The sequence below is a fragment of the Centropristis striata genome, chromosome 16 (genome assembly GCF_030273125.1).
Source record: "Centropristis striata isolate RG_2023a ecotype Rhode Island chromosome 16, C.striata_1.0, whole genome shotgun sequence".
NCBI classification, from domain to species: Eukaryota; Metazoa; Chordata; class Actinopteri; order Perciformes; family Serranidae; genus Centropristis; species Centropristis striata.
The window spans coordinates 21977862-22122040 of record NC_081532.1 but is presented as its reverse complement, the minus strand read 5'-3'; the positions used below and the strand labels follow the sequence as shown (position 1 = coordinate 22122040).

Sequence of the window (144179 nt, the reverse complement as noted above, 5' to 3'; positions counted from 1 at the left end):
AAACAGTGAAGGGAGTTATTTGAAGTGAGGACAATAGTCTTATAGTGTGAGTGGGAAATCTCATCGTGAAGGAATTTTGCTCTCCTACAGATTGACTCTGACTCAGACCTCATTGGAGACAAGTGTGACAACAACCAAGACATTGATGAGGATGGCCACCAGAACAACTTGGACAACTGCCCCTACATTCCCAACGCCAACCAGGCAGACCACGACAAGGACGGCAAGGGTGACGCCTGCGACCATGACGATGATAATGATGGCATTCCCGATGACAAAGACAACTGTAGGCTGGTGGCTAACCCAGATCAGCTGGACTCTGATGGTGAGTCAATCCCTCAACCTCATTTGTGGTCTTTTGAAACATTAATGACATTTAGTTTCGAACTTCTTGACCATCTTTGTGATTTCTGACTCCATGTTTTCCTATCAGGTGATGGTCGCGGTGATGCATGCAAAGATGACTTTGATGACGACAAAGTTCTGGACATCTACGACGTGTGCCCAGAGAACTTTGACATCAGTGAAACAGACTTCCGCAGATTCCAAATGGTTCCTCTGGACCCCAAGGGAACCTCTCAGATCGACCCCAACTGGGTGGTCCGGCATCAGGGCAAGGAGTTGGTACAGACTGTCAACTGCGACCCCGGCATTGCTGTTGGTGCGTAAAACACAAACAGACATCTCTCTGCATGGAGACAAAGTGGTAGCGAACTGTTTCTAAACGCTCTCTTCTCTTCCTTCAGGTTACGATGAGTTCAGCGCAGTGGATTTCAGTGGAACGTTCTTCATCAACACAGACAGAGATGACGACTACGCCGGGTTCGTGTTCGGCTACCAGTCCAGCTCACGCTTCTACACAGTGATGTGGAAACAGATCACACAGACCTACTGGTCCCACACGCCCACAAGAGCTCAAGGCTACTCTGGCCTGTCAATCAAAGTTGTCAACTCCACCACTGGGCCCGGAGAGCATCTGAGGAACGCCCTGTGGCACACCGGAGATACCGCAGGACAGGTGAGAGAAGATTCAATGTCTCAAGGGTTCAAGATACTCAACACATTGTTTGACGCTTTTCTCATTATAATCATTGCAATTCATCCTTTTCAGGTGCGCACTCTGTGGCACGACCCCAAGAACATTGGCTGGAAGGACTTCACCGCCTACAGATGGCATCTCATCCACAGACCCAAGTCCGGACTTATTAGGTGAGGCTGAAACCTATGAAACATGTCTATTCATTAAATTACAAAACTGCATTATTTACATGAAAATGGCAATAGGCTCATGGGATCTGTTTTCTTTTCTTTTAGAGTGGTCATGTATGAAGGCAAGAGAATCATGGCTGATTCTGGAAACATCTATGACAAGACATACGCTGGTGGGCGACTAGGCTTGTACGTCTTCTCTCAGGAGATGGTTTACTTCTCAGATCTCAAATATGAATGCAAAGGTAAGCACATGAGCAATGGTTTGATATTTTAAAAAGAACGGTTTCATCGCCTTGGAACAGCTGCTCAAAGTTTTGCCGACAGAGTGCCAATTTAATGTGTTTTCTTTCTTTCTTTCAGACACATAATTGGACCACAGAACCTTCCAGAAGAATGCCCGTCAGTATAAATATATAATGCGAGACCTGGATCGATAGCTCTTTAACTTCTTTTTTTTGAGAACTGCACATTGGAGGAATGACGAGCAAGTGAGCTAACATGAGGTAAACTGACCTCAGGACTTTAAGCCAAATGAAAGTTCAATGATGATTCTGCACCACTGCACCAAAACTCTAATTTTGAGCGCAACTCTGCTCAAAATAAATTGGCCCTCTCAATTTGTTGCTCTGATCTGTAATAAAGGGGAGGGCCACATTTTATTGCTTTGCACACCTGACCTGTCAGATGGCGGTATTCCTCTGTGGAGGAGGGACCAAAGGGAAGAGCGTTCCATGCTTTTAACATTTTATTATTTTTGAGCATTAATATACATCTGCTGTGGACTCAAAGAAGCTTGTTTCAGTATGAAGAAAGCAGTAGGAGAACTTTCATAGGCCGGGGTAAATATGCCCCTAGAAGGAACTGTTGAGGGACCATGGACAGTATGGACTGACTGTTACTATCAAAGAGAGTGAATGTTGTTTGTGTGTTTGTGCATGTGTGCCACCCATCAAGCATAGTTATGAAGACAACCGCGTCATTGTTTTAAATTCAGTTTTTTTTTTTTTGTTTTTTTTTTAACAATCCCTCACCACCCCACTTTCCCACAAACCTGTATGTACAAAGTCTCTTATTTAGCCGAGGCTTAGGGCTGGCCCAAAACATTCGTCTTCTCAGGAAAGAGCACTAGAAGAAACGAGGAGAGCACAAGATTCAGGACAGCACAGGGCCCCGAAGCAGGCGCACTGAACACTGCTTTGGAACAGTAATTAATAGCAAATATGATGTTAATATCTCCTTTCTTTACTGAGCATGTTAAGGGACATAAACAGCGAGGGCCAGTCTATTCCCTGTCATAAATAAACTGTTGTAAGTATGGCTGTTTGTATTTACATATTCATCATAGCGGCTTTAATTCTTGCTCAGCTCTGCATCTTGAAATTTTGTCCAACCTATTCCAATTAGTTGAAATCAATATTTGCTAAAGGCAAGATAAATTGATCCAAAAAAAGTAAAAGATCGGCATCACTCACAGTATGTGTTAATATTCTGCTTCTGCACAGTGTGCATGACTGGTGTGCCTGAGCTTGTGTGTACATTTCTGACAAGGGAAGATCAAAGGAAACCCTTTATGTACAAATATTACCTCATTAATTCTTTTTGTATTGAGACCAGCAATACACAAGAATCACTTGTCTTAGCAACAGAGTATAAATTGGTTGGCTTTTTTTTTTAAGCAAGACTTTAGTATCATTTATATGCTGTATATAAGATATTTTTGTAGAAGACCAAACAGGAACGTAAAGGATTAAAGAAATGTTGTCTTGACTATGTTGTGCTATATGTATGTCCTGTGCATTTTTTGATAAATTATTATGTTTGTTTTATGTCGAGGTTATTTCATTTGTGTAGATATATGCTATTTAAATAATTTATCTAGAAGCGTAGCCTCATATGGAAGCGTTTCTGTCTGTATAAACTTATTTGCACACTGACATGAGGATGTCTTTGTTATTTTTGTTTTTTTTTGTATGTGTCTTTTTTTAATTATTAGTGAAGCTTTTCTATAAACTTTGTACTATAGTTTCTACCCAAAGTGCTGTTTATACTCCGACCTGGTATTTTGTAATGTCAAGTGAACAATAAACACTTTAGAAAAAAGTATCTTGGTCCGTTGGTGTCTTTTTGGGGCAAACAAACAGTTAAATAGTTTCAAGACTTTTTTGTCTGTAATATTTGGACTTCATATCTACTCTGATTGAGGTCTTCTCCTTAGAAAAGCAAAAGGAGCCGAGCCATGCTGTGTCAAGCAACTGGAATCCATTAGTTGAGTCTGGTGAAGCCTTGGAGAAAGGGAGGATCCTTGGGAGTCAACAGCAGGAAAACTAACCCACTTACACAGCTCATCCATACAGATCTGATTACACATTACACAGGCATCTCCTTACACTTTCAAACAAAGACGTGAGATTTAGACATAAGGAATTTTGCTCTTTAGGGTGATAAATTCCCTCTCTTTAGGGACATAAACGTATGACTGTGGTCTGCTCTTGCCAGCAAGAATGTGCATTGCAGTTTTTCATAAAAATGTCTCAATAAAACTTGTCAAAGTACAAGATATCCACAGACTGGGTCTGCAGCTCGCTAGCTGAGAACCTGCCCCGCTATATCACGAGCAAGCAGAAATCAGACAGCTAATTTAGATGTTTCACAGGGCCTGAATGAGCTGTAATCTAAGGCACCAGTGAGGGTTGTGCCAGAAAAACCAGACAGTCTCAATATGCCGCAGGTTTCTTTACATTAGAAGTGACCTCATTCTTACCACACTGAGCTCACTGTGTTTCCATTACCCCAAATGAGCAGCATATCTTCCCTACTGACGATATCTATAAATGGCGTTTGTAAAACGGACAAAAATTGCTCATATGCTGCATGTGCATCTATGAAATTGTAACAAATGCATCAAATAAGTCTAATCATCTCATGGTGTCAGTCTGAAAAGTGTTTGCGTGTGCACTTTTGGACCTGTGCTGAGGTGTCTCTTAAGATCCCTGGACAGATAACGCTGCAGCTTTCACTGGTAGTGGAGCCGTTGTTGGGGTTTGACCTTGGAGGCTTACCTGGCCGACGTGTTTTCAGTCCAGAGGAATGTGAGATAATTCCTGCCGCTTAGACGGGGTCAGAATGCATGGGTGAGGTGAAGAGTGAGGTGAGCAGGCCTGTAGGTGTCCAGAGCAGGGAGAGAGAGAAAAAGTAGGACCTTAGGGCTGGGGTCAGCCAGGTGCAGACCTGCTACTCAAACTTTGCAAATAAGAAAACTGTCAACAGCTCAAGAAATAGCCCAAACAAACCAAAAAAAAGCATCATTCTCAAAGCTGGTCATCTTTTGTCAGTGGAATCCTATTTTTTTTAATGAAAATCAAGCTGGAAAGAGGTCACACAGGGTCCAGTTTCAGAGGATCCTACTAATCTGACACGCTCTGAAGCAGATCACCTATAGAGGCTGGAATGACAGGAATGCTAAAGGATCTCTGTGCTCATTAACAGCCACACATTACTAACACAGACATACTATATTTCATAGGAGAGGGCTTACGTTAATACAATCTAGCGTTCAGACTTGTTTATGTGCGCAGTAGAACATTCTGCGGCCACAGTACCTGGTTATTAGATTTAATGGCAGCAATTTTCTGTCCCAATCTATTAGACTAAGGTTAATACAAAGGGTGGCCCTGCTGCTCTGTTTCCTCATGCAGGGGCCATAAACACAAATAAAAACAATGGGACGCAATCCAGCTGGGTATTGAAAACATGGAGACCATTTAGGGTAAAAAAAAAGAAAGAAAGAAAAATGAACAGTTCTCATCCACAGTTTGCTATTACAGTATACGTTTTTTTTTAACTTTTTTAACTTTTTTCCCCCAGTGCTCACACATTGTAAAATGTATATAAGACCCATTAGTTATCGCTACACACATACAGTACATAAGCCTTTATTTTATAGTAATATAATATTTTAATTTTCAAGGGAGACCTGATTACATAAGTGTATGAATAAAACATAAAACAATTTAAAATGTACAATATCAGTCATGGAAATTAAAAAAAAATAAAAATACAGTAATAAGTCAATAAAAACAAGTTTGAAACAGGCAAGGCTAAAATTAATCAAGATTTTGACTAGATGCAGTTTAAAGCAGTCTTTCCAAGGTCAGTGTTCATTTTCTGAATTTTAGGTAAGGGATTGAGATTAGGTTGGTTTTGGTAATCGATTTTAAGATTCTTTTACTGGTTTATAAATCTCTTAATGGTCTTAGTCCAGCCTTTTTATCTGATTTACTTTTATCCTATGAAGCCTCAAGGACCCTCAGGTCTTCTGGGAGTGGCCTTTTAATAATACCAAAAGTTAGAACAAAAACCCACGGTGAGGCGTCGTTTTCCCCCTTTTTGTGGACATTTGTGGAACAGCCTCCCTGAAGACCTGAAAGCATCAGAGACTGTTCATATTTTTAAGAGCAAACTTAAGACTTATCTTTTTAATTTGGCTTTTACTTGAACCATTGTTAGAGATTTTTCTGCTCATGCATCTTAGTGTTAGTGTCTTTTATTTATTTACTTTATTTTTTTATTTATTTTATCTAATTAATTTCTAACCTGCTTCCAGTGTTTCCTCACTGCTCCATGTTGAGATGGCGCTTCCTCAGTTTGTGCTTTTAATGGGATGGGTGGGATGGAGGGTCAGGGGTGGAGGGTTGGGGATGGGTGGAGGGTGTTTGCTTGTTTCTATGTTTTGTTATTATTGTTATTATTATTACTTTCTCCTTTTTTATGTAAAGCACGTTGTGCTGCATCTCTCTTGCATGAAAAATGCTATACAAATAAAGTCTGACTGATTGATTGATTGATTGATTGATTGATTGATTTGGTTTTTCATTTTCTTTTAAAACCCCTTGCCCTTGCCCCACACAGCTCCCAGGCTGTGTGCAGGGACTAGTAGTAATGAGCTGTCCACTGCTCCTAGCATGGTGTGTCAGTTGCGTGTAAAAAGGACAGGTTAAATGGAGAGGTTGAATTTCCCCATTGTGGGACTAATAAGAGAATCTTAATCATAATTTTCAGCTCAACTATGTCCCATAAATTGTTGCAGCAATTTTGGGGTTGATAGCATTTGTTATACACATTTGGTGCAATTTTTTTAAATGTGAGAATGGATAAAAATGGTCAAAATTCCTCCAGAATATTATATCAATACACCAAGGCCTTTGGAACAACATAAAAAAGTAATGCTGTGATTTGGTTTCAACATTTGGAAGAACATTTTGGAGATTTCTGCATTTCTCTTCGTCAGATTTTTGGCGCGTTATTCCCCCCCTTTCCAACATGATATCATGACATAGTTGGAACCAATGGATTCCTAAGATCTTTCCTTAAAAATTGAGCCCACTGCAGCCTCTGAAAGAAAGAAAAAAACAGGTTGTGCATAAATATGTGGTTAAAAATCCAGATGCCTACATTTTTATCATTCTTCAATGACACTTAAAATGCAAATTTGTAGTGTTTCTTTGGCTCTATATTTTGTTTTATCTACATTCACTACAAGTTGAGAGCTATATTAAGTTAGTAAGTGCGTCTTGCAAAGCATTGCAGGAAAGCTGCAGGTTTTCAGTAGCCAATTTCATAGGGTCAACCCAACAGTATAAAGTCATGTCATCTCCATAAAGGTGGACATAACAAGGACAAGACTATTATGTATATAAATAGTGAACAGAAATGGTTTGAACCTTGTGGGCCAAGTTTTGTTATTGGTAGAAACTGATGCAAGATGACCCACTTTTATAAATACTTGGTAATGATTAACTGTATCAAAGGTTTTTGATAAATCATCAAGTACTGTGTTATTATTCGAGCACATCAAAAAGCTTTATAGTCTACAAAAACTTTTGAAAGTTGTGACAGGGTTGGAAATATGCTGGTGATAAAACACGTTTAGAGCCAATACATTTTTGGTTTCGCAATCACCCGAGCAGCCTGATAGCAACATCCCAGCAATTATGCACAGGTTTTCTGATAGCACGGCTCCAGATGGTCTCTAGTCTCTAGATCCTGGATCACACCTTCTGTCAGCTGACATTCATCCAGCAGACTAAGTAACTGCTCCTCAGTTAGGTCTGGTGACTCATTCTGCAGGAAGACACAAACAAAATGTATGCATTATTTAAACTATTAATTACTATTTAACTATATATATAACTATATATAACTATATATATATATATATATATATATATATATATATAACTACTATATATATATATATATATATATATATATATATATATGATATCCTAATCAAGAAATAATAATGTGCTTTACTATTTTTACATTTTTTGGTAAAAAAGTCAATATGACAATTCATGGATAACAATTATAATTATATTTCAGCATAAAAATATCATTTTGGTTAAACAGCTTCAACATACTGGTGTATTAACCATTACAGAAACATGAAAAAGGATTACCAATGCTGTTAATTTAGGACAGCTGTGGCATAAACTGGTGGTCTAATAAATTTGTTAAGCACTGTAAATATACAATTTTAGACAATGGGGTTACAAAAAAGAAAGTCACGCAGAAGCCCACTCTTTTCCAACCAATCCCTAGACTTCTGGCAGTATGGGGGTCACGTGTCCTTAATAATACAGACAGAACATTTTCCAGCCTAACTGCTGATATCTTCCCAACATCCTCCCTACATTGCTTCCAATTATGAACATTCTTTACTGGGCTTTAGCACGCAGCTCTTGACAAATCCGGACAATGTGTTGTATTAATGCACGACCTGTGATAACTGCGGCAGTTCATAATAATATTGCTGCACTCCTTCCCTGTGTCTAGTTGGAAGCTGTCGGGGGAAAACACTTCCAGTTGGATAAAACTGTTGTTTTTCTTCTGATAAGTCAGACTCCTCATAGGCAGCCTTCTGGGAGTGCATGTGAGTTCAAGGAGAGAAGCCAACCTTAAAGTAGGTTACGAGGGAAAGGGAAGATAATTTGCATAAATGTCAATATCCATTCATGGGAGTGATGTGTTATTTGGCAACTGCAATTTCTGATTTCAAATTATTACTGCCTGTATAAACTTTTGATTCCTTTATAATAATAATAACTCATGTGACTCATGACTAATTTACCCATGCACGAGTGCTCACAGAGAGTTGCAATCGCATGTGAGAATGCTGTGGGCTCGTTGTTTAGACAGCTGCAACTCAAAAGTTAATTTGTTCCAATAATATCAAGTCACTGCCTTTCATGACATTATGCCTAAAACGTGTCCTGAAGAGCCAGATCATAAATCTGTGAGATGAAAAGTAATCATTGTCATCATTCTCCCAGCATGTGCACTCATGTAGCTGTCATCCAGCGACGAACAGAATGTCCCTGGCCTTAAAGAAAGGATGTCCTGGTCTGGTTATTCTGTCTCTGACCCTGAAGCAAGTCATGAGGTATCAATTGATTCTTGAGCCTTTTTGAGGTCAGTGGAACAAGCTGTAAACAAACAAGCTGTAAACAAAACAATGACATGTCCCATTATAAAGTTAATACGGCCAAAGTGTTAGCAAACAATTTTACACACACATCCAGCAAACTCAAAACTTATTTAGCAATTAAAGCCTGTCCAAGTGCAGTGGTGGAATGTAACTAAGTACATTTACTCAAGTACTGTGCTTAAGTGCAATTTTGAGGTATTTGTACTTTACTTGAGTATTTCTGTTTTATGTAGCTTTATACTTCTATTCCACTACATTTAACTGCCAGCTTAGTTACTTTTCAGGTCGAGATTTAACATAAAAACATTATAAATTTAAAGTGATTAGAATTTTTTTTCATTTAATGTAATGTTATGTATATGCTACTTATTTAAATGCATCAATAATAATATATCTAGAATATATAAAACAATCTGAGTGAGGCTATTCTGCATTATGAGTGCTTTTACTTTCAATACTTTAGGTACATTGTGTTGTTTGTACTTTTCCTTCAGTAAGTTTTGAATGCAGGACTTTTATTTGTCGTGGAGTAATTTCACAGTGTAGTATTAGTACTTTTACTTAAGTAAAGGATCTGAATACTTTTTCCACCACTGTACAAATATCATTGGTCAATACTACAAATGGAAACCAGAACCTTTGTATAAAAAAATCTTGTTCTGTTGCCTACAGATTCTGCATTTATATACAGATATCTGAGTTTAGCCCTGCTTCCATACCTTGTGCTGAACTAAGCTAACTGGCTGCTGTAGCTTCATACTGTAGTGGTATTGGTCTGCACAACTAATTCACTGCAAGAAGTATATTTCCCAAAATGTCAAATTATTAATTTAATACAGTTTTGAGTCATATATACAGTACAGGTTTAAATGGAAACATATTGATTATCCGTAGGGACAGCATGATTCCCCAAACCACAATTCATATGCATTCGGTTTCAAGGTCACAATTAAATTTAAACATTTTTTAAGCAGTGATGGTTATTCCATTTTTAGACTCTTGCTTCATGAAGATCAACAGATGATTGGTTTTATGTCCTGAAAACTGTTTTATTGGGGGCGTCCCGGTGGCTCACACTGGTAGAGCGCTTGCCATGTAGGCTGAGGCCTTGCTGCGGCGGAGCCGGGTTCGATTCTGGCCTGAGCTCCCTTTGCCGCATGTCTTCCCCTCTGTCACACCCTTTCACTCTGTCCTTTCAATAAAGCATAAAAATGCCTAAAAAATAATCTTTAAAAAAAAAAAAAAACTGTTTTATTTATAAATAATATTTAAAGATATATGGTATATTTATGGTAACAAGAGTGAGATTACTGCCATATTTTTGGGGGAATGTAGGCCAAATTACTTAGGCCAACTTGGAGGAGCAGCTTGTCAGTAAAATGAGAAAAGCTGGTCTAAAGGTCAGTCCCTCTTAAGTAAGACTTGGCTGAAGTTATTGCTGACTTGGTGCTAACCCTTTTATTGGAACAGGAACCAGGTGGCAATCACTTATTTTGATTTTAACTTTGATAGTCGAAATCCATTTCAAAATCATGTGGATGTTGGAATAAATAAAGCTTGCACTACAGTGTGACCCATCTGAAGCACTATGTCCTGAGACAGAGAGCATATTCTGCCAGTGCTGTTGTTTTTACCTCATCCCCGCATCCCGTTGAGCCACTCCAGACAAAATCACATTCCTATGTCTCATCTATCCCCACTAGCTGAAGCTAATACTCTTCATCGATCATCTGTATTCCTCCTCTGAGCAGACCACCCTCTGAGGCTCTCCAGCCCCTCCCCAGGACCCAGTTGCTGATAGACATCTCGACCAGGCAAATGCTGTCCATGTTCAAAGTCCTACACAATGTAATGATAGCCTTTAGGTCATGACAGGTTGGGCCATGTTACTCATTTATGACCCCTTCAATTACTCAGATGTTGCTCCCACCAATGGACAGGACACCACAGGCACTATGGACACATTCCAGACTCTTCGCCCCCTGCAGCGCTGCACATTACTCTCCTTTGACATGCATGTAGCAAGACATGACACCTTGCCTGTGGACTTGACCTTCACCTCCAAATGGTGACAATGACAACACTAAGTGTGCATTTTGATCCCTAGCTCAAACCCAGACACACACTCCACATAATTACAATATAAATGGATAAGCAGAGAGCACATCAACCCTGCTATGCTGCATCACCTATTCCTGACACGTTCATTAAATGTCATGACCAGAAGTGTTGTTATAATATAGATATCATAGATAAACAGTTTTTGGATCTAACTAGCAAGTTATTGGTAAAGAGGTTCCTCTTAACCCTAAATTATGTATTCTGAATGTTTACTATGATGATTTTGTGACCTCAAACTATGTAAAGTTCTTGCTTAATGTTTGCCTTTTGGCAGCCAATCGATATATTGCCGGTGCGTGGAAGAAACAATCAATCTGTTAAAATTTCAAGTGGCTGAAAGGAACAATTTTTCACTTTGCTCTCGAAAAGATAAGCTTTTTTTTTTTTTTTTTTTTTTTACAATTTTTACAATTTCCTGGATGGATGAATGATGTAATGATCAGACTGCCATTTGGGCTGCTTTTTTATTAGTAGTAATATCATTAAATTATTTACACTTACTTAATTATTTATGTATTATTTATTTCTATTTTCCCCTTATCCTTACTTCTATGTGTTACTAACAACATTGCAATGACATTTTAATAATGTATTTCTTGTAAAAAAGAATAAAGAGTTGTTGCAATAAAAAAGTCTACATTATAAAAGCTATAACAATGTAACACCAGGAGAAAAAAAAAGATTTGGAACTGTAACATAACTTTGCTCAAACATAAGTAGGCTATAACTGCAGTATGAGACTTAAGGCACAAAAAATATCAACAGTCAATTACTGGCATGTCAATGTTTGAGTATTTGTATATAAGGCAATAAAAAAAGTGCCACACTGGCTGGAGTATTAACGGCCAGAAATGCTTTTAACCAGAACCAGCCTGTTAAATGGGAACTACAAGTTAGACTTTCCAACAGAGAGGAGAGAAAAAGAGATGGAAGAAAGAAAGTTTTTTTTACTGCTGTGACAGAATGCTGTGACTCTTTAAGAGTGGTTGACCTCGGCTGCCCTTAATACTAGGGAGGCCAAGGGTGTCTGTGGGTGACTGATATGTGTTTTCCTGTCTGTCTGCTCTGTAAAAAGCCAGTGAAACGGCCACTTCAGCTCTTTATGGTCCTGGGCGTCATCTTCCCAATAGACGCCACAGTCATTTCAGCAGAATAAAAGTTGCGAATACAAAAAAAAACGTTCCAAAGGAAATACATGATGTGTTTGATTGAGGTGGTTCTGTAGAAGAGTAGCTGTCTTCCACTGGGTTATCACTTAGACAGGAATAACAATGTTGAGCCTGTTTGAAAGTTGTCAACAAAGCATTATCATCAGATTCCACAAGGAAACGGATGAATAAAGCGGGAGAAGATAAAATTTTTATCAGAACTGGACAAGCTTCTGTTTTTAAGCTGCCATGAGCTGCTTTTGTGCAAGCAAACACACAAATACAAACTCGTATTGTTTTTGGTCACCACTGCCAAGTCAAAGGAAGTGTGTAGCTGCGAGCTGCCACACTTGAGGCTGCTTTTGGAGTTATTCCCAAACATACATCCTCTGGCATAAACATGTGAAATACAAGCTGGAGACGGAGAATCTATAGACTCAAGAAACACTGGCGATTCCTGCTGAGGAACATTTGGGGCCTCTGACAGATTTACGGAAAGACAGAACACTATCACCTATGTTATAATGACACTGACTTACTGAGCACAACTGAGAAATAAATAACAATGGAAGAATTAAATAAACAGAGACTAAAGCGAACACAGTGGTCTGTTCTATAATGACCTTTTTGTTAAAGTGCATTCGAACACTATCTTTTCAGTTTCTGCCCTGTTATCCTGAAACTGTAAAAACAAGCATTATTGTCAAAATTTGAACTTTCTGACAGTCCTTGAAACTGATCATTACAGAAGTTTCCATGAGAAAAAGTAACCCAAAAAAAGCTTAAAATTGTTATATTTTTGTATGTCTCTTTGAAAACGTCACCAGAAATAAAGTGTTTGGAATGACTAGATTGTGTTAAAAACATTAAATTCTGCTCCTCAGCGACACTGTGAAGCCATGATAGGCTGTATCCCAAAGTCAAGGATGCTTCTTTGGTAGGATCCTTCCTTCGGAGTCGGGTCCTCTAGAGGCGAGGCCAGAGTTCTTCCTTTCACTGTTATAACGCACAAATGGAGTAGCCTTCAGTGTGCAGGTGTGCGTCATTGTGTCAATGGACGGTCCTGCTTAAATTCAGCGCTGCAATTTCAAAACCAGTTCACAACATGGATGTGGCTTTGGCATCAGCACTCTTCCACATAGTTGCGGAAATGGGAGATGCTTTAATGATTCTCCACGATTTAGCAAGTAAACGCCGCAATGTGGATTAAGCCTGAATATTTTACTTATCCTGACTGAATTTGGCCGCTTCTCAGTTTCATAAAAGGTGCATAACCCACCACTGAGATGTAATCTGTGATGTTCTTTTAATTTTACAGCACAGTACAATCATATCATTTTTCTGCTTTTTATTAGATAGTAAGGGGGAGACAGGAGGGAAAACATGCGGCAAAGGGACCTCAATCGGGATTTGAACCCAGGTCTGCCGCAGCAAGGACTCAGCCTTAATGGTACACTCTACCAGTGTAAGCCACCGGGATGCCCCCCAAATGTATAACTTTCTGAATGGCATAGCTACGTATATACTTTACCCATCAACAGATAGACGCGAAAATATGAATTAACATTAATAACTTTAGCCTACTGAGACGGCATCAATTAACTTAACTCGCAATGTATCAAGATGATTCTTACAATCTTTTAGCTAAATATACTGGCATTTGTTTATGCTTATGTTTTTGCTTGACTTTGAACACAATTTTTGTAAGTTAGGTGATAACAAATATTTAGTGTAAACTGAAAATACTATAAATTCATATTGCGCTGCCTGCGTTGCTGTTTCTTCGATCGCCACTTTAAAACTCCCGGTAGACCCAGCAAGGCATTATGGGTACACAGGGCGTGCGAAGGATACACACTAGCATCTAGGAGGATCCTGGACATTGAGACAGTCCTTTGGTAGATGTCGATGACGTAGTATCCTATAAATTCAGCCGTTTAAACAGAGCAGAAAGATGAGGACAAGAGAGGTTGCAAGTAGAAGATATGAACATGTAAAGAGTTCAATATGTATAGCATCTGGAGACCCAATTTATTTTTCCAATTTTCATGACACTCGTGTTCCCTTTTTCTGATTTATGTAATTAAAACTGTGTTACATTTTTACGTTATTCCTGCTTCTAGCTAGCCTGAGTATACCCATACTGCCTTGCGCGCTCAAATTTAATTTCGAACCTCCATCCAGTCTGGCAACCAGGACCGTTTCTTAGCCCTGTTTAAGGGATCCAATCACAGAGCGGGGAGGGACGGCAAGACGATGACGCGTACTACTCGGCACTTGGAAGCTTGTAGTTTTCTTACGGATCCAACATGGCTGCAGCAGACGCGAAACTCTCTTTAGCTGTAGACGCCGTTTTAAATAGTTTAGAGCGAAAGTTGAAAGGCAAAAGGTCTCTCGGCGGCGGAGCTAATCACCGGCGCTACCGCAACGCCGGTGATCTCGCTACGAGCCAGGGGACAGCGGAGCCGCCGAGAGACCCGCAGCAGCTTGTTTATTGCCCATAAAATCAGTGGATGTGTGTGGCTGAATGACATGAGGGGGAATAAAGTGTGAAAATAAATAATCTTGCAGAAAGCGAGAACTGGAGAAGCAAAGCAGCAAGCAACACTCTCTCACAGACACACACACAACAAACATCCATTTCTGTAGCTCTACTACGTCATCTGGTATAACTGATACGATTGGCTAAGAGCTACCTACAGACGCTTTTGATAGACATTCTAAGCGCCCAATAAACGGCTCCGGAGGATCGTAAACCACACCTCCTCTACGGAGAAATGCATTGTTGGTTGCCAGACTAGACCTCATTTGAGAATTGTTATGAACATTTTGATTAATTTGAGTCAAAACAACGATGCATCAATATGGAAATGGCTTTGACATGGCTGCTCATGACCCTGACACATTATTAGATAATTATCTATTATTCCATGATTCCACAAATGATAATAAGAACAGCTTTCACCCCAGGCACATCGGTTCTTGACTGGCTCGTCACTAAAGTTCACGAGTCTTGGAAAGTAGAGTCAAATAAATCCCTGTGCACGATATGTCTGGTGGTTATTGTCAGCATGCCAGCATTGCAGCTCCAGACATCTCACACTGCTCCCTATGGTCTTGCTTTCCCACCTGCTATCCAGACCCGGCAGGCTTATTGTATCTGTCTCAGTCTGGCATGTAGCCACACAAAGTCATGTGCAGAAAGTAAGTGTAAGGGAAAACCTCTGTCACTGTCCTGATTAGCAGCTCGGGCATTTGTTTTAACTTTTGTCATTTGTTTGCCCTCCAGACATGAGGAGTCCAGTTCCTCTCCCAACAAATAATGCCTGGTGGGTGCACCCCCGACCTTTAGTCAAAGATCAAGGTTCCTGATCAATGTCTTGTATAAGTTTCACTTTTAATGATGAATCTGACAAAGCCAGAACTGTTCAGCCCTCCAGCTATCGGCCCGAAAATGGACCACCACTCCTGCACAGCTCACTGTTGGCTCCTGTACACACAGGGAGCAGGACCAGCTTACCACAAGCGTGGGCTGCTCAGCTTTCAAGGTCACTGACATCAGTCACATACCTCGGCTTTATCGGCCCAGACCCAGGGGCCAATTCTCCGCAAACGTAGGAAGGAATTCTATTCATTACACTTAATGTGCACCCATTCAGATGTTGAAACCAACTCATGAGGCAAGCTGGCAATACTTTCTGCTGTCAGAATCGATGACAAAGTGAATGCATCAATGTTAGAAGACAGAAATAAGTTAATCAAATGTCAAATAATGTGGATAATATAGATAATAATTTGCCCCAGAGAATCTCTGAGCTACCTCATCAATGTCAATCTGTAGAAGTGAATCCTGGCTGAATCCTCATTTTACCCCGTCAGTTTCCACATGGCAGCTTGCACATGTACTGTAAGAATAATGTATGCACGTGACTTACATTTGAGTCGTTAAAGGAAGCCTGACAAGAAATAAATGTGTCCATTTTCAGGTGATTTATGGCCTTGGCCCGGGTGATACAACATCATAGCTTGCTAACTTAAAGGGACAGTTCCCCTCAAAATCAAAAATAGATACTTTTTCTCCTACCTGTAGTAGTAGTACAGTAGTATATGAGTCTTAATTGTTTTGGTGTGAGTTGCTGATTCTTGGGAGATATCAGCAGTAGTCTACCTTCTCTCAAATAAAATAGAACTAAGTGCCAAAAAATACATTTAAAACATCAATGTGTCTTTCCTGGTTACTCAAGATAATTGACAGACCTTGCTGATTAATAATAGCACAACGTGTCCTCCAACATTTAGTAAAGGGACAGATGTCTGAAAATTCTATTGGTTAATGTTTGTTGAAAAAAGTGTGTGTGTGTGTGTGTGTGTGTGTGTTGGGGGGAGACTGTCTCGTGTCAGTGGAAGTTGATACAGCATGTCCTAAGCACCAACCTTTCGGGGCTGAAAAATAAAGCCTGCCAAAAACTGCTCTGTTCTACATGCATTTAAGCATGAAATATGTTAAGTTACTGCACTGTAAACATATTTAAAATTGCAGTTTCATTATCTGGTTAAGTGCACTGTCCTATATGTGGCCCTGTGGTAGTGTCCATGAAAAATTGTGGCCCCCTCCAGCATTTAAGTTGCCCATCCCTGCCATAGCCCATCATGTTAAAATGCCCAACTGTACAAAAGAAATAAACATGTTTTCAGTCTGTCCCAAAGAAATGGTTTTGATCTCCATAGCTAGTTTCCCCGGTCAAGGCTTTAAGGCTTTGAGTTATGCATATTTAGTGGAATGGCCACTTTCAGTGACAGGCGGGTGCTGCCATGGTGTGATTCAGCAACCAGGCTTCATTCCACCTGCCTTAGCTTAACCTCTTTGCCTTTTTCTGGATTGGCTGAAGTTTTTGGCGGAGTTAGGCACTGCCAAGATGGCAACGACCAGAGCCACCACACCGAGCTTCACAAAGGCTCTTTACAAACCTGCAGGTGATGTCACAAAGACAGTTTATGGTGTCTCCTAGCAATGCCCGCTCTACAATATTAGTCAGGAACTGCAATATTGAACACCCAACCAGAGGCTCACTGCAGACATTGTTTCCACAAATACAGTAGGACCAAAAACTGTTCTTTCCTCAAAAAATAAAAATATGCTGTAAATTCCCGCTAATAATACCTTTAAATCTGTGACAGTGATGTAAATGTATCTACAAAAATTTAAAATAAAGGTTTAACAACAGCACTTTTGATTTACAGCTAGTGAAAATATCACAAATTCCATCCTAATAACAGAACAACTGTGGCCATGAGTGGAAACATCTCACAGTCTCTGCCACTGATTAAAAACACTGACAGGAAAAAGGAGACTATAGTGGAGAACCCATCTTGTCAAACCGCCTCTGTTTCAAGAGATCATAAAGTGGCAAACAAGAGCAGACAGTGTGACAAGCCAAAGGCTAACAGCCAGTAGCCAAGGATGGAATAAAGAGTGGAGAAGAGGGCGAGAGGAGCTGGGAGAGAAAGAATCCCTTCTCTCCATGGCTCCTCTTTTCTGGCAAACCTGCCCTGCCTCCTGTGGAAAAAGAGTTGTGAAACTGCAGACTTGGCACAACGATGCGGCTCAACAGTGAACCTAACAGACTGAGGCAAATTCTGAATTGACGGGTGGGTACCCTCTTTGCATTTGATAGGTGTACATTCAAGTTTCATGCTGATATTTCTGTATTATTCCAGTATGGTGGTAGTTACTTTTTGTTGTTTAATATAACTTTTATCATCCAACCAGGGTTGAAAGGTCCTAATATTGCTAATAGATTCTTTTAGGAAGTTAGGTCAAGAGTTGTAAACTAAATATTCTAGTTCCAGTGCACTAGGGAAACCTGTATGACATTTTTTTTAAAAGAGTGTACGATTAATGATGTCAGCCTGATAACACCAAGATTGCTCTGCTGGGGTCATCCTGCCTTACGGTAAATGTTGGAATTGTCCCTCCTCTGCAGTTGATCCAGAAATGCAGCCAAATGAGGTTGCAGGAAAACTAGCATCAGCTGTTGAGTATCACAGATTTAACAGTTGAAAATCCCCTGCTGAACTCTTCTTCCTGGAAATGTTTTGTTAACAATGTCACTGTGAATGTCTCATTGAAGGAGAACAATGACAGTCCATAGCAATAATACCTTTCTTTGTAAAGGAAAGGCCAAGACCTTTCTGCACAGGCAAATGTTATTAACAGCAAGAGAGAAAAAAATATGGAAAATGAAAGGTGAGAGAGGAGATTCTTTGGCAAAGAGACAAACTTCACTGGAATGGGGGGTTTTGTTTGGACAAAGGAGAAGCCGAGATGACGCACAAAATTACAGGTCTCAGATCTGAATCCAACACAACACAGCTTTTGTTTAAATAAATCACTCCAAAAAGGTAAATCAGGTAGATCTCAAGTCAAACACTTGAAATTCTTAACATCACATACTGGAATCAATCAAACTGAGCAGAGAGGAGAATCTGTGGTGACTGCTCTAATGTATGAGACTAATCTTTGAACATTTTCCACCTTTACATCAGGTGCTACACTCCAGCAGCAGGCCAGACTAAACATAGAGTGGCAGGCTCCCAATTTCGATGGAAAACATCTTATATCTAATCCATCCTGGTAGAGATATTGTACTTCAGTAAAACATTTTGATTTCAAACATGTTCCTAAAACAAATTCATGAACAGTCAACCTCTCACGTTAGCTACTTTTTCTGGAATTTGGGATCCATTGTCTGAAGGCTGTCATCGCCGCCTGTAAGTACACACTATTATTTGTACACACTACTCTATTTCATTCCAAGACATTAGAGTGTCATCAATCTTCTCAAGAGGAAGAAGATAGAAACATGTTCCAAAAGGATGCATTGACACTTTAACAGTGTTAGCATTTGGAGGAATCCTTAAATGGTGATGGTGATGGCCTTTTCTGAATTGCAATGGCTTAACTGCTCAATTGAACACAAAAACGAATTGTTTTCACAGCCTGGTCAACAGCAAAAAATGTTGACATGGTACATTTCTACAAAACACAGAGATGTTGCTTCCGCAACGTTTTTGCCAGTAAAAAAATTAGACATTAGCCTGGCTAACAAGGCAGTATGGGTATACCCAGGCTAGATATTGGTAGCAATATGATGGTAAAAGCTACATAATTTGGCTTTAAGGATGGTGGGAGGGGAGATGAACGGGACCAACCCAGGATTACGAAGCAGGAGACCGGTGGTTGCATCCCATAGTGGTTTAGTGTCCCGTTGTTGGAAGTAATGTCTGGAATAAATGTTTTTTTATTTTATTTATGTAAACCTGTTATTTGTACCTAACCTTAAACCAGTGGTTTTGATGGCTAAACTTAGCCAAAGCGTTTTTAGTATTTTAAACATTTTTGAAGCCTAACCCTGTTATTTTCACCTAACCTTAAACCAGTGGTTTTGCTGCCTACGCTAAAATTTTTATTAGTATTTTCAGTGTTTAAACAGCAGTCATGACATGTTTACAATGTGTTGCAATCATCACATGTTTGCAGCATGGTTTAAATCACATAGTGCAGGGGTTCAGAGGTTCATATTTAATGTATTTTTGAAGAAAAAAAAAAGTAGATATTTAATGTTATCTTTGATTTGCATTAAACTGGCACCAACCAACCCAGGACTAACCCCACAGACTGCTGTTCATGTCCCACTGTTGTAAGTTATGTCCGGAATTAGCGTTTTCTAAACATAACCCTGTTTTTTAACCTAACATTAACCAAGTGGTTTTGCCGCCTAACCTTGATCAAAGTTTTTTTTAGGTCACAACACACTGCAGTTGTCATGTGTCCCAATGAGAACTGATTGCAACAGTTCAGATTGAACATATTTGTGGTTAAAAAATGTTGAGGTTTGCAGAACCATTAATTCCCAACATTTATTCTGACTTCTTCTTAGTTATCATGTTCTTATAATACACCAGAGAACTACGCACCAAAGCTGCACAGTTGGTGCACACCTCTGGTTAAAAAAAAAAAAAAAAGGACTGAGAAGGCGTTTGAGTTACGAATGTTACACAAATCAAGTTTATGAGTGGAGCTGGAGCTGTGTGAAGCTGTTCAAGAATGCCCTCCCAGACAAATTCCGTATGAATAAATCTTTTCCAACCACAAAACAAGCCCGGTGGCACAAAGAATATACACAGTGAGTGTGCTGTTTACATTGAAGTCACTTGCTGGGTTCAATCATTTAGTCACAGTATATAAAAAAGAAGTGAGACACAGCTATGTACAAAGAGTGTCTAGCTATATACAGACGTGGTTTTGATGTTTTGTGATCATAATGAGAGAACTGCTTCCTCAAACGGAGCTTGGCTTAATTAGCAAAAAATTCCATTTGTGTATCCTTAATTAGGCCAGGAATAGGTTTGGGTTGCATGGCATGGTGCCCTGTTTGATGTAAGGGTGTGGCTGTAACTTCACATCTTTAGTACCTCAGTGTTTGTGAGCATCTTTTATGTTTAAATTAGGGTATACATAACGTGTGGTTCATCAGTGTGAGAACTGACGTGCTGGTAAAGTTGACACGTTAAAATTCTACAGACTGCAGCGCTGTGAGGAAGTTTGTTGAGCAACACCAGGAGAAGAATGACAAAGTCAAAGCCCTAAATTTATCTAAAATGTTTTCCTTTTCTTTCACACAAAATTTATAGTCATAAATGTCAGAGAAAGCAGAAATCACAGCTATCTGCCTTTTGTCCTTGGGACATTCTTGTGTTGCAGCTTTAGCTACAGGGTTTGGGGAAAGGGAGACACTTCTGAGGTTGTAACTCTGCAGAGGCTCCTAAAACAAGACAGAGCTCAATGGTTTCTAGGGAACACTTGCGGAGGGTGGACATCAAATCTCAGCAAAGAATGCTACAAAGCAATTAAACACCGTGGAGGACAAAAGGCTATCAGTGCAGTAAACGACCGTACTCGCCCTCTGATCACACCCATGTTCAAAGCAAAGAAAGATATTTCACTCCCCATTGAAAACAAATGTAAATCAAAACATACATTTGACACAAAACTGTGACGTGAGTGTCAGTGATACAAAGAGAGAGAAGAAAAATGGAGAAAAGGAGTAAAGACATATGGGCCTGCAGAGACACGAATATTGCATGTGATTTCATTGTCCCCCTGTGAGAATGACTGAATGAGCTGTGCACTTGTAATAATTTGTCACACACGTGTCTACAGAAAAAGTCACAGAGGAGAGTTATAATGCAGACACTGCAGGGATGTAAGCACTCATGTGAATTTGAGCATGTGTTTTATTGTGTGTGTGAACGAACATAGTTGCTTTGAACTCACAGTCATCTCTTGGCCCTGGCTCAGGATCTCCAGCTGCTGTTGGATCTCATGGAGCCGCCTCTCCTGCCCTCTCCTCTCCTTTATATCCTGCAGGACCTTCTCTCCTGGCTGCGGGTCCCCATCGCACTTCCAGCCAACCTCTGAGCCTCGGCCCTGATACACAACAGACACCACTGGTTCTCACAGGGAGACAAACATCTCATCTCACATGTGGACGTGCTTGGGTTCTCTCCTAGAGCTGCACTCACAGCTTATGGCTGTCACTAGGAAACATTTAAATAGGGATCAAAATCATATAACAATTCATCACAATCAACTTGAGTTAGAGTTTTCCATTTCTCCAAGATTCTCGAGTTACAGTGTGCTTATCTCTGTTAAAATGTCATCACGGTGGTGTGTTCTAAAGATGTAAAATGAACACCAATCTTATTTTAAAGATCTGAAAAAGCCTGTGCAACAGCTATAGTCCACATGGGGTCCAACATAAATCAAACATTTATGGCATGCACGTGCACTGGGTTGACACAGTGGATTGCAAGCTGCATCCAAGGCAAACTTTGAAATTGGGTCAGGAGGAAATGGGAGAGTCCTGCCTGAAGACCATCAGTATGGAGCTGATAAGCGAGAGGCTTGTCTTTCTGACCACAGGATGGATCTTTTTCCATTTGGGCTCAGCCACAAAGAGACAGACTGATTTGAAGTCATAAGATTCAAATGACACATTTAGAAGTCAGGGATAGTTTGGATTTTTTAAAGTGGGGTTGTGTGAGGTACTTGTGTATTTCCTACAGTAGAGGGTGGTCCTGGCAGGAGGACAGGCACTGAAGCAAACCAATGAACAGCTGGAGATGGGACAACAAATTCAATTTCCACTGCTTTACCTTGCAGTCAGACAGTCCTGTCTAACTTTCTGAAAAGGGCACTGAAGCCATTATCAATGCTCTCCTCAAAGTCACCAGACTCCATTGATAAAAACAGTAATTTTACTTTGCAGAACACTGTAGTTGCTGGTGTACAGCTGTCTCGGTTAGTTTGTTTGTGTTATTGTGTGACTATAGTGAATCCAAACTAACACTTTAAAACACCAAAGGAACACAAAACTCCTGTGTTCTGCGTGATAAAATGATTGTTTTGTCAACTGAGTCCGGTGGCTTTAAAGAGAGCACAAAGCAAGTCAAAGTGGTGAAACCGTTTTAGATATAGTGTACACTTCATTGCTTACCCTCAAACTTCTTTAAGCCTTTAAGCATGCCAACTGGTAGGTAATATGCTGACCATTAATCCGAAATATCCCTTTAAAGGAAAGCAGGAATAGCTTCTGCAGACAGAATGATGAACAGTAGGTGCTGAAAGGCAAGAATAATTGTGGCAAATCCCAAAGCATAGTTTAAACTGTACATATCCTCTCCACCACACCCCACAATTTATTTCTTTATAAGTAAGAAGGGATGAAAATGGCCAAATGAACAATACTGTCGAGACTGACCATTGAATGACCTGTGGTACAGTCATATTTTGACCTCTAAAAATACACAGCTAGTCTATAAAAGCAGCAGCTAGGTCCAAAAATTGTTGGGTCTGAGAGGATGTTGCCAACCGCAGGGCCTGTTTTGGAGTGTCAGTCCAGCGCCATGCGGTTGAAATCTCCATCTCTTTTGGTTAGTCTGGATGCCAGGCAGGCGTATGTATGATCTAATAATGTTGAAATTGATGGATATTTCATAAAATGTCGACATCTCAATAGGGACTTGCATACAGTGAAATGGTAGGTTATTGGAGACAGCGGGATCCAGCAGAAATGAACTTAAACTCTGAGTTACTAAATCTATTTTGACACATTTATGGTAGGATGTAATCTTAGTTAAAGCCAGGGTAGGAGGGGAGTGAAGTTAAGTGGAGCCAGTATCTTGAGAAGCAGAATGAATGCTTCCGCCCTCGCTAATAAGCAAAACAGACGTGCCTGCTCGACTAATAGCACATATTGCATTCAGACAGATTTAAGGCTTAACTTTAATATTTAAGTATTGGCAAAAACAGCAAGATTTTTCCCCAAGTGTGTGTGGCCTCACCTACCAGTGCCCTCCGTCTCCATATAGGGAAATAATGACAGCTTCTATCTGAAGTCTCTTTTAAGTGGTCGCTACTAGAGCCCTTCAGTTAAGACTCCCTCAGTCAGACTACAAAAGCCAGGACCACGACGGGATCAGACTCCTGTCATGCACCAGAGTGAGAAACGCGACGTTCCAACCAGGAAAAATAAAAATTAAAGTCTAGCTTTACCACCATCCTCACACCACTAAATGCACGTTTCTAAAAAAGTCCAAATCTTTGGGAGAAACAGTTTATTTAATTTGGAAACGACAGCTGCCCTACTTTTTGAGAACTATAGACTGCAAACTTTAAAATTGTCTGCGGGGCCGAGCAATGATAAAGCTATCACTGACCAAAGTTTGAATAAATTTGGCATCAATGTTGCATACTTTCTTACCAAACCGAACCTTTTATTCAATTAACACCCTATAAATTCAAAGTGTCAGGGGAAAGTCCACAGTGTCATTGTATAAACTTCACTGATTTGACCCTAATGACGGCGAAGATAGATCCACAAATTACACCATCATCATCTTTCCTGGCCTTCACCGCCTTGTTACTCTATCTCTGTCTTGTATTAGCTTAGTTACAACAAAAGACAATCAAGCGCTTTTCAATATGATAATTATATCTTGATTAAACAATCTAAAACAGAAGGATTACATTTCCCCCACCAATGGATTAAAAAGGAGTCATGCAAGCAAACTATAAAGCTGTATTTAGACACTGTGGTGCTTTATACTTATTACTAACATCAACATGTGAACATGCTTATGATGACAATGCTATGTTTCTGATTTTAATCAGTTATATTATTTACCATCATCTGGTAAAGCCTGCTAGCATGCTAACATTTGCTACTTACAGCTGAGACTGATGGGAAAGTCATTAGCCTTTCAGGTTTTGGTCATAAACCAAAGTATATTTTGACTTGATGATGCTACCATATAAAAAGTTACAAGATCACAAACGTGACTATGACTCATCCTCAGGGGGGCATGAATGCCTGTGCCAAACTTCATCCAATAACTAAGATATTTCACAACAAATGTCAACCTCATGGTGGTGCGAGAGAAAAGGCAGATGATCACCAGATTTAGTAGGCTTATTCCCACCCTGAATGTCACACATTTATTGGCAATCCATCTAGTAGTTGTTGACCAACATTGCCATCCCTACAGCTCAAGCAACATAACCAGATGGTTTGTTACACAGTATCATGTGAGAAGCAGTCATTCAAAACAGAAAAGTCCAGGCATTAAGGACTTGGCAGGTGATTGGCTGAACCAACCTGTTGTCACACACAACTAAACCCCGTTCATAGCAGCCAGTAGCTCCTCACAAGCTGCTGATTAGTCTGATCCACGGGTGGTTTTAACACAGACACATTAACTAAAGCCTGACGAGATGGACTCTTGTGTGAGTTCGTTATCCCACAATTCTTGCCTGATCTCATGATTTTTGCAAGAAACCCGCTGCTGTGTAGATGACATGTTGCAAACTCCAGAGCTGAAAAACTGCTGTTCCTCGAACGGCCACTTGAGGCTGGCTAAAAAAAAAACGTCAATCCCCGACAAAATTATTTTGCCAGCCTGTTTCTTCTTTACAAATTCTTTCTCAATTTAAATAATATTAAGTTATGCATAATTAAGGGCGTTGTCACTTCGAGTGGCACCGTGTTTCAGCAACGCCGCTTCATTTGGTCCGCCTTTTTTGCCAATTTTTGGACCACACTGAGATTCACAATGGCTCTTCAGAAATCTATGGGTGACTAAGACTACGTCCGCATTTTATTCTGTCTATGCTTCAAAAAATCACAACAAAAGTAAACTGTATTATATCAAAGTCAATAAAGATTAATCTGCACATAATAGTTCTCAAGCCCAGATAAAACAGATTGTTGGCAACCTCAGAACACTGAACGTGAATGTGTACTTGATTTGACAACTGACAACTGAAAACTGTATGAGATCATAAATGCTGACCTGACATAAGGTTCATTTTCTGTTTTATAGAAGACTCAAAGCCTATAACTTATATTTGCAGTACTTTGTCCACAATCTTTCGAAATATATAACTGATTAAAACGTTTATTATACACAAGTTTAACAAGTTTATATCCATTTCCAAGGCACTGGATAAACAAGGAGAAACAGTAGATTAGTCTGTGATCGTGTGCCAATCAAACTGTAGTAATGACTCATATCTTGGGGAAGGCTAGGGAATAACATTTCTTGCCTTTGATAGACTCCAGTGATTGTTCTGATACACTGCAGTATTTGTGCTTCCTCTTCTGGAATGTGTGATAGCTTTAACTTAATATGAGGTTAGACTGAGTGACTTCCAGAATAGAGAGACCAGGGTTCAATTTATCTGAAGATCAGCAAAAATGCTGGTAATTGGCCTCCTCGCAGTAGCCACTTGACATACTGGTGAAGATCTCCAATAATCACATCACCTATCTGGGTCACAAGACCGCTGGGAGGCCACAAAGATTCAGACTTTGTTTTCTTTCAGTATGAAAAACATGTCAAACATAATTATCCTTTAAGAGAAAAGTATGTCAGTCTATTGATGAGATACCAAATGAATGCTTTGCACTTTGATGTTGCATTAGTGCAGCATTGTAAATATTACGCTTACTGCCAAGTGTGCATTGAATGCAGATTGAATGTTAATTAAAACAGGAAAAGGTCATTCGTGCATGATATGACCACATCTGAAAAGCTATCCTCGTTTCACCTTGTGGTTCAGCTTTAGGTTTCCCACAGTATGAAAAAAATGAATGATTTGCCAATTGCTGTGAGCAAAACCATCATTGGTAGATTATTAGTATCAGATAACTTTAATCAAGCATGCATTTCACTATCATACAGTGGATATTGATTTCCTGTGATCAATTTTACAATTTCAAATAGAGGCATTACATTCCATTTAGTGGTTGTAATGGTGCAAAACAGCTGGATGAATGATCTGCTGTTTCTCAAAGTGACGAAATAGGGAAAAATTGCAGGGATTATCTCGTGTTTATAATTCAAAACAAATCTTGGATCCCTAAGAGTCAGCACTACTTAGTATAAATCATATAATTATATCCCGTCAATCATATTAGTTTTGTTATACGGTGGAAGGAGCCGTTGAGATTGGTAGCCTGGAGCTTATTCTTTGCTCCAGTGTGGGTTGCATCTGTGGTGTGATTTGCCAATTATAACAGCTGGATCCTCTCATACAGACGTCATACATCAGGAAAACAAGACACGACAACAAGACAAATGATTAGGTCATTTGTCCTGCTGATGTGTGGGTGCACCAGCACACGGTTTGCTTCAGGTTCTTTCCTCCACAAGGTATTTAGGTGGACTGCATGATCGAGTCAGAGACTGAGAGAGCTTGATGACCTTATTCACACACTCAAGACGAGCTCATCGGGGACAGCAGCTAATCCAAGAAAGTGTCAACAGTAAAATCATAAACGCTACTGCATACTCCAAACAAACTAATTCGTACAACATGTGGTCTCGCAAACCAAGTTCTTCTTACCCTCTTTGAACAAGCTAAAATCCAATATAGATGCAGAAGCTAAATGTCATTAAAAGGAAAATAGAGATGCAAAGAGTTGCACAATTCAAACAGAGGAAAGAACACTCAATTGGTTTTTCCTCGAAAAATACTTATGTGATGTGGATGCTGTCCAGCATGTCAAACAACAGTTTGTTTTAGCATGCAGTAGCCACAGAATGGCTCATTGGGGCCTTTGTTATATTAAAAATGTATGTTGGTCACATTAAGTCAGTCATTAAAAAACAGGCCATACAAATAATGAAAACAGCATGTTTTTCTAATAGACTCAGTTATTCAGTGAAGTAATACAATCCACTAGAACAGCCCTGCAATAATTCCTATCTTTTTGAATATTATAACTGAGGAACTGATTAAAATGTACAATATGGTAATAATAACTTTGTAGTTACTTGGAAAATTCACTCCATTTACATCAGAGAACTGAATGCACTGATATATTATACAGTGCAGTTGACACCATGTCAATGGTTGGATTACTGGATGAAGCTGGGGCCCAAAGTGTTGGAGGCCCCCCTTGCACTTCACCTACAACACGTCACTCTAAGCGACTCAAAATTACTATAAAGAAACATAAAGTGACTACAAAAACACACAAAGAGACCAAAACAACTACAAAGAGTTTCAAAACAGCTGCAAAAAGATTCAGAGACTCAAAGAGTACAAAGACACAAAAAAACAACTACACAGACATGCAAAATTACTACAAAAAGGGACCAAACAATCACAGACTAAAGATAACTACAAAAAGACCCCAAAAAGTGATATGCAAAACGGCTGCAAAGAGATACAGGAAGAGCACAAAGTGACACAAAATTACCATAAAGAGATACAGGAAGAGCACAAAGTGACACAAAATTACCACAAAGAGAAACAAAACCACAGTGAGATGCGTACCGGCTAAAAAACACACACACAAAACAACAACAAAAAGGAGGCTATGTAGGAGAGGCGGCGGGGCCTTTTACATGTCTGTGCCCAGGGCCCGTTGTCTCATAATTGTCCCAGGATTATAGGCTTCACAAACACAGGGCTGTTGTTATGGATTTCATTCAATTATTATTGGTAACTTAAGTGTTATTTCTAATAATATATGACAGTTTACTTTTGTAGAAACTGATTCCTATTGACTGGAAATGTCTTGTTAACAAATCTTGTCTACACACTGCAGAGGGACAGTGCTGTTATGATGAAAGGGAGCCAGCCATACTGACTCACACCGCGATGCCTGGTGTTGTTCAGAACAGCACGCTTCTCTCTCTCTCTTTCTCTCTCTTTCTCTCTGCAGATCTGAAGTATAGTAGGAGCTCGGGCTGTGCCACGTGGACCCAGGCTACCTGCCAAGGCCTGTCCACATGCCTTGCCACGAGCACTCCCTGTGAGAGCTCGGGTGTAAGCTGTTCGGAAGCTATGGCTGAGAGTCTCTTGACTTCTATCGCCTCTCACGTATTTCTTTCTCCGTCTCTCAGACTGACATTTTGCCCAGCTGTGACCTGTAGTCATGTGTCTTAAGTTCTGAGAGAGAGGAGCTGTAACACAGATGTCTGCCATGCATGTTATATACCTGCATGCTGACACAAAGCAAATGGTTTTGATACTGCACAAAGGCAGACTGTTAACACTGTTATTCCTTCACCTCCCTGACCTTAAAATGGATTTAATACCACTCCATTAAAGAAAATATCAGGGTTTGTATATCACCATCTTTAAAAAAAATGCTCCAGATATTTAGTTTGTTTGTATCTGAGTCGTCTTTTCCTACTCCAAAGTTCATGTTTTAACGTCAGTATTTTGGATCTGCGTTAGATGACTTGGTGATTGCTGCACATTCCTGAAGTATTAGAAGATTCACTCGTGGGTCATCTGGACTTTATACTTCTTTTGGGTTTTTTTCAGAACTGAGGGTGGTCTGGTGCAATCACTGTTGCACAGATCAAAACCTCCTGGTGCATCCTACAATCAGAAAAGCATGTTGAAAGTGATTCTGGGTTAAAATATCCACACCACCTGTGTGTTCTCAGTATCTTAGCAGCATCCAAAGAGCAATCAAAGGTAGAAAAATATTTGATCTGTTTGAAGTTTTCACTGGGTTGTGGAAAAAAACAATCTTGCGTCTGTGATCGATAAATACTTCACAGTCTATGTCTTTTACTGTGGTTAAGAGAGACTCATCTCCACCCAGCATCACTTCCATAACAAATGGTCATTGAAGTATTAAGCCAAATAATGACACAAACAAAATTAACTTGGACAAAAAGCTCAAGAAGCAGACCATGTTAAATATTTATCAGAAGCATCTGGAGGGAAAAAACCTCTTTATGTACTTCTGGTCACCCAGTGACACACGCTATGTATTGTCAAGCACAGTATCTGACCTACATTCTTCAATGACGTATTCCTTTTTCCATGATGAGAGATAAAATATAGGACTGTGATCAATTGTCAGCGTGATGCTTGGAAGGATGGTTTGCCCCTTAACAGCTAGCTTTGCTGCGTCTGAAACCACAACATGTCTGTGTTACATTTCACTTTTTGTACGACTCAAACAAATTAGATGTAATGTAATAACGAGCAAAGTTGTGAGGGAGTAGCAGCTTTTCACACTAATATGCCTGCTTGACTTTCTGTAGTCCTTGTTGATTTTCCCCAAACAATGTCCAGATGTTAGCTGTAAGCTAAGAACATCTTTCCATAAACTTTATATCGGACCACACCACCTTTAAATGCTTCCTCACGTTTGCCTGAACACACAACGAGAGACGCTTTTAAACAGATTGTGTTACCTAGAGTCAGATTATCTGTTCCACTTTGTTTCCTCTCTTTATGCTAAGCTAACAGTCGCTTAGGTGGCAGCTTCATATTTACCATACAGAAATGAGAGTGCTGTTTGTCTCCTCATCCACAATGTCAAACTGTTCCTTTAAAATATGGTGAGCTCTGCCATGTATGCACATAAAGGATAGTGGGTTGTGATAATATTCTAAAATGCTGCATAATTTGGATCATATAGTAGATTGGGGAATATTTTAAGCATCGCTTATTGTTCGCAGAGAATTCTGTGACTAAATACTCCATTATGGAGTGTCATAATGAGTGGAACAGTCGAAAGTTAGATCTCAACCATAACAGGGAAAAACATTTTCAAAACCACTTAACACAACTGCTTCTGTGGATAACACCATTGGGAGAGGCGTTTATAAGAAGACAATAAACTGGGTCTCATGGGAATTATAGGGTGGGGAAGGGTGTGGAGTCTTTTCTTTTTTGCCAAGTTAACCTTGTGAAAAACACCAAGCATACTACATGACAAACCTGACATCTTAGTTCTCACCATGCAGCTGTACAGACTCCTGCGGAATGTGTAAGCCACAAAGGCTGCAAAGATGATATGAGACTTTTCATATTAGCATGCACTTAAAGGGACCCCAACATTTAATATGCATTTCTTCCTTTTACCTGTAATTCGATTTATCAATCCACGTTGATTTGGTGTGAGTTGGCAAGTGATAGAGATATAGCCCGTAGGGATGTCTGTCTTCTCTCAAATATATTATTGAACCAGAGGCACTCAGCATGTGGTGCTCAAAGTGCCAAAAAAATAAATTTGAAAATCTCAACAGCAATGTCTCTTTGCAGAGTTCATGACCCGGTTACTGAACATAATCCAAAGACCTTGCTGTGAGCAGTTTCATGTAGGAACTATTTTCTTTCTACAGAACTAAACCCGCCAATGTATCAGCATGCAGATCGGGTGATATGGTATAAAGCACAACAAGCTTCCCATAAGTGCCACATAGTTCCATTATATTTGAGAGAAGGAGGAAAACTCTACGGCTGATATCTCCAACACTTACAAACTCATGTCAAATCAATCAAGACTGAGAGACTGACAAGAAATAATACCAAAGGTAAGAGAAAAAATATTAACTTTTAGGGTGAACTATCCCTTTAAATTTCAATATTTTCATGCTAACACATTTTTTAAAAACTCCACATTCATTCACTGGCAAACTGCTACTAATGTGATAAGTGCTTGAGTCAAACGTCAGCCACTGGTAAGGAACAAAATACGCACATCCTTTTCTGTTGTGAATTATCATTTTTCCAATATTTCAGTAGGGACATGAACATCATATTCCAGAGGACAATTTCTTCCTCCATGGAGGATAAGACGTCTCATTGTGTCTTCCCGCTGTCATCACAATTAAATAGAAACATACTGTTCTGTAAAAAATTACTCTGGCTTTTATTTTGTACTTTTAGTTCTGGATTTAGCTTGAAGCTGTTATTTCTGACATTATCACATTTCTGAACATTATGAAAATGTTTCGGTCAGCTGGTGTGCTGACTTTCTATCATGAATCCTAACACAGCTTACACTCCATGCCATAAAATAAGAACTAACCTACACTTTAGATGACTATAACATGACCAAAGCGTTTCCACATCTGTTTAATTATATGACCCGGACCAAATAAGATAAATTTGCAAACTATCTGCTGACCACATTGTGTTGGTCAAAAGGGCGTTTTCTGCCCAAAACTCTGCTCTCTCACTTAACATTGGCTGTAGTTAAAATCATGGGTGCTCATCAGCAACCACACAATGTGACTAAGTGACCTCATAGTCTTACATCAAAATATAGCTAACCAATACAAAACAAAAACACAGCTGGAGTTACTATGCAAACACAAGCCTTGCTGATTAGGGAGGGATCCCATGCAATCAAATACAATAGGACAACGACTGAAAACCATATTGTATCATTCATTAATTTGCATTGTAACCACACTGAAGAAAGCACATTTGAGAGAATGGCCTATATAGTTCTGACACACATACACACCCATGTCACCAAACACCCAACACCAGCTAATTCTCATGACAGAATCCCTCTCTTCTGGCTTCAAACTGTGGGTGGTGCAGGCATTACCACACAGTGGTACAGTAGGAGGGGTGTACTGTACGTTAGTCTGATGTGCCAACAGATGTTTTTAATAACAGAAGGGCTATTTCAGCTGAAAGCCTGAGAAAATAGGAGAAAATGAAAAATGCAAAAAAGGAGCAATTCTGTCATAAGCACAATATTCACAGCGTCCAAGGAAAACACTGTTCAAAACGTGTTTTGATTCCATTCAATCCAGGTCATAAAAGGAGGGTTTGAAGCTCCCTGACCTTTTCCCTATAATCAGAAATCATCAAAAATGGACCAGAGGCAAAGAAAACATGCCTTTGTCTCATCAAGTCTTTAATGACTCACTGTGGCCATATAATGACTGAGCTTCCACAAATACTGATTCTGTGGTTTGTGGCATCATGACATGGATTTTTCTTTGTCTTATCATTCAGTCAGTGCAGAATTATATGCACCTGCCACGCATTGACTTATAGACAGAGAGAAAAAGAAAAATAGCTGGTCCAAGTGCACTACTTTACTGTTTAAGATGCAATCTAAAGCCGAGAATCCACAGATGACTACCTCCATTCAAGGAGGTACCCTTTCATACATTTTAATGGAGACCGATTTATGCAAGTAAAATAAAGAAATAAGATTAAAATTATTTTAAAAAATCATTACAATGATAATCTTTGTCAGAATAATAGATTAGTATTGCAAAAATGATGAAAAAATAAATTAAAATAAGGACTTTTTTTATTTTTTATTATTAACTATCTGCTATGTGGTGTGGTATAATGCAAGAGGGTCGCCTGTTCAACTCCGGTCTGCAGCTCTTCTGTGTGGAGTTTGCATGTTCTCCCCGTGTCATGGTGGGTTCTCACCGGGTCCTCCGGCTTTCTCCCACAGACCACGAACATGCAGCTTTGGTGTAATTGGTGACTCTAAATTGACCCTAAGGAGTGAATGGGAGCTTGAATGTTTGTCTGTCTCTATATGTCAGCCAGGTGATAGTCTGGTGTTTTGTCCAGGGTGTACCCCGCCTCTCGCCTATTGATGTCAGTTGGGATCGGCTTCAGCTCCCTTGCGACCTGAGTTCTGATACTCGGTTAAGGAGAATGAATGAACAAATGACACAGTATCTCAAAATGATGATGTAGTCCCTCAAAACAAGAAGAAACATTCTCAAAATATGAGTCTCAAAACACGAAGAAACATTCTTATGAGATACTAACTCATTATTTTGCGAAAGTTTCTTAGATTACAATGATTTACAGAATCTATTTTTTCCATCATATTGGAGGAAATGGGGTCTCATACATTTCTGCACGAAACTGTATAGCTACAATTACATGCTCGGCTGCAATATGTGGTATTTTTTCTATCCAGTATGCAGGACTCTTGACTGTATATGTTCTAAGCCTCCTGCACATATATGTCCAAATGAAAGGGAAAGCCACGTTCCTTTTCTGGAGCTGGCACTCCTCTACCTTCATCAGCTCTGTAATTAGGTACTGATGGGGAGGCCGACTCGCAGAGGCAGAATCGCTGCTGGCTCGCAAGACTGCATCCACCCTCATGGGCTCAAGTTGGACCTGCTTAGGCAGAGATGCTGACTCTAAGGTGACTGCACAGGAATACACAGGCTGCTTATTCCTCAGAATATCAATCACAACTTATTGGGAAAGGATTATCGCCGCCAAGTTGTGAGATCACAGATTCAAGCCCTTACTGATCCCTTATGAGCGAGTGCTCACTGGGGAGAGGTAAATAATTCCCTCTTCCATGTTAAACGTGATAGATCTGACGTGGCCAGAAAACAAGACACAAATTCAAACGTGGACATCTAGGCTGGGATATAATATCACAGGGGGAAAAAAGGTTGCAGTGGTGTTGAAACAGATATGATGATCTCTTCTGTGTACATCAGAGACTGCCCTGGAGCAAGCAAGCAAACAAGCAGGTTTCTGAATTGCTGTCCAAATGTTTTCAGTTAGGAAATCTGACTGGTGCAAGCTACTGCCGAGAAGAAAGGTAACCGCAAAACAAAAGCATATTTACTTTTATGACCACCTTTAAGATTTACGGGCACTGATGTGGAATAAATGACTGGCTCTGAAAGAGATTTATTGTGAGGGCATATATCTTTAATATATGCCACACCAGTGAGACAGGGTTAAAGTCAAGGTAACAAAACAGCTACTTTTTAAGCTGTACAGGTGTGAGGTTCGCCAATCTTTAATTTTTCATCTGCTGAAGGTGAATTATCTGCAATTAATGGCAACTTGAGAGACAGAAGTGCAGTAAGATTTCTTTAGAATTCATATGTTACATAATTTGAAAGGGAATGGCTGCATTAGCCATTTCAGCTTTAATGGAAAGCAGATGATGGATGGATGATGGGGGAATTTTACTTTCCCCAAAACTCTTAACCAGGCAAGATGATTAAAGGCGGGGAGGGGAGGGGAGGGGAAGTAGGTTAGACAAAGTAACACATCCAGCTGCCCATTATTATCAACATTTTGGACAAAGATATACGCTACGTCATGTGGGAGAGCACAAGGCGAGAACTGTAAAAATGATTTAGTTAATAACAAAATAGTTGGATATTAATTCTGTCAATCAACTAATCAATTAATTTCAGTTCCATATGTCACATCACACTAATCATATACTCATATATGTATACTTATTTTAAACATACATTCTACTCAAGACATTCGAAATATTGAGAATCCAGAAAGCTGGAGGGCACAGGATAAATGACCTCAACTTCAAAGGTTAAGCTTGTTTTACTACCGTTAAGTAATTTTACAGTGGGAAAGTGGGAAATAATTAGGCCAGCAACATAAATATTCTGGGCATTATGACATATGTGTTATTCCAGCCGTGAGATTCAAGTGGTGCATTTTTTCCTTGTCGACATCCAGTAGTGGTAGTAGAAAACGGCACCCTGGGTTCACAAAACTGTGTTATAAAGTTTTTATGACTCCAAAAACACGATTTTCCACTGATGATGAGCATGCCGTCTGGCTTTTAAAATGTAGTGAGATAAGGTCCTGAGATAACCCGCTGAGCTCACGTCTAGGAGCGGGCCGGACGCAGGACCAAAGCCTGGAAAATTTTAATATCTCTTGGTTCTCTGTCACTGTCTGATGTGGTAGAGATGTACAGATCATACTCTAAACTCAGACAATGTATAGTATTTGAAGGTCCAGTGTGTAGGATTTGGTGAGGCTGCAGATTGCAACAAACTAAATACCCATCAGCCATTCCTCCCTTTCCAACCACCTAGAGAACCTATGGTGGCCTTCAGGTAGCGTAAAACGTGGAAGTCTTTGGTTAAGCTAACGAAAACAAAACAATTCTTAGTTTCAGCTGATTATACACTAACGAAAACACACAGTAGATATAAATAATATATTATTTTTCTGCCAATAGATCGCCATAATTCTACATACTGCTCCTTACGAGTTGTTTTTGAGATGTTATTGCTTATAAATAAAAATCATAAAAATAAAACAAAAGTCAAATCTTTAATTAGTCTTAAGAAACAAATAATGCACAATAGGTTTTATATGGCCTTCATATGGAATGGGAAAGGTGGATGGAAAAGGGAGGCAACCCTATGTTCCAAATTAAAGGGGCTTACATAACACTGTTTTTCTCCACTTACGAATAAGGGAGTGACTCCCTGAGGGTCTATAACAAAAGATTTAACAAGTTTGATGCTGTACTAACCTGACTTTGTAATAAGACTTAATTACTTTGCCTCTGTGCATGGTGACTAAACGGTGCTCAAAATAAACTCACAGCTGTTATAATGTAGAAAGTAGTGCTTTTAGTTAGATACGTACCTGGGACAGGCTCAGGTTCGTGTATGAGGTTTGAACTGAGAGAAATTCCTCGGCAGGAAGGAGAAATCGAATTTTGGAGTCAATGTCAATCAGCTGCTCAAGGACAGAGGGCTCCGGGGTGTAACCCTGACCTGTCAGGACTGACACAGCCCACATGTCCTCCTGAAAGAGAAACATTGCTGAAATAAGTCTTGGCCTGTTGGGTTATAAGTCTGCTTAATTTAGTGGCAACCTTAATAAGGGACTGATAAACATTAATTATATATTGCTTATTTAACAACTTTGTGAAAGTGATGTCTGAGAGAGGGAAGAGATACAAGTCTGACTCTCGCACTTGGTATTTACTTCTGGATGGGTAACAGGCTATTGATCATTCTCCTAGTCAAATGCCAAAATTTTGACAATTGCCTTTTCTTGGAGACTGTTTTTCCCATTGAGACTCTCTTGATGTCCTATGAGAAATCGTAGCTGGGTGGTGAGCTCATCACAGCCTGGTGGTGAGATATGATCTTGCAGTAAGGCTTTTTATGCCAAAGAAGATCGCAACTCTGCAGGGAGTGCAGCTGTGACCTCTGAGCTCTCTGAGGCGGGAGCAGAAGAAAACTGGCAGAAGAAAACAGCAAACACAGGGGTCTATATCAACTAGGTGGAGCACCACACGGAGCCAAAACTCAACAAATGAGATCAACAAATTCTCATGACACTGATTTGTGTTTCATATTTGAAGATATATTCAGATGGAGCTACTCTAATATTTGAACCATTGCAGTGGTTGGATGTGGTCGAATACCTCAACCCCAGACCTCAGACAGACTTCGGTTAGTCCTCTGTGTTCACGTGCATGTCTTTTGACCATCGCATGAAAATGTGAGTTGTTAAACAGACGTAACATAAAACTGTCAATGGGACATAGGAACTCGTAGACTAGATGTAAAACACAGCCTTAGAGAGAAGTTAAACTTTTAACATAAAAACAAGATGAGAGTAGAACGGACATTCCCATTCAAATTAACCTAGCAGATGATTTCAGCGCCAGCCTATTTTATGCGTACTGTTGCAGTGGGCTCAATATAAACTTCCATATCTACCAAGCCACAGACTCACCAAGGTGAGGTTTTACAGTAACAAAAAAACAGGCCGAGGAGTAGTACAAAACATGGAGAGCAAGACGCTTAATGAGTAAAATTTAACAAGTTACTGTAATACTTCATCCACACACTCACATTGCAGGAAAGCACATTGTAGATACAGTAAAGTGACAAAATTGCTCAGCTCATATTCTGAAACCACCGTAGCATTAAAGCATTGTAGAATCCAGCCATCAGAATCCAATTATCAGGTCATATAGGTGAAGTTGTGCTGAAAAAAAAAGATACCTACATGGCATGGTTTTTTAAGTGTCAGACTGAAAAGTATTCAAAAACGGACTTAATAGCCCAAGACTCTAAAGGGAAAAATTAACTCTGACATTTTGAAACATTTACTTCCTTGCTTTCTTGCCAAACATTAAATGAGAAGATTGATAGCATTCGTTTGTGTACTACAGCCAGCATAGAGTTCTTCGTCCCTTGGCTCTAGCATCATATACAGCGTGACAAATTGTATTGCCCTTTTCACGAAACTCTCAAGCCCTTATGCAAAGCTAAGCTAATTGGCTAATGCCTGTAGATTTACGATAACTACATGAGACTGGATCAATCTTCTTATCAACTCCTGACAACAAATTAAATGTTAAATTAAAGTGTTATACCTACATCAAACTTTTCCTTTGATAAAGCAAGAGATTGCATCCACTACAGCAGCACCGAAATGTTCTACGATTACGGACTGCTAGATTTACTGCCTTGGGTTACCATAACTACACAAAACTGAGAAACTTGTTAGGACAGGAGCAACATCAAAAGAAGTGTGTGAGGCTAACAGTGAGCAGCAGCCTGTGGTTGATGTGTCCCAAGAGATTCTGCCAAGAACTGAGTGAAGTCCTCAGAACTAAAGATGCATCACTGCCAAAGTCATGGTGACATAAATAATGTGCTCTCTCCATTATGACCATTCATAATAGCACGCCTCACAATAACAGGAAACCTTCATCCGGCCAATTAAAAAGCCCAGAGCATCTGCGCTCCCCTTAGTTTGGTATCTGCCGCCACAATTACTGCGGTATTGTTCTAAAAGTCAAGGTAAACATCATAAACAGAGCAGCAAGACCGGCAAGCTGTTCCACGGATGCAGAGCTGTCGGGGTCAAGCTAAATGAAACCGTATGTGAAAGGTAAGTATGTTCCCTCTCTCGTTTCCCAACAGGCTTCATCCCATCTGACTTCAAACTGGTTTCACAGCTGCCAAAGGGGCTATTAAAGACAATTAAAGCTTAAATAAAAAACATTTAAAGTGTGGAAGATGGAGGGGAAAGAGTCCACTACTCCAGGTGGCACAGGGTCTCCAAAGAATCATCAAAGGAAATTAAGCTTAAATTAGACTTATATGAAAGATCCTGGCCTCTGAATTTCGCAGAAACACCAGAGGGAACTGCTATGAAAACAAGATAACAAAATGAATCCATAATATGCAGCATTCCATGTGAACTGCATATGGCACTTGACATCTGGTTTGTAATCTAAACTGCTTTGAGGAGTCAGAATCTTCTGCCCAGAGGCCGTCTGAGCTGCCAGGCAGTCATCAAAACATGGATGTCTGACCAATGTTACTCTATGTGCTGTTTTGAAGGCCAAAGTCTGGTTGAGTTATGCATGTGTTTAATAACTGCATTCAAAAGGCCAAATGTTAGATAATGACACAGATTCCAACTAATAAATGAATGAAATATTAGAACAAAATGTTGGTGGCAGAGGCAGTGGATGGGATCATCTGCTGCTCACCCTAAGACCTTTGGACATGAGGGGGAAGTATGAAGGAACTTGAAAAATAGAGACTCATCCTAAAGCATATGTTGTCTGTTAGGGCTTCTTGTCAGCCTACCTCGCCGTCTGCGCCTCTGGCACTGTCCTCTTCCTCTTCGTCTACTTCTCGGAGGAGCTCGGTCAGACGCTCTTTCTCCGCCTGAGTCAAAAGCACATGGTCTCCCTCACCGATCACTAGCTGTTATATTTATTTTCAAAAAAGGAGAGAATGAAAATCATTATTTACATAACATTTCAATTCTTTTCAGTGGTGCCCTTGTCAGCTTAAAAGCTTTCTCTTGAACTAGAGAGAAATATTTTCCTCATTGGAAAAACAAACAGACAAGAGACTTGCTCCAAGTCATGCGATACACCCTAGAACTGCATTTGACCCAACATGAACTTTGACATACCTCAATGTTTCTCCTTACAAAGTCCTTCTGTTTTTTCTTGCCTTTGGAAGCTCCACAGTGGCTGCCTTCAAATTGCTCTTCCCCTGTCCCCTCACTGCCTCGTTCAAATGATTCTGTTAAGCTTTCTGAGCTCCTTTCACCTGTCAGGCAAGCCACACACACACACACACAAATATTTAAGGTAAGTCCATCTCTAATAAAAGGCTACATCTGATTTTTCACCCAATATTCCTTATTTTACATCTCATCCAAAGCAGTTTGCAATAATCTTGAAATAGAGCAGGATGATTATTAGACCGCTCTCTAATGCTAGCCCTGCAACGTGACATAGTAGGTGTAAAGACCGTGCTTGAACTAAAGTGTAGCCCCAATGATAACAAGTCACCAATCTGCCTAAATGTCTGTGTCTGTATGTGCATAGCAGCACAATGAATACCTCACAGTTCTTGGGCTGATTTTCACAATAAAAAGGGAGATATTTTTTCCCTTCATGGATCCATATATTAAAAGAATCACAAGATCTTGATCAGGAAATTATTAATGAGTTGCATGCGGGTAAACTGTTATGAACTTCTGGAAAACTGAGTTAGTGCACTACTGTCTGCACCAGCCCACCATGAAGGGAAAAACATCAGCTATAAGTTCCCTGAGCTCATGGCACCATCAAGTGTACAATAAGGGCAGTACAACTGAGAACATAGACTCACTTTGCTCCAAGGATTGGCTCTCTATGTTGTGCTCACAGTCAGGAACCTGAGTTTCAAACACAGGTACAAAGATGTCCTCCTCTTCTGTCACTTTAAGATAATAAAAAAAAGACATATTTAGGCTGTCTCACAGTGACTGTGTGTATACTTAACTTTTCAACACTGTTGCCTATTCTTACCAGTAGGTGCTTCCAGAGCCAAAAACATCCTTGTGTTCATGGCTTCTTGGGCACATTCAGAGTGGCCTTCGGGCCTATTCTGCTGCAGAAAAAATACACTGTATAACATCACCATACACGTTAAGAGTAAACATCTTTTTTTAGTAAAAAACAGTAGACACTGGTCTAGAGAGCTGTAATGTAAGGGGAGGCTGTCTACCTGCAGCTCTTGCCAGAGTTTTGCTTGAAGTTCTTTCCTTTGACGCTTTACTTCCTTTTCGATGCAGATCTTTGCAGACAGTATTTCATCAAGTCGTCTCATTTCTTTAATGGCTTCCTGTAGTCTGGAATCTTCTTTTTCTTCATTAGTCACTTCAATGTGACACTGACCTTAAACATGTACAGAGAACACATCACACCAATCCTTCGACACTTTCACTGGCCCCCAATTCAGCACCAAATTCACTTCAAGATCCTGCTCATCATCCACAAAGCCCTCTATAACCACCACCCCTCCCGTATTTAATCTCTCAATAAAATGTGTCAGACTGTTTATTCTGTGTTTGAACAGTTTTTTTTAAATTCAATGCTTTAAAACCAAATCAGAATGAAAATTGACAAGAAAATTACCCCTAACCCATATTAAAATGCTTACCATAGGAAAAAAAGCTTTATATATATTTTTAATTAAAATGTGTTACGTAATGAATGAATTCCCTTACAGTGTCTCTAAAAATGTCAGAAAATACCTACTAAAGTATACAATTAGATTACAAATTTAAATTGAATAGTGAAATAAGATTGTATAAAGGTGAAAAGAGAATATGTAGGTCTTTGATTTTTGCTATAAGATGCACCACGTTCATGAGAATCATCCCATTGCCTCTTTAAATCTGAACTGTTGTAAAATCTAAATTCTGGGTTTTTTTCGTGTAAAGTGTCTACTGTTTATTTTTTAAAGGGCTGTATAAATCCTTTCAATTATTTATTTTTAGTAATTATTGTTAATCAATGGTTAATAGAAGGCGGGGTACCTTGATTAAAACTTGATCATATTATGATAACTGAGTGTACTATGAGTGAGAACACTAACCTTTGTCAGGACCCCTGGCTGAGGAGTTGATTATGGGTTCTTCAGAGCTGTTCTGGATCTGCAGGGACATTTTTTCCTAAAGTTTTAATTAAGTCATCCAATTTGTAAGTTACAAGAGTCATTGTTTTTACTTTGATTACCTGAATATCAGCAGCATCCTTGGTCAAAACAACGAGGGCAAACGGAGTTGTTGGACAACTTCTATCACTCGACAAACGGCTGCTTGTTTGTTCACTTGACGCAGGTCGAGAAATATCATCTAAACTACCTCTTATAATTTCCATAGCGTGAATAAAAGCGACAAAAATAAGTATTAAGCCGCTGTTGTCTGACTAAGATCCACTTGTCAACAGAGACCTTTTAGAGTTTGTCCGCCCGTTTTTAGTAACTATGGAAATATGCATTTGTTACTATGGATACTGGACGAAAACGAGGCAGCTCAGCTGATGCTTCAGTCGATGCAGCTAGCTAGTGTAGCAGGTAACAAGCTAGCTAGCGGTTAGCTGTAGCACAGTGCAGATCGGCTCATTTATCACATTGTCGCTGTTTGAGTTATAACGTTAAATGTCGTCGATGTAGCTGTGATATTGCAGTTAAATGTCGAAAGTGTGAGAAAGCGAGGGTGGAGGATTCGAGGCCGTGTTTTTGTGGTAGGTAACGCTAACCAACTAGCCATTTTCATATCAATCTAGCGTTAGCAAGCTAAGAAGGCTAATATTGATTATAACAGGTAGCTCACCTAACAATGAAAAACAGCTATTATAATGTGGTCTGCTGGAAACTAATGTTCTATATGTGGAAGCACAGCTGTTTTTAATTTATCAACATTCCATATTCTGTAATAATGTAACTTTGGCCTTGTAACGTTATCAAACGTAGCTACTGTAGCTAACAAGGAAGCACCGAAAATGGGTGTGTAGTCGTTTAGACAGAACCATTCAGAACCAGAGATATATATTATGTAGGAGTTATCATTAGCTAAAGTCGTTGCTTTGCTGGCATAATTAACGGCTTAAAAAAAGAAGTGGCACTGGTTTCTAATTAAAGCTAGCTTGCTATAAATGGTTATGCCATTGTTTGTATGGGGTTTTCCCCCCTCAGTGTGTCATTGTACCACTGTACTACCACAATCACACCCATTTCGCTGGCAGCTGTCCAGGCTCTGCAGAGTACCTGCGCAAGGCAGGTGACAGCATATGGTCACGGCTATACAGTATTGCTTTTTTTTTTACCATGATCTATTTATACCTTTTTGTGTAATTAGATTTTTTTTAATACCAGGTGGAGTTGACTCTGCAGGGGAAGATGTGCAATGGAATGATAGAGTCAATATCAGAAGCCTTTTGGGCCCACACCTCAGCCACAAAACGGTCCTTCTTGTTGCTGCTGGTACTGACTGCAGTGTCCACTGGGCAAGGGTCAGGTAAGAGCCAAAATGTGTGGTTGCACGCCCAGACAATACAAAAAAATAATATTTTTGTCTGTATTGTAATAACCTCTCTTTTCTCTGGTGATGGGCATTATGAAAAATGGAGTAAAACAGACATATTAACTACCTGATAAGACGTCTGCGTCATTGATGTCAGTTGTTTTTTGTATAGCTTACTACTTAAATATTTAATTTAACTACATAATTAACTACTCAACGCTTATGGGTTGTAAAATATATTGAAATACACACTACAAAACAAATCCGTCCTGATAAATGTGCAAACAAACCATGTAGGTGTTGGATCACATCAGACAAAGGTAAATGCCAGTGGTTTTAGAATTACATCAAAGTGGAACCTTTAGCCTCTGTTAGAAAAATTGCATGAGTAAACCTTGAAAATTGAATTATCTGACACCAACAGGAAAATACCTTACCAATTATTTCTGCGCAGTCTTTGATGGGGAAAGGATGAGCTGGAGACGTCCGAGTTCTCAGTTTAACATAGTTTTATTACAATACGTCAAGAAATGTGAATTACAGAGCTCTGGGATTCACTTTAGGAATCAGTTTAACTGTCCCTGATACACACAGACAGGTTTCAGGTCATGAAGTCTGAAAACCTCATCTCTACTCCTGCAAAAAACCCCAGTTCCACACTAACATAGTTTAATTATATCATGAAGGTAGATTTCTTCCAGGAAGTGCCGCCTTCCCCCTCCGTTGGTTCGCCAGTCTTCTTTCATACCGTCACACGTCAGGCCACCTGGGCAACACAATCAATGCTGCCCAGGACAAGGCCATGTGACCTGCTAACAAAATCTATTCTTCAATATCTACATGTTCTAGTAAATATAAGACGGACAATACTATTTTTTGTGATTATAGAATCTTAATTAGTTTAAGCAAATGGAATATATGTAATTAAAGTAATCATAGTTTTCTACATCAATATTAACACACAAACACAATCAATGTATCAAAATCATATTACCTGATTAATATAAATGCATAGAGATAGACATTATCAGGGTTTAGTGAATTACGCATGCATAGTGACCTGTGATGACTGTTGGAGAAAAATCACAAAGAGGAAAAAGAGAGGAAGACAGTAACATTTCATTTTCAACAAGTATAATATTCAAATTATTCTAACACCTCACAAACAACTGTGACAGTGAAGTCCTTAGGTTACAGCTTCAATAGGAAAGGCACAACACAGGTGCTGATACTGACCTGATAAAGTGGATCAGATATCCACCATGACATGGCCAATCCACACAAATCAGCATCTCAGATTAAAACAATCTACTGATAAGAAGCACTACAGGTAAATGGAAAATATGTATTTTGTATTGAGGGGGGGAAACTGGCCCTTTAAATACAGTTTGTTTGTTGGTTACTTTCTGCACCCATTAACAACTAATGCTTTAACATGTGTCATGGATATCTATGATCTAGATCATTAAGTGTCTCTTTCTTGGTCTTCTCTTCCCAGGATGTGTGAGGCCATACATGGTCCAGAACAGCTGGGTAAACCTCACAGAAACCAACAGGGGCTCGTTCCCTGTGGGCACAGTACTGCAGTACAGCTGTGACCCTGGTTACCTGCCAGACGGCCCCAGCATCCTCACCTGCACCACACCGGGACGCTGGACCTCTGATCCTCCTCACTGTATACGCAGTGGTGGTAAGATATTGGTTCACCACTATATTTACTGATGTGTAAAGTAACAAGGAGTGATGGTGTTGTTAACAATAACCTAATTAAAATACTTATCTCTATTATTTTCACATTTAATTATGCAGAATGTTTTTCTGCTTACACATTAACTTCAAAGCTTGTACTTTATTTGTTGCCTTTTTTCCATCCTCAGCATGTCTACCCCTCTCCAAACCGGAACATGGAGGCTACACCTGCCACCCGTCCCCCTGCCGAATGTTTGCCCATGGCACTGTGATTGAGTTCTTCTGTGATGACGGCTTTTTTGTCAGTGGAGACTATAACTACCTGACCTGTCAGGATGGACAGTGGGATGGCCCCATGCAGATCAGTTGTGTTAGCCAAGGTTTGTCAGTCCTCAAACTAAGAATATTATTATGTCTTAAACACCCACCTGTCAGCAAAATAATGCCCCCAAAATTGGATTTTATCTGTTTTAAACTCAGTTTTCCCTTTAGCTGTAGAACTTTGTATAGATAGGAATTTTATTTTTGACTGTTGCCCCCTTTTTAAGGTTGTATAAGACCCTCTACGGTGCAGCATGGATCAACTAATCTTACAGACACCAATAGGAGCTTGTTCCCTGTGGGCACAGTACTGCAGTACAGCTGTGATCCTGGTTACCTGCCAGCCGGACCAAGCATCCTCACCTGCACCGCACTGGGACGCTGGTCCTCTGAACCTCCTCGCTGTATACGCAGTGATGGTAAAGACAAACCTCCCCACTTGCACTGTAGATTTTTCCTTATCGTTTATTCAGATTTAGTTATCAGTTTACATTTTCAACTTTATTTTTCACACCTACTGTGGGTATAACCTAGCCTGGGTATACCCATACTGCCTTGCGTGCTCGATTTCATTTCTAACTGCGAAAGGATCTGGCAACTAAGGCCGTTTCTTAGCCCTGTTTTAGGGATCCAATCACAGAACGGGGAGGGACGGCAAGACTCCCCGACAGATGGAAGCTTGTAGTTTTCTTACGGATCCAACATGGCTGCAGCAGACGCGAAACTCTCTTTCGATCTAACTGTAGACTGCGATTTAAATAGTTTAGAGCGAAAGTTTATTTTAAAAGAACAACGTTTGGCTTTACACTCCTTTATCACCACCAAAAAGGATGTTTTAGCCTTGCTTCCAACAGGATTTGGCAAAAGCCTAATCTACCAACTAGCCCCGCTACCGCTCACTGCTGTAACGCCGGTGATCTCGATACGAGCCGGGGGACAGCGGAGCCGGCGAGAGAACCGCAGCAGCTCGTCTATTGCCCATGAAATCAGTGGATGTGTGTGGCTGAATGACATGAGGGGGAAATAAGGCGTAAAAATAAATAATCTTGCAGAAAGCGAGAACTGGAGAAACAAAGCAGCAAGCAACACTCTCTCACAGACACACACACACACACACACACCAACACTGCCGGTAGACTGTAAACTGAAACTATAGAGCAGCCAGAGCCAGAACATGCTGCAGAAAAATGTTTCAGAAGCAGAAATCAGCATCTTAGTCTCAAAGTAGAGATGGGCTAGTCTGGCTAGGTCAACATCAATTTCTGTCGTTCTACATACGTCATCTGGTATAACTGATATGATTTGCTAAGAGCTACGTACAGACGCTTTTGATAGACATTCGTAGCGCCCAATAAACGGCTCTCGAGGATCGTCAACCACGCCTCCTCTACGGAGAAATGAATGGCTGGTTTCCAGACTAATCTCATTTGTGATTAGTCTGGCGTTAGCCAGGCTAGGTATAACCTGTTTATATTTCAATTTACATCTGTGTTCTGTTATGTATGTTTTGCACAACGTCCCAACTTTTTTATATCAGGGTTGTACTTGAATAACCAGTTGAAGTGTTCCTGTAAATGCAGTCAGAAACACATCATGGCTCTGATCATACAAACCAACTCCACATGAGATCAGAGACCCGTTTGTGTCTTTAACCAAAAATCAGCAACTGTAATAACAAAACAGACATGATATTCAAAATAGTCCATCTATTATTTCCTTTCTTTCAACGGACAGTATGCCAGAGAAAGGCCATGTGGAAGGCTTTCTCATGCGCTGATCAGAGTAGAATCGTCACAAACAGGATCATTACATTCTGGATATGTTGGGGTTCTAAATGTGAACATTGAATATATTTTCTTTGAGCTGTTTTTAATTGAATATATGTCACAAATGGTTAGTTATTGCATTCTGTTTTAGACAACAACAACGCTTTGTGCATTTTGGGGTTGTAAATTGAAGATAAGTGTTATTAATCAGAACACCCACAAGAACAAAAGATTCTCAGTTTCAAACGGCAGTGAGAGGCACATAGTAACAGCTTACTTGCCTCTCTTTGAAAAAAATAAAATAATAATTCACGGTCAGTTGACCCGATCAAGACTTGACAAGTCAGATTTTTCTATGAAAATTCTTAGTCAGGGACACCCCTATTTGTAAAAATGATGCTATGCAAACAAAGCCTGTGTATGATTTTAAAACTGTATATTTGTCTATTTCTTTAAGGTTGTATAAGACCCTCTACAGTGCAGCATGGCTCAACTAATCTGACAGAAACCAACCGAAGCTCATTTTCTGTGGGCACAGTACTGGAGTATCGCTGTGATCCTGGTTACCTGCCAGACGGACCCAGCATCCTCACCTGCTCCGCTCTGGGACACTGGTCCTCTGAACCTCCTCGCTGTATACGCAGTGATGGTAAAAACAAACTTCCTCAAGATATTTATGTGTTTGTTTTTCGTAATCTGAGCAAGTGGGAACATGTAGAGCAGGCATGTGCAAACTATTCATTAAAGGGCCATGTTGCAGCAGATTTTCCTTCCACAACGGGCACGAGTCATTTAATCAACTGATCTCAGTGTTCAAACAGCTGATCAGTTGAATCAGGTGTGCTCTTGATTGGTTGGAACAAAAAATTGCAGCTGCATGGCACTTTATGAAATGGTTTGGACATGTCTAATGTAGAGGAGAAACAGAACATAGACCAGAATGGAAACTTTGCATGTCATTATTGTACACTCCGATGTGTAAATAAATACTAATTGACATAAAGTAGTGCCTCATCATTCAAATAGGATTCAAATCAGTTGAGCACTTTAAGTTTAGTGAAACAATATACACTACAGTATTTTATGTATTTACTGTTTTCCTTTCTTTCCATGGAAAGTATGCCAGCCTCCATTTCAGCCAGAGAACGGGGGCTACACCTGCCACCCTGCCCCATGCCAAAGACTTTCTCATGGCACTGTGATTGAATATTTCTGTGATGAAGGCTATGTTCTCAAGGGAGAATATAAATACCTTACCTGTCAGTATGGAGAGTGGGACAGCCAAATGAAGCTCAGCTGCCTCATGGAGCAAGGTAAGATAGATGACATACTTGGACAATTAGCTACATAATTACAGTAAATTCTGTTTGACTAAATGTGTCAACTGTTATCTCTTACAGACCACAACCCGTCTTTACCATTAGGGATGCCTGCCTTGTCTATAGTGGCATCCACAGCCAGCTCCGTGGCCCTGATCCTGCTCCTGGTGGTGCTGTTCGTACTTCTGCAGCCAAAACTGAAGTCTCTCCATCGGTGAGTCAAAATATTGCAATGCACTTTACATTCAGGAAACTAGTCTGAGACGGAGTTTAACTTTCCTCTGGTCTTGCACACCTAGACGTGATCAGGGTGTGTCCGGTCAGCCTGTATCCATCATGGTGGAAGGAGTCCAGGTGACTCTGCCCTCGTACGAAGAGGCGGTGAACACCAGTGCGGCCTCAGCTTCAGCTCTCAGCTCCGAGTCTCGAGTCCAGATAGTGCTGTCCGAGGGTCAGCATGCCACAGCGCCAGAGGCTGGCCCCTCTCGGCCTTCTTCCTTCAAACAGCAGCAATCAGAGATGGCCGTGGTTCACCCCGTGCCACCGTCCTCATCCTCCTCGTCACCCTCGCCCTCGTCCTCTAACTGGGCTCTGGAGCACGCAGGCGCTGCAGCTCCGTCATCCTCACAAAGAAGGCCGTCTGCAGGCAGCGACCAACACAGCCTGTCTCTGGACTCTGAGATGGACTACTCTGATGGTTAATAGCTCTTCAAACTCACTGTATACTTAACTTGAAATCCCCACTTGCACTAATGTAAATTGTCTTTTTCGTACAGATATGCCATTGCTGAAGGAGGCCTGAGAAACGCAGCAGCTTTTGGACTTACCCGAGACAACCAGCGTTGCTACTGACCTGTACTGGTGAGCGGGAAGCCTCTTGAGAGTTTGTCAACACAGCTGTCCACACACACGAGGCCAACTAAAGAGGCTCTGAGTGAAGCTGTGGGTCACTCAGAATAGTTCCTCGGTCCATCCCAAAGGAGAACAGAGAAGGGATTCATATGTACATACATGCTTACATTTTTTTATCGGAATTCCTACACTATGTATGTACGTCTAATGTCTGAAGCTCAGTTTGAAAATGTAGAAGAAAAACAGAAAGGAACTGGCATCTCGTGAAGAAGAAAAGAAAATCACTGATATATTTCAGTTGAATGGGCGAAGCTGCAAACTGATTTTGGGAGCTAATAATCTCTTCAGTGTCTTGTTTACTGTTCACTTTTCTTTAATAATCACATATCACACCGTTTGACACGTACATAACAAAAGATGCATGAAGGCCAGGTAATCTAGATTGTTGTCCAAGTCATGCACACATACATCATTGTCTTTGAGGATTTTTGTGGTTATAAGGCATTATTATTTAAGATGTTATTAGTCATTCCACTTGTCACTGTACAGTTTAAGGCTGCTTGTCCACTCACAAGATCACTCTGCTGTGTTTTTCATTGGATTGAGGGCAAACCTTTTCAGAGACTTGTTGTTTCAGGCGACACATTTCGCCCCTTGCAAAGCATTCCGATGTACTCACTTCATACTTGTACCCTTCCCCCCAATGGCCTTAGCTTTCCACTTCTATGCACAGGTATCTATAATATGTAAAATAATGAGTTTAAAAAATGAATGTGAGTTAAATGCCTCCACTGCTTAGTGATATTATGTGTGGCTTTGTCAGACACATCACTTGTACACCAGAAAATATTATTATTGTCTTAATTTATTCCGGCTGCTTCGAAATTCCTGTTTTTAAGTGTCGACAGGAAACTTAGTTGTGTATTTAATTTATTTGTCTCCAGAACGCTGTTGATCAGCTGTGGCTTCTTTCAATGCTTCCACAGCTCTTGGGAAAAGTCTTTTCACTTTGCCGCTTAAGTTTTGATTCTACCGCAGGCACGTTATATGTGACACTGTTTTAAACGTGATTGGGATGCTCCGACACAAAAATGAGTAAGTGTACAGATTAGTGTAATGTCAGTGTTCACTATGTTTGACTGTCCATTGAATTTTACTTTTGGACTGAGGATTGGAGTTTTTTGTTTTTGTGAAGATGGTATTTTAATATATGTAAAAAGTTTTAAGTTATGTTTACTCTGTATATACCATATGATCATTTTGATTAAATATTATTTGAGGTGTATCTATCATTTTCATCAGACTGGTTTTTACATCTGAAGTATTTAATAACCTACACAACAATTGTCCGGTCTCTCAAAAAAGCAAATGACACGTGAATAGATTTTATAAACTCGTTCATTCCAACTCAAGTTATAAAATTAGCAAATTTCAATCTTCCAACAGGTATTTTGAATACAAAAATATAAATAAAAATTATTATTTTCAATCAATGACTTATCACTTCACAACCTGTAGTAAACAGTTTATAAAATTGATTGACTAAACAATAATTATTAATACTATTAGTTGCAAATGCTTCGACAGTCTTTCAGATGGCAGGCCTGAGTGAAGAATATGCAGATCACTTGAAAGCAGCATCCTCTGCAGAAAGGATTCAGCTCTTGTCCATCTCCCAGCTCTCGCTAGTCATCTGTGATGCGGTCATGGCTGCATCACCTCCACTTGTTTCACATTGACACCGTCTGTGTAAAAGAAGAGTGATGTTACACTTCTGCTTCACCCTCTGAACCCCAACAAGCCGTTTTAGGGCATATTTTGCTCTTTTACATTTTACTGCGGCCTTGTATTTCACTGCAATATATAAAATATGTATGCAAATAGTCCTGCACCTCTATGGAATCAGCACAATCATGACCAGAAGTCTGAACATCCAAAAATATATTTTGTGTTGAATGACAGTTATAATGTCATAAATCATTAAAAAATAAAATAAACACAAGTTTAATTTATCTGATAAATTTTTTTTTTTTTTCAAATTTCAATTTTTATATATATACAACGTGTTCGTCTCAGCAGAATCAATCATAGCTTCACATTACAGGATCTAGTGATTCCAAACGCTTTATTTTGGCAACATTTTAAATGAGAAATGTAGAATGAAGTGATTTGGCAGAAATATAACAATTCTAAGCTTTGTTTTGGTCATTTTTTCTAACTTTTTGAACCTGTGATCCATTCAAGGACTGTCTGAAAGTTCAAATTTCAACTATAGCGCCTGTTTTTACAGTTTCCATGATAAACAGTTTATTTTTGGCATTCAGATGGTTAAATCATGTGCTCCAGCCCTCCTTTTATTTGACTCACTCCACAAAAACACATAGGCAGCTGTGACTTTTACCCTCAGCCGGTGGCTTGAATGCTTGGTAACATCTGAAGCACAGGGTCAGCAGAATGGCCTCAGTACACTGGAATGTGTAGTATATCAGAGGGAAGAGAAACATGGGACCGATGACCTCAGGGGGAAAGGCCACTTTTAGGATGGTGACGCACAGCTGGATGTTTTGACACCCTGTTTCCATGGAGACTGTCCTGCTGCATCTAAAAAGAGGTAGGTAACAACATAATTTAAATGTCAGAATCAAATGCACCAATTTAATTTTTAAGATTTATTTCCAGGTGTTGGTTCTGTTGTCTGGAGCTTATTTTAACATTAAAAAAAAAGAATCTGAAGACTAACAGATATTATCATATTATATATAATATATATTATATATAATATATATTTACCGTATATTAAATTAAACAAAACAAAGAAAAAAAACTCTAAGGTAGGTACATCTAGCATGCAGTCACTTACTGTGGACTAAGCCTGCATATGACAGACATGACGTAACCCAGCGTGAAGCCAATCAGAGGCATCAGCGCACCCACAAACAGGACGTCAGGTGTCAGGACCATCCACAGCACGTCTCTAATGGCCACACCAGACAGACTGAACACTATGATGCCAGCGACTATCAGGATGCTGAGACCAGCCTGGTGAGAGAGTGAAGACTTATTGCTGAAGTCAATTTAATCTCCCCTACATGGTAGAACCTCAGCATCAAAGCATGATCCTCCTATTTTATTCCATATTTCCAAACGGGGCAGGCGTTAACTTGAGGCTTCAAGATCTGCTCTTATTATTATTATTATTATTATTATTATTATTAAATTTTGTTTTGAGGGAAACGTTACATCTTCCGATATTTTTTTGACATATCACAAAAACATTTCTAATCAGAGTCCATGGATGGATCACACAACACAGATTTTTATCCATGTGGTTCATGTTTGTGAAAAGTCACATTGTTATTCAACACACATATTGATTATATGCTGCTATGTACAACGATTGTGAACGTTTGTGCATTGATTTCAAATAATACTCTTTCCCCAGAATCGTTGACTCTGCCTTTAACCCTCTAACCCTCCACATATTGAACTATTTGCATTTTTACAATCTCTACTTGGAACCTCACCTATCCTCTCCTCTCTGGTCTGTGTAAACAGATTTTCAGTGAATATTTGTCACGTGACCTTTCGTCTCAGCAGAATCAATCATGGCTTCACAGTGTTGCTGAGAAGCAGAATTTAATATTTTAAACAGGATCTAGTTATTACAAACGGTGTATTGTTGGTGACATTTTAAAGCTTTGTTTTAGTTATATCTTCTAACAGAAACTTTCAGAATCTGTTAAATCTGTTCAAGGACTGTTAGAAAGTTCAAATTTGACGATAATGCCTGTCTTTATAGTTTCTTTCTACGACAAATGGTGTATTTCTGGCGATTTTTTAAAAGAAACATACATTTCCATCCTTCCAGCATGGTTGGTTGAGAGGATTAAAAATTAAAATTACACTCACGGCATGTGATAATTAGTTGTGGTGAACACAACTTTTTTTATTACTTACTTACAAGGACTAAGCCTTAGTGGTATGCACTCTACCTGTAAGCCACTGGGACACCCTGTGGATCATTCAACTCATGATATGTCACAGTAGAAAAAGCACAGGTAGGCAAATAGTTGGACAAATTCCCCATGATTTCTGCTGTATAAAGAGCTATCTATATCAGATTTATTTAAGTAGTCTCACTTTTTTGATGACTGATGAGTAGTTTGGTCTGTAGTGATTAATGATGATGCCAATGCCACAAGGCACCAAAGTGAACATGAGAGCAGAGATGATGCCAACGTACGGGACAGCATTTTCCAGACCGGGGAAGCCTTGGCAGTAGATGTAGAGCAGCAGAGGCATCAGACCCAGAGCGGCGATACAGGAGCACGTAGTCATCACGATGCTGGGAGGGATCAGAGAGATACATTAGTATAGACTGCCTGAAATGTAAATGTATCTATGCAATAAAAGGCTCTACAGCTTCAGCAGCAAATCGTTGTAGGTATTTATCAATCAATCAATCAGACTTTATTTGTATAGTACTTTTCATACAAGATAAGTGTAACACAAAGTGCTTCACATAAAAAAGGAGAAAATAATAATAAGAACAAGAACAAGAAAACATAGAAACAAGCAAACACCCTCCACCCCTGACCCTCCATCCCACCCATCCCATTAAAAACAAAGCACAAACTGAGGAAGCGCCATCTCAACATGGAGCAGTGAGGAAAGACTGGAGGCAGGTTTGAAATTAATTAGATAAAATAAATAAAAATAAAGTAAGGTAAGATAAAATAAAATATAATAGAAAACTAAAGTAAATAATAATAACAATAAAAGTATAAAAGCTGGATTAAAAAGATTAACCAATAAATAAATAATTAAAAAGTAGAGCATTATATATATATATATATTTTTTTTTTTTTTTTTTTTTTTTTATGAAATATTAAAAAATATATATTTAAAAATGGTTCAAGTAAAAGCCAAATTAAAAAGATAAGTCCTAAGTTTGCTCTTATAAAAAATATGAGCAGTCTCTGATGCCCTCATGTCTTCAGGGAGGCTGTTCCACAAACGTGGACCACAGTGAGAAAACGATGCCTCACCGTGGGTTTTCGTTCGATCTTTTGGTATTATTAAAAGGCCACTCCCAGAAGACCTGAGGGTCCTCGAGGCTTCATAGGATAAAAGTAAATCTGATAAATAGGCTGGACTAAGACCATTAAGAGATTTATAAACCAGTAAAATAATCTTAAAATGAATTCTGAATGACTCTGTATTTATAGCATCCCAACAAGACAGGAATCAGTATGTCAATGAAGGTTTACCTGAGGTTCATGTCCCCCTTTATGGCCAGGGAGAAAATGTTGGATAAGCTTCCCCCTGGACAGCAGCCACAGATGAGCACGGTCACAGCCTTGATGGGATCCATCTGCAGCATCTTGGCGAGAGAGAAAGCAGTCAAGGGCATGATGCCGAACTGGGCCAGCAGTGCAATGGCTACTCCTTTAGGCTTGAAGAGATGGGCCCTGATTTTGGAAAGCTCCATCGTACAGCCGAGGGATATCATGGTGATGAAGAGGATGATGACGGTGAAGATATTGATGGCTTTGTTTAGGGAGGGGGGGATGTTCAGGACTCCTATGCTACTGTTGCCAGATATTCCCTTGTAGACTTCTGTCACATTCATTATCACGCTCACCCAAACACTGTTTATTCACCTGAAACACAAAGCAAATCATTTGCTAAAAAGAAATAATTGCCAAAATAATTACAGTGTAAGATCATCAGCTGGGACGATGAGGAATGAAAGAAATGGGAAGAAGAAAAAAACACTATTTCTCTTTGTCTTTGTGCACTGCCTAACAGTCTCTACGTCCTATTGGACTCGAGTTAACCCCGCGGCACTGACTCATGTGATGTCTCCAGACCATCTCTGCTTGTGTATGAATGCTCACATGTATGTCACTTTGGATAAAAGGCAAATGAAACTTAAACATCGTGACACTGTAAAATTAACACTGATGGATCAATTATACTGTAGCCAAAATTATGTATTAGAGATGCTCACGTAGAGCTGCTTCATAATTAATCCTGCACTGCCTTCTTCTTTCTTTTTCTTTTGCAACAACTCTTCATTGTCTTACAAGAAGGAACCAGAAACACATTATTTAAAAAAAAAGCATGACAATATTGTAATTAAGAAGAAGTGAAGTAGAAGTAAGAATTAGGGAAAAATAAAAATAAATACATGTAATACATAAATTAAATAAAACGACTCATAATAATAATAATAATAATAATAATAATAATAATAAATCTAAATAAAAGCAAATTAATTTTATTTATTTTTAAATTGAATTAGTCCTACTACTACTACTAATAATAATAATAATAATAACAACAACAACAATAAATAAGACACATTTAATTCAATTTTATTACTCATAATAATGATAATAATAAAAATTAAATGTACTAAATTAAATTAAATTAAATCCTGTACTGCCTCCTCAAGTGTTTCCCATGATATATTACTGAAAAAAACTTGCTATTTTTTTTTTAATATAAGTTTTACAGTTCTAACAAACTAGCTTTACTCCAAACTCAGATTGCAGTCTGCTTAAGTGCAAAAATAATGGTATTATTTTATAATTTTACTACAATTATCACATTTCCTAAATGAGAAAGTTGTCTGTCTATGTAGCCTGATACACTGTGTTCCTCCATGTCTAAACTAATAAACATACTAAAAGATTCCATAAAGATACAGTAAGAAATAAAGGCAGTTTCTTACCTTAATTTTTCGGGGCCAGCTTCTGCAACTTCACTGTGCTGGCTCACACTCTTGTTTCCTTCTCTGCTCACATTCTTGTGTCTAACTCCTTTTCTCTGTTCGGACCCCCTGCCCTCCCCTCCCTGTCACATGGGCTCAAGGCAACATAGTAGGTGTAAACACTGCAATCAGCTCCAGAAACTTTTTACAAATTTCGAGTGAGTCCAGTCACTAGAAGTCATCCTACATCCACAGTGAACTGTTCCAGTAGATCCTCTTTTTCAGGGCACCGTGGGAAAGTTTGGCATCGGTGGGCTCGATAATGTGAAGAGAATGTACCTCTAAAAGAGGCGCATTTGGCCTCACTTGTAATTAATATTATGCAACCAGGCAGAGGATTCAGTCTGCCTGGCAGAGTTATCTGTCCTTTCAAATGGGGCCCTCTTTTATTACCAGAGTGGGGGGCTTTGTACACTAGGGCCTTTTTATTTACAACTCACCCAACTGATCAGATGTGTTAGACTGGGTTAAAATGTTGTTGCCTCAATATCCGAAGCATGGTAGAGATTAGGTCAAAGTGAAAGGGGCCATATCCTAATGCCAATGCAGCTCACGTGCTGACATTCAATGGAATTCCTCAGACAGAAACAACAGCTTCAGTTAACTTGCTTTTTCCACATGCGCAGGCCGAGCAGTCTGGTTGAACAATTTTATAAACTAATCAGATGGTGGTGATGATGGTGTTAAGGAACGCACCGAGCACTGGTCCCATACAGCAATAGCTATAGGGACCGTTGCTATAACTGGAGGGACCGCTACCGAGGCACTTCTCCCTCCAGCTTTTTAAAATTATGCACTGCTCAATAGAGAAGCAAATGCATTTCTCATCCCCTGCCTCTCTCCCCTCTTTTAGATTAATTTTAATTTCTCTTTTTCTATGATTTCACTCACAGGGACACACATCTCTCTATCTATCTATCTATCTATCTATCTATCTATCTATCTATCTATCTATCTATCTATCTATCTATCTATCTATCTATCTATCTATCTATCTATCTATCTATCTATCTATCTATCTATCTATCTATCTATCTATCTATCTATCTATCTATCTATCACATTAAAACTCATTTAAGGACCTCCTGCCATATGAATGAATCTTAGAATTAATTAACAAAAAACAGGTATGGCTGAAGACAATCCGATCACTTTCAGAACAAATTAAATGTTTATCTATTCCTAGAAATGTTACCATCTGGGAGTTTTCACCATCTAAAGGCGTTTTCATCTCTGGGGGAATTTATATTCTACTTAAGAAAAGCATCCTGTCCTAATTTGTGATATTTCTGTGGTAGCTCCTGATTGGCTTTTAGTAATACATTTTCGTCCCCAGGCACATGAAACATCAATAAATCTTATGGCATGTAATTACTGTGAAATTGCATTTCACTGTGAAATTACAGCTTGGACAGCTTGATTAGGCGTGTTCATCATAGAAGTCACCCAAGAGGTCAGTTGATTCAGTCAGGCACACATATCACACTCAGATAACACATACGTGATACAAATATTGACACTGTTTAACCATTAGGAAACATTTTATTGTTTGATCAAATATTGGTGCCAATTACAGTTTTTCTCAGTCGCTCTGGTGCATTTCTCACATCAATATTAACATTTGCACAATAGTTAGTTCAACCTCCACAACATTTGGTCATTTGTGCACATCATAGTAGCAGTTTCTCATTTCTTACAACAAATTACAAATACTTTTGGACACGCATCATGTGCTTTCATACAACTCTCTGCTGTTGAATGCTGGATAGGCATTCCATATACAACTAATAGTCCTCATTTCATTGCTTGAGTCATCACATACAAAAATGTTGAACTAGTTGTCAAAATCTGTCAAGCAGATTTTATACATTTTTTTTAATCTTTTTTTTTTTTTTGCTAAAAATGTCTCCGGAATTGAATACATTTCTCTCAGGTGAACCTCAACTTTCACTGATTAGGAGTGTGTAAAGCATTAGTTGCAACCGATGATAAGCCACTTTTCTACAATCACTCAGAGCTGAATCCCATAAACCCATAAACACTTTACAACATATATGAACCAAGCAGGACATAGTGTGGACCATTTCTACTGTGACACTGTACTGTGCACAGCTCCCAAAGGGACTTTATGTTTGTTGTGAATAAGGGTGTTTTTTTCCTTTTGCACAATGCTGTGAACAAATTAGAATTGCAAAGAACATATGCAGTAAAAATATGAAACATACATATTCGTGTGTTGTACTCCGTTACCTCACTAAATACAGTAATGTGTAACTTTACTGTAGTTTTCAAATGGCTGTGCAAATAGTAAACAGTGCTGTCTTGAGCATTTTCAGGTAATGTCACCAAGGTCTGACTTTTTTTTGCATTGGAAAACATTTACAGAGTAAACTGTCATAATGAAAACATAACAAAGTCATTTGACTATCTTGTTCATAAACATGGTGTCAGGACTTTTCATCTTGATGACACTGACATTTTCATTTTTTTTTTTTTTTTTTTTTTTTAAAGATTATTTTTTTGGCATTTTTGCTTTTATTGAAAGTGATAGATAGAAAGGGGGAGACAGAGGGGAGGACCAGTGGCAAAGGCACCTCAGGCCGGCTTCGAACCCGGCTCCGCCGCAGGAAGGACTCAGCCTTAATGGTACGTGCTCTACCAGTCGCCCACTGACACTTTCATTGACATGAATATTGGTTTTGAGGAATGAGCTATCCATTTTGACCAAGTGACACGCTTTTGCAGGTAATCAACTAGGTTTCACAGTTTGTACTAATTGTTTTGAGAAATGTATTAATCGTGATGTGAGAAATGCACCAAAGCGACTGAGAAAAACTGTAATTTCCTCTGGAAATAATAATAGTAATACATTTCCTCGGGAAATAATATTTATAATAAAAAGTAAATAATAATAATTATTTTATAATTATTAGAGGGAATGTATTATTATTATTATTAATAATTTATTTTATTATTATTATTATTATTATTATTATTATTATTATTATTAATTTCAGTTTTAGATGTCTTGATTGAGGCTTTTATTGAAGACAAGAAACCGTTATGGTAATATAATAATAATAATAATAATAATAATAATAATAATAATAATAATAATAATAACTCAAAGTGCTTCACAGTATGGCATTAAAAACAAAACAAATAGATAATATAATACATACGTAAATATATAATTGAATTGCAGAAAAATACAAGTAGTGTTAAAATAATTTGATTATTCTTGGGAGTAAAAAAATATAAAACCAAATTAGATTAGCTGAATGCTTGCATAAATTAAGTTTTTAATTCATTTTTAAAATATCAATAGAGCTCACAAATATAATGTAGCATATTTGCTGCAGAGAGGCCCTCTGTTGTGTCTATATTAAATAGAATATAAATGATAAGGTGTAGGTGTTAATTATGTTGTATTTTAAGGATGTAAAACATTTTATGTTAAGATTTATAATTAAACAAAACAAAACCCTAATAATTCAGCACATTGTTACCGTGCTGCAGGAGGTTTATAAGCAGTGAGAGCTTGCTGCAGAAGCTATTTAAAGGGCAGCCAGTGTGCAACCATGAATGGTGAGTGGGGGTGGGCAGCCATAGTGGGTTAGGCCACCATCTGGCCTCATAATCATATGCTGGAAGCCCAGTTATTGTAGCACACTGCCCTGCTGACAGCACACTTTAGCACAATGCATTTTGGTCCTTAATGCCTCAGAATAATGTCTGCATGTCAGGTGCATTTAGAAAGAATATGTTACACTAAAAATGATTGTATATGTTTAGGGATTAATAGATTTATTGTTGATAATAAATTAAATGCTGTTCATATAATATATGTATTTATAACTATGCAACGGATAACTTTGATCTATTTGTGCATTAACATTAATGGTCTTGAGCCTGCTGGGTTTGCAACTTGCAGGAGATAACGGTATATTTTGGTGGGCGCGTCCAAATCCGTGGCCTTGTGGGAAGTGTAGTTTATATTCCAAAAAACAGAACCAGTTCAAACTGGGCTGCTTTTTGGCGAATTACTCCATTACCCACAAGGCCTTGTTTTGTTGCGCCTGCGCTGTTTATGTTTTCCCGTCCATGTGTAGGCGAATCACGTGTAGAGAAACCGTTGATCGTCATGTCTCTGCTGTAGCAAAGCTCTGTGCTAGATTTTATTATTTGCCCCCCAGTTGTCGCTGTACTTTGTTTTGACAGCTGCTTGTTTTTTTCTCTCGCACCTGTTCACCGAAGAATGAGCGAAAACGATGACATCGAAGTCGACAGCGATGTATGTGGTTTAGTTTCCTCTAGAAGTAGCTAGCTGAAATGTTAGCTTAAACAGCAACTTTAACATTCCTACCAGCCTACGCTATCTGATTAAGCTAGCTAGCTAGCTAGCTTTCACGGCTAACGCTGGGTTTTAAGACAAATAGGGAGTGAGATATTTGGCAAAAAGTGTTTATTGTGGTGGTGACTGACTGGATGTCGATCACATTAATCTGGTGAATAAGTTGTGTTGTTTTTTTGCGGTCAATTGAACCGTCGTTTTCGAAACCCAGTTAAGCCAGCCATCGTTTAGATTTTGTTGTTTATCTATTAGTGCAATTACGGTACAAGTGCTGGGAGCGGCCAAAAAAAGACTGATTCTCTGTCACTAAATTATATACGTTATATGTTATATTATATATTACAAGATATTTGACGAAGTATGTATGTTTTGACATGTAATATAAATTCACCTCCGATTTAAATATGCATTCGGAGGCATAGGCAATTTATTTAATTATATATTTTTTTAGCTTTGCTGTGAATCCCAGCGGCTTTCTGCCCAGAATACCATTGGCTGATGTTGTATGAAAAAAATATTTTTTTTGACAAAACGAAAGGACACCAAAAGTCGGATTATAAATCAAAATGCACTTTAACTCATAGAGCATGTCATCAAAGTTGAAAAAGCTTTGAAATTATTTTTCAAAGTACAGTAATAAGTTTACAATTATTATATAATGGCATTCGAGGATATTGTTAGCACATATAAGTTTACAATGAAAATGGTTTATTGTTTTGGTAAAAAAAAAAAAAAAAAAAGACGAGATCTCTCAAGCATTACATAAGTATTTATTTATATTTTTAGATATTGTTTGATTAGTTTTGCGGAATGTGAGAATTTACTATTGTAAGCTTAACTTTGTTAAACTCTGAAGTCTTCAGACGTCAATCTTTGCAGCGTCAAGCAATGATACCGTAATTGCATGACTACATGTGCAACCAAACCCCCTCGGTGGGTATGCATTAGGACACTACAGACGGCGGTGTTGACGTTTTGATGTTTGGTCGATTAGGGACATGTCAAGATCATTTGTTATCGCCCTGCAGCTTTCTGGACCTATTAAAACGTGTTCTGCAGCAGCTAGAATTCAGTGCTGCTGCAGGATTTGCACTGTTTTTAAAACATACTTGCCAAATGCAGCTTAAACCTTCTATATATGCTAATTTAAATTCCACATGGTTTACAAACCAGCTCCATTTAATTGCACATAAACATGCTGTGGTGGTTTAATTGAGTACGCATATGAAATCATGCCTGATGCTCGATCTGGTCACATATTTCTCAGAGCCATGGATTCCCCTCCCCCCGTTTGATTAAGCTGGGATCTCCAGCTCAGATCCTCAGTAGGCCTAACAGTATATGTACACACTGTTAGGACTGCTGAGCATTTCTAATGTTACAGGGTAGTCTAGACATGAAACAACAAATTTAGCTTTAAGTGGTTCACCTCACTGTAAAGTAAATTTTATTTTCATGTTATTTTTTAATAGACCGCTCTTATTGTTGACATAATATTAGATAGAATTTCATTGATAAGAAGGAAATTATTGTGCCAGGTTGCTCCAGAAGTACAATAAAATACAGGAAAAAAGGAAAACACAAATCACACAATTAGATAAGTAAATTAAATGTAATATGAATAAATATAAAGTGTTCCAGTTCTATAAAAAAGCAGCAATACATCCCATGAAAAAGCTTATCCTTTACTATATTTTTGCTATTTTTAAACATTTTAACTATATTTGAGTATTGACCCGGCAAGCTGTTTTAATGAGTGTGTAGACATACTTTATTGGTTCAGGAGGGGGACTTTTTGTGTTACAGTAATATAAAAATAGATAAATGGAATTTTCAGTATAATATTAACTAGAAGTAGATAAATAATGACAATAGAAAATCAGTGCAAAAAATATAACTATAAGAAGATCAAGAAGTGCATTTCAGTTTATTTGTTTGATTGTGACATTTAAGGATTAGGGTGTGGACAGTTACCACCCAAACTAGTGTTTCTAGTGTTATGTCTGTTTCCAATCAAAACATCAAGTGAGTTAAAGTCTGGAAGATATTGAGCTTCGGCATCATTGGTTCTGTTTATAAGGTCAGAAGGTGGACATAGGAGTTGATAATGAGGTCCTGGGAAGGACAGTGTTGCTGGGACAATCAGGATATACTGGTTCAACCCTTTAAAATAAACTCAAAGCACATCTTCAGTTGAGATTCTGTAAACAGATCCCCTCCTTGTAAACATACACCACAGGTTTCTGCTATAGAATTGCAGGAAAATGAGATTTGCACATACACACAGCAGGAACATGTGAAAGCTAAGACCACTGCTTATTTTACTTGCAAACGTAAAGCTGCAGACTTTGCATATTGCAGCTTTAAATTAACCCCCCGTCTACTTGTATGTTAAGTCACGTGGTAATCAAGTAAGGAACCTTCTACTGACTTCCTTGGTTTTATCTTGTGTGATTTATAATACATGACCTGTGGTTTAAATAAACTGTAAAAAAAGAAAGAAAAAAAGAAAAAATCCAGAAATGTACTGTATTATTTTCCTGCCTTGTTTCTTTTCTACTTTAAGTGCAAATGCCAGAAAAAAAGGTAAATTAATTTTATTCAAAATATTAACCATTAAATGGAAGTAGAAATCTGTAAATTAATACAATGGGATATTTTATATTTTCCTTTTTACAGTATTATATAAGTGCTTAACAGTCTTGAATGTGAAATTACTGTTAATTCTATGTAAAAATACAAAAAAATACACATCATATTGCTGAATGTAAAATTAAGGCAACTTTCTGTTTATTTTTACAGTAAAACTTTATATTTAATGTAAAAAATAACCCTGTCTTATTAAAGTAAGAAAGGACTTGTTATTCTACAGATATATATTATTGATATATATTTTTAATACAGATATTTACTGTATATTATCTGTCTTTTTTTTTTTTTAATTAAACAATTGTTTTTTGACAGTCAGTGTTTGACAACTTCTGCTGCCGGACTTTTAGTTTTTGTTTTTTTACTGTGTAAAAACTTTACCTGTCTCTTTGCAGGCAGACAAGCGAGCCCATCACAATGCGCTGGAGCGCAAACGCAGGGACCACATTAAAGACAGCTTTCATGGTTTACGGGATTCTGTGCCCGCATTACAAGGAGAGAAGGTGAGAGGAATATTTATGCATTTCTATAACTGTAGCAGCGAAGATTTTCAATCTGTAAGGTAAGATTTATGTCAGCCATTTATCACAGGGCGCAGCAACCTCCATACTAGTAAAGATCCACTTTAGATTTTCTTGTCAGTGTAACCGTCCATTCATCTACTTATTGTCGCTGACTAGTAGCATAAGTCTGCCCTGCAGAAAAACAAACAGGTGCCAAAGAGTTAGTAGGAAATCACTGGCCCTTATTTCCTCTGCTGCACTTGTGCATGGCTAAACACAACCACTGAGCAACAAAGCATCATTGTAATGCATAAGAACCGTATGATGACCCGAAAACTGTCGGTACAAGCAAAATAAAGCTCAGGTGAACTACTGTGCTATTAAAGTCTGCAGCTCATCAGCTGCATTTCCAAATCCATAGTCAGCCCCCTTATTATACCAGTTTACCAAAGTAGATGCTGTTCTGTTATTTTCTGCTTGGACAGATCTGTGAGAGGTCTAAACGACAGAAATAGGAAAATCATTGGCTCAGTTTAAAAAATCAGTCATCCGTGTGTCAGATTTGTCCAAAGCAAAGTGTACCTTCATGATGCAACCTGAGATTTGAGAGTGACTAATCAGTGTATTTTTACAGTAGCGGTGGGCGAAATGGCCAAACTCTTCCATCACACTATATGTATACTTTTCTATCACTGTAGCTGTATATAACATGATACAGTACGGCGGAACTGGTTTAATATAACCTTACCATGCCTCATCACTATTGATTATTTTGTCTTTTTTTATTTGTAACGTATTATATAAAATTAATATGAAATAATACTTATAAATCCGTATCCTAAAAATAATTTCAAGTGTTACCTGTTTTTCATTCTGTCAGCTTTTTACAATATATTTTGAAAAAAAATTAAGAACATGGGGTGTCTTGTTTTTAAGGAAAATGTAAACAAAAAATAATCATACAATTTTAGACATGTAGACATGCAGTCATGCCCATGCATATGTACTACTAAACTCACATATGGAAAAGGATTGAAACAAAATAAGGGAGTTTTGGGGAGATACACACTTTCCATTTCTGTCCTATTTCCTCAAAGTTATTAACTTGAAGCTTGAAGTGTTTCAAGTTTTAAGGTGAACCGGATGCCTCCTCTTGCTCTGTATTCAGAACTTTGAGAATAGGTTTCCCAGTGGAACAGTATTGGTAAATCTCAGCAGGGTGGACACTTTTCTTCTGCAGCACGGTGTACACCGTCATATCGCCCAACCACATTTTACAAAACTGAAAGGCAACAGCCCTATAACCTTTTAGCATCTTATTCCACCCAGCTGATGGAGATGTGTTTGTGTTCACATTGCATTTTATTCATCAGTCAATCATTTAAATTAAATCAAAGTGCAGTTCCATTTGCATAATTGAGTTTGCAGGTGTGATGGTGCTTCAACATAGAGAGAATGTGTGTTAGGTAGTTATTCTGCAATATGTTAAGGTGAGCTCTTGTGCCAAAGGTTGCTGATGATATAGAATAGTTCAGATTTTTTTGCACTTATTTTGTAATCCATAAAAGCTAATTGCAATATATTAGGGCTGCACCTCTTAGTTGATTAGTTTACTAATTTGTCATTTTGGTCTTAGATGGCTAGTTTTTATGAATGTTTTTATGTTTAATGATCAAATATCTAATAGTAGTATTTACTTAATTGTATCGATTAGTAGTTGAGGACAGCCTCACAGCATGCATAGATACCACTGTTATCACTGCATAAATGTTCATAACTCTGCACAATTTGTGTTGTTCTACTTGAACAAAACAGACACTGCAGCTTTTCCCCATGGCTCTCTGAAATTTTTGCTGACAGAGTTCTGTCAAACAGGCTTCCCGAGCACAGATTCTAGACAAAGCCACTGAGTACATCCAGTACATGAGGCGGAAAAACCATACCCACCAGCAAGACATCGATGACTTAAAGAAGCAGAATGCACTGTTGGAGCAGCAGGGTAAGTATGATGCAGCCTGTCAGTTATAACGTGTGTTGTTTGATGAGGTCCGCTGCAGTCTTTGTCTCTGTGTTCCTGCAGTTCGTGCACTGGAGAAGGCGAAGGGGAACACTCAGCTCCAGACAAACTACTCTTCTGACAGCAGCTTGTACACAAACCGTAAAGGCAGCGCGGTGTCCGCCTTCGACGGCGGCTCCGACTCCAGCTCTGAATCAGAGCCGGACGAGCCGCCCAACAGAAAGAAGCTGCGCATGGAGCCCAGCTAGACCTGGGCCGCTCCCCTGCTCCTCCAAACAGACTCTTTTTGCCCACCAGCCCCGACTCCTCTCAGCCTGTCCCACACTCGGTCCTGCCTTCTAACGCCAGTCCAGGAGACAAGGTGGAGACTGTGTGCGAGGGGTGCTATTATGTATAAAACGCTTCTACCTTCCTTTTTTCCTCCTGGCAAGCATCCTGTCACTCCGTTCGTGGCCCAGCAACAACTTTTAAGACCCCCAAAGTGAGGCAGCTCTGCAGTTTTGAAGGACTTTACGCTTCTTCTTTTTTTTTTCATGATAACCATTCATAATCAAATGTGGAGACGACAAGGTATGATGCTTTAGTTAAGCTACACAAAATATAATTATTTCTCTCTTCTGGTTGTTTTTGGACAGCCTCTGCAATCTGTTGGAGTTGTGAGACTTTTTGACAAAAATGGCAATTAGGGATAGTTTACCTTTTTAATATTCATACTTTTCCAGAAAAGAATGTGAAGTTGCTTTTGAAAAAAAAAATGTCTGTTATGCAAGATGCAACCCTCCTTATTCAGTGTAGGTGGTTGAAGTTTTTGTCTTTGAAAATGTTTGTGTAATCAAATGAATTCCTCTATTTATAGTAACGCACCGAAATTGATTTCTTACCCTCGTGTCTGATCTCCCTGATGTTTGGCTTGAGACTTTTCCAGAGAGCACAGGAGGATGAACAAGTTGACCTGCTGTTTTAGTGGAGTTTATACAGGTTCAACTATTTATTTTCCTCTATTTTTATGATTACCAGATCAAATGTGGGTATAAAAAAATCCCCTTATGGATTCTGAATGTTACACAATGCAGTTAAAGGGCAGTGACCTTTATTTTTGTTAATGGAAGTCCACTTCAGTGTGTAGTATATTACACTGTATACTCTTTAATGGTGTCAGTTCTGCAAAGAAAAGCCTTCCCTCGAAATATTTGCCTGTGCTGGGAACGTTTCTTTCTTTTCTTTCCTTTTTGCAGAGGTAAAATAGTGTGTATGTAATCAATATTTGTTTGTTCCATTCCATGGAAATTACAGGTATGTTGTACATACTGCCAACGGTTGTCTTGCAAGTTAAGGCATACCTTTATTATGAGACTATAAATAAAACTATTTTATCCTTTTGGGATATATTTGTGACTCTACATGCTTTTAATAATATCTTGATAGCTTCCAGAGTAACTGGTGTGTTTGTGGTTGGGGGGGAAAACAGCTGAGTGAACTCATTTCCAGTTCCAGTTAATAAAATAATCAGATGTGTATAATGAAATTTAACTGCTAATGGAATCAAAGCAACAGGGATAATTTAGTAACTATTTCTAGATGGCTATATCTGAATTGTAGCATCAGGGGAACAAAGATGATTCAATTTCTTTGTTTTTCTATTTCTTCTACATCTTTCTTTTGTCTGTCCCTTGGAATAATCAGAATAGGACTTTGTTTTATTGCAAGTAGGTTTTCACAGACAAGGAATCTGCTTAAGTGTACTAAGTACTAAAAATATAAATTAAGGCAAGTACCAGTCAAAACAGCAGCATACATTGAAAAGAAAAAGTCAGCACACATTTTAAAAAAATATATTTATAAGTAGAAACTTATTTAAATGAGGGACACTACTATTTTTTCCACCTTTTTTTAGATCTTAGTTATGTAGAAAGATGTTAAACACATTTGTGGATTTTAACATTTATAGATTTTTTTACAACATGAAGTATTTTAGACTTAAACTGTAAAATATTTATTAAAAAATATAATTTATATAAAGTACATTTTTAAAATGTTTTTATTTTATTAAAAAAATAAGTCTATTTATATAAATATATATTTTTAATTGAATTGTATTTTTTTAAATTTATTTTGATTTAAAAAATGTTAATATTGATTATTGAGCTATGAAGACTTTTAATATATATATATATTTATATATAATATATATTTATACATATACATTTAAATCATGATCATTTAATAACAGTTTACTTTGAGGGATTTCACACATTTTCCACATGAAGAATCCTTTATAGCCTGATTTTGATAGTATTAACAATAATGATGAAGATGACTGTTTTGATGCAACCATTTTCTTTAATAGATTTAGCATTCTCCACCAACCAGCAGTGTGGACATCATAAATGAAAAAGAAAATGTGACATTTAAAAAATATTTATTTTTTTATTGTTCTTGTTGCCTCAGTATCTCTAATATCTAGCTCTGAAGTTTGTTTGCTTAAAAACAATATTTTAATGTTTTTTACAATACAATTTTATTGTTATTATTGTTTAAATATTGATTTTGGGACCAGATCAGTGTGATGTGTCCCAGCTGACACTCCCACTGCAACATACAGGCTACTCAAGGATGCAGGTTGTGTGCTGCCTTCAGGTCTCGTAGGAAATGGGAACATAAAGTACAACTTGTATTTCTCTTTATAGATAGATAAATGGATTGATTTAAGTACTAATTCTAAGCAACTTTATACTTACTACTTCACTTTATTTCAGAGGCAAATAACTGAATAAGTAAACAATTTACCTTAGAAATTAAGATTTTTTTGACAGAAAACAAAAACATTGAATGATATAATAGTTTGTCGTCACAGTGAATATTTTTTTCTGCTATGAGTACTTTCACTTTTAATACTTTAAGAGCATTTTCCTGATTACACTAACATACTTTTACTTTTATTTTGATGCAGAATTTTTACTTGCTAAAGAGTATTTTTTACAGTATAGTATTAGCACGTTTATTAAAGTAAAGGATCTGAATACTTGCTCCACCACGGCCTAATCTAATATAGTTTTGCAATGAAGACACAACAAACAAAACAAAAAGCAAAGGCGATGCATGTATATCATTGTGCGGATTAATTACACATAACCTATTCAGCCTTATTCATGTTTCTGCAGACTTAATTACTCACTTAACTTGAACCGAACCAAAAAATAGCCCGCTATATTATTCTAGAAAAATGTATTGTAACTGGCTTAAATGAATTTGAACAGGCTTTACGTGTATTTGCAATAGGCGTGTTCCCATGTACGACTTTCCTATGGGCCCCTGAAGGCAGCACGCAGCAGCAGTGAGCCAGGAGCTACATGGAAGAGTCATGCTTTCTTCTATATTTTAATTTTTGGTCATCATGGCTAAACAGTACGACATTTTGTTCCGGTTGCTGATGCTGGGGGACTCGGGGGTCGGGAAGACCTGCATGCTGCGGAGGTTCACGGACTCCGAGTTTGATCCTTCACACATTTCTACCATCGGTAAGTCATCCAACAAGTTTCTGATCAGGTGACGCTTGTTTCAAAAACTTATCCTGTGTGTTCCAGACAGCCGCAGGTTGAACCGGATAAACACCAGTGGTAGTTTGTGCAGAATTAACGTCAACTTTTAACTGAATTTTCAGAACAGTTGACTGTAATTTCCCCCTTTTTTTCCAAAGTGTAAAAACAGGCCTACTTAGCTGGTAGGATTAAGTGCCTCAGGCTGAAACTTACTGGACAAAAATAAAGACATTTTCTAACATAAATATGCTTCTTAATAAAGATACTGAATGATGCAGAAGAAAGCTCTTATTTGTCACAAGTACAGAAACAAAACATTATTTTTTTTGCCCTTAAGGTGTTTTATATTTTGTCCTGTAATTAAAAAACAAAGGGCACTTGCAGACTGATCTGCTCATTAGTGCTTCATATCCCTGTTTCCTCTTTTCCCGATAAACTGATGACTTGGAGGAAAATGGTGGGGCTTTTGTTTTACGCACAAAAGAGTTCCAAATTATTTCCACATAAGCAAAGAAAAACAGTCTTCCATACTTTCAGTCTGTTGTGACTGGCGTGCAGAGTGAGTGCAGGCGGGTTTCAGAGAGTTTTACATGGGATTAACCAATTTATTTGAGAATGTGCACGGTATGTAAAATCTCTTTTTGATCCTTTATGCTATGATTGTTGGTAAATATTAGCTTCTTTGGATTTTAGATCAAACAAATAAATAACTGTACATATAGGTTGTAGCACGAAAAATGGAAACCCTCTGAACCCCAGCAAGCCGTTTTAGGGTGTTTATTTTTATTATCTCTTTTTACCTTGTATTTCATTGCAATATATAAAATATATATAAATTATTTAAGTCCTGCAGCTTTATAGAATCAGCACAATCATGGCTAGAAGTAGAAACAACTCAGAAATGTATTTCATGCTAAATAACACCATTATAATGACATGAATCATATATTCATATATTTCTCTGATATATATATATATATATATATATTTAATTGGATTAAAATGGAATTCATATATGCAACACTTTTAAAAGTGCACACAAGTGTCACAAATAAAGAAAAGAAAATTGGGTCTCCACATGCTGTACATATTGAAATATTTGCATTCATACAACCTCTACTTGCAACCTCTCCTGTCCTCTCCTCTCTGCTCTGTGTAAACAGATTTTCAGTTAATATTTGTCATGTGACCGTTCGTCTCAGCAGAATCAATCATGGATTCACAGTGTCACTGAAGAGCAGAATTTAAGGGTTTCAACAGGATCTAGTTATTCCAAATGCTTTATTTTTGGCCACGTTTTAAATGAGACATGTAGAATAAAGTGGTTTTGAGAGAAATATCACAATTTTAAGCTTTGTTTAATCCATTCAAGGGCAAGTAAAATGTATATAATAATGCCTGTTCTTACAGACTCTTTCTATGATAAACTGTGTATTTTAAGTACTTTTATTAAAGTACAGGATCTGAATACTTGCTCCACCACTGCCTGTTACCCAGCAGAAAAACACACAGTTGTTGTTTGCATCAGTTACAACCTTCTGTTGGAGACATATTGATGATTGAATGATGAATGAATGATATGAATGATTCAACAGCTGACACGATGCAGTGCCTGAGATACTATTCATTAGGGACAATAGTGTCTCCGAGCAACTCTCATTAAGTGCTCACAAAACACACAATAGCACGTGTTAAATACCACAAAGTGTGATTTTTCTTTTTTTTGCCAATTTGTCACAGTTGCTTTAGTGATTCTAGTTTGACCTTATTCATGTGTTGACTCTGTTAAATAAAATGCAAAATTCTTCTCTTTTTTTTGGTAGGAGTTGATTTTAAAATGAAAACACTGGAACTAGATGGAATCAGGGTGAGAGTACAGATATGGTAAGTTATGTATCATTTTATTACGTTTGATTGATTGAAATCTTTATTTTAAACATGCACATTTTTAAAAAAAAAAGACCATAAATAAACAAGTCAACAAAAGAATAGTGCATGAGCAAAAATAATCTATTCTAATTACAATGCTAATCTCACCCCCTCTCCATTAATATCCAGCTAATAAATCAACATAGGCTTCCGTATTTAATCATAACTTACGAAAACATAAATTAATGAAATAAATATAATATGAAAAATATTGTTTAATTAAAATTAAATTAAATAAATATAACAATATAAAGATAAAAATATACATATATTTATTTATTTTACAAATATGTCCTGCAAAATATAGTCTATCAACGATTTATCTTATATATTATAACTTAATATATATAATATATTGATTTCTTTTTGTACTACTTCCATAATTAGTTATATGTGTTATAATAATTTAAGTATGTATTCTCCTGTACCCAGTCACCCCTTTCCATACATATCTATATATTTACATATACATATATACAAACATTCATATCTGCAAACAATAAATAAATAAAGGAACAACAAATTAAAATCATGACCACTGAGCGAATTTTGAAGCCGTTCTGCCTCCCTTTTCCCTACAAAAATCCTGTTTTTGTTTGTGTTTGAACATTTCCAGTACACTATGATATAGATTAAGATTAAGATTTGACTTTATTAATCCCACAGCGGGGAAATTTCTTTGTTATATACAACTTAGTGCAAATTAAGTGAGTGTGCAAATTATATGCAAAAATGTGCAGAAGAGAAAGAAAGAAAACTCCAACTCGTTCAGGTTGTGCTGGTGTTGTACAGTCTTATGGCAGCTGGAATGAATGACCTGCGGAAGCGTTCCTTCTTACACCGTGGGTGTAACAGTCTGCTGCTGAAGGAGCTGCTCAAAGACCCCCCAGTGTCATGCAGGGGGTGAGAGGGGTTGTCCATGAAGGATGCCAGTTTGGCTAACATCCTCCTCTCACCCACCTCCTCTATGGAGTCCAGTGGACAGTTCAGGACAGAGCTTGCTCTTCTAATCATCTTGTTAAGTCTGTTCCTGTCCCGGTCCGTGCAACCCCCTCTCCAGCAGACCACCGCGTAAAAAATAGCGGAAGCTACCACAGAGTCATAAAAGGTCTTGAGATGATATGATATGATCTTCTGCTGATGTGCGTTTTGTCTTCTGCTCAGGGACACGGCGGGTCAGGAACGCTATCAGACCATCACCAAACAGTACTACAGGCGTGCACAGGTGACCCCTCCATACAAACATGCTGCCTTCAGGGAGTTACTGTAGCTTTCATTATTTAATCCATCTTCTTTGTGGATTATCGTCCAGGGTATCATCTTCGTATACGATATCACCAGCGAGTCGTCCTTCCAGCACCTGGTGAAGTGGGCCAGTGATGTGGATGAAGTAAGCTCTCTCATTTCGCTCCCCTGCCTTTCACAGTGACCCCGCAGTCGTACTAACTCTCTGCTGCACGTCCAGCGGCTCAGTGTGAGCGGCAGGATGATGAAGTCCCTTTTCTCTGAGCTGTCTGTCTCTGCTGTTGTTGTTGTTTTTCAGTTTGCTCCAGAAAAGGTGCAGAGGATCCTGGTGGGGAACAAATCTGATGAGGGGCTCAAGAGGACGGTGACAAAGGACCAAGGAAGCAAGGTCTGATTGAATCTTATATTTAAGTTTTGTTATTTTTTGTTGTTGTTGTTTTTATTTATGATTTTTTTCATCATTCATTCTGCCTGTATCTACCACTTTTAAAAAAATGTCTTAAAATATTTTTTCACTTTGGCTTACTGGATCAATATTTTGAACCCAAGAAACAAAAAAAAACATAAGATGTTGCCCTAAAGTTTTCATTTTAAAAGTGTTTTTTTTAACTTTCAAAACACAATCATACTCAGTGAAGAATTTTGCAAATGGGAATACAGTTACAAATATAACATACAAGAGGTAAAATGAGGATAAACATTTAGTTCTATATTTTTATACTAAATATATTTGACCTTATCTCCAGTTTTACTTGTTCTATCATCATCATCAAACAAACAAACAAACAAAAGTACTTTAGAGGGAAGTTGACAGCATTGCTTCGTGTGACCAACACCATAAGGTTTACATTGTCAAATTGTTAAAAAGAAAGTTTAAAAAAAAGGAAAAAGAAAGAGGAAGAAAAAACACAAATCAAATGTATATGCCTACATTAGTCTGCAGCATCTTAAACTTATTTAAGTTACAAATATTACTATGATTCTTAGACACATACAGAAGGTGCAAATGGGCTGCAAGTTTTTTTTATACATGGTATGTACTTCATATCAAGATCCTTCCACATTTGCAATGTACTCCAAGTAGTCTCCACGTATGATGCATCCTTTGCCAACTCCATGAGCCATTCCTGAAAGAGTGCTCATTATAATTTGCCTTCCCACTGATGTACCGGTGTGAATAAAGTCTGTGGCTCGATAGTGAGATTTAAAATGTGCATCATTAAGAACATATAGCTTTGTTTATTTATGGGGGGGTCTTTTATGTGTGTAAATTACTGAATTATAGCTGGCAGAGGCCTACGGGATGGAGTTCTTTGAGACGAGCGCCTCCACCAGCAGTAACATCAGTGAGGTAGGACTCATCTGTCTGTCACACAATTATTGCAGGGAACTTCCTGCTGCATTCTTATTCATTATCTGATGTGTTTATTATTCACTTCCTCCTACCTTCAGGCCTTCACTCGTGCGACAGAACTGGTGCTGCAGGCTCACAAGAGACATGAGGACAACCTGTTGGGATCTCTCGACGATTATCTGGAAAAGGCCGCTTTGGAGGAAGAGAAAGGCAGCGAAGGCAACGACAGCAAGACTCAGAAGACCTGCGCCTGTTAGAAAAGCTGTAGCTTAAGACACTTGTTGCCCACTGTGACTTGACTCAGCCCTCATAGATACTGTGACCTGTTGAACAGGAGGCTGTTGGTGCAGTTAGCAGCAGCAGCCAGCAGAGGGCCCACTCATGCATGATCTCTGCAGCCAGTGAAGAGAATATTTACATTGCATGAAAGTGGCTGTACATCCAAACTATCAATGCACGATCCCTCTTAATTTTCACCTTAAAAATGCACTATACATCTACAAATTGATTGATCCATATTTAAGAAATAAGTTCATCAACTTGAAAAGAAAGTATATATGCAAATACTAGGCTGCCAGAGGACATTAAATTATTTACACCTCGAAACTCAAACCAAGCAGGGATTATTTTACACAATGGACCTATTCCTCAACGGAGACAGTGTTGTGCCATGTTCAGTGACCTTTCTGAATGCAGTGCATGTTTGTTTACCATCCTGAATGTATATGTACTGTTTGTTTTATGAATGTGACCGGCATCGCGTGCTGTTTGCTGAGCAGTGTGATTGCTGCTGCTGCTTGAAAATAACATTGTCAGGGCCGCCGAGGTGCCACAGATGTCATTTTAATGTAATGTTGTGAAGATAAATTACCAATGTGTAAGTTAATAAATTTGAATTTGCCATATTCAAAAGGAAGTAATTGGGTATGTGAGCCTTGCTGAGTCACTAAATTTGGATGGAGAGTGAAGTTTAGATGGGTTCATTCATTTTTCATCACCTGCTGTGAAAGACAAGTGATCACACACTAAATTTTTGATGACTGAGGAAACTGATACGTTTTAGAGATATATATCTCTATAACATTAAAGATAATGTTATAGTGATACCATTAAGTGGAATATATGCCATAATACATGTTTTTTTTCTCCCGCCATCTACTCTTTACAATGTTACTCAGCATAAGACTTTAATTTTAAACGAATGAACAGCACATTTGGGTGAAAAGAAATCCTTAAAATTTCAACACTTAAGACACAAAGATGTAGATACAAAGATGTATCTACAATAATAATAAACACATCATTATCAATCATGCAATAACTGCTTCATGTACTTGTGAAAATGTCAATCTATCTAAAACTTGTAAAGAGTATTGTATGTCAGGTGTAGATCAGTTTCTTGCAGAGCCATTTGACACCCATTAAAAAGCTACCTTGTGTCCTACATGAGTCAGGTGACCGAGCAGCTGGATACAGACACACATCGAGATCCCGTCTGCCTCCAGTCAGGAAGCACAGGAGTCAAGATGACGTTCATCGCCAAGACCTTCTACGACCTGAGAGCCACCACACTGGAGGGAGACTCGGTGGACTTCAATGTCTTCCGGGGGCGGGTGGTCCTAATAGAGAATGTTGCCTCGCTCTGAGGCACCACCACCCGGGACTACAGCGAGCTCAACCAACTTCAGAGCAAGTACCCCCATCGGCTGGTGGTCCTGGGTTTCCCCTGTAACCAGTTTGGATATCAGGTCAGTTGAGCATGGTGGTTTGGTTGATCCTGTAACATCTGCTCTTAAAATATTAAAGGCTACAACTGTCATAAAATTGCTTGATATGCTGATGATATTTTAGTATTCATGTAAAACCTGAAATGCTTCCTCTGGGTATAAAATATATTATACAAAATTGAAAGCTACACCAATACTACCAGAGGTTCTAAGACAATTTAGGTCTATTATTTTACTTTAAAGGGGTTATATTATGCACCTTTTCAGGGTCATACTTGTTTTTTTGGGTTTCTACGAGAACATGTTAACATTCTTTAGACCTCTGAAAAAGAACATTTCTCTGATAAATATATATTTTTTTAAATTGGAATGAAATGGAATTATATATATATATATTTTTCCCCCAAGTGTCACAAATAGAGGGGAAAATTGCCCTCCACATGCTAACCATATTAAATTATTTGCATTTTTACAACCTCTCCTGTCCCCTCCTCTCTGCTCTGTGTAAACAGATTTTCAGTGAATATTTGTCACGTGACCGTTCGTCTCAGCAGAATCAATCATGGCTTCACAGTGTCGAGGAGCGGAATTTAATGTTTTTAACAGGATCTAGTTATCCAAAATGCTTATTTTTTTGGCGACTTTTTAAATGAGACTTAGAATAAAGTGATTCTGACAGAAATATCACAATTTTAAGATCTGTTTTAGTTACTTTTTTCTAAAAGAAATGTAAGCTGTTCCAAGGACTGCTTTTACATTTTCTTTCTAAGATAAACATGTATTTTGGCGATCTTTTAAAGAAAACATACAGCCTTTGTTTCGGACAGACAGTATGACAAAAATAAAGTGTTTTTTGCAACCCTTTTACCCCAACGTATAAGGATGGAAGATGCATCTCTACTCCTGCCCACAGTACAAAAATGAAGCCCAAATATTTTGGATAAGGGAGCTGCCATCTTGTGCATTCAAAGCCACAGTCTGGAGCTGCCATATCAAGGTCACAGCCCCATTTTATAGATTTACATAACTAAGTAAAACCAAACACTTTTACTTACATTAGGGTGAAAAGAACTACCTAAAATAACAGAAACATGTTTGATCTGTACTTTGACAGTATAGGTTATGAACTATTCTGCAGCCAGCCACCAGGGGTTGATCCAGATGTTTTTGCTCCACTTTTAGGGAGCTGTAATGTCATCCATCTTTATATGTATGTCCCCTTCAAACAGGCTCATTAACAGCTTTTATCCCCTTTTATTGGCTGGGTCGAGTTTCACTTCTGAAAATTAAAAGTTCTCCCATCTTTGCTTTAGTCAGTGACTCTGATTTCCTATAAAGCAATTTAAAAGAAGAGCATGATTGCATAGTGTGGAATCTGCAGCTGCTGTTTTAACTTTAGTACTGCAATTAGACTCTAAGTATCTGCCTGACTCTCTTTAGAAAGTGGCTGTGTAATCAGCTAAATTTCTGTTATAACCAGAATTAGAAGCAAACTATGACTGTTAAAACCTTAACAATATTACTGTGGAGTATAAAACAGCTGAAAAAGAGCATGTGTGTTTTGCAGGAGAACTGCAGCAATGGAGAGATTCTAAATTCCCTGCAGTATGTGCGGCCAGGTGGTGGCTTTCAGCCCGGCTTCACCATCTTTGAGAAGTGTGAGGTTAACGGGACGAACACACATCCGGTCTTCGCTTATCTTAAAGACAAGCTGCCTTACCCTGATGATGACCCCACCTCTCTCATCCAGGACCCCAAATTCCTGGTCTGGAGTCCCATCAGCAGGACGGACATCTCTTGGAACTTTGAGAAATTCCTTGTTGGGCCAGAGGGAGAGCCCTTTAAAAGATACAGCAAAAAGTTCCCCACCATTGACATAGAGCCTGACATCCAAAGACTGTTAAGATTAACCAAGACCTAAGAATAGTCTCCACCTCTTAATGACTTCCCATCCATCACAGTTGGAGCTGATATGCTGTCCTCCACACTTTTAAGTCTTATTAAATGACGGTGATATTCTGAAAAGCTGAGGGAATATTGTCTGAGGCCTTATAAGTGCTTAAGAGTAGCGGAGAAATAAATTCAATGTGTACAATGTATTTTACATACTTTATAGACATTGCAAAGCCAGGTATTTTCTTATGCATGTGCTGTTGTTTTCTTCGCCTGGCCAGCAGATGGTGCTACTGATTTGATCATGCAAATAGAGACAACTTCTGTGCTGCTTTTATGAATTAACATTCACCACACACATGCACACTCATGAAATGTTTGCACTGGAATAAAAACCCTAAAAACAACCTTCTCTTTTGCTGATGTATCTTCTGTTTTAATTGGACCCAATATCCACCTGGAGTTATGGTTAACCACAGGAGTTATGATGCATGTTGTCATTGCACATTAAAAAGCTCACAGACCATTCCTCTGCATAATGCATCCTATATGCTGCTGATTCATTCTTTATTTGTTAGGATCTTCTTTATCCCCACCAATTCACTAGATCTACATTTTCCAGTAAGATGTGCTGACACTGTGAGCTTATGCAGCCGCAGCAATGCTTTACTACCACAGTGACACTTGAAGACGAGCCGTTAATCACGGATTTAGAAGAGCATCGACCTTGCTACTGTGTAATGAGTTGTTATCCAGCTTTAATTTTCTATGCACACTGTGCATTGTTTGCAAGGTCTGCAGATTAGCAGTGGATTTTACTGCACATCCACTCCCATCCACATCAGCTGATGATGTCACTGCCACAGGCTACATAGGCCAGGCAGTACCCTAATGTCTTTGGCAGGTTGCTGCGGGGACTTACAGGCATAGTCACCTGACACTGTTTCATGTAGATAGCCTGACTCACTGTCTTTGCATATCACATTTGTATATTTGCGTTGTTGTGATACACAAGGACATTTGATTAATGTGTCTCCTGCAGGCCTGCTGGCTCTGTGGCTGACAGTCAGGTAAGTAATGTTGCCTATCAGAAGCAGCAAATACTGGAGAAGGAATACCAGGGGCCTTCCCTCCACCCTCTGCACTGCTTCCCTGCACACACAGTTTGCTGAAAAATACCACCGAAGATCGTCAATGTTTGAGAGATGACTCACTTAATTAAATTCTCGAAATAATAAAATAATGTATAAAACTGTTGTTTTTTTTACTTAACTTGGTACAAATAACCCTTTATATAACTGCAGTTATGGCATCTGAATAAAATAAATAAACACAATATTCTATATGATAGGCATTGTATGACATTGCGACAATATTGTATCTGTATGCAGACGCCAAGTATCAAGCTTTTACTAGCATCACTGTCTTAATGATATGCAGTAAATATCTGTATTTGTTTTTAAATAAACTTATCTTAACTGGAGGGAAAAAAAAATACGATTTATTTTACTCTACTATGACGGTTAGTGTTTGTTTTGTTTTGTTTTGCTGACAGACTTTTATTTTTTTTTACATTTTTTACATTAAATTTAAAGTTAACTGTATATATGTGTGTATGTTAGAATTAAATGTGTAACATTCAAGACCATTAAGCAATTGAATTATACTGTTTTTAAAAATCTATAATGTCCCATTATATTAATTTACAAAATTTAAGATCCTCTCTTTTTCTTTACATTGTAGTAAAACAGAACAAAGGATTTTTAGTTACTCGTTTTTTATTTAAATTTGTTTTAGAATTTTTTTTAAGCACGTTATGTAGAAAAACAATAATAATAAAAAAAATCACAGTGTAGCAAAACATACAACAAGGTGTGCATCTGGACCTACAGAGAAAAGGATGCAAGTGAAAGTTCGGCGTAAAAAACTATCTTTCCAGACTGTGTTTTTCATTGCTGAGTGAGAGCTCCTCTTCACCTCCTCTCCCTCGACCACACAGGTGAGCACTGTTGCCACAGAAACGTTTGCTTTCCCCCACGAAACCTTCTCGCGAGACTCCGGGGCAGGGAGAGAGAGAGAGAGAGAGAGAGAGAGAGAGCGAGAGAGAGAGAGAGAGAGAGAGAGAGAGAGGGGAGGCAGCCTGAATGATCTCATCCCTCCAGCAGCTGCATAGCGCAGCGAGGCAAACCCGTAACTTTCTATCAAACTTCCAAGTTGCCTTTTCCGGAGGACGACACCGGGAGCATTTTCGGTTTGAACCGGAGCGAGCGCACATTTCCCCCCCGGAGAAGGTAAGAGACGAGCAGCTGCGCAGTTTGTGTGTTGGGACTTATTAACAGGACCTGAGTTGAAACAAAAGGAAGGAAAACCCTCTTCGTGTTGTGTGACATCCAGAAAAGGCAGAGAGGAGGAAAGGTGAGCGTGGTGCTGGTCATGTGCGGGGTGTTGTTCACATCTGTCGGCTGTCTGTGTGTGGACAAAGCACATCTTTGTGGAGGTGCAGTGTGGAGCCAGTGCGCAATCAGTGCCAGTGTGGGTTTGAACTAACAGGGTTGCTGGTAGACGGAGTGGACTCGGTGAGAAAACGTTTTTTTTACCCGCTGTCAGAAATATACGTCGTCGCTGTGTATGTCAAGGGCATTGTTCTCGGCAGATTCACAGGTGGTACCGCGCACACTACACCACTACATAGCCTATAGGTTGTCTCCTTGTGTTACTGTCACCACCAGAAAAGCTGTATTTTTTTTCTCAGCATGGTGTGTCTCATGTTGTTGCCACACGAGGAGGGATTTTAGCTCGAGCAGGTGATTTCCTTGTGCCACATATGCCTGGCTGCTGCTGGCCCTGTGAGCTCTGATTTGTTTACAGCCCTGCTTGATGAATATGATTCAGTTTAACCCTCTGAACCCCAACAAGCCATTTCAGGGCGTTTTTTTGCTCTTTTTATATTCACTGTGGCCTTGTTTGTCACTGCAATATATATATATATATATATATATATGTATATGTATATATATATATGTATATGTATATGTAGTGTGTGCTGCACCTCTATGGAATCAGCACAATCCTGTGTAGAAGTGGTAGAAGTGTCAGAATAACACAGTTAAAATGACAGAAATAAAAAGGAACGCAAGTTGATTTTCTCTGATTACATTTTTAAAAAAAAGGAATTTATATATGCAACAATTGTGTCATGAATATTGAAAAATATTCTATATTATGCATATTGAACTATTTGCATTTTTACACCCTCTACTTTGAGCCTCTCCTGTCCTCTCCTCTCTGCTCTGTGTAAACAGATTTTCAGTGAATATTTGTCACGTGACCGTTCCTCTCAGCAGAATCAATCATTGCTTCAGTGTCACTGAGGAGCAGAATTTATTGTTTTTAATAGAATCCAGTTATTGCGAACGCTTAATTTTTGGTGCCCCTCTATATGAGACATGTAGAGTAAAGTGATTAAGACAGAAATATCACAGTTTTAAGCTTTGTTTTGGTTACTTTTTCTAATGGAAACTTTCGTAACCTTTGATCCATTCAGGGACAGTCGTAAGGTTCAAATTTGGATGATAATGCCTGTTTTTACAGTTTCTTTCTACAATTAATGGACTGTCTCTGCTGACCTTTTTAAGAAAATGTTGGGGTTCAGAGGGTTCAATTAAAATACAAAATGTTAAATTCTGTACAGCAGTCATGGTCCCCCATGGCATTTTCACACATGATGCCCAATCAGACCTGATTTATGTATGCATAATGTGCAGAATATACTGCTCAGACAACACATGGTATATCAAACATGTGGCCATGCAGGGCAACAATGCAAACAGAGGTTTGTTTAAATAGTAACAACCAGGAAGCTGTGCCAACCTTTCAAAGTTCAAACACATGCAGCATTGTGTCCAGGACGAGCATATTTACAAAATATGAGAAAAAAGTTACAACTAAGCAGGTGGGGCATTTAAAACTCTCTCTAACTGAATCATGCCACCTCCTCTAGTAGCTTGTTGAAATTGGATAATTTGAGTCAGGTGGAAAAAAGAAAAAAGAGGAAGCTTTGGAATTTAGCTCAAGATCAAGGATTTTTAACATTCCTGATAGGCTTAGCTGACCTGCGGTGGGCATGACTGATCATACACTGCACTGCAGTTTTTACTAGTTTAATCTCAGCTTTGTCCCGTCTAAATCGTGGCTATTATTCACACTGGACTGCTTCTTACTCTCTCTGATGGGATTTTTTTAAATAGAGAATTAATCTAATGCAAAGGCAGCAGCTTTATATCACTATTGGGGGGAGCATGCTTGGTCTGTTTTAATCTGCCGCCAACAAGTCTGTGTTTTATGCTGCTGACAAAAATACCATTCAAGGTTAAGATAAGACGTTATTGCGTGGGCCTTTTAATTTCGTTTGCAGCCATAGTAGCGTGAGACCAATATGAGTACCCGCTAAGATAAGTCCAAAGAGCAGTTTTTTGCGCTGCCTGCTCTTGTCAAAATGTATCTGCATGCAAACTGTAAGCGTGCTTGTTTCTTTAGAAAACCCCCACTGCTTCTCACATTTCCTATCAGCCCAAATAGTCCTCCCACTGGTTTATAACTGAAGGACAGTGTTTCTATTTTCACTTTTATGCATCATACTTCTCACACTACAACAACAATTGTTATTGTGCTTCATTTGTCGTGGAGTCTTTTCTCTCCAGCGTGCACAGAGGGATGCTTCCTGTTGCTAAGTTGAGCTTATGTTTCTATTGTCTCTTGTGCATTGGCTCGATGGGAATAGCTCGAGCAAAGATAAAAGAAAATAACAAGAGGAGCATTGTGCTGCTTTATAATTTGCAACACTGGAATGTGTGGGCTGCAATTATGCTAAGTGGCCATCATGAAATGCTTAAATTAAGGGTTTACATTTTATAATGAATAACAAGATTATTGTCGTGATTATTATTTATCAAGTTCAAAGGTCATTATTTGTAATTGGACTGTTTCAGGGCTTTTTGGTCTTTTTACATTTCACTTACAGTGGCCTTGTATTTCACTGCAATATATAAAATATATAAGCTGCAGCTCTATGGAATCAACACACTCATGGTTAGAAGTGTAAAATTGTCTTTTGTGCAGAATAACACAGTTATAATGACTTAAATCATAAAAAAGAAAAATTATATAAATATTTTTTTCATTATAACAAAATGGAATTTATGTATACACACATTTCCAAGTGACCACAAGTGTCATGAATATAGGAGAAAAAAATTGTTCCCCAAATATTATACATATTGAAGTAGTTGCATGTTTCCAGCCTCTCCTGTCCTCTCCTCTCTGCTCTGTGTAAACAGATTTTCAGTGAATATTTGTCATGTAACCGTTCATCTCAGCAGCATCAATCATAGCTTCACAGTGTCACTGAGGAGCAGAATTTAATGTTTTAACTGGATCTAGTTATTCCAAACAGTTTATTTTTTTTTACTTTTTAAAAAAAAGTGATTTTGACAGAATTATCACAATTTTAAGCTTCGTTTTGGTTTCTTTTTCTAACAAAGTTGCGTAGCCTATGATCCATTCAAGGACTGTGGGAAAGTTTTTACAGTTTCTTTCTACAATAACCTGTTTTTGATCTTTACATAGTTGACCCCTGTTTTCATAGCTGCTTTTTGGTTTCCCCTGACAAAGTTTTGAGGTTGCATAATTTTTCAAACTTCTTGACCTCCTCCTGTGCAGTGCCACCTGACTGGCTGCTGATGTGTGTGCCCTTGTCACCTCTCGCTGCCTGTTACTGATGACAGACGAGACAACAAACTAAACAGACCTTCAGATATGGCCCTGGATGATCTGGCCAATGTCAGCTAAGAGGCTAAATTCCTTCATGCTTGTTTATTCAATGTGATGCTTGTGACAGACACCCAAAGTGAGTCATGTCTTCATGAGTTTTGACACAGCCTTCTTGTAACATATCATCTTTATTAGAAAAAAAGGGAAGCTCCATCAGTTTTAACATGAGTGATGTGTCTGGCCGGTGTTAGTCAGCCCACAGTCACAAGTCAAATGACTTGATGATAATATGGCCTCCGGTGCTTTTTCCGTGTGACTGTCTTTTTTGCTGGTAACTCATGGGGTTGATGAGTTTGATTGTAATGAGGTGTGACTGTGGCTCTGCGTTTCCTGCTTGCTAAACTGTTGGAATGCTCTGCCTTTTGTTTGGGTCGGACAGTCCACTGTATGCCAGCCAATGGAGGAAAGCAGAAGGCTCGAAAGCCACAATAGTGATGATGTAATCCCTTTTCAGCGCACTGTCACAGAGTAAATGCGTGCAGACAAAAGGAAAATTCCCCTCTTGTTCATCCCAACCTGCCAAAAAGTTTTGGGGATTTTTTTACCTCGAAAAAAATGCATGGCAATACGTACACTGTAATTATCTATGCGGGAGACTGTGTCGGGTTCGCCGCTACTGAGGGAGTTTAGTTAGCACTGGCAGCGGGCCCCTGGGCACAGATATGCAAAGGGCCACATCACCTCTCATACACAGGAGCAAGACATGTAGACTTTATGGTTGTGTAGCAGCTTTTGGTTGTTGTTTTGTGTCTCTTTGTAATCATAGTGTCTAAGTCTATTTTCCAAATCCTACATTTTTATAGCCATCTCTGCCTCCTTTTTGCACCAGTTATCTGAGCACCATCTCCTGTCTCAGTCCTCTTTCTGCAGCATTGTTGATCTCGGACGCCATATCTTTGTTTACCGATATCTGAGTAGCATTATATGCTTCTTGGTTTTCTCTTCTTAAATCTTTCAACTTCTGCAGAATTACCGAGGTCCCCATCTCAGCCTCCTCATTGGTTTGAGTTGAGATAGCTTGGTTAGCTTGAGCTGCTCGCACAAATTCCTTCTTTTCTCTGCCTGAATCCATTTTGGACTCATTTTTCCTGCTCTTCCCAAATAACTCATCCATAGACTTGTTCTAGTCACATATTGAACAATAGTAGTTAGAAGAAAAGTTACTGGAAGATTTTTTTCAGGGGAGTTGTGCAGCAGAGGCTTTAGTCTGCAACTTTGCATCACAAAACTGGAAGTCTCTTTGTAATTGTTTTGGTGTTTTTATAGTCCTTTTTGTAACTTTTGCATCTCTTCGTTGTCATTTCGAGTATCTTTTTAGTTGCTTGCGTCTTTTAGTCATTTAGTGTCTCCTTGTGGTTGTTTGACCACTTTTCACAGTTGCTGTGAGTCTCCTTGTGGCTACTTGCAGTGTTTTTTAGAAAATCTTTTTATGTAGTTTTTTATGCCTCTTTGTCAGACTTATAGACCTTATAGGTGAGTAGCCTCTTGTTGTAGCCCCTCGTTGTTTTGTCTCTTTGAAGTCATTATGCATCTCTTTGTGGATCTATGTCTCTTTGTAATTGTTTTGTCCTTTTTTAGTCCTATTACAGCTTCTCTTTGTAGTAATCTAAAGCGTCTTTGTAGTCATTTTGTATCTCTTTGTGGTTGTTTTATGCCTTGTGTCTCCTTGCACCTTTTTTTAAATCTCTCTGTAGGTTTATATTTCTTTGTAGTTTTTTGTGCCTTTTTGTTAAAAGAATTATAGACTAAAGGTTTGTAGCTTCTTTTGGTCATTGCTTTGTGTCTCTTTGTAGTCATTTTGCCCTTTTTGTAGTCCTTTTGCATCTCTTTGTAGCGGTTCAGTGCCTCTTTTTTGTGTCAGTGTCTTGTAGTAATTTTGTGTCTCCTTGTGGTTGTTTTACTCTTTGTAGTTGTTGTGAATCTCCTTGTGTCTCTTTGCAGCTCATTTTTTAATCTCTTTGTAGTTGTCTGGATGTTTTTGTAATTTTTTGTCATCATTTTTTGTCTTTTTATGGATCCACGCTGGTGCCAGCTGTGGCTGGAGGCATTATGTAACAGGGTTATCTGTCTGTATGTCCACTTGTACGTCTGATAGAATAAAACGGTGACATCATAATTCTGTAAAGACACTTTTCTGGCCATTATTCAAAGCCATGACTCAGAAAGAGAAGGTCAGAAACTGAATTGGTGACACCAGTCTTGAAGCTGTGAGGATCTTCTGTGCCTACAGGTTGAAGATGTGTGTGTGAAGCATCCACGCTTTCAAATTCACGTCTCTTTGCAACAATGTATATTCATATTTTAAGCATTGTGTACTGTCATGGCTACATATGAGTGTAGACAGACATGCATGTAAACTGTTTTTTGGAAAAACACAACTATCTGGCAGTTTTAAGTTGTTTTTTGCTTTTTTGCACTGTTTTGAAGTAATTTTACGTCCCTTTCTATCTCATTGTGATTCTTTTTCATAGTTGTGAGTACTTTGCAACTGTTTTGTAGTCGTTTTAAGTTTCTTTGTATTTATGTTGAGTCTTTTCCTGGTTGATGTGTTTCTCTTAGAGGGCCTTTTTGTGGCGGGACAGGTGCAAACTGTTGCCATTGTCTCTGATCTGGACTATACCTGATTGTCAGTTGTGTTTCCATTCAGTGGTCTGTGTTACTTAAACTCTCATGAACTAAAGCAACCTCTCTGTGACTGGGCTGTTGTCATGCTGCTTCCAACTCTCAACCCCAAACCAGAAACCCACAGTCATGCAGAGATCAGACACTGCGTAATTCCCCTCTTTCTGCTCCCATCGAACCTCGTACATGCCGAAAATAGTACGACAGAGATCGGGAGGTGGAGGACAAAAATGTGGAGTTTGACAAACAACCACTTAAGAAAAACAGAGAAAGGGGGAAAAAAAACTTTCCGTAATGAAATGTGGAATTGTGATGATGCTGATATGCTGCCGCAGGCTATCTCTCCGCTGCCACACGGCTCTGACGTGCTTGGTATTGTCTCGACATGCCTGCCTGTTGCTACACTGTCCCTGTGCTCGGCCTGCACACGCTCCCTGGAATGCATTACAGAACTCTGCTCAGAGAAAAATCAAAACATCAAGCAGAGTTGCATGCCCGTGCCCCATGCAGAGGCTGTGTGGGCAGCGGTGGAAAGTAATTCCACATACAAAAACCACAGAGGTTGAGCTGTTGTCCCTCCTGTGGACAGAAATCTGAGAAGCAGGCAAGAATGCGTGAGGGCTTGGTCATGGCTGAGCTCAAAACAGATCTTGATGTGTAGACAGGTCTGTTCAGCTTGTTCTCATTCCTGTTCATGCTTACAACTGTTTTCTTTACTTTCAGGAGCCACTTAAGTATGTGATTTGTAGTAAAGCAGGAATGCTGGTGCAAAACAAATCACCTTGTGGGGTTTTCTCTCCTGCAGAAAAAGTGAGAGCATTCTTTCTGTAGTTCGTGTTGTGCTTTTTCCTGTACCGAAACTCAGAAAATCCCACCTCATATTGCTACAAAATTCCACATCCTTTGCTTTGGAACCAGGGAATCCATTTCCACCCCATGAGTTCCTGCTTCACTCTCAGAAAAGCCGAGAGAAGAATGAGACCACTGTGAACCAAAGGCACTCTGTGCTTCAGAGGACTTTTTTAAACAAACAGAAGTCTCAGGTGGACTGAGTGAAGTGACTATTACTGCAGTATGTCTATGCAGCCTAAAACAAAAACACATATAATATACACTTAATATGGGTGCTGGAAAGTGTTTGAAAAGTGCTTGGATTTTGAATAAAGTCCTTCAAAATGTTTGAAATGCAGTCTTACATAGTTTTAATGTGTCTCCCTTTTATAGAATACTGTCACATAATATAATTTGGGTTGTTTGTAGAACAATCACATCTAATTTGAAGGGAAATGATAATCTATATTCTGTTTATTGTATATAAACAAGTAAATAAGGCTTCAAAAGTGCTTGACTTTGACTCTGGACAAAGTGCATGTATCCTGAATATGTATTTAGAAATAAATAGGCTATAGTACAGTGGATAAAAGAACTATGTCTGATGAATTAGGCCATAGTCTCTTTTTCCCATGTAGCTCCAGGTGCAAAGAGCAGATAGGGCCGGCTAATAACAAACATGGCTGCTTTCCCAGCCTTTCCTCCCTAGCTGCCTGTTTCCTGTGCGTTTCATTGATGTATTCCTGGATACCCTGCCTAAAAGAAACACATTTGAGAATGAAAGCAGTCTTGTGAATATGAAGATGGGTAGGCATTTGTATGATACATGCATGAAGAACATGCAGGCTGCAACTAACTATTGTCAGAAAATATGGAAAAATCTGCATCTCAGTTTCTCAAAGTACATACGGACGTCTTTAAATGTCTTGTTTATTTAATTCTCCTTCTTAGCGACACAGAATTCACGTTTCTGAAATGAACGGTTACGTGAGAAATAGTCACTGAAAATCTGTTTACACAGAGCCGAGAGGAGCGGACAGGAGAGGTTGCAAGGAGAGGTAAAAATGTAAATTGTTCAATATGAATAGCATTTGGCGACTCTTTTGCACAAAAGACATGTTTGAGTTGTTCCCGCTTCTAGCCCTGATTGTGCTGATTCCATAGAGCTGCAGGACTTCTATATTATGTATATGTTTTATAGTTGACAGTGAAATACAAGGCCATAGTGATTAAAATGTAAAAAGAGTTAAAAAAAACAACAATAACAACCTTAAACAGCTGGGGTTTCAGAGGGTTATATGATATATAACAGAGAAAAGCAGGATATCTTCATAGTCGAGAGGCTGAAATAAAATGTTTTCGCAATTTTCCGATGAAAAATTACTTAGGCGATTGTCAAAATAGTTCCACTAATGGTTGCAGCTCTTCAAGTTGAATATTGATATGAGAGTACGTGTGCTTAGTTGGGCTGTTAGCACTGCTGTTATTGCTAAAGGGAGGAGGTATGTTGGTGTTGTTACATGGGTCTCACACTTACCTTGAATGCTGATTAGGAGGAAGTCTCCAGTGTGTGTTTGCTACTAGAAAGAGAAAACCTGCACCTGTCCTGTTTTGCTGTTTCTCCCTGAATGTTCACCTTTTGCCTATTTTTTAAGTGACCCTACAAACCAGGTGTTCAAATACCCAACAGTAGTTAGGGACACCAGTCAAAACTTGCACGTTTCCCTCCTTTATAGTTGCAGAGTCCTGATTATTGCCATGCAGAGGGATAAAAAGGGAGGGCGTGTTAATTGCATTCTGCTTCACTCTGTATCCATGAACCAAGACTAAAACAGTATAATTACTGGGACAACTGTCTGATGTTGTCTGATTAATAAAGCAGATGTTAATTTGCTTGGCTTTTGTTGTCATGTATTATAAAATCAGTGTTTTTTTTTTCTTTCCATGAAAATAAAAGTTTTGCAACACTGCACCCTGGGCTGCTGTTTGAAATGAGATGTGGCTCGCATGGAACTGGCTCGGCAGCATGATAAACCACAGTTGCAGAGCTGGCTGGTGTTTGCCAGGAAGTGCAGTGCAGGACAGCAGAAAGCTGCAGGTTTTGCGCCGTGTGCGTGTGTGTGTGTTTCTGGCACAGAATATGATTTAGCAGGGCACCACTGTTATGCAACACTAGCTGACTTATCGCAGTCCAAATGACTCTGTATGAATTGATTAACTCTGCGGCCTGACTGTTTATAATTGCACTGGGAGTGCACTGGGCTATGTGCTGGACACGTGCCAAAATCAATGACTGGAAATGGTGTATAACTTTGCCACTCTGTTGTTGTGGATCTTGTGTTCTCTTCATGCCTGTTCCACGTGCCTTTAGAAATTGCTTTTCATTTCTGACAAATAATGCTGATCACTGAGGCTCACCTGAGCTTTCTGAGGCCTTAGTTGGGGAATTAGGCTGCCCTCCAAGCTGCAGGGGACAACACAGTCAGCCAGGCCTCTCCGGAGACATGGCAGAGAATCCCCCTGAGGTTTTCTGCAAGGATAATAAGCCCTTCCTTTGTTGCCCTCTCTCTTCTTCACTGCGCTGGTCCTCATGTCAGCTCACACTGAAGCTTCCCCCCTGTCCCCTGCACTGCTGCCTGCGTTGTTAAATCGCTTACCTGGCAAGATTGTTATGTTTTTGCCTTCATCTTCTCACACCAAAAAGGGTTAATTACAAGATTGTAGAGTACAGCTTGTGCATGAGGCATACTATTAATGTCTGGTGGCAGCACAGCAGCTATTATGCCAATGTGAGAGGATATTAATCATGCTTTCACCTTGACTTTGGCTGTGCTCTCCTTTTGACTGCTGCTCTGTCAGCTGAGGATCCTATTGTTTCCTCATAGCAGCACTCTCATGCTCCTCTTGTTACTGATATTAGTCTGTGGGGAATCCTCGTTCAGTTGTTCCCGTTATGGCCGCCCCCGTTTCATCTCTGCAATCAAATTAGTTGATGTGCTTCCCCCCCTGATTGCCGGAGAGGTGTATTTGTTGGCCTGGCAGCTGTTGATCGATGAATAGATCAGTTTGACTGATGAAAATGAACTCCAAAGGATGTGTAGAGCGTCTTATGATAGATTTGATTGCATCCTCTGGAGGCCTTTTAAGCCGCCTGTGGTCAATGCTGCTGCTGCTGCTGTGGAGCTCATGTTTCTCATGTTAGCTCAGCAGGGTCCTGACCCTTCCCAAACCGCCTCATAAAACCATCACAACTCCTCGTCTTATACAACATCTCCTTGCCACAACCTGTCCAGACGGCCCCATCAAAACGGAAAACAAATGAACATGTCATCCCCAAACTATTCCATTCTTATAATGCCAGTTCAGCAACACAAAGAGTTCCTATTGTGGGTTTCATGTTCCCCATGAGCTATCTGTTTATTCTCTGACAATGTTTTCATTCTTCTCTCCTGCCAGGCTGTTATCTGATCTGAGCTTTCACTTTACGTGTTTTGTGTTTTAGCAACTCATACACTGATGCACACATAATATGATTGTTTCTTCAAATGCTTGATTGTTTCTGAGCTTGCAATAAATTCAACTTTATTCCAGTAATGTCGGTCAAATCAGGATTGTGTCTTTGTAGTCCTCTGTGATTTGGCTTGTTTGCAACCTGTGTAATCATGCGGAGGATGTGAGAGGATGGAGCAGTGGATGACTTCCAAACATCACAGGCATCTGTCATATTGACACCTCTGCTGTGAGAATCTGTCGGGTCACTGTCGACTGACCTCGCTGTATTGTACGCAGTTGTACACGAAGACCTAAGTGCTCTCACCAACCCTTGACCTGTCCTCAGCAAACCCACATTAGTGATGGAAAATTATAAGATTTTATTCATGCCGATGCCATTATCTTCTCTGCTTAAATTTCCCATTCTTCTGTGTAAACAGATTTTCAGTGAATATTTGTCATGTGACCGTTCATCTCAGCAGAATCAATCATGGCTTCACAGTGTCGCTGAGGAGCAGAATTTAATGTTTTTAACAGGATGTAGTTATTTCAAACCATTTATTTTTGGTGACGTTTCATATGAGACATGTAGAATAAAATACATTTGAAAGAAATGTCACAATAGTTTCTAAAAGAAACTTTTTATAACCTTCGATGATAATGCCTGTTCTTACAGTTTCTTTCCATGTTAAACAGTGTATTTTTTGCAATTGCTCTTTCTTTTTACTGGCATTTAAAGCAGCACTGTCATCTTTCATTGTGAAATTATGCCACACTGGACAATTTCTTCCTTTTTATTGTTGCAAGTTTCAAGCAGTGTAGATGCATGAGTTTGATTAACCCCTGAAGCATACAATTCTGATTGATCGGACAATTTGTAAAGGGTCTTAGGTTCCCATATCCAACTCACACTACATACTGTAACTGATCCTCATGCTCATGAATGCAATCAAACTTTCTGCAGTTTAAAAATCAGCAGTTCGGAGCTGAAGGGTCACTGACTCTGTGTGGGAACATTCTTCTCCTCTGAGCCCAAAGCTCTCGGCTGCATGGCTAACATTTTAACATTGATTAGTTTGTTTCCAATAACAATGGGCCAATGTGAGCGGCATGCAAGTAATTGGTATTTGTTTGTGTCATGCATGCTGGTCGTTTCGAGGCAGGTTGATTTTCAGGAATATTATCGACTGCCTCCATTTTATTTCCACTGTTTGTAGCTGCGGGCATGGCGAGTAAATGGCTGTACTGGCCTGAGCCCAGCTAGGATTGGCACCGGGCGAGTGACCGATACTCAGTGATGGGCACACACAGCGGGGTTCCCTGGCATGCAGTGTGTGTGACCACTGGATGGCCCCAGCCTGGAGCGGCCAGCGGTGCACGCTACACGCTGCAGCACGATCAAAATACCACGATCTAATTGACATTTTGATTGACCCGCTCTGTTTATCTGCAGCTCTGAGATGTGTGAGCAGCGCTGGGCTCCACTCTTGATTTGTTTTGCTTGTGAGTGCCTGTGATCAGAGAATGAAGTAATAGCAGGCTTGGGGAAGTGTTTGGCGGGCCCCCTGGCTGAGCCCCATCCCCCGTCTTCTGGCACGTGGAGAGGGCTGAATTATAGAAGGCAAACACACAAACTATTCACTCAGCCCTCCTCCTCCTCGCATCAACACTGTTAATTATCCTGCTGCTGCTCTCGCATCCCTTCTATTTTAATCCTTTAACTGATGGAAACCGCTTCTTTTCGACGCACACACTTAAGCACACACGGAGGCGTGTGCCAGCCCCCTGCTGAGCCGGGAGTATTTGTTTTTGTAACACATAGGTTTTCTTCTTTTCACTTCTAAAGAGGCACATATTTACCTTTTTTGTTGTGCGAACAGAGGAAACGTGTTCCCCTATAAACACCTCTGTGCTGCCCCGGCCCACACTGTCCTGTTTAACACGGCACGCTGCTGGGAAATGCCCCCGTTGCATTGGGGTTTAATCCAAGTGTCCTGGTTGCTCAGTTCACCCATGCAAAATGTTGTCAAACACAAATAATGGCTGAATTTTTACTACAAAATAACAAGTGGAACAATTCCAATATTATAGCAATAAACCTACAGTTGTGAAATCAAATGCATGACTGCCAAGACGGGAGCTGTCAGGAGGAACAGCAGGTGAAGGAAACCTTCCAACAGCTCGGGGAGCGTTCTGAAATCTAAGTCGCGCGGAAACGTTCCCATATAAATCACAGATCTTTTTCACCTGGAGGAGCTGGTGAGCTGTCTGGCAGTGAGCCTGTGTGGGGACGGTTGCCAGTGTGTTTTCTGTTCAGAGCAGGATTGAGGTGGAATTGTTATATTAAATGTTTTTTTTAAGCTCCTGTGTTAGTTATTAGGGCTCCAACACAGTATGTAATGAGATTTTTTTTAGGGGCGTCCCGGAGGCTCACAGGTAGAATGCATTACACTAAAGCCTTGTCTCAGTGGACCTGGGTTCGAATCCGGCCCGAGGTCCCTTTGCTGCATGTCTCCCACTTCCAGAGGGAAAGTGTTTTTTTGTCTTTTTATCGCATTGTGTCCATTTTGTGACTTTGTGGTCATCTTTTTTGTCTTTTTATTTCACTTTGTGGTAGGGTTGTCAAAAGTATCGATACTCAAAAAAGTATCGATACTAAAACGTTGTATCCGGATACAATACTCATTTTAAAAAAGTATCGATACTGATCGATGACTGAAAAGTGTTATTTTCTCTCTTGGCGTCCCAGAATGAAGCAGAGAAAAGTCGACTTATCAAGCTTGCCTAATAGTGTGCACAGCATACAACCTCAAAATATATATATATACATACATATATACATATATATATATATATGTATATATATATATATAATGTGTGTGTGTGTATAGAGTGCACTTTTTTTAAATCTTATTTTACTTACTCATACATTACGCATACTCATCTATTTCTTATACAACAGCAATTGTAAAAAAGAAAAAGAAAAAAGCAATCTGTTAATCTCCAACATGAAAGAGTCATAGTGTCATAGCATCCTTTCTGAGTCAGGTGTCCAGGTTTACACAGTATCAACAGTCCAGTGCTAATTATTACAGTGTGAGTGTGTATTGAGCACCTAGAGGTGAGCGTCTTATCAGACTGCCAGTTGACAGTGTGAACTTTGGGCTTTTGGCACAACACCAAACACTCCTGGTGAGGTTAACTACACAAAACCCACATTTCTTACCGACCAGTGAGCTGCTAATAATCAACAGGTGTTTGACCCATTTCACCAGACGGCTGTCACAGGAAAATCCCTAATCACAAGTGATTACACAAGAGCTGCCTGTAACTACATTTCAACACACACACACACACACACACACACACACACATAATACTACTACTACTACTACTACTGCTACTACCAGTGTAATTGAAATACTTACTTGTGCTTCGGCTCATAAACTTTGTTTTTACCTGCAGCCATTTTCACCCGAGTGCCTAATTGGTACTGCACATGTGCATTTAACTTGGCCCAGGCAATCTCACAATCTCAGAAAAAATCTTTTTGTGTCTTTGTAGTTTTGTTGTGTCACTTTGTGGCCATTTTACATCTCATTGTGCTCTGTTTTGTCACTTTGTGGTCTTTTTTGTTTCTTTGTGGGGTTTTTTGTCACTTTGGTCATTTTGCATCTCTTTGGTCTTTTTTGAGGTAGGCAGAGAGGGTAGGGAAAGGCAACGTGTCACTTTGTGGCCATTTTGCATCTCTTTTTGGTCTTTTTATGCCACTCTGGTAATTTTGTGTCTCTTTATAGTTTTGTTTTGACAATTGGTGGCCATTTTGCATCTTTTTTGGCTGTTTTTTCTCTGTGGTCGTTTTATGTCACTTTCTGGTCATGTTGCATCTCCTTTTGGTCTTTTTCTCTCATTTTGTTGTCAACTTTTTTGGTAACTGTCTTTATTTGGTAATTTTGTGTCTTTATAGTTGTGGTATGTTACTTTGGGGCCATTTTGCATCTCTTTGTGGTCTTTTTATGTCACTCTGTGGTCATTTTGTATCTTTTTGGTCATTTTGTGTCTCTTTGTAGTTGTGTTATGTCTTAAAGTGGTGTTTTTTTCCCCAGCTTTTCATGGTCAGTACCTGTCTCTTTTAGTGATCAGATGGAGGCCAGGGGGTCCCTGTCACAGTCTGTAATCTGTCTGTAATTTGGCAGATCCTTTTGTTTCTAGAGTTCAGGCAGGACTGTCCCACAGTGACCATAACTTGCATTTCAAACAATGTGATTTCCTAGAAGAGGTCACCTTAGTTTGAGACAGGTATTGCAGAAATAGCATCTCTGTGAGCTGGCAGGGGACAGAGAAGTGCTGCCTTTGATGTTCACAGAAACGAAAGCAGTTTAGATTGTCTTATCAGAAATAGCTATTGTCCCATGAGTTTATACTCAACTGGTTTGTGTTTTTTCTGTAGAATTTGGTGTTTTATTGTCAGAGTTTTGCTTTGTCATGCGTGTGTTACTCCCTTTTGTCTCTGCGTGTACCTGTCCTCGTGCATGAAAAGCTCTTCGTCTCTCTAATGGAGTCATAGTTTGCAGGCAGGCAGAGAGGGTAGGGAGAGGGAAAGTGCAGCCTGGAGCAGACTCCCACTTTTCAAACCTCAGCAACCGACTGCAGCAGCAGCAGCAGCCAGGCAGCCACCTCATTAGAATTTTTTACATTCCTCTTCAGGCAGCAGCACACTGCTTCCTCTCCATTGCTCTTTATAATGCATAGCTTTTAAAAGCTGACAAGCTTAAATCTGAACCTCCTCAATAAAGTGAAGTCATCTATAAAACCACGTCAAGTATGAGGCACTAAACCAACTCTGTACTCTTAATGTATTTATGGACCATCTGCTAGTGATGGCTTTACATACTCTAAATCACTTCCATACCAGCCTGTTTAAGACTATCACCTTTTTGTTTTGACGGGGCAGCTAATAGATTAGAGTGTAAGAAGAAGTGATCCTTCTTACTTCAGACAAGCAGACCACCTAAGCTGTTAGCAATGCAATTAGCTTTTTTTTTAAAGAGGTAAATGGCTCTCGAGGAGTTGGACAAAGGCTTTCATTGTCAAACTCCTGGCCCACCCAGATAACGACATTGGAAATAGGAAGGGGTATACCATTTCTAACTATAAACTATGTCAAGTGCTTTAAGTGTCTATTTATCCTGCTGTCTCTCCCACGTAAGACATGAAACCCTGGTGGAGTAGTGTCTGGATAAGAAGAGAGGAAGGATCGAGGACACCCTGCTGGAGATAATGGCAATGAATATATCCTGGCGCTCCTCCAGAGCTGTCTTCTTGTGTAAGGCTGGGAGTGAAATTCACTTTGCCAGTGGTTAGCTATGCCCATTACTCACTGAACTGTGCTGCAGTGATAGCGAGGGGCCCAGAGACGGGGCAGAGCAGCAGCACATCACAGAACAATGGCGGTGATGGATGTCGATACACTGCCACCGGTTTTTGAAGTGCTCCAACTACACGCGGCGTTTGCATCGCATGTGTGGTCGGTTGAACAATTCATTGGTTCAGTTCTCATTTCTATCCCAGCGTTCCACTTCATCCATCCAGAGCTGGTCTTTCATAGATCAAAGTTCTCTGTGCAACTTGGCTGCAAAGATAGAAGAATGTAGTTGTAAAGTGACGGCAGACTGTAAAGTGTTTTATAACAGACTATCACTGTGACAGGCAGTGTTGCACTCCACTCGGAGAATTTGCCCAAACATGCCCTTCCTCTCTTTCCCCTCTTACACAGACGTTCATCACTTCCTCCACTGAAATTGGTGGAATTCCAGGATGTGGGCTCGCGGTTGGATGATGCTAGTATCGTTTGTCTGCCAGCGGGCCTGCCTGTTTTTCTCTGAGGGTGTCAGGTTCTCAGGTTTGCTCAATCACACAGGCAGGTTTGTGCTTGGTCCTCAGCCAGATGCACATACAGGAGGAAGGGGGGAGCAGACAGAAAAAGAGGTTTAAAAAAAATGCAGATGGGAGACAGAGGAGTGGTGGAGTTGCTTCCTGTGCATCTGTTGTGCCTATGGGTGGCTGTGGCGTAAGGCTACACCTCAGTAGCTGTGCAGAGACCTCAGTTTACCCCTCAGTCCTCAAAAACACCCTTCAGTGTCAGGAGTCAGTGGATTTATTATGACTGCAGAGGTTTTCTCTTCTGAAGTTTAAATTCTCTGTCTGACTGGTGCACAACCCAGTTGGAAAGCTTGCTCTCTTTGGCTCCACTTTGCAGCTTTCCGAAAGGTTTTTCCAAGTAGCAACCTTCAGGGCTGAAAGTGAAGACAGTGCAGAAGTGCTTTAAATCTGTGTTGTTTCTAATGGACAGCAGAGGGTGACACCACTGGCTGCAAAGAGAAGACAACTTGTATAGGAGTCTATAAGAAAATGACCCTTCTTCTAGATTTATTACCTCAGTAAACATTTTCACAAGTTTATGGTTATTTTGTGAAAGCACCAAAAGTCAACCCTACACTGTAAAAAACACAAAACAAAAAAGTATTTAAGTTATTATACAGATTACAATTACTGATAATATAGTAAATATGTTAGAGAGAGAGAGAGAGACAGAGAGAGACAGAGAGAGAGAGAGAATGAGAATTTTACATTAAGCAATACGTGTGTGTGTGTGTATATGTTTATGTATATATATATATATATATATATATATATATATATATAATGTTTACATGGAACTCACTGTAATGTAACATTCAGCAATTGAATGATCAATCCATCTATCAAATAAAAAATATGTAATGTCCCATTATATTGATTTACAGATTTCAACTTCGAATTTTATGGTTAATATTTGTAATAAAAGTAATTTACTTTTGTTTTTCTTGGCACTTAATAACATAGAATAACCCTGTAAATAAAACAGTTAATATCTGTAATTTATTTATTTAGTTTATCTATTTACAGTGTACAATATCATCAGAATATTAATCTCAAGGTATTTGGTAAAACTATTGTGATATTTAATTTTCTCCATATTACCCTAGTCAAAAGTTTGAACACTGGCAACGTCCATCACTTTTACACCATCAACGGGGTTTTCACACATCAGTTTGAATGAGTTGAGTCAGTGAGCCATACTAACACAACACAGATAGTTCATAAACAATAATTATCTGCAGTTTTTCTGCTCATCACAAATGTATCCTCCTCTCCTCTTTGATGCGTCTTCCTTTCTTTCCAAATTCTAGATCAGTGTTTGCTTCATCTCTATTTCTCTAGTTCCCCTTGCATCTAATTCATTTGGTTTCCCTGGCAGGCATCATATACACAGTCACAACGAGGTTCCCGTGCCATGCAATTTTCAAAGACTTCACTATGTTGGAATGGGGCCCCGGTCTTGCACAGGACAGAGAGATCTTTGTGTCTGCTGCCCAACAGCCCAGTCAGCCCTGAGAGCTGGGGAAGATTAGGGGACAGGGCGAGCCAATGGGCTAAATGGTAGGGTGCCTGTTTGAAAGCCATTGGTGTCAGCCAAGCAGCCCCTTAGCCCCATTCAAGCACGCAGTAATTACAAGCTTGTAGGGCAATCCTTCGGCTCCTTTGTCTCCGCTTTGGAAACACTTGCCCAGTCCACTGGGAAACTTCATTCCCTCTGTGTTTGTAGACCCAGGACGAAGTGTCTTTCAACTCCAGCATGCTGTCCTTTCTCTCGGGGACATCGGCCTCGCCAAGCCAGCACAGCAACAGGGATCTCCCAATAGGAGGCCCTGGCTTTGACAGAGTCTAGCAGCCCACGATGATACACAGGCGGCAACCTCCCGGTCTGAGCAGTGAAGCAAACCCTGAAGCGCCTTTAGTCTGCATTCATCCAAAAATCCAGCAGGGGTCGCTGACGTGGTCACAGAAGAACTCCGGTCCTATCTACCTCAATACAAAATGAGACAATTTCTCACCTGATTTATTACAACAGAAAAAATTCTTGTGGCAACATTATGGTCTCAATCACTAGTTTCAAGTCTTCTTCAAGACAATATGATGATAACTGTCTAAATAATGGTATGAATAATAAAATACCATAAATAATAATTTAGAAGAAAATAGATGATAAAGCAGGTATGATCTTTGGCGTTGCTACCTCTTGATTGACGCTACCACGGCAAGCTGTCAATCAGGATAGAAGCAGAACACGGCACTGTGTATATCTAAACAGCCATGAACTTGTTTGTTGTGTTTTAAGGGCATCATCTGTGGAAATAATGGATCAACACTGTTGACGACCCGGAGCCTCACCAGGAGCTCGTTCGGAGTGTTCTCTCCAAATTAGTTTGGTTGGAATACCAGAGCAGGATTACGGCTGGTATTATCAAAAGTACTCAGTTCCATGTTGCTTTGTTTATTTCCATGTTTACATTTTTCACCACCAACTTTTCAACCAATAAGAAATGATGGTACAAATGGATTTCCAGCCCTCCACCTTTGTACATGGCCCTCTTCAAATCTTTTTTTTAATTTGGTCTACTTACAATTCTGCACTGTGAAAGCAAACCAGACTAAATACAAAATGGACAAAATGTATCATTTTCACTTTGATTTGGTCTAAGCAAATGGACTTGTAATGTCTTGTTCAGCGTTCGGTTGTACTAAAAGAAACTGCAAGAAGTTGCTGTCGGTAAGTAACGTACATTTAAGCGTTAACACTTTATTTTTAGATACACCTGTCCTCACACCTCCCTAGTCCAAATATGGTCTCTCCCAGTTTCAAAAGCTAAAGATGGCGATGGATGTAACGCTGAACTTGCGACGTCACGGTGACTACTTCCATTATTTATATACAGTCTATGATGATGACTCAGGTTCTTATTTTTTGTGAGTCAGACAGAAAGTCTCAGACCCTCGGTTGATTATTTTGAATCACCACCATTCAGTTCTGCTGACTGACTGCTGTCTGTCACACACCTCTAACTCCATGTGTGCGTGTGTGGAAGGCCTAATGTGTGAGTCACCTGTAACACATTCAGGAGTCTTTATAGGGGCATGTTGCTCTGTCAGCGCAGTCCTGTGTCTAGACTCGTTCCTACAACTACAAACTGTATCAGCTCAGAGGTGACACCACCAGCCCTTCGCCTGCATCTGCACCGCCCACTTTGCTCAGCTCTCGACGAGCCTGACAGACCAGCTGGGAGGTCAGAGCCCCAATTACAGGAAGTTAACCTCATTTAGTCAACAGGCTCAGGCTGTTTGGACATGTCCCACAGAGTCGTAAAAAAACATAAAATCATCTGTTTAATTCTGCAGGGGGTGGATAGAGCGTGGCAGGATGGGGTGGCAGGAGACTGTTGTGGGGTCTCTGTTTGTCTTTCAGTCTCTGTGCCACACTCCTTTCTTTTAATCTGACAAGACCAAGAAGCCAGTCTGCACGTTCGTCAGCAAGAAGATTAGCTGCATGCTTTCTGGGACGTGTGTGTGTGTGTGTGTGTGTGTGTGTGTGTGTGTGTGTGTGTGTGTGTGTGTGTGTGTGTGTGCGTGTGCGTGTGCGTGTGTTTTGCTTCTTTTCTTTTTCCCTATGGACGCTCAGCTCCAACACACGGGATAGGACCTGCAGTTTAACGTACGTTCCCCTGACTATTTTCACTCCTTTTCATGTCAGTGAAATTATGGTGTTACTAGGACATTAGGTTTTTTTAATTCATTAATGAGTTTTTATTAATCTACTCTCATGCCCTAAAGAATTCATTCATTAGAGGAGTGTATAGTTGATGACCTTCCATACGTGACAGATGAAAGATCACACTGGCGAGATTTTTCTTTCATCCTATTTGAAATGGTTACATGCTGGTTTAGAATCTGAAAATTGCCCTGTCCATTTTATCTGATGGTCTTTGCTCCAGACGGCTTATTATGAGGCCCTAATGTGAACCCCTCCATATGAATTTCTTGCTCAAGGACGCTGTTCATTACTGCTTTATGTTTGTGGTTGAAATATGTAGGAGCATAATGTTATTGGGAGATTGACACACTGTCGGACTAGAACAGGGATGACGCCGTTTAGTATTTTAATGCTGCTTGTTATTGGACGAACAGAAGAAGTTTCAGAATATGCACAGATTTGTTGTCAGAAAATACTCTGTTGCGTGTGTGTTTTGAAGAAACGCTGAGTTCGGATGCTTTGCCCGAGGCAACCTGAAACCTGAATCATCTTCACTGCCTTGAGATTTACACTTGCTCTTTTTTCGTGACTTGTAAATTGATGTTTATAATATCAAACAAATGCATTGTGGGGGGAACATTTGACCCATCTCTCAGCTCACTGTGCCCCTGTACTAATGTGTCGGTAACATGCTATTATGTACTTTTGTGGAGTGTGTATCTGCAATAATCTGGCAAGACAATATACATCATGATACATGTATAATTTTAGGAATAAGGAACACACCATCATATGCATAAAATCTCATTTCAACTTGCAACAACACTTTATTGTCTTTTACAAAATGGAACAAGAAACATTGTTTTAAATATTGAATTAAGATATTGTGATTAACACATAGAAGTTAAAATAAGATAAAAATAAATAATACATAAAATAAATAATATTACCGATGATGATGATGATGATAAATAAATAAATTAAGGGTAAATAAATTCAGGGTTTAAAAAAAAAAATTAAATTAAACTTCCAGGAATTTGTATAAAAATAGATTTACATTTGAAAAAAACGTGTACATTTTCCCAAATTTATCAAGCTTGTTTTTTTTTTTAAATGCTTATCTTTTTTACAGAGTGAAAAGTCATTCCTTTCAGGCAATGGAAAACTTAACAAGCAATACATCGATTGGCCTCCAAAAAGCAAACATTGAGCAGGGACTTTACGGAGTTTGAAGTCTCCAAATCATCAGAGCAATGCATAATTTAAGGGATTTAGAGGCATCTAAAGTTTCCTTTATTATGCAGTTGGAACAGTGGGATCTACATTTGCATTTATAAGTATTTATAATTTCTCACACCCATTATACTTCTTTGATTCATTTTCTTGTTTAAAGCAAAGGTGAATGTCTTCTTTCTAAGTACAGTATGCGTCTTAGTTAGCACAAGTTGGCCTCGATGTTGGGATACAGTGTGAAGGTGGCTGTGCTGTAGGCCCGTCACAGTGCACTGAACGCTAGTGGCTAATGTGATCACAGCCACAGCCAGGCAGGGCTGACTGGGAGCGGAGCCTTAATCTCTCCCAGTGTCTCACTGCCAAATTGGCCCGATTTGTCAGGCAGAGGATCATCACCCACTTCTCAGATGACTTTCAAAGGGCCCCTTTTGCTTTTTGATGTGCTGCTTGGGATATTTGATCGAGAAAACTGCAACTCTGCACTACAATTCACTAATGTTGGCTACTGAAGGGGCACACAGACAAGCCAAGAGTTTCTTTTTCTCTCACTTACTGTATATGCAATCTTAGCTGTTTCACCTCAATGATTAATCTGAAATTGGTTTGAAATGTAGGCTCCCTTATCTGAAATTGAACATGTCACGACTTCTTATTGGCTCTTAAAAAGCCATCAAAGAATGTAATAACATGTAAAGATGTCCTCACACATTTTCACAGGAAATGTTACATGAAATTAATCCTGTTATATGTGGAAGGATACTAGTGTCCTTTTCCTGAAACTAGGTGTTATTAGGTAGCAAAAAAATTGACATTTTTTTCCCACTTAACTTTCAGAAATGAGATTGTAATTACCATTGTGCTTCCTCCTATGTCAAAGAGAGTGTAACACGGCCCTGATCACAGCAAGTCAAGTCTAAAGTCATCTGGTTTTCTAATACTAAGGATATTATTTCATCAACTTATTCATTTAAGACTTGCTCCCCAGCTTGGGTTCTCTTATTCCCAGTCTTTTATATATGTGAGGGACAGTGGTGTGAGTCAGGAAACAGATCTGTTTGTGATTATCTTCTCTCCAGAGTACTTATACTAACTGATTATTTCACTTCTTTTCAGGTTTTGGATTTAGACAAATGCCAAGTGGTTACATCAACCCAGTAGCAGTATGCAGGCTTGAAGACGTGTGCTCGCTCCTTCACTTTTCTCCGCCCAGACAATCAACCTGCCCATGAAGTCAGGGAGCAGCATCCCATCCCAGAGGCAGCCATGTCTCCCTGCTAAGTGCCTTTAGCCTTTTGCACTGGTGTTATGACAGCCTGAAGCGCCCACCCATGGAGCGCACTGTTGGGGGATCCATCCCCGCCACTGATGAGTTTTACACCCGCCACCTCCGTTTGGTCAATGGAGGCACTGTGCCCACCCGCACAGACAACGTCCATGGCACTGTGAGCACAGGAGTGCCTAAAATGGGTGTACGGGCTCGGGTGGCTGACTGGCCCCCGAGGAAAGACATTGCAGGGGTTGTGTGGCACTCGGCTACAGAGCCTGAAAACTCTGGTGTGCCCTCCACTGGGAAAAGTCACATTAAGTTAGGCTCTATAATGAGCCCTCAGGACTCGTCAATGCTGCGAAACATTCACAACACTTTGAAGAATCGAACCCAGGCTCAGTCTAACAACTACAGCCCTGACACCCGTTACCTAGCCCCGGGAGACTACAGAGGCCCTGCACATAGAAACCCACGGCAGAGACGCATCCGTCAGCGCAGCAACAGTGACATGACTATCAGTGAGATGGAAGGAAGTGGAGACAGCGGGGAGGACTGGGGTCCAACAGCTGGAGCCAAATGGTCTCCTCTTCATCGTGAATACGGTAGCACCTCCTCAATAGATCAGCATGGAGCCTCTGGAGAGAGCTTCTTTGAAATGCTAAGGGGATATCAAGGGGACAAAGTGGACCAGCGGAGCCCTGCTCCAGAGAAACTGGAGGACATGCTGAATGTTGGGCCCAAGTCGGCCAGCACTGATCTTCAGGAGGATGTTGTGGACAGCCATCCTCCTAAAGCCAGAGATAAGCCCCCGAAGAGACGAACGAAATCGGAGACAGGGGGTGAGTCTATATTTCGGAAACTTCGCAACGTGCGGGGTGAGTCGGACTCCCCCAGAGCGGGGTCTGACGTAGAGGATGGTCGGACGGAGGACATGGGCCCCCTTTTCAAGCCCTGGGTGTGTCAGAAAGGCTTTGCCCACTACGACGTTCAAAGCATGCTGTTTGACCTCAATGAAATCACTCAGTTGCGACAGATTGCAGGCAAAAGGAAAAACACCACCACAGGGGCATCTGCTGCTGCTGTCGCCTCGGCAACCTCCACACTCTCGTCCACACACAGTCTGACCTACAGCTCCCCAAGTGGCAGCCAGGAAGAGCTCAGTTCTCGGGACAGTCCTGGTCTGGACGCTGGGGATGAACTGAACAGCAACGAAATGCTGCTAAGCTGCCCCTGCTTCCGAAACGAGATCGGCGCTGACGCCAGTATGAGACGCAGATTGGGCATTGGAGGGGCAGGGTATCTTGTGGGAGGTGGAGCAGGGAACAGTGGCTCGGGGAGCGGGGAAGGAAATTTGTACGAAACATCTGTAACAACACACTGCACTAACGCTGGAGTAGCAGTGCTGGAGGGACCAAAGGAAGGCCCCAACACGCTTAGTGAAAAGGGCAAACAATACATTGTGGAGCATGTGGACCTGGGGGCCTACTACTATAGGAAGTTCTTCTACCTTCGGGGTAAGACTATCTTTCATTATGTACTCATTAGCATGTGAATGTGTGTCGTATAAAGCAGTAATGTACTAATATTACCCAACAGATGTTTTTTAATGCTTCTCTGCCACTTCCTCCACCTCAGAGCACTGGAACTATTTTGGGATGGACGAGGCGCTGGGTCCGGTGGCAGTGAGCCTGCGCAGGGAGAAGCTGGAGGAGGAAAAGGAGCACGGCCAGCAATATAACTACCGTGTCATCTTCAGAACCAGTGAGGTCAGCCATAGTGTCCTACAGCCCAACCTCAACCTCAGCACCGCATCACATCAATCCTTCCTGCTGTGGAGTGAATCTGCCCGCAGCTTTTAACGATGCAGCCCATTATTGTTCTTGCACTCACAGATTTGGGAAAGGGAACTACACCCATTTTTAAAATTCATGTATGTTATTCCAAAGACCCCTTGGTGTGTATAGTTCAAATAAAACTTTGGCTGCCACATACAAGGGAGACCGGCTTGAGGTAAAAACCAGTCCAAGCCCTTGTTTCCTATCATGCAGCCAGCCCTGGGGCAATTCAGCTGTCTCACAGTATCAGCAGTGTGTGAAGAAACTTGAGGAAGTGCACTCATCTTCCAGCCTCTAAGGCCTGTCAGTGCCTAACAACCTCAAACCACTGCATGAAGCGTGTTTCAGTAAAAATAGACATAGACATATTCATAAAATAGTCATATTTAGTTTCAATGTTGGCTCCCAGTCTCCTGTGTTTGATTTGGGTTAGGGTTTGTTATTTTTAACATTTGGGTTTATTATATAGACAATGTGATTAGACTGAAGTACCATGAGACCCCTGCCCTCTGTCCTACCTACACAACATGGGGAGCATTGCTCCATTGTAAACACAAGCACAGCCTCAAGCTCGTAGGAGAGAAAGTCTTGTCCAGCTGCTTATGATAGCCGAGTGATTGAGTTTACTCCCAGAGCCGAGCACAATGCACACTTTGTGTAAAACAGAATGCTTGGACACACCCTCCCACCTCTTCTTCCTCAGCTTCTATTTACCCTAGGCCCTGAGTTGTAATTGTTTTGTTTTATATCCCCTTCTTTAAGGTACAGAAAGAGGATGTAATTACTTTTTTTTAAAACTGCAGCAACTTGTTTGTTTTTTCCCCTGGTTTCTATGTGGGCATTTCTTGATATCTCATCTCCAAGAGATTCTTGAGATGCATTCTTTCCCCTCTCACAGTCTTCATTGTAATCTTGAGCCCAGAATCATAAATTTGCCTCTAAGGGCTTTAAAGACCGTCTGTCCTTTGACCCTCAAAGCGGACAAGGAAAAACTCCTTTAACGGGGGGAAAAAAACAGTAGGGAGTTGCAGTAATCTAACCTTGAAGTAACAAAAGCATGAACTACTTTTCTGCAGCCTTTTGGGACAGGATGCATCTATTTTTTGCAATGTTACCTTGATGAAAAAAGGAAGTCCGTAAAGTTTTATATGGGAGCTAAAGGACATTTCCTGATCAAAGATAACCCAGAGGTTCCTTATGGTGGTGCTGGAGGCAAAGGTATTGCCATCAAGGGTAATTAAATCTTTCAATAATGTATTTTTGGAGGCGTAGAGGCCCCTGCACAATAACTTCAGGCTTTTTCTTGTTAAACATCACAATATTGTGAATTTCCCATGTTTTTATGCCTTTAAGGCATGCATCAAGTTTAGGTAGCTGATTAATTTCACACAGCTTGATGGATATAATTGGGTGTCATCAGCATAACAGTTAATCGAATGGGTCCAAGTACAAAACCTTGTGGAACACCACAACTAACATTACTGTGCATGGTAGGAGGATTCATCATTCACTGTCTCCCTCCATTCAGCTGACCACTCTTCGAGGTTCTGTCCTGGAGGATGCCGTGCCTTCCACCTCGAAGCACGGCACCACCCGGGGGCTGCCCATCAAAGAGGTGTTGGAGTACCTTCTCCCTGAGCTGGATCTGTCCTGCCTCAGACTGGCCCTGAACACACCGAAAGTCACTGAGCAACTGATGAAACTGGATGAACAAGGGGTAGGAGGATGGAGAGTTCTGTAACGGCACTTTTTGCAGCTCCTAAGTTGTACTCTGTTCTGACATGAACTGTTCAACTAGAAATATTGTGTCTGCTTCTTTGCTGTCCCCCCAGCTGAGTTTCCAGGTGAAGGTGGGGGTGATGTACTGCAGAGCGGGCCAGAGCACAGAGGAGGAGATGTACAACAACGAGACAGCTGGACCTGCCCTGGAAGAGTTCCTTCAACTGTTGGGAGAGAAAGTTCGCCTCAAGGGCTTCACCAAGTACAGAGCCCAGCTGGACACCAAAAGTAAGAACACCTAAACACACACACACACACACACACACACACACACACACACACACACACACACACACACACACACACACACACACACACGCACACACACACACACACACACACATATATTGTGAGATTTCCATGTCTATTTTGATTATGAATCAGGATTAGGTGCTATATAAGAATCAAAACGCTTAATGCACAGCGCCTGTACTCAGAAGCTGTCCCTATAAACAAGCCGTCAGGAATTTGTGTAAATTGTGATGTTAGAAGACGCCTCGATCAGACGGAGCACGCTTTGCAGTCTTCTTATTTTATTGTTGCTAGGCAACTATCACCAAATCAACTATCACAGCAAAACAACAACAACAAATCAAATGTATATGCCCGCATTAGTATGCAGCACCATAATCGTATTTAGATTCTTAGACAGATTCAGAATGGGCTGCAATTAATTATTTCACACATGGTATCTACTGCACATTAAGATTTATTTACATTTACAGTGTGCTCTAAGTAGTCTTGCTACTTATATATATATATGTTTCAGTCCTTTCCAAATAATTGGTCTGAGAAACTGGAGTTTTTCAGGGTGTTTCTGCAAAAATGTGGGGCACTCAACAAGGCAAAAGCAGCAAGCAAAACCTCATTCTCACTGAAAATAATTTAAAAAAAACCCTCTAAACTGGTAAAACTTTGTTTTTGCGATCAAGTCTTTATTGAAATTAAACTCCAAATTTACAACAAAGTATGATGTGTCTAAGTTAAACAACACCAGAAAGATACAAACTTAGAGACACAAATACTAAAGGAAATAAAACACTAGGAAAAGAAATGTAAATTATGAGTGATAGATGAAAGAGAGTAAATAAATAAATTAAAGCAATATATACAGTGATTAACATATTTATTCCACCACCTGTAAAAAAAAAACGAGAAAACATAAATATTTCAGAAATCTTTCAAAGTTTGTTTAAAACTATATTGTTATTTATTTGGCAAATAACAAACTGAATTGACCTTTTTATAGCCAGACTTGAGCTGGCTCACTGGGCATCTCTGAGAAGTCAGGAATTAATAAAGCAGAACATTCAACCACTAAAACTAATTTTTCTGTTCAGGAATGCAAGTAAATAATATAATTTGACATCTTAACCAAGAAATAAAAACGTGCTTTATTATTTTTACAGTTTTTTTGTAAAACAGTAAATTTGAAATTCATGGATAACAATAATAATTATATTTTAACATTACAAGTATAATTTTGATAGAAAGCTTCTACATACTGGTGTATTAACCATTACAGAAACATAAAATATGATTTTGGTAATTACTAATGCTGTTAATTTAGGACAGCTGTGGCATAAACCGGTGGTCTAATACATTTGTTAAGAACTGTATATATATATAAAAAAAAAGGGGAAAGGTACCAAAAATGGGAAGCATAAACCGCATAAACTGTGTGATCGCGCCCTAAAGCTCATAATGTGTTCTAGGAGATACCCAAAGTGAGCATTATATGTCCCCTTTAAAAACAACCAGTCATTGCAGTTGACTTGGTGCCTGGTCACTTACAAGACTGTAAATAGAATGTGTCTTTGGCCTCAACTCTACAATTCTGCTTTAAATTAGTTTCACTTTCATATTGCCCTTTATAGTGCTTATACTTTCTTCTTTGTCTTACTTTTGGTCAAATATTTCTTAGCACTGAATCTAACTGTTGTTGTCCTTGTGACACTTGCACTTTTATTTCATCTCTTTTCTCGTATCTTATTGTCTTCTACAAAAGTCCCTCTGTGGTACTAATGAGTGCATGTGGATAATTGAGTCAACCTTCAGGGAATCTGTCTCGACTAAAACAAAGTTTATAATTTCTGGTACATGGCCTTGTTGTCCACAAAGAAACATTGAATTAAAGTCTACTTTTCTAAACATTTAGACACTGTCCATTGTTCTGCAAACTGTGCTGTCACACAGAAAGGTGCTCCACTTACACTTTGACATCGATCCACAGTTCACTATTGTCTTGTGTTTGGGCTTCAGTGAAATTGCATCCTGTCCTGCACAGAGAGCGTAGAGAGAGAGAGTACACATGTGAGAGAGATGGATGGCAGTAATTGTGCAATGGGCCTCAACGCTGTATTGCTATTTTTCCCTGCAGCGGATTCCACGGGTACTCACTCCCTGTACACGACGTACAAGGACTATGAGATCATGTTCCATGTGTCCACTCTGCTGCCTTACACACCCAACAACAAACAACAGGTAACGATGGACAGTCTTTGTGGTATACCATTAGTTAAATATTAGGAAATGGAAAACTGCTTTGTTTGGAGCACACGGAGCAAAGAAAACCTTAAAGAAAGGGGGAATGTGAGGAATGCATGCTGTGACTTGTGGCTCAGTTATCAGATTTGATTCTGATCCAACTTTCATTTTAAAGAAACATTTATTATTTTCTCATACGATGAAATGCATCATTCTATATAATTAATAATTTGCTTTCAAGTTCCATACTTCTGTAATTAAGACTGTGTTGTTTTGCAATGACTAGTTGCTGAGGAAGCGTCACATAGGAAACGACATCGTGACCATCGTGTTCCAGGAGCCCGGCGCTCACCCCTTCACTCCGAAGGCCATTCGCTCTCACTTTCAACATGTCTTCATCATTGTGCGGGTGCACGATCCCTGCTCCGACAACACATGCTACAGGTGGGTGTAATGCAGAAGTAGAAAGGCACTTTGAGAATACAGAACTCCTGCAAGGAGACTCCCATTTCCTGAGTTGTATAGTCGTTCTTCCAACTTTGATGTGTTTGTGAGCTTTAAGTTGTAATGTAGAAAAAATGTGGGCACTGCAAAGGAAAAATGTGTCTTATTTTGTTCTTCAGTGCCTTCAACATGTTGATAGCTATTGTCAGTCTTTGTACGACAACGAAGAGCAAAGGAAACGGATCAGGTGCATGAATGGAAGCGGGCCTACCAGGGAACAGACCCAGCAGCCCAAATGTTAGGGGTTCCCCTGGGCTTTACCCACAAAATATCACTTGAAAAGTCTACACAAAATGACTACAAAGAGGAGCAAAACAACCCCAAAGGACATAAACAACAACAAAGAGACAAAAAACAACCAAAAGAGACACAAAATAACTACAGAGACACAAAGAGACAACAAAGGGACACAAAACAACTAGTGTGTGTTTCTTGCTCCTGTGTAGGAGAGGTGATGGTGTCCTATTGTCTCTTAATCCAACTGGACTCAGGCGAGCCGTGAAAGATGATCAGGAACTCATTTTTCCGATTATTCCAACACCACGAGTGCAGCACAAATGCACTTTCTCACATTGTTAACTTAAGTGAAAAATGATTTGTGTAATCGCTCCTGTGATTCGAATCCTCCCCAAAATATAACATCTTCTTCCTCCTCCCATAGTGTCATGAAAGTCAGGCCTGTAGACAAAGAGACAAAGAAACTGTACCGAAAGCGAAACCTCCTTGGTGGAGGTAATAATAGTTCAACTTGAGATAATAAACAGCCCTTTGAGCTTCGAGGTGTACAGTAATTGTGCAAGGAACACAATGGAAACAAGTCTTTTACACATGTCCTGTGGTTTGTCAAAGGAAGGAAGGAAGGGAGGAAGGAAGAAAAAGCAGAAAAACCTCTTCCTACATAAGTATAGGTTTTTAAAAAATCTACCAAAGCCTTGGAAAGGTTTGGAGAATGGAACTTGGGCCGGAGGTTAAGGGTAGCCCACCAGCTATGAATATATAAGACCGTATCCAGAGACCGAGGTGACTCATTACAATTTTAAGTAGGCCAGACTGACTGAAGCCAGTAGCAAAAATTGAATAAAAACCTGGTTTTAACTTCCCGTCTCAGTGCAGCTGGACCCTTTTTATGGGACCTTTAAAAGCTCTGCACCACTTTCAGTGCTACCAGCAGTGTTGTTCTTATACAGTAGCATTAAGACAAAAGCATTGACTGGAAGGCATGAGTCGAACATAAAAGCCTGTTGCGTGACCGTCCTCGCTCTCTGGATTGTGTGTGCTCATAGCTACTGTATGTCTGCAAGAATATGAATTAGTTTGATTATGATCAAATGGAATAGATTGGCCGTGCAGTAGCTGTCCAAACTGATGGGATTCCTCCTCCTCCTCCTTCTCCTCCGCTGGCTGATTCTCAGCCTCGTGATGATCAGACTGCAACTCTGTGGCGTTCCCACTCACGTATCCCACACACACACACACACACACACACACATACACACACACACATACACACACACATACACATACACACACTTTCTCTGCTCTGCATACACAGATATGACATACACACATCCCTCTTACTCCCGTTTCTCCTTTTTGCCTCTTTTCTCAAGCTCACTTGCACACAGTTACACACACATGCGCACACTTTTTCCCGTGCACACTAATTCACTCAAAGGCTCACTCTTCACACACTCATATAATACAAGCCTCCCCCCTCTCTCTCTTTTCTTCTCCCTCCCTGCCTGCCTGCCACTTTGCCTTTGGGCAGCGTGAGCCGGAATGGTCTGAAGGAGTTAGCGCCATGCACATGAAGTGCTCTCTTCACCCGGACATGCATGTGAGCGGAGAGGATTGTTGAGAGCAGAGTCCCTCAGTGCTCACAGAGTCCATCACAGGAGCGGATGGGTCAGGCCAGCCTTCTGTCTCTTCGCTTGCACCAGTGTCAAATTTGGGCTAATTTATTTGGAGACCTTTTTTTTCAGTGGACACTTTTATTCAACTTGCTTTTTTTTTTTTTTGCACAAAGGGGGCATGTTTGAGTTTGGTTGAAATAGAGAGGCGCGAGACACAGAACCCTTGAGGACAATCTAGCTACCCCACCCAGAGAAACTCACACTTTCCCAGCCTTTGGCTTCTTCTTCTCCTTTTCTGTGGATCAAGGCACCATGTGTCGAGGCTTCATTCCTGACTGACTGTCACAAGTCTTTCCACGGATGTCTTTCCCTGATGGTTTGGAAAATATTCTGGGTCGCGACAAGAGAACAGGGGCTACAAAGTCCTGCACTGAGTGGCGCATCATGAGTGTAGCTACAGAGCAGAATCAAGTTATCATCGACCAAAGAAAACGGTTTGTCGCTTCACATTGATTGCAAGAAAGATTCAAGATATTGTGCAGTGACACTGTGGAGAACATGGTTGCGTTTTGGTGACACCAGGAGGTGAGTTATACTTTGTTGTATTGGTTTGATGCAGTGATTGATACCAAGCTCTATGGATTTCAGCTGCCCGCTCGTCACACATTCTTCCTCCAAACCTGACTCCCTACAAAGAGATTACTGTGTTTTGATTTTTGCCAGAACGTCATATGACTTTACATCTTGCGTAAGACCATGTCAATAATGGGATGTCTTTATTAATAGAGATTAGAGAAGTAAGGAGTATGTTATGATTTGTTGAGTCATCCAGTTATTAATAGCCTGTTGTTGCCTGCTGCTGAGATTTGGATAATGCTCAGGTCATATTGAGCCAGACTGAAGCATTAGAGGAGTAAGTGGCCCGGGGCCAGCGGGGTGCTAATCTGCTGCTTTCAACCGCTGCCTCAAAGTCACACGGGGCCAAGCAAGGCGGGTTGCATAACTAGACCTTTGTTTAGGAGGCTGTTTTGTGCTGGCAAGCTCCGGCCACAGCACCGCACCGCACAGCTCCACCATACCATGATGTAGCAGAGAGTGGCAGGGTGTCAGCACTGGGAGCCGGCCTGTCAGCTGTGATTGGATGTATAGTATTTATACGCCACGTGAAGTCAGGCGTAGTTTGCAACATTTCTGCTAAAGGCTATGAGTGTGTTGAATGGACGGGATGGAAACTTGTCAGGACTGTCACATCAGCTTATCCAAGACCATGTCTCGGCTTTCATGCATTAATGGGCTTTTTAGTGTATATGCTACTGACTGTATGTACAGTATGTATCCACTTATAGTCTGTATTTATGCAGCTAGAGTGTCTGTAAACATGCTGCCAACTGGTAATCCAAGCATGTTGCCCTAAAATTGTTGAATTTATCCCAGTATTTTTAAAAGCACACTTTGCTCAATTTTGCTCTACACTGAGGCAGTTTTCTTACGAACCACAGGTTCAACAATACCTGCACCTGTTAACTAATTTATAGTAATCCAACTCGCGGACAGCTATTGTGTGCAAATGGAATAGGAGCATTCGAGGGTAACAAAAGGAGAGTTTTGCCTGCAGGAATTTTAACACCCTCCTTTTTACTTTGCTTTTAAAAGGAGGGTGAAACAGGTCAAAGGCAACAATGGTTGAGGTAAACTATGTAAAGATGTCTCCAGTGTGTTGTTTTACAAGCTCTCCTGCTGTTTGTCCTTGCAGTAGAACTATTTATCCCCAGTTATTTACCCCCAGACCATCATACAAACAAGTTATGTCAACTCTTAGTGTTTTTTAACATCTTGCGGTGACTTAGTTAGGCTGCAACTAATAGTTAAATAGTTTACTAACTAGTTTAATATGATATAAAACAGAGAATGTTATATGTGAGAGGCTACAAAGTGCATTTAACATTAAATACAAGCAAAAACACAATTGATATTCAAAACAGTGAGTAATATAGCCAGAATATTTAGAAAATAATATGAAATAATAAATGATAGAAAATTAATAAAATAAAATAAATATTTTGTTGAATGTTTTCTTCTTTTTTTTAATTGTGCTTACTAATCTGTAAAGTGTCTTTGAGTATCCTGAGAAGTGAGCTATGAATAAAATGTATGTGTGCATGCGTGTGCGTGCTCATGCTATTTATATTTTATGTTATTTCATATTATTTTAAAGCTTGAATCAGTAGCGGACTAGTTAGAGTTGTAATTAGATGTAAGCTTTTGAAAGTGAAAATATTAAAATGGACAGCAGATGATTAAAATAAAATGCATGCATTTCATGTCAGGTTCAGGAGCAGCACAAAGTGTTTTTTCGAAGGTAACCACTGGCAGGCGGACCGCATTTTGATCAACTAAGGATTATCATTTTTTTCTTTGTTTTCCTCTCTTCAGTGTGGCTGTCACCCGTTCCCAGGACGTTCCCTCCTTTGGCCCGCCAATCCCCAAGGGCGTGACCTTCCCCAAGTCCACTGTCTTCAGGGACTTCCTGTTGGGCAAAGTCATCAACGCTGAGAACGCAGCCCACAAGTCAGATAAGTTTGGTGCCATGGCGACACGCACGCGGCAGGAGTATCTTCGAGACTTGGCGGAGCGTCACGTGACCAGCACTCCGGTTGAACCCACTGGGAAGTTCCCCTTCATTTCTCTGGCGCACAAACGACGGGAGAAGGTGCGTCCGTACAGCGGGGCGGAGCTTCGGAGCCTGGGGGCCGTGACCTGGCAGGTTCACGCTGAAGATCAGGTGGCCGGTGCCGAACGTGAATGCCTGTTGGCCATTTCAAATGACTTCATCATCCTGTTGGACCAGGAGGCCAAAGCGGTTGTGTTTAACTGCGCCACGCGTGATGTTATCGGCTGGTCGACGGGGAGCCCCGCCTCCATGAAGATCTACTACGAGCGTGGTGAGAGTGTGTCGCTGCGATCCATCAATAACAACACAGAAGACTTTGGAGAGGTTGTCAAGAGACTGGAGGTCAGTGGGGCAACACAACTGTCTGCGACAGTACATCTCATTAGCACACACCATCTGCTGCAGCTGTCAGAGGTTACACTGAACACGAACACACGGTGCCTGTACCTCTCACTGGCTGAATATACAGTATACTGCTTTTATCATTCTATTTTCATTTTACCTTGTTATCTCCAAATCTTATCCAATAGGGGTAGGAGGGGAAGCTATACAGCATAGTATCATGGCAGTTTGTGCAACAATATCTTATCATTACCCTCTGAATCCGACTAGGGTGTTTTTTGTTCTCTACAATTGACTCAATTTAGACTGTATAAATAAGGGTATTTTATTGCAATATATAATAATATCTATAAGTCTATAAGCAGCTCTTTGGAATCAGCACAATCATGGCTAGGCGAAAAACATCAAAAATGTCGTTTGTGCAGAATAACACAGACAAACAGAAAAAATGCAAGTTGAATCTCTCTGATATTTAAAAAAAAATTGAATAAAATGGAATTTATATAAACAACATTTTTCTAAGTGCTCACAAGTGTCATAAATAATGTAAATATATTATATATTATACATATTGAACAATTTGCATTCTTACAGCCTTTACTTCCAACCTCTCCTGTCCTCTCCTCTCTGCTCTGTGTAAACAGATTTTCAGTGAAAATTTGTCACATGGCTGTTTGTCGCAGCAGAATCAATAATGGCTTCATAGTGTCTCTCAGGATCAGAATTTAATGTTTCCCGTTTTCTGTTTTAACTGGATTTAGTTATTCCAATTGGGGTTTTTTAAGCTTTGTTTTGGTAACTTTTTCTAACAGAAAGTTTCGTAACCTATGATCTGTTCAAGGACTGTTGGAAAGTTCAAATTCTGACGATATTGCCTGTTTTTACAGTTTCTCTATCGTGATTATAATATATCGCGGGGCATCTGATGATTCCAGCATCTATTATCCACTACAGTAGAATAAACATGCATTTTTAAATCAAGTTACCAGTGTCCCAGTGGTCCTTTGAGAGAATCCCTGTAACTAATGAACAGCAAGACAAGACATGCTTGGTGATGTTTTTCAGTGTTTTGAGTGACTTGCAGTCGCATGATGTGTTGTACCGTACCTCTGCCCACTTCCTTGACAACAGTAGTATGAAGAAATAAGTATTGTTGATGTTATTATAGTAACATTGGGGCGTAGCCTCAAATTATACAGTTTACGAAAAAGCCACAGCTGTTGTCTATGATTATAAGTCATGCATTGCACAATACATAGTCATTTGGTGATATGATATCATTACTGAGGTTTTCATCGTTGTGAAGGTAGGGCATTTGGCTCGTTCTCCTGACACTGCATAACCCGTTGATGGTAACAAACTGCTACCAGTACTGGCACGTGCTCTTCTGGTGTTTTTTACGACATGCATGAGACTATGCTTTCTTCGGCAACTTGCTACTATTTACTTCTCTGTAAACTTCCCACAGGTAGAGGAAGAGCTGCTTATGGTTACTAATGGTAGACAGTGATCATGAGCTGAATTATTTAAATTCCAGTGATTAGTATTCATAGTATGTGACTGAAATATGAGCCTCAGCTGGGGTGGGATTAGAGCTAGTGTCAGATGCATCTTAAAAGCTGTGGTTGCTTTGAAGAGGGTATATTAGTTTACCTGCAAAAGACTCTTTTATTAGAGTGTCTTATACATTATGCATGTATCCTGTCTGATTCCTCCCTGCTCCTTCTTCTGTAGCTGTTGACCAAGGGCAGTCAGACCACAGAGATGACCCTGCGCCGTAATGCCCTGGGCCAGCTGGGCTTTCATGTCAACTTTGAGGGCATTGTGGCCGAGGTGGAGCCCTACGGCTACGCTTGGCAGGCCGGGCTCAGGCAGGGCAGCCGATTGGTGGAGATCTGCAAGGTGTCGGTGGCCTCGCTGTCTCACGAGCAGATGATCGACCTGCTCAGGACCTCCGTTACTGTCAAGGTCGTGATCATCCCCCCACATGAGGACTCCACACCGCGCAGGTAAAGTTGATATACATGAACTTTTATTTTGTGCTGATTTTTTGGGGGGGAAATGGAGACTGTTTTGACGCTCTGTGTGCCAACAGAGGCTGCTCAGAAATCTACCACATGCCGCTGGTGGATTACAAGAACCACAAGGAGGGCATGCCCTACGAGTTAAAGTTCCCTTTCCGCCCCACCAACAACAACAACACCAAGTGGCCACGCACCTCATCCAGCCCTCAAACACGTGCTGCTGGCACAGGGGGGACCCTGATCAAGGCCCCGCCTTCAGACTTCAGTAACTCTGCTGCTATTCCAAGAAGTGTCTCCAGTGACGGGCGACCCATCAACCCCAAAAGGTTATATATTAAATACAAGGCTTTTTTTTTATATCTGTTTACATGTTACTCACTGTGGCTTTGTATTTCACTGCAATCTATAAAATACAAAAGTCCTGCAGCTCTATGGAATCAGCACAATCATGACTAGAAGTGGGGACAACTCAAACATGTCTTTTTACATGAAGTTGAATTTATCTGATGAATACATTTTTAATAATTGGAATAAAATGAAATTTATTTATAAAAACCTTTTCCATGTGCCCAACCTCTCCTGTCCTCTCCTCTCTGCTCTGTGTAAACAGATTTTCAGTGAATATTTGTCATGTGACCGTTCATCTCAGCAGAATCAATCATGGCTTCAGTGTTGCTGAGGAGCAGAATTTAATGTTTTTGACAGGATCTAGTTATAACAAACACTTTATTTGCAGAATAATGTAGATTAAAGTGATTTTGACAGAAATATCACAATTTTAAGCTTCTTTTTGGTTACTTTTTCTAACGGGAACTTTTGTAACCTATGATCCTTTCAAGGACTGTCAGAAAGTTAATATTTCGACGATAATACCTGTTTTTACAGTTTCTTTCTACAGTAAATGGTGCATTTTTGGTGACTACTTAAAGAGACATACTTTCCAATCCTGCCGGCTGTATAGTTAATGACATACTTATGTGTCGTTACAGATATTCCCCAGGGAACGACAACTACGCTCTCGCCTGCTCCATTGTGATGGGCCGCACGGTGCACAACACAAACTCCCCCTCCAGCCTCCCCTACACAGACACCATGGGCTCCAGTCAGTGGAGGCAGAAGTCGATGCCTGATGGGTAGGTTCTTCTTCTGTCCCTCACTTTGGGTTAAATTTGCCTTCTGAACTACCAGGAAACATACTGACCTTCCCCATCTCCCCTCTAGGTTTAATAACAACAACTGCCAGTCCCCTGTGTCAGCAGTGCGGCAGGTGGCAGGTGAGGGCATCAATGGTATCAAAGCGTGCTCTAGTTCTGGTGTTGGATGGTCCCGAACTGGGGAGGGGGACAAAACTGGTGCAGGTAAGAGGAGCTCAACACTCTGAGTTAGTGATAGCATTCAATAAAACATGCCTGTTACTAGCACTCATCATGTCTCTGCTTCTCACAGACACTGTGGTTTCCAAGGCGGTGATTCCTCGACTCCAGCTGTCCGAGCAGGGCAGCCACATGTCTCCGAACAAAAGCACCAAGGTGAGCAGTAATTACCAAGCACCATAGTGTATGAAATGTCCTCACACACACTATGCGATGGCAGGTTACACGTTGATAAAGGAGGCCCTGTGGTAAGGTTTTAATAGTAGAATTTTAAACTCGGTACCTCTTTTGGATAACAAGAAAAACCTGTCCTAGGAAAATTAAATAGGATTTTTTTTAATAAGCACCTGCACACAGTGCTGGTATAGTATGTGATAATGTGAATAGCAATTAATATCAGCTTTTTATAGCTTCAGTACTATTGAATGGATAATCAACAGAGATCATATCATTTTAAACATGGTATCAAAAAAGTATTGATAATTTTGATAGCCTTAACCTGTAGTAACCCTCTGAACCCCAACAAGCCATTTCAGGGAATTCTTTGCTCTTTAAGATTTTACTCACTGTGGCCTTGTATTTCACTGCAATATATAAAATCCATAAGTCCTGCAGCTTTATGGAGTCAGCACAATTCTGACTACAATTCTCCTCTCTGCTCTGTGTAAACAGATTTTAAGTGAACCCTTACCTTAAACCAGGATCTAGTTATTCCAAACAGTTTATTTTTGAAGACCATTTAAATGCAACATGTAGAATAAAGTGATTCTGACAGATATATAGTTATCTTAAATTAGATCGACAACATATATACCGATTCTAATCATGTCAAGTTAAATTTATTTAAAGAGCACATTAAAAAAACAATAGAAGCTGACCAAAGTACTGTACAGTTGTAAAAGAACAATAAAATGTATAAGGAACAATAAAATGTAAGTGATAAATCAACCAGATGACAGACAACTGAATAAAACAAACAGGAGGGGAGCATAAAGGGGGTGATAAGTCAGAGTTTTAAGCTGAGCTTTAAATCAGTTTGGGAAAGAGCGGAGCTAAGAGAGGGTTGGAGATCGTCCCAAGCTTCGGGGCTGTGAAGGCAGAGGCGTAATCACCTGTCTATCTGTAGTTTTGAATGACTAAGAGGCCAGTGTCAGATAAGTGGAGAGCTCTAGCAGTGAAGTGTGAGTTGAGGGGGTCACCCTTTGAACAGTGACAGTTGACTGAGCTTACAATATAATGTGGATGAAAATTTGAATGATGTACTGTAATGGCTTCAATTTGATTTATCTGTCTGAATAGCCGGATGCTCCGTATTCATCCAGCCAGTCGAGCAGCAACACACTGTCCAGCAATGCCTCCAGCTCCGCCCACAGTGACGAGAAGTGGTACGAGGTCGGCTCGCGTTCGGGAGTGCGGAGCGACCTCGAGCTCAACGGCTACCTGCAGGGCGCCTCCACCGACAGCGGCATCGACGCCACCTCCTTCACCGCCACACAAAGCAGCACAGCTTCCTCCACCGGTGCCTTCAGGGCCAAAGACAAAATGGCATGGCAGGACGACCCGACGGGCAGCCAGAGGGCCACGGACTCTTCACCTCCGACCCCGGACGCTCTGCTCGCCATCGGAGGCAGCGAGATCCCGGCGAAGAGTCCGACGGCCTTTCCTCTAGCTCCTGATGGAGGCTCCTACAGCCTGAGTGATGCTGCCTCCCACTCCAGGTGTGCTGCCGTTCTGTTTGAGTCAGCTGAGGAATTTTTGGCCTTGCATCAATGTTTCATTAAACAGACAGTGATTTATTGTAGTCCAGATATATCCGGTACCATCCCAGATGGAAAAGTCCAAAGCTCTGCGGTTTGGCGTTAACAAAGAGAGAGAGGAGGACTGAATAATTCTGCGTATGTGTGTGTGGTTTTGCATTTGTATGGATCTCCGTCTCCCAGTATCCATGATAGAAAGGAAGTGCTTGAAGTTGCTAGAAATGCAGACTGTGAGCTCAGCACTGTTCCCCCCCCCCTCTTTAAATCCCATTTCCTTTTGAATCAACTAAAGCTTTCCTCCCTCTCCTCTCCTCTCAGCCAGAAATAACTCAGCTCCAGCAGACCTGTACATTGGCAGCTTTGTTTTATAGTATGTGCATGCACACGCGCGCCAGCACGCAGACACAAAACTTGCCGTTTGAAAATTCAAGCTTTTATGTCAAACTACGGAGAAATGTCTTTTTGAAGTTGCTGGAAATGAAGCACAAGGACACTGCACCCTATTTTTATATCTGTAAAGTCATCAGCTGATCCCATCTGCAGAGAAAGTGAGAAATGTAGCAAAAAAATCAGTTTATGTTCTGTTTATAAATGCAAACTGTACAAAAATATTTTTGACAGTTTGAACTAGAAGCAAAGTATCGAGGCCATCTGGGGGAATTCATTTTTGTGCTAACTGAACCAAGGCAAAAACAAAATTAAACAATAAAAATCCCAGATGTGAATAGTATTGTACAGCCACTTAATCTGCCCCTGGTGCTAGTATGTTTAATAATATAACATGAATAATTAATAATTTTAGTTTATCACACACAAACTGTATGTACACACAAAACTTCATACCAGGGGTACACATTTAAGTTAAAATAAATAAATGAGAAAATAAATAACGTAATGATAGAGTAAAATAGGTAATACAATAAATTATGAAGGAAAAAGTTACAGAAAAATGTTTCAAAAATAATAAATGGTGGGACTGTTTAATATTTAATCCTTGCACTAGTTTATCCTCCCTTGTGAAGCAACTGCTGCACCATTTCCTGGAATATCAAATGTGATCTGATCTCTATTCTAATTTATTTTTATGCAGCTTCTGTTTACTAAAAGTACTTTCTCTGCTTATTTTAGTTTCAGACTCACTTTTATTTTACTTTTATATCCCCGCTAACCTTCTTCTCTTTCTCTCCAGCACGCTCAGCTCCGGCCACTCAGGGAGTCCGATGGACCAGGGGCAGGACGAGGCAGCTGCTGCGTCCACCTCGCCCACATCACCGGGGAGCAAGAGCTTCTACCCTCGCCAAGGAGCCACCTCCAAGTACCTGATCGGCTGGAGGAAACCCGGGGGAACCGTCAACTCTGTGGACTTTGGCAGCACTCGCAAGTAAGACCGTGTGAACTGCAGGTTGGAAAAGTATCATTCAGTGTAGAAATATGTTTGTGTTGATGTTTGTGAGACTGGGGGAAAGAAATAAATATTTTATTATTTTGTCTCACTGCCTGCCCACTGAATAATACTTTTTTTATTTAGCCAACACTGCCACCATGTGGTGGAGTTCCATATGAAGCCTTTTGTCTTTTGCAACAACATTTTTCCGGTCCCAAAGAAGGGTGACTAAACATAATTGCCCCTGATCATTCATTCACTGGTCTATGTGTCATTGTTTGGCCCAAAGGCTGATGCATCATTGTGGTTGAAGGAAACTGCTGTTTTCACACTGCACAGCTGCTCAGCAAACCGCAGTGAAGCAATTAAGTGGTTAAGTGTCTTGTCCAAGGCATGTTAACATCACGGAGATTACTCTGCAGCCTCAGAATCTGAACTGCTGACCTTTAATCACAGGCCTGTCTCCACCTGCATTACCTTTGCTTCCTGATTTTTCTACATAATGTGTGTTATTTGGATTTAAGAGGAACTTCTCAATCTCGGTTTAATCTCCAGACGGCACCAGAGTGACGGTCTGCTTGGTGGTCAGCCGCAGCTCAGGGCCAATCTCCGGGGCTCCCAGTCGCCCCAGCGGCACACTGCCAAGTCGAGTCTGGAAGAAGACTTGAAGAAGCTCATCACGCTGGACAGCCCGCCACCAACTACAAATGAAGAGAAGGTACTGAGACAGGCTCTAAACGTCTATACAGATGCTCGATACATAGTACAGTGATCCCTCACCAGTCCTGATTCTGGTCTGGTACCTGCGCAGGAGGTGTTCTGTCTTAATTTTAAACCCGGATTCAGTTCTGGGTAAAACAAGAAGCATGCAGGTGAGACCATGAGTGTTGAATAATGAGGACATTTAAATAAAAAATAAAAATCCTGCCAGTTCATAGAAAGAGTGCATGTACAATTCAGTCTAATTTCATTTTATTATTATTTTTTTTCCGTACTGTTTGTCATGTTTGTTTGTTTGTTTTCATGTCGGTAAAAAAGGGACAATTTTCTGAAATTTTAAATAAAAAAGTAAAGGAAAAATTAATTTAAAAAGGAAATTAAAATGATAGTAATTTAATTTATTGTTTTCGTCCTCTGACTTGAAAAGTCAAAATCAAAATGAATTGTGTGTGGTGGGTGGATATGAAGGATAAAAAATACACAAGTGAAAAATAAATTAATAAATAGATAACTAAATCAATAAATGTAGAAATAAATGAATAAAAATAAATTTGTGGAAATAACAAAATAAATACATTAAAATTTAGGAATAAATGAATAAATAAATACTGAAATTAAAATAAATAATAAATGGAGTGCACTTATATAGCGCTTTTGTCCAAAGTGATTTACACTACACTCTACCAATTGTGTGTATATATATATATATATATGTATATGTATCACACTATATATATATATATATATGTATATGTATCACACTATATATATATATATATATATATATATATATATACATACATACATACATATATATTATAAATTATTGTATTTCTACATTTAGTCATTTATTTATTTAGTCATTTTTCGTCCTTCATAGGCGGGTATGTTTGTTCGTCATGTTGCCGGGCGGGAGTTGGTCCTGCTCAAAAGTTACTTCCGGAATGTTCAGTTAATTGAGTTAAAAGTAAAGTTAACTAAAACTATTTTTTTATCCATATAAATGTGTTCAGGAGAACAATAAACACAAATTTGTTTCCATCCCTACCTTCAGCCATTTCCTGCTCCACCACCCACTCGCCGCTCCCTCCACAGAACTCTGTCAGACGAGAGTATTTACAGCGGCCAGAGGGAGCCGTCCTCCAGTGGACAGCGCGACACGCCTACTGACCTTCTGTTCAGCTGTTCCACGATGCCTCGCTCACCCACTGCTCGCCATGGACCAAGCCGGCGAGCCTCACACAAATCCTTGGGTAAATGTTCAGTTTTTCTAGCTGAGGAGGTGGCAAAATGATGCATTTTTGAGAACAAAAGTTATAAAGTAGGATAATGTGATTTGCATAATACGGTTGATAAACTTTAGTTTAAAACTTTAAACGAAACTCACTCACTTTTGGTTGGAAATTTTCTCTATTTTTTTTATTTTCCTTGTGATAAGAGATACAAATGCTGTCCACTGTGTTTAACTTTGCTGTTTTCTCCTTCCCAGGAGACCTGACAGCCCCAGAGAGCTCCGAGCTGGAGCAGGAGAGGAAGAGGCAGCAGCTGCAGGACGCTGTCCTCATGCCCCTGCCTGACACTGGGGCAGATGGCCCCCTGGATTGGGCCCACCTGGTGGACGCTGCCAAGGCCTTTGAGGGTAGGCACACGTCAAGTTTTCATTTCCTCCTCGAAATCTTTAAAAGTGAAGGTTAATTACTGATATTTCTTTTCAGTGGCAAAAAAAAAAAACTGCCATCTTAAGTCTCACCAGAAGAGGGCACTATTAGTCTGTAGTCTCCAAATCTAATAATGCATCTTTTGTCTCTTTTATTCAGAGCAGAGGCTGGTCTTCCTCGCAGCTCAAGAGGAGAGCTCCATGGCTGAGAGCGCAGCAGCAGCAGCAGCAGCAGCAGCAGCCACCAGTCCCCAGCAGGCTGAGCCTCAGGCAGCCCCGCTGAGACAGCCCTCTCCTGGGTAAGAGGCCTCAGGTCGTGGCCCAGGAACCAGTGTTTGGTTTAGTCCATTGGTGTCCAGCACTGTGCCAAGCAAGATCCTGCAGATTTCACCCTCATGAAACATTGCTGCAGCTGATATCACTAATTAGTCATCCACTGGATGACTAATTAGTGATTAAAATCATCAGCTGTGTAAATTGTAAATGAGGTAGAGAACTCATTTAAAGAAAATAAAAACAAAGGGTAGTAACCAAGAAACACATCAACACACAACTTTGAAACAAAGAAAAAATATATATTTATAAAAAGCCAATTTGGGAAAATTGTAAAACCTGAAGAAAAATTAAAACAATTGCATTTCAAAGCAAAAGACTCAGCTAAAACAAGAACAGCTGGGAGTGTAATGGGATGAAATTAACCATTTAGATTTAAACCTGAAGATAAACATTTTCTTTAGATTGCTCTGAATGTTATTCTAGGTTGCAAGTGCACAATAAGAAAAACTTGATTATCAAAGCTCAGTGTTTGACAAGGGTCCCCTATAAAAGACAGTAAGTCCATTTCAACGGGAGGATTTGAACATGGAAACTTTTGACTTCACTCTGATGTTTCGGTTTATTTCCAGCTAATGTTTTGGTTTTCCTTTCCCACAGAGAAACTCCGGCCTGCCTGATGGGGAAGGTCAGCCAGCTGGAGTCAATGGTGAAGGCGCTACAGGAGGACTTGAAGAAGGTGCTTCCTAGTTTCATGCTACTCTACATGTTCACATTTATTGTTTTTGAGAAATACAAACAAGAAACACTTCCCTCTGAACCCCAACAAGGCATTTCAGGGCGTTTTTTTCTCTTTCTACATTTTACACTGCAATATATGAAATATATAAATAAAATATATTAAGTCCTGCAGCTCTATGTAACTATGTCACTCATGGCTAGAAGTGGGAACAACTCAATACATTTCTTTGGTGCAGAATAATACAGTTATGACATAACTGACATAAATCATAAAAAAAATAAAAAATGCAAGTTGCTTTTCTCTGATAATTTATTTTCTATTTAATTGGGGAAAAAATGGAATTTATATATAAACATTTTTTTCAATTGCCCACAATATCATGGATATTAGAAAAAAATAATTGTGTCTCCACATGATATACATATTGAACTATTTACCTTTTTACACCCAATATTTGAATTTAATGTTTTAAACAGGATCTAGTTATTCCAAACGCTTTATTTTTGGCAACGTTTTCAAAGAGACATGTTGAATAAAGTGTTTTGACAGAAATGTCACAATTTTAGAGAAACTTCTGTAACCTATGATCCATTCAATGACTATCTGAAAAGTCAAATTCCGATGATAATGCCTGTTTAACAGTTTCTTTTTAAGAGTAATGGTGTGTTTTTGGCGGTTGTTTAAAGAGAACATACGCTTCAGTATCATTCGTGTGGGATGGTGGGGTTAAGAGGGTTAATTGTTTTACCTTAGAAAAGCATTTAAATGGGGCTTTAAAGTACTATAAATAGATATCAAGCAGCTATTCAGCTACAGACTGCTCGGCTCCGAAACAAGATGAAAGACTAAATTACATTTTCATAGCAGGTTTTTTCATTTCTCATAACGATGTTCTGTAATAAATCTGGAAAGCTTTGAATAACCAGAATCATTTTCTTGCCAGTTTTCTTACTGAAGCAGTGTTGATGAAATATGTCTGTTGTTGGACCTTTAGAGAAGATCACATTGCTCAAAAACATCTTTGTCACCACCAGGAAAAGGACGCCAAGGCCTCGCTGCAGGCTCAGATACAGAGCCTGCGAGAGGACAACCAGCGTCTCCTGGAGGAGTCCTACAGCGCCTCGGCCAAGCTGAAGAAGTTCACAGAGTGGGTCTTTAACACCATCGACATGAACTGATGCACATGGCTGCTGCAGACTGCTCGACATTAGGAGTTTGACCACTACTCAAGCAGATGTGAAACTTCAGAGCTGCACACACAACAGAATCACTTATAAAAACTCACAACATGAACTGTTTTCTCTCTGGCTTTTTTTTTACAAACCAGTGCCAACATGGACCGTCTTCAGCCTTGTGGATTTGTGGTTGAATCACCATGAAAGACTTCAGAACTAACGGGACAAAAGAGCAGTGGTGCAGCTGTGCGTCAGTTTTCATCAGCATGCATTCCTTTTCCTTAGGATTTCATAAACAACGCTTTGTGTCTGATCTAATGGATTGTTGGTATCCCTGCATGTCCGATGCAGCAAGATGTTGAAACTAACCTAAAGGGATTTCAAGTTACTGTCCCCATTTAGCTCCCCAGCTAACCTAATTACAAGCGCACAGATTTCCAATTAAAAAGCTCCAACACAATTTCAAATGTGTTCCTCCAGTGGTGAAAATAGTCCTCAATTAGAGGTCTCTAAGAATTAAGTGACGTAAGTGTGTAGTAAGTGAATTGCTGTTCAATTTCCCCCGATTCAGAGAAAAAACTGATTATTTTTTAACATTAACCAAAAGAAAAGAAGCTATGTAGCAGTGTGAGCAGGTAAACACACAGACAGACCCTCTGCATAGCACATCACTGTAAAACACTATGGTCAAGTCTGTATCTCCTATTTAACGAGGGTTAAAAGCAAGCAAAACTTGTACCAGACTCCTGGTCTGCTCATAAAAAGAATATATATTGTAAAATTCTTAAACATCCATAAAGAGAGAGAGATGTGTCACTTATTCAGATTATTGTAAATATATGATGTTAACATTTATTTTCGCACCTCTGCCCTTGATATATGTAAAGAGTATTTATGACAAAGACGATGGCCAAAAAAAATAAAATTAGCCATATGCGATTCTGCATGTGCATAAATGGTCAATAAAAATAAAATAAAATATATATATATATATATATATATATATAAACTTTAACTAGTTTTCAACAGGAGAAAGCTAACTTTTGATCAAAAATACTAATTCTTCTCACATTTTTTTTGTCAGTTTATGCAGTGGATTGATTGACAGCGCCACCTGGTGTCCTCCATCCGTAGCATGCTAAAAAGGCCTCAATCTGATCCTTCTTCTCTCATAGATTAAATCGGTACTGTTGAATATATGATTACATAGTAAGATTGTGTAAATCCTAAAAATTCCAGCTACAGACTTTTCTCTGTAGCGTGTAAATCTGCCTGTAAGCCCCGACCTGAATTTGGTCCGTAGACCACCGCACAAAGTCCTTATGTAAGCCTCATAACGGTTTCCTTTTGTACTTGGATACTGTGCAACTGTATATAAGGACAATTTGATAATCATCAGAATTTGCACCTTCATTCTTATTTTTCAAGATTATTTTTGATGCATTTCTGCTTTACCGGCTAGGATATAGTAAAGGTGAAATGAGCAATGTGCAAGAGGGTCATAAGACAGGACAGAGACCACGACCATGCTGGACTCAGACAAATGAGTCCCCTAGCACAGCAGATCTGCACGTGATTCTTATTCCATTGAGCTGTGATGTGTAAAAAATGTTTATATCTATTAAAGATATTTTGTTGAATTACACTTTCTCTCGCAGAGTGGCGTTTGTTCTTGGCATGACAACAAAACTGCTGTGGCCTTGTGAGGCAGCTTCCAGGGTAAACGGACACCTGTCAGTGGCCTGGCAGGAGGTGTCGGCCAGCTTTTGTGTTGTGATTAACAGAGAGCTGCTGTTTTTCCATAGGAGGCAGAGGCCCAGACACAGACAAGCCTCGATCGGACAGATTGATGGATGAGGAAACACTAGGGTGAAGACGTGTGTGATTATACATCCAAGAAATGACTGCAGTGTGATGTTCTGCAGAGTTATGGCTAGTTATTCTGACGGGTTAGATATTTAGTCAATTAGATTAAAAGATTTCTTTTTTTCCCCTGTTTTTAAATAATACATGACAACATGTATGTCCATAGAGGTGTTGTCAGGTAGAATTGTTCCCCATTTCTGCACTGTGAAAACAAAATAAGATAAAAGAAAAAGATTCCCATGTAATGTATTATTTAAAAAGGTTTTTTTTTTTTTTTTTTTTAACATTAATTGCAAAAAATAAAATAAAGAAAATGGTCAAAAAGTATAATTGTAATGGGGCATTATAGTGTTTGTTTTTTTAAAAATTTACAGTTTTATTTAATTGCTTAATGGTCTTTCGTGTTAAATTACAGTAAATTATTTGTATAAAAAATACACATTTCATACTACTCTTCATATATTAAAACTTCAAATTTAATGTAAAAATAAAAGAGTTAAAACTTACTGTCATATTAAAGCAAAAAAAACATAGTACATAGTAATTCTACAAATTATCTGTAAAATAAGTTATGGTTGATGTGCTGTTATTTGATGGTAATTTTGTTTTGTTTTTTACCCTTTTTGTTATTTTTGTCACTGTGTGAAAGAGATGGGAGACAAAAAATAAATAAATACAGTCCTACTTATGTTCCAAAACAGATTTTGTAAGATGGGGCAGTGTGTGGGATTTAGGGGGCAGAAATGGAATAAAATATTGAAATTTATGTTTTCATTATGAGCTGAAGCTAAGAATCGTATGTTTTTGTCAGCTGAGAATGAGCCACAAGCGGGATTCGAACCCACTACTCGATAAAAACTACCCCAACGTGTAACCTCTAAGGCATGGGTCTGAAACTCGGGCAATTGCGGCCCTCGTGACGATATTTTGTGGCCCCCACCTTGATATGAAAGTTTAATGTGAGTTTTATATGAATGGCACTTTACCGTGTTGTGTGTGGAAGGTCCCTTTAATTACTTTTTTGGGTAATTTTGTGTCCTTTTTTTGTAATTTTGTCTTTTTTTTGTAATTTTTTCTTTTTTTAAATAATTTTGTCTTTTTAAAATAATTTTGTCTTTTTAAAATAATTTTGTGTCTTTTTTAATAAATTTGTCTTTTTAAAATAATTTTGTGTCTTTTTTGGTAATTCTGTCTTTTTTTTGGTCATTTTGATACTGCCTCTGGTGGCCCCCAGGTAATTTTGTGTGCTTGCTTGCAAAAGCACACTAATTGTTATTCCGTGGGCTTATTTTGTGTGCTTGCTTGCAAAAGCACTATTCACCTGGCTTATTTCTTATTCTTCCGTTTCAACCTCTGATGGAAATCAGACATGACATTAATGACAGTCAGGAACATGGATACCGGAATACAAAGGAGTTTTTGGTCGAAAATACAGAGTACCTTAGAGATCAGCTCAGAGACACTATGAAATGGCTACAACAGCATCACTCAAAACTCTTAAAGATATACATTGGGTTCTGTCCCCCATGGTTGAGATAATCCGCCAGCTGCAGGAAGAAATAACTTCTTGTAGCCTTAAGCTACACAGTGTCTTTGAGGGGGTTACTGCAGTAAGACAACCACTCTACATGATTTTACTTCAATCCAATCCAATCCACTTTATTTGTATAGCACATTTAAACAACAAAAACGTCTCCAAAGTGCTATACATAGAATCAGCAATAAAACAAACATTTCCATATAACAATCCACAATAAATAAGTGTATTACTCTAAAATGATGCTATAAATAAAACAATAAAATCAAACAGATAGTAAAATAAATAAAAGACATAGTTTGAAGTAGTAAAATAAATAAAAGACACAGAGGACCACAAAACTCATGCAAAGTTAAAAAGCCAGGGAATAAAAATGGGTCTTAAAACGAGACTTAAAGCACTCCACCGTGGGGGCTGTTGAGACATGGAGGGGGAGGGCATTCCAAAGTCTGAGGCCCACCACAGAGAAAGCCCTGTCCCCCCTGGTTTTAAATCTCGTTCTAGGCACCACGGGCTGGAGCTGGCCCTTGGACCTCAATTTGAGCGCTGGAGTATAGATTTGGATGAGGTCCTTGATGTACTATGGGGTCAGTCCATTCAAAGCTTTAAAAACAAACAACAAAATCTTAAGATCAATACGAAAATGAACAGGGAGCCAGTGCAAAGACGCGAGGATTGGGGTATTTACTTACAGATATCGGTCACTTTGTCGGCGCTGGAAGTCAGATATCACAGAAGGCAAAGAAGCCTCTTTCATAGTGCCGTCCTGCAAATGTCCCGCTATATTGCCGGAAAGATCTGTCCCAGCTTTTCGCCTTAGGGCGTTCATAGTGATCCCACAAAGGCTTGATATTCGTGCCCTCTCATAGTGCAGTCCAGCGTCGTGGAACGAGGTGATCCATGTTTTGAAGCTGCCATCCGCTGTGCCATCTTGGAACTCCTTCAGATGAAACCATCTAGCAAGTCTTCATACCAGGATGTCTCTGAGAACTCCTTCCTGGAATGTTTAATGAGAATTCAATATCAGGACATCCTCGAAAAATACAAGACCTATAAAACTGCTTTGGTATATACCAGTAGGTGTTGATTGGGCTCAGCTCTGCTAATAATACAAATTAAGAAAAGCAGGGAAATTGCAGCTTCAGAAAGACCCTGGGATTTCATGGGCTCTTTCCCATAGAGTTCCAGAGGTAATGTGTACTCTGTTGTATTTATGGACTATTACACCCATTTGGTTGAGCTTTACAGAAGAGAGGGTGTCCAAGTCACTCACCAACAAAATTATAACCTAATGGGGAATACCAGACTACATCTTGTTACCCCTAAATTCCACTGCATGCATAATGGCTGCAGATCCGTCGGCGGAGCCGATACGCATTCATTATAATCACTGTGTGAGGTTCGACCGACTCCAGATCCGCTGCGTAGTGAGTCCGTTGTCGCACCGCCGTCCGTCAGCCCTTGCAACTTTCGCAGAGCTTCTATTTTTGAAGGACGATGGAGCACGGCGCATCAATTCAGCAGAGAGCTGAAACCATGTGAAACCAGTAACTCTGCCGCTGAGACCATGTGTACCAGTAACACTGCCACTGAGACCATGTGAACCAGTAACTCTGCCGCTGAGACCATGTGAAGCAGTAACTTTGTCGCTGAGACCATGTGAACCAGTAACTCTGCTTCTGAGACCATGCAAACCAGTAACTCTCCCGCTAAGACCATGCGAACCGGCGACTGCCACTGAGACAATGCGAACCGGCGACTGTCACTGAGACCATGCGAACCGGCGACTGCTACTGAGACCATGCGAACCGGCGACTGTGTCGCTGAGAGACCATGTGAACCACTAACTCCGCCGCTGAGACCATGTGAACCAGTAACTTTGTCGCTGAGACCATGTGAACCAGTAACTCTGCCTCTGAGACCATGCGAACCAGTAACTCTACCGCTAAGACCATGCAAACCGACGACTGTCACTGAGACCATGCGAACCGGCGACTGCCACTGAGACCATGCGAACCGGCGACTGCTACTGAGACCATGTGAACCGGCGACTGCCACCGAGACCATGCGAACCGGTGACTGTGTCGCTGAGAGACCATGTGAACCGGTGACTCTGTCGCTGAGACCATGTGAACCAGTAACTCTGCCGCTGAGACCATGTGAAGCAGTAACTTTGTCGCTGAGACCATGTGAACCAGTAACTCTGCCTCTGAGACCATGCAAACCAGTTACTCTCACGCTAAGACCATGCGAACCGGCGACTGCCACTGAGACCATGCGAACCGGCGACTGCTACTGAGACCATGTGAACCGGCGACTGCCACCGAAACCATGCGAACCGGCGACTGTGTCGCTGAGAGACCATGTGAACCGGTGACTCTGTCGCTGAGACCATGTGAACCAGCAACTCTGCCGCTGAGACCATGTGAAGCAGTAACTTTGTCGCTGAGACCATGTGAACCAGTAACTCTGCCGCTGAGACCATGTGAAGCAGTAACCTTGTCGCTGAGACCATGTGAACCAGTAACTCTGCCTTTGAGACTATTCAAACCAGTGACTTTCACACTAAGACCATGCGAACCGGTGACTGCCACTGAGACCATGCGAACCGGCGACTGTGTCGCTGAGAGACCATGTGAACCGGTGACTCTGTCGCTGAGACCATGTGAACCAGTAACTCTGCCGCTGAGACCATGTGAAGCAGTAACTCTCCCGCTAAGACCATGCGAACCGGCGACTGCCACTGAGACCATGCGAACCGGCGACTGCCACCGAGACCATGTGAACCAGCGACTGCCACCGAGACCATGCGAACCGGCGACTGTGTCGCTGAGAGACCATGTGAACCGGTGACTCTGTCGCTGAGACCATGTGAACCAGTAACTCTGCCGCTGAGACCATGTGAAGCAGTAACTTTGTCGCTGAGACCATGTGAACCAGTAACTCTGCCTCTGAGACCATGCAAACCAGTAACTCTCCCGCTAAGACCATGCAAACCGGCGACTGCCACTGAGACCATGCGAACCGGCAACTGCTACTGAGACCATGGGAACCGGCGACTGCCACCGAGACCATGCGAACCGGCGACTGTGTCGCTGAGAGACCATGTGAACCGGTGACTCTGTCGCTGAGACCATGTGAACCAGCAACTCTGCCGCTGAGACCATGTGAAGCAGTAACTTTGTCGCTGAGACCATGTGAACCAGTAACTCTGCCTCTGAGACCATGCAAACCAGTAACTTTCACGCTAAGACCATGCGAACCGGCGACTGCCACTGAGACCATGCGAACCGGTGACTGCTACTTAGACCATGTGAACCGGCGACTGCCACCGAGACCATGCAAACCGGCGACTGTGTCGCTGAGAGACCATGTGAACCGGTGACTCTGTCGCTGAGACCATGTGAACCAGTAACTCTGCCGCTGAGACCATGTGAAGCAGTAACTTTGTCGCTGAGACCATGCAAACCAGTTACTCTCACGCTAAGACCATGCGAACCGGCGACTGCCACTGAGACCATGCGAACAGGCGACTGCTACTGAGACCATGTGAACCGGCGACTGCCACCGAGACCATGTGAACCGGCGACTGCCACCGAGACCATGCGAACCGGCGACTGTGTCGCTGAGAGACCATGTGAACCGGTGACTCTGTCGCTGAGACCATGTGAACCAGTAACTCTGCCGCTGAGACCATGTGAAGCAGTAACTTTGGCGGTGAGACCATGTGAACCAGTAACTCTGCCACTGAGACCATGCGAACGGCGACTGCTACTGAGACCATGTGAACCGGCGACTGCCACCGAGACCATGCGAACCGGCGACTGTGTCGCTGAGAGACCATGTGAACCGTTGACTCTGTCGCTGAGACCATGTGAACCAGCAACTCTGCCGCTGAGACCATGTGAAGCAGTAACTTTGTCGCTGAGACCATGTGAACCAGTAACTCTGAATCTGAGACCATGCAAACCAGTAACTTTCACGCTAAGACCATGCGAACCGGCGACTGCCACTGAGACCATGTGAACCGGCGACTGCCACCGAGACCATGCGAACCGGCGACTGTGTCGCTGAGAGACCATGTGAACCGGTGACTCTGTCACTGAGACCATGTGAAGCAGTAACGCTGCCGCTGAGACCATGTGAAGCAGTAACTTTGGCGCTGAGACCATGTGAACCAGTAACTCTGCCTCTGAGACCATGCAAACCAGTAACTCTCCCGATAAGACCATGCGAACCGGCGACTGCCACTGAGACCATGCGAACAGGCGACTGCTACTGAGACCATGTGAACCGGCGACTGCCACCGAGACCATGTGAACCGGCGACTGCCACCGAGACCATGCGAACCGGCGACTGTGTCGCTGAGAGACCATGTGAACCGGTGACTCTGTCGCTGAGACCATGTGAACCAGTAACTCTGCCGCTGAGACCATGTGAAGCAGTAACTTTGGCGGTGAGACCATGTGAACCAGTAACTCTGCCACTGAGACCATGCGAACCGGCGACTGCTACTGAGACCATGTGAACCGGCGACTGCCACCGAGACCATGCGAACCGGCGACTGTGTCGCTGAGAGACCATGTGAACCGTTGACTCTGTCGCTGAGACCATGTGAACCAGCAACTCTGCCGCTGAGACCATGTGAAGCAGTAACTTTGTCGCTGAGACCATGTGAACCAGTAACTCTGAATCTGAGACCATGCAAACCAGTAACTTTCACGCTAAGACCATGCGAACCGGCGACTGCCACTGAGACCATGTGAACCGGCGACTGCCACCGAGACCATGCGAACCGGCGACTGTGTCGCTGAGAGACCATGTGAACCGGTGACTCTGTCACTGAGACCATGTGAAGCAGTAACGCTGCCGCTGAGACCATGTGAAGCAGTAACTTTGGCGCTGAGACCATGTGAACCAGTAACTCTGCCTCTGAGACCATGCAAACCAGTAACTCTCCCGATAAGACCATGCAAACCGGCGACTTCTACTGAGACCATGTGAACCGGCGACTGCCACCGAGACCATGCGAACCGGCTACTGTGTCGCTGAGAGACCATGTGAACCGGTGACTCTGTCGCTGAGACCATGTAAACCAGTAACTCTGCCGCTGAGACTATGTGAAGCAGTAACTTTGTCGCTGAGACCATGTGAACCAGTAACTCTGTCGCTGAGACCATGTGAACCAGCAACTCTGCCGCTGAGACCATGTGAAGCAGTAACTTTGTCGCTGAGACCATGTGAACCAGTAACTCTGCCTCTGAGACCATGCAAACCAGTAACTTTCACGCTAAGACCATGCGAACCGGCGACTGCCACTAAGACCATGCGAACCGGCGACTGCTACTAAGACCATGTGAACCGGCGACTGCCACCGAGACCATGTGAACCGGCGACTGCCACCGAGACCATGCGAACCGGCGACTGTGTCGCTGAGAGACCATGTGAACCGGTGACTCTGTCGCTGAGACCATGTGAACCAGTAACTCTGCCGCTGAGACCATGTGAAACAGTAACTTTGGCGCTGAGACCATGTGAACCAGTAACTCTGCCACTGAGACCATGCGAACCGGCGACTGCTACTGAGACCATGTGAACCGGCGACTGCTACTGAGACCATGTGAACCGGTGACTGCCACCGAGACCATGCGAACCGGTGACTGTGTCGCTGAGAGACCATGTGAACCGGTGACTCTGTCGCTGAGAGACCATGTGAACCGGTGACTCTGTCGCTGAGACCATGTGAACCAGTAACTCTGCCGCTGAGACCATGTGAAGCAGTAACTTTGTCGCTGAGACCATGCAAACCAGTTACTCTCACGCTAAGACCATGCGAACCGGCGACTGCCACTGAGACCATGCGAACAGGCGACTGCTACTGAGACCATGTGAACCGGCGACTGCCACCGAGACCATGCGAACCGGCGACTGTGTCGCTGAGAGACCATGTGAACCGGTGACTCTGTCGCTGAGACCATGTGAACCAGTAACTCTGCCGCTGAGACCATGTGAAACAGTAACTATGTCGCTGAGACCATGTGAACCAGTAACTCTGCCACTGAGACCATGCGAACCGGCGACTGCTACTGAGACCATGTGAACCGGCGACTGCAACCGAGACCATGCGAACCGGCGACTGTGTCGCTGAGAGACCATGTGAACCGTTGACTCTGTCGCTGAGACCATGTGAACCAGCAACTCTGCCGCTGAGACCATGTGAAGCAGCAACTCTGCCGCTGATACCATGTGAAGCAGTAACTTTGTCGCTGAGACCATGTGAACCAGTAACTCTGCCTCTGAGACCATGCAAACCAGTAACTTTCACGCTAAGACCATGCGAACCGGCTACTGCCACTGAGACCATGCGAACCGGCGACTGCTACTGAGACCATGTGAACCGGCGACTGCCACCGAGACCATGCAAACCGGCGACTGTGTCGCTGAGAGACCATGTGAACCGGTGACTCTGTCGCTGAGAGACCATGTGAACCAGTAACTTTGTCGCTGAGACCATGCGAACCGGCGACTGCCACTGAGACCATGTGAGACGAGGAAGATCACTTTTTAGATTTAGACTTTTCTTTTCTCTTTGTTTTTACATAATTTCATATGAAAAATACTATATAGTATAAATTTCTTTAAATGAGATTAGAATTTAAACTAAAAAAAAACAATATTTTACCTGAAATTAATATATTATTAATGCGGGCTTATTAAGGATGTTTACCCCATCATTTCAGGACTGTCAATAATTTTTTATTTTATCCAATGAGACTTGAAGTTTATTATTGTTTGTGGTAATCTACATTTGAATGTCATTATAGTTATGTTTTAGAAGATAAAACTAATGTTAATTGCAAAATGAATGTCATTGAAAATAATGTTAATGTCATTGAAAGGCCTTGAAAATCCACCATTGGTTTTTTTGTTTCTTTGATGTGCTTCTGTCTGGGTCAGGATTTGCAAAACTATCGTAAAATTTTGAAGCAACCAAGTAGATTGATAGTTATGTATACAGATAGCTTTCCCCTGAGACGCCGGTGTTGGTCTCTTGCATGCAATGTTTAGACTTACCCTTTCCGCCCCCTCCGCAGCAACAACAATTACAAATATCACAAAAGTTTTGTTAATCTAAAAAGTTACCATCAAGATGTAACCTCTCCTTGGATGGGAGTGTGTGCAATGGTTGGTTTTAAAAAAAAAAAGATGATTGACTTGCATTAAGTCATGTATTTAAATATACATTTCATGTTTGTGTTTGTTGAAATGGAATACAGACAATGTTTTGTGTATCACTTTGTGCAGAATTAACAATTGAAGAATTTTTTAAAAAGCTTATCTTTTCAACTGGTGAACGGGGGCAAGTGGGTCCAGAGGTCATCCAGCTGTTCTTGGACTGTGGGGGTGTCTGTATATTCAGAACCTGATGACACACAATACCAAATGTATTCATACATTATAAATACTCAATTGTGAATTAATATTTTATTATTCAAAGGAAGTAGTTAAGACAGCAGATTGTATTATTAGGCCATGTCTGTGTCCACTGTGATGGGGAAAAAAACAAACCCATACCTTGTAGCCTGGAGAAGGAGTTGTGGGTGCGTTATCCATCATCCACAGCCGGCTGGTTGACGGAGGTCTTTGAGGTACCCCATGGTCGGAAGTGGTTGGGCTAAGTGGGGCAGGATCTGCAAGGTCGAGACTTGTCCAACGCACTTTCTGAGCGGCATCTTGGAAACAGTGGTCTTCCTCGTCTCACTTGGTCCTGCAATATACAATAGCCTGTACAACAATAACTCACAAAATAACACAATTGTAACAATAACATGCAATTGTAAGTGATCTGAACTAAATTCATTTGCTAACTTAACTGTCCCTAGACCAGCATAAAACGCTAAACTATACAAACTAAGTACTCTACTATAAACCTAACCTAACCTAAATATAAATGTGGACAAAATATGAAAAGTTAGCTTAGTCTGTCTTGAAGATGCTGGACACAGGAAACCTGGAAAAGTCAGAAAATACAGTGACTTCTATACTATATATTGAGGACCACATCCTGAAAAATCTGCATAATGTGAAATACTTACTCTGATGTGAAACAACAACATGGTGATGGCTTCTCAGGTTTTAGCCTACAAATAAATAAATAAATAAATAAATAAATAAATACAACATGTTAATGAGACAGCAATACTTAATTAGATGAGAGTTTGACCAAGAGTCAATTAATGAATGAACATTATTGTTACCTATTTTTTTTTACTAGTTACTAGTTTTTGTACTAATAATCTATTTTCCCCCATTCTCTGATTTAAAAATAAATAAATACATAAATAATACTAATAATATTGATTATCCCAAATACATCTCTCCTTCAGATATATTTGTATATCACTATACATGACATCACAGAACAGTGGTTGAAAGTTCTTTATGAATAATAATTTCAGTGTTTCTCAGCATTACAAAAGCAATTTTTTAAAATTGCTTACCTGAAAAGGTGAAGACAAACAACTGAATGCTGAAGGTCAACGAAGAATTGGATACTAAAGTCTCTTAGGTGAAGTAGTGTTTATCTAGAACAGGATGACAACCGTGAGCATTGCAGCAATGACAATAATGTGTTATTAATGTTTAAATTAACTGAAATAATGTATCACTTAATCATAAAAATCAGTATGTAGCTGAATATAATCATTTGAATTAAATACACACATAGCACTTCTAGAAACATAGCAACATTTTCAGCATATGTGCCCCTCTGCATCCTTTATAGATAATATAAATTTTAACTTTCTTCATACATTTTTATAGCACCCATGGTCCTCAGGGGTCAAAAAGGACCTCATGACATTAGACTGGTTTTAGGAAATGTAAAAAAAAATATTACCAACTTTTTTTTCACTTTTTAAGGTAACTCATGACCAAATATATTATATTTAATTTTCTTTTTTTTCTCATTATTATTGGTAAATGGTAAATGGACCTGCACTTATATAGCGCTTTTGCAACCACTCAAAGCGATTTACACTACAGACTGCGCTCATTCACCCTTTCACACACACATTCATACTGGTGGCAGAGGCTACCCTAAACGGTCCCACCTGCCACCATTGGGAATTCATTCACACACAGATGAACAAAGCATCGGGAGCAATTTGGGGTTCAGTATCTTGCTCAAGGATACTTCGACATGTAGGCTGCCATGGTCAGGGATTGAACCACCAACCCTTCGGTTGGGGGCCAACCGACTCTACCAACTGAGCCGCTGCCCCTGGTCAATTGTATTCAAATATACAAATATCAAAACATAAGTTTCACTAAAAGTTGACATGACCTACTCTGTGCATTCCAATCAAGAATTACTTTCTTCCACTGTTACTATTGAAAAAAAGTATTCAGGTTTTTTTTTTTTACTTTTTTCTCTCTTGAAATGAGGCCTAATTTTGAATATTTGACTAAAATTGACCAATAATAAAGAAAAAATTATGAAAATGATATATCAATCAATCAATTTTTGGGGCATGAGTTGCCTTAAATGATAAAATGATTTTAAAAAAAAAAGTTGGTAACATTTTTTTTTCTACATGTCCTAAAAACATTATCGTGTCATGGGATCCTTTTTGACCCCTGAGGAGCAGGGGTATATAGTCGACGGGAGGACCACACAAGGGTTAAAAAAATAATAATACATAATTTATGAAAGTAGTTTATGTTAATAACAGTCTTTGACAAACACTCACCAGTAAATAAATGGTCAAGCTGTAAATTTGTGAGGTGAAAAACAGGATTACAGCTTGCAAAGAAGATGAATATGAATGGATAAGTTGATAATTCTATTGACACCACAGCTCGGTAACACCATGGTAATAGTTAGGTAATAATCTGATAATAGTGGCGAATACTTTCAAAAGCTTTCAGTGTAATAGTACTCAAATGCACCCTATACTAAATTTAAGCCATTAATGGCTATGACTCTGGAATTACAAATACACCTTATTACATAATAACCTCTATTATCAAAATAGTACTGCAGTATTAATAACAGAAGAATAGTTTGGGTAATAGTCTGCTAACAGTAGTGAGTAACATTGACATTGACACAATGTAAATCTTAAACGGTGAAGTAAACTACCAGTTCATCATTACAGTAATTTTTTACAGCCCTGACTCCATGGTTAAATGTATATCCCCATGATTATCTTTTCTTTTTAACCTCTCATTACCAAGTGACATGAGTTTCAGTTTAATATTATCCAAATACAACGAATGTTAAAATTTAGCCATTGATGAGTATGACATTGGTATTACTATTACACCTTATTACATAAGAATACCAAAACATCCTCACAAAAAACAGGACTATTATCAAGAACCTACCATCAAAATCCACATACAATTAGCTACATATCACAGTTAAAAAAAATTTGTCAGGCCATGCAATGCACTCTTAGAGTCAATAGTGTTTGCTAACAACAGACACATCTACTGTTATAACAACTGTTAGCATCATGGTAACTGTAACATGAAGTAACTGTAAAGATATTCTGCCTCGACGGACCATTTATAAATTGCTTCGACATGATGCTAAAGCTAGCTCGCTAGAGAGCGCTAGCTCAGACCTAAGACCAGTAGCCGCGAATAAATTAGCAAAATAAAATGACAAACATCTTCCAAATGAAACTCAAATAACTTGCAACTACATTTCCCAAAATTTTCGACGGTAGTTCAAAAGTTCAAATATGAAAATGCTAACATTGTAAGGCACGATTGTAACGGTAGTATGCTAGCAAAACTAGCTATTACCGTTAGCATGGAGCAACATAAACTAAAACGTTTTCGTCTGATAACTACTGAAAATGGAAACATTGTTCGCATCTTCTCCATCATATTCCTGTCTCACTATAGCGTTTATTTATTATATTTTACGTTAAACCACCGGCGATTACTGACGTTAGTTAGCTTGACCTAGTTACCTGCTGTTGACAGGACGCTGCGGTGTCTCCGCTCGGACATCCTTCAGGGACAGCACGTCCTCTTCCCGGCACAGTACTCCAAATGTGCGAACATTTGTTACACATGCTTCACCACGCATGGTATGGTCCAGGTCAGCCTTCTGACAGCAGATAGACTCAGGACACACCGACACCAGGTGCTGCCGAGCTCCTACCCCCAGACGAGCTCCGGCTCCACATCCTCTTCCAATGTTTGTGGGCTGTCTGAGAAGACTGACATAAATTAAGACGACCGCCATCCTCTGCTTCAGAGAGACATCCTGCACCGCTGGACTGCATGGGCAAACCCATGGATCTAACACTTTAACTACTGTTTGATCCTTTAGAAACAAGAAACAACATTTTTTTAACCTTTTCATTATCAGTGATGAAGCGTAGAGTTGTGGTCGTCAACGTCATGAAACAACCGTTGTTGTTGCTTAGATGATGCCGCCACTACCAGCTCTCAGCAGTAGCTGAAAAGGCACCCACGTGGAGGGCTGGAAAATGACCAATCATAAGAGGCCTGGGGTCAGCCTTGGCCCCGCCCCCAATGTGTCAAAAGTCCTCGCTCCGCGCGAGCAGAGCTCGACCGCGAGCGAGCACGGGGGAAGATCCGCTTCACTCAGTTGCTGAATATGTACGCGAAGATCAAACAGATGTGCGCGGCAGTTGAAATCTGCGCCCGTGACACGAAATAAATGCGCGTGCAGATGTGTTATCGCTCGCGCGACTTTTGACTCAAATATGACGCCATAATTAACCATTACAATTAGTGATGTAAAATGAAACCAACATAGCAGTCAGAAATACTTAGGAATCAATTAATCAATAAAGGCCTGATCCAAGCACAGGCCGGATCAAAACATTAAAAACATTTGTGGGCTGTCTGAGAAGACTGACATAAATTAAGACGACCGCCATCCTCTGCTTCAGAGAGACAGCCTGCACCGCTGGACTGCAGGTCTCTGCTCCGTGTCACGGCAAACCCATGGATCTAACACTTTAACTACTGTATGATCATAAACAAGAAACAGCATTTTTTAATGACTCAAATATGACGCCATAGTTATTTACCGTATTTCCTCAATAAATAGCCGGTCTCATATAGCTAATGGCCGGGGGCGTTGTTTACATGAACAAATAAAGGCCGGAACAGCACCTTTTAACCTTTAACCCTTAAAAAAAGGGGGGGGGGAAGAAAAAGAAACCTTGACAAGGAAATGACCAGAAAGTCTTCCAATGTTTGTGGGCTGTCTGAGAACTCCGTGTCACGGCAAACCCATTTAGAAACAAGAAACAGCATTTTTTTAACCTTTTTATTATCAGTGATGAAGCGTAGAGTTGTGGTCGTGAACGTCATGAAACAACCGTGTTGTTTAGATGATGCCGCCGCTACCAGATGTCAGCAGTAAACTGAAAAGGCACCCAAGTGGAGGGCTGGAAAATGACCAATCATAAGAGGCCCGGGGCAGCCTTGGCCCCGCCCCCAATGTGTCAAAAGTCCTCGCTCCGCGCGAGCGGAGCTTCACCGCTAGCGAGCACGGGGAGAATCTGCTTCACTCGGTTGCTGAATAGGTGCGCGAAGATCAAACAATGACTCAAATATGACGCTATAGTCCACCTCTACCTGCTCACTGTGGCGGAACTGTCTCCACCAGCAGTTAATTTCAGTTGATTGCTCTGCTCTGATTGGTCAACTCCACCTGGCCACCTGGTTGCTTAGCTACCAAAGCCCCCCCCCCCTTCTCCAAGACAGACATTCTAATTTAACGGACATGGCGTTTTTCATAAAGCATGATACCTTATAACTTGACCATACATTGTCCAATCTGCCTCAAACTTGTCATGCATGATTATGGTTCATTACTGACCAGTTCTACATAACAATATTTAATAAATTCCCGTCCTTTTTGATTAGCCACGCCCCCTTTCATAACTTATAAACTGTTTGTCCTCGAAACTTGAATAAAGTGTCAGATTACTCGGCATAGAGTTCCTGTTTAATAGGTGGTTGATTACCCCGCCCCTGTTTATTAGCCACGCCCCCTTTTACTATCTAATGAACCGTTTATCCTAGAAACTTGTATGAGGTGTCTGTGAACTCAGGACAGAGTCCCTGTTTAACTGCTGATTTAATCAACGAGAATCAAGGGCCAGAGGCAAGCACAGAATCAAAATTTATTTAGAAATTTTCTAGTTTGAGTTTGAGACCCCTGCTCTAAGGTGTATTCAGTTGGTCGCAATCATAGGTTGCAGTGTGCAGCCTCACCGCTAGATGTCACTAAATCCCACACACTTTAAGTTGAAGCTAGTTTCAGAGAGTAAGTTAAATTCTGCCAATAAAAACAGAAGAAGAAGTTAAATCAAAATCTTTCTTTTCGGTAAAAAAAAAGAATTCCTTCTCTGCTTCCAATGTTTCCATGATTTGCTGCAGACAAACTTTCAGCTTTGTGAGGCTGTTGAGCAACAAGGTAATGTCAGCATCCTCACAGTGATAATGCGAACATACTGGTGTTTAACAGTTGGTTTGCCACTTTATCTTAGCCTGTTATGCTAACTGGCTTATGCCCCAAAGCATTCACCAGCTAGAGGTTTTTTTTTATTTTACTTGAATTATTATTTATCCTTTAGTGGCCTGGAATATATGTACTAAGTTTCCATCCAACAGTTAATGAGATATTTCAGCTGACCAACTGTCATTTCAAACCCAAGAGCAAGCAAGGCTGAATAGAGGGAATTTCATATTAATAAGACCATATCTTTAGAAGATGCTAACTTTATACATTTAACAGACTGCTGATGCCTCATATTAGCTTTGGTTGAACTTCAGAGCACCCTCTGCACTGAATGATGAACCCTCATCTCCTGCACTGAAAATGCTCCAGGAGTTAAACCAAGCCTGAATCACAACAATAACTAAGAATGTAAATATAATGAATTTTCAGGATTTGGAAGAATGGGCTAGAGAATGGAGCCTTTTTTTTTTGGATATCTATAGTTGAGCGATGACTTTATAAAGGCAATACAAAACTTAAAAATCTTAATTGGACTGTTGGCTGCAATAATACAGACATATAATTGGAAAAATCTATCTAAACTAGCTAATCTTGGCAATTTTAAGATTACAACAGAAGAATGGCTCAATGTGTGTGAAACAAATCAGAATCATCATACACACATCTCTTGGGAATCCAAACAATTACACTCATTTTTGGAAAATGTGCATGAGAAAATTTGGGATTTGCAATACCTAAGGAATGTAAAGTTTTGTACCTTGGAAATAAACACAGAGTGGCCACTTTTTTAGGTCCACTTCTATAACTTAATGTGATCCAATACAACATCTCCATCTATAAATTCTGCCTTGACAATAACAATAATTCAGTTTTTAATGGCACTGTCAGATAGTTATTTATACCTTCATTATGTTGTGCATTATATTAAGGTGTGTTTCTAATATTTTGGGCACCCAATTTACATACATCGTAGTGCCAGAATATTAAGACACAGCTGTCAATATAATGCACTCCATTACACTACCACCACCTACTGTGACCTCAGGAAAACAGCAATCTTTGCAATTGTAGAATTAATAGCAGAGCTTTTGTAAAAACATTGTACTGGTGTAATGAAGTGGCCTGTCATTGATAATTGATAATGATTGATACTGATAACAAATAAGAAGGCAATAACAAGAACCTGGTACAAGACTGAATCTCCTACTCTACAACAATTATTAGAAATTTTAAGATAATTGCATGATGGAAAAAATGACTTAACTCAGACTGATAGAAAATGTTCTTTGTAGTAAGTGGAAGAAATGGATAATGAATGAAATGCACATAGATGAACTGACATAAACCGTTTTGTCTATTTCTTTCCAACTAACTGGTTAGAAAATAAATTACTCTTTACTCATACTTTCTTGAGTGCACAAAAAATCAATAAACATCACATTTTTAAGAAAGGAAAAGAAAATGCACCAGGAGAGGATATCTGCACAGCCAGTAAATAAATAATTATAATGTCCTGAACCTCTCCTTTAAATATCTCCTGTCTATAATGAATGTTTCTTAAGTCATAGCCAGCAGTGCTGCTCTCTGGCAGTGGTGTGGCTGTGAACAGGCTGCTCAATAATTCAGCATTAATGCAGATTATAGCAGGGCTGGCCCCCTTAAAGCAGATTAGAGAAGTCCCTGTCTATCTTTCAGTCTGTCTGCCCGCCTGCCTGTCTGTCACCTTGTTAATGATGGCACTCCTTAATGCCGAAGCAGCTCAGAGGAAGGGAAGATATGCTGATCGCAGGTCACTGCAGTTTGGGTCACGTGTGTGCTTTGATTTAGTCAGATGGTCTTGCCGTATGTCTATATATAGTAGATGAAATAATAATAATAATGAATAATAATTAAGAGGATTTATATAGCGCTTTTCTAAATGCTCAAAAAGGCTTTACATGAAATGCATAAACAAATACAAAATACAGAAAACAATTTAGAGTTTATGACAGTTCAGATTTAAAGAGGCACTTGGAGCGAAGAGGCGTGCACAATTAACAGACTCAACACACAAAATTGTAAGTACTTAATAAGGCGCTCTGCTGCCCTTTTTTAATCAATATTTTACTTCCATTTAATAAATGGAATGCTTTTAATATGTTTATTTTATGTCCGCTTAATGCCTGTTATTTCTTTGTTGTAAAACACTTGTGTTGCAATTTATGTATGAAAGGTGCTATACAAATATAATTATTATATTTTATTTTTTCCCTTATATCATACACAGTCTTATTTCACTATTCAATTTAAATTTGTAATCTATTTGCACTATTTTTGGGGTATTTTTTGACAACCTCTGTGAGGTTATTGAGGACTTGGTAGATGACAGACAGGATCTTAAATTTTATTTGGTGCTGAATGCCAGTGAAGGTGTTGAAGGAGTCATATATGTGTAGCTGATAGCAGAGGTCACATAATATGGGAGATGGGGGGATATTATATACTTGCTGTTTTCCTGCTGAGATGTATAAGAGAAATGTGTGGTGTAAGCACCATGGGCAGAAGAATGGTTTCACACTGTGATCAACACACCACAATGCTGGTGTGTGACCTCAGTTCCCTTTGTTACCACATTTAACTGAGAACAGCAGTTTTGAGTTGTTCCGCTTTTCAAGCTTCATTGCCTCTGTCCTGAGGAAAACTGGGCTTTTCTTCAGTTTAGATTCTTAATGGAAACCTGCTAATGCAAGGTCTTTTTTTGTGTGTGAGAGGAAAATTGAAAAACGCCTCAATTTTTTTTCTAAAGCAACAAAACAACTGCTGGAACACATGATGGGGGAAAGCAAGATTGCTTTCTGATAACTGGTGAACTGGTTCTGTCAACACAAACATCTGCATGTGTGTGTCTGTGTGTGTTCACTCTGCATGCATGCATTCACAAATTGGCCATGCCATGTATTTCTGGAGTATCTTCCTCGGGGGCTTTTGGGATCTCATTTATTGCAAGAAGAATAGAAAAAAAAATGTTCATTCGTTCAAGGCTTGCCATTTAAGCTTGACTGATTCCAGAGTTTCCATGAAGGAAGAGAGAAGGAGGAGAACATAGACATGCAAGAGTGGGAAAAACTAGACAGAAACAGAGTGCATGTGTGCCATCGCCAAGCATGAAAACAGATAGTGGAAAAAGCTTCAGAAATACAAATATAAGTTGTGGAAATGTGTCCAACTTTGGATCACAGCCTGCTTAAGAAAACAATCCGTGCACACATAAGCTTTGAATGGAAATTGAAAAAAAGCGTTATCTCTGAGGTTGTTCGCTCAAAGAGTCTGGAATATATATAGCCCGCATCTGTGTGTGCTCAGTAACAGTAACTTGTTTTTATATTAGCATTTCAATATCCTCCTAATGAAATGTTTCTCATTTTCAGCATC

The 144179-nt window shown here is 40.0% G+C and overlaps 7 protein-coding genes and 1 long non-coding RNA gene across 13 annotated transcripts in view; 5 read left to right on the top strand and 3 right to left on the bottom strand.

Annotated features, from left to right (window-relative positions):
- The window catches only part of LOC131987842 (thrombospondin-1-like), an 8746-nt gene extending 5512 nt beyond the window's left edge, over window positions 1-3234 (top strand). The window contains exons 17-22 of the mRNA XM_059352720.1: window positions 91-325; window positions 434-661; window positions 747-1018; window positions 1112-1209; window positions 1315-1454; window positions 1573-3234. Of these exons, the coding sequence (XP_059208703.1) occupies window positions 91-325; window positions 434-661; window positions 747-1018; window positions 1112-1209; window positions 1315-1454; window positions 1573-1580 (981 nt within the window). The 3' untranslated portion in view covers window positions 1581-3234. The remainder of the gene's footprint in view (window positions 1-90; window positions 326-433; window positions 662-746; window positions 1019-1111; window positions 1210-1314; window positions 1455-1572) is intronic.
- A 1051-nt stretch (window positions 3235-4285) lies between these two features.
- fsip1 (fibrous sheath interacting protein 1) lies at window positions 4286-41284 on the bottom strand. Of its 2 annotated transcripts, XM_059352725.1 has the most exons (11): window positions 41139-41284; window positions 40999-41056; window positions 40126-40295; window positions 39927-40008; window positions 39748-39837; window positions 39041-39180; window positions 38707-38826; window positions 35729-35890; window positions 21305-21457; window positions 7266-7332; window positions 4286-6603 (listed from the first exon to the last, which is right to left on the bottom strand). In XM_059352725.1, the coding sequence occupies exons 1-11, from the start codon at window positions 41280-41282 to the stop codon at window positions 6566-6568; spliced, it is 1224 nt and encodes a 407-aa protein (XP_059208708.1). In that variant the 5' UTR covers window positions 41283-41284; the 3' UTR covers window positions 4286-6565. The 2 variants fall into 2 exon arrangements, with proteins under 2 accessions (XP_059208708.1, XP_059208709.1); XM_059352726.1 differs by lacking the exons at window positions 4286-6603; window positions 7266-7332; window positions 21305-21457 and adding an exon at window positions 28726-28927.
- Window positions 40999-49659, top strand: LOC131987843 (sushi domain-containing protein 4-like). Of its 3 annotated transcripts, none has more exons than XM_059352722.1 (10): window positions 40999-41102; window positions 42280-42421; window positions 43926-44117; window positions 44305-44496; window positions 44665-44856; window positions 46661-46852; window positions 47322-47516; window positions 47604-47736; window positions 47822-48219; window positions 48299-49659. In XM_059352722.1, exons 2-10 carry the CDS (start codon window positions 42304-42306, stop codon window positions 48322-48324), a joined length of 1638 nt encoding a protein of 545 aa, XP_059208705.1. In that variant the 5' UTR covers window positions 40999-41102; window positions 42280-42303; the 3' UTR covers window positions 48325-49659. The 3 variants fall into 3 exon arrangements, with proteins under 3 accessions (XP_059208705.1, XP_059208704.1, XP_059208706.1); XM_059352721.1 differs by lacking the exon at window positions 40999-41102 and adding an exon at window positions 41510-41648; XM_059352723.1 differs by lacking the exon at window positions 40999-41102 and adding an exon at window positions 41544-41648 and having other exon boundaries at window positions 42263-42421.
- A 106-nt stretch (window positions 49660-49765) lies between these two features.
- Window positions 49766-54401, bottom strand: LOC131987845 (hepatic sodium/bile acid cotransporter-like). Its single transcript, XM_059352727.1, has 5 exons — window positions 53645-54401; window positions 52515-52719; window positions 51235-51413; window positions 50776-50975; window positions 49766-50119 (listed from the first exon to the last, which is right to left on the bottom strand). The coding sequence occupies exons 1-5, from the start codon at window positions 54004-54006 to the stop codon at window positions 50079-50081; spliced, it is 987 nt and encodes a 328-aa protein (XP_059208710.1). The 5' UTR covers window positions 54007-54401; the 3' UTR covers window positions 49766-50078.
- Window positions 54402-59243: 4842 nt separating this feature from the next.
- Window positions 59244-66059, top strand: LOC131988040 (protein max-like). 2 transcript variants are annotated; one of them, XM_059353038.1, is made up of 4 exons: window positions 59244-59446; window positions 62551-62658; window positions 64534-64657; window positions 64739-66059. In XM_059353038.1, the coding sequence occupies exons 1-4, from the start codon at window positions 59411-59413 to the stop codon at window positions 64921-64923; spliced, it is 453 nt and encodes a 150-aa protein (XP_059209021.1). In that variant the 5' UTR covers window positions 59244-59410; the 3' UTR covers window positions 64924-66059. The 2 variants fall into 2 exon arrangements, with proteins under 2 accessions (XP_059209021.1, XP_059209020.1); XM_059353037.1 differs by having other exon boundaries at window positions 59246-59446; window positions 64519-64657.
- Window positions 66060-67711: 1652 nt separating this feature from the next.
- Window positions 67712-76550, top strand: LOC131987898 (glutathione peroxidase 2-like). 2 transcript variants are annotated; one of them, XM_059352813.1, is made up of 7 exons: window positions 67712-68193; window positions 70038-70098; window positions 71308-71368; window positions 71456-71533; window positions 71687-71776; window positions 74197-74490; window positions 76037-76550. In XM_059352813.1, the coding sequence occupies exons 1-7, from the start codon at window positions 68070-68072 to the stop codon at window positions 76388-76390; spliced, it is 1062 nt and encodes a 353-aa protein (XP_059208796.1). In that variant the 5' UTR covers window positions 67712-68069; the 3' UTR covers window positions 76391-76550. The 2 variants fall into 2 exon arrangements, with proteins under 2 accessions (XP_059208796.1, XP_059208797.1); XM_059352814.1 differs by lacking the exons at window positions 74197-74490; window positions 76037-76550 and adding exons at window positions 72674-72739; window positions 72841-73814 and having other exon boundaries at window positions 67721-68193.
- A 1940-nt stretch (window positions 76551-78490) lies between these two features.
- LOC131987897 (signal-induced proliferation-associated 1-like protein 1) lies at window positions 78491-125488 on the top strand. Its single transcript, XM_059352812.1, has 21 exons — window positions 78491-78653; window positions 101114-102781; window positions 102903-103033; window positions 104631-104819; window positions 104935-105109; window positions 107262-107365; window positions 107655-107812; window positions 112159-112738; window positions 114473-114747; window positions 114834-115088; window positions 115752-115895; window positions 115984-116120; window positions 116209-116291; window positions 117435-117853; window positions 119082-119273; window positions 119832-119994; window positions 121051-121249; window positions 121486-121635; window positions 121814-121952; window positions 122587-122665; window positions 123703-125488. Exons 2-21 carry the CDS (start codon window positions 101329-101331, stop codon window positions 123844-123846), a joined length of 5169 nt encoding a protein of 1722 aa, XP_059208795.1. The 5' UTR covers window positions 78491-78653; window positions 101114-101328; the 3' UTR covers window positions 123847-125488.
- An 8941-nt stretch (window positions 125489-134429) lies between these two features.
- LOC131988555 (uncharacterized) lies at window positions 134430-138378 on the bottom strand. Its single transcript, XR_009395882.1, has 5 exons — window positions 138232-138378; window positions 135748-135831; window positions 135343-135387; window positions 134822-135257; window positions 134430-134669 (listed from the first exon to the last, which is right to left on the bottom strand). It is a non-coding gene; the product is annotated as an uncharacterized LOC131988555 (long non-coding RNA).
- Between the last annotated feature and the right edge of the window lie 5801 nt (window positions 138379-144179).

What these genes read in the sequence shown, in the direction of transcription:
- fsip1 (XM_059352725.1), bottom strand. Translation starts at nt 41,282, where the DNA reads ATGGAAATTATAAGAGGTAGTTTAGATGATATTTCTCGACCTGCGTCA. An exon ending in TTGTAAGGAGAAACATTGAG is followed by an intron (nt 38,827 to 39,040) that starts GTATGTCAAAGT and finishes TAAATATAACAG; the next exon opens with CTAGTGATCGGTGAGGGAGA. An exon ending in TGAATGTCAGCTGACAGAAG is followed by an intron (nt 6,604 to 7,265) that starts GTGTGATCCAGG and finishes TCTTTCTTTCAG; the next exon opens with AGGCTGCAGTGGGCTCAATT.
- LOC131987843 (XM_059352722.1), top strand. Translation starts at nt 42,304, where the DNA reads ATGTGCAATGGAATGATAGAGTCAATATCAGAAGCCTTTTGGGCCCAC. An exon ending in GATCAGTTGTGTTAGCCAAG is followed by an intron (nt 44,497 to 44,664) that starts GTTTGTCAGTCC and finishes CCCCTTTTTAAG; the next exon opens with GTTGTATAAGACCCTCTACG. An exon ending in AAACTGAAGTCTCTCCATCG is followed by an intron (nt 47,737 to 47,821) that starts GTGAGTCAAAAT and finishes TTGCACACCTAG; the next exon opens with ACGTGATCAGGGTGTGTCCG.
- LOC131987845 (XM_059352727.1), bottom strand. Translation starts at nt 54,006, where the DNA reads ATGAATGTGACAGAAGTCTACAAGGGAATATCTGGCAACAGTAGCATA. An exon ending in ACTCATCAGTCATCAAAAAA is followed by an intron (nt 51,414 to 52,514) that starts GTGAGACTACTT and finishes CTCTCTCACCAG; the next exon opens with GCTGGTCTCAGCATCCTGAT. An exon ending in ATATGCAGGCTTAGTCCACA is followed by an intron (nt 50,976 to 51,234) that starts GTAAGTGACTGC and finishes ACCTCTTTTTAG; the next exon opens with ATGCAGCAGGACAGTCTCCA.
- LOC131988040 (XM_059353037.1), top strand. Translation starts at nt 59,411, where the DNA reads ATGAGCGAAAACGATGACATCGAAGTCGACAGCGAT. An exon ending in ACATCGAAGTCGACAGCGAT is followed by an intron (nt 59,447 to 62,550) that starts GTATGTGGTTTA and finishes GTCTCTTTGCAG; the next exon opens with GCAGACAAGCGAGCCCATCA. An exon ending in CCGCATTACAAGGAGAGAAG is followed by an intron (nt 62,659 to 64,518) that starts GTGAGAGGAATA and finishes TTTTGCTGACAG; the next exon opens with AGTTCTGTCAAACAGGCTTC.
- LOC131987898 (XM_059352814.1), top strand. Translation starts at nt 68,070, where the DNA reads ATGGCTAAACAGTACGACATTTTGTTCCGGTTGCTGATGCTGGGGGAC. An exon ending in CAAAGGACCAAGGAAGCAAG is followed by an intron (nt 71,777 to 72,673) that starts GTCTGATTGAAT and finishes ACTGAATTATAG; the next exon opens with CTGGCAGAGGCCTACGGGAT. An exon ending in CCAGCAGTAACATCAGTGAG is followed by an intron (nt 72,740 to 72,840) that starts GTAGGACTCATC and finishes TCCTACCTTCAG; the next exon opens with GCCTTCACTCGTGCGACAGA.
- LOC131987897 (XM_059352812.1), top strand. Translation starts at nt 101,329, where the DNA reads ATGGAGCGCACTGTTGGGGGATCCATCCCCGCCACTGATGAGTTTTAC. An exon ending in CAGAAGTCGATGCCTGATGG is followed by an intron (nt 115,896 to 115,983) that starts GTAGGTTCTTCT and finishes TCTCCCCTCTAG; the next exon opens with GTTTAATAACAACAACTGCC. An exon ending in TACAGGAGGACTTGAAGAAG is followed by an intron (nt 122,666 to 123,702) that starts GTGCTTCCTAGT and finishes TGTCACCACCAG; the next exon opens with GAAAAGGACGCCAAGGCCTC.